General features: G+C 35.5%; 3 protein-coding genes across 6 annotated transcripts; 2 read left to right on the top strand and 1 right to left on the bottom strand.

Annotated features, from left to right (window-relative positions):
* The first annotated feature begins 37993 nt into the window (after positions 1 to 37993).
* LOC123316944 (glyoxylate reductase/hydroxypyruvate reductase-like) lies at positions 37994 to 41042 on the top strand. The gene is made up of 6 exons (XM_044903264.1): positions 37994 to 38273; positions 38328 to 38449; positions 38500 to 38689; positions 39035 to 39204; positions 40564 to 40854; positions 40908 to 41042. The coding sequence occupies exons 1-6, from the start codon at positions 38203 to 38205 to the stop codon at positions 41024 to 41026; spliced, it is 963 nt and encodes a 320-aa protein (XP_044759199.1). The 5' UTR covers positions 37994 to 38202; the 3' UTR covers positions 41027 to 41042.
* Positions 41043 to 41278: 236 nt separating this feature from the next.
* LOC123316945 (glyoxylate reductase/hydroxypyruvate reductase-like) lies at positions 41279 to 48780 on the top strand. Of its 2 annotated transcripts, XM_044903266.1 has the most exons (7): positions 41279 to 41371; positions 43231 to 43326; positions 44941 to 45059; positions 45693 to 45882; positions 45940 to 46109; positions 47415 to 47705; positions 48540 to 48780. In XM_044903266.1, exons 2-7 carry the CDS (start codon positions 43256 to 43258, stop codon positions 48656 to 48658), a joined length of 960 nt encoding a protein of 319 aa, XP_044759201.1. In that variant the 5' UTR covers positions 41279 to 41371; positions 43231 to 43255; the 3' UTR covers positions 48659 to 48780. The 2 variants fall into 2 exon arrangements, with proteins under 2 accessions (XP_044759201.1, XP_044759200.1); XM_044903265.1 differs by lacking the exon at positions 41279 to 41371 and having other exon boundaries at positions 43160 to 43326.
* LOC123316942 lies at positions 48677 to 131233 on the bottom strand. Of its 3 annotated transcripts, XM_044903261.1 has the most exons (8): positions 131071 to 131233; positions 113873 to 114048; positions 99483 to 99619; positions 84358 to 84558; positions 67441 to 67778; positions 61522 to 61741; positions 52066 to 53540; positions 48774 to 49242 (listed from the first exon to the last, which is right to left on the bottom strand). In XM_044903261.1, the coding sequence occupies exons 2-8, from the start codon at positions 114045 to 114047 to the stop codon at positions 48960 to 48962; spliced, it is 2829 nt and encodes a 942-aa protein (XP_044759196.1). In that variant the 5' UTR covers position 114048; positions 131071 to 131233; the 3' UTR covers positions 48774 to 48959. The 3 variants fall into 3 exon arrangements, with proteins under 3 accessions (XP_044759197.1, XP_044759196.1, XP_044759198.1); XM_044903262.1 differs by lacking the exons at positions 99483 to 99619; positions 113873 to 114048; positions 131071 to 131233 and adding an exon at positions 88656 to 89034 and having other exon boundaries at positions 48677 to 49242; XM_044903263.1 differs by lacking the exons at positions 99483 to 99619; positions 113873 to 114048; positions 131071 to 131233 and adding an exon at positions 93581 to 93636.
* Positions 131234 to 144179: the final 12946 nt, after the last annotated feature.

Below are 144179 nucleotides of genomic sequence, written 5' to 3'. Positions count from 1 at the left end.
GGCAGGTAACGTGAGAAACACTGTCAAGGATGGGTGATAAAACTTCACGGTACGAGTCACAGGTGTGCACTCAACATGTATATTCTTACGCGGGTGTAACCATGGGGCTAAATTAGTCTTATGGCTGTTTTTATGTATCTTTTATCCAAAATCTAATGATGTAATTAACTGCAACCTTGAAAATACCAAAGGGTATAACTTCCTTAATAGTTCATTATTAATAACAATCTTGTTCCTTCTTCCTTCCTACAATTAAGTTGAATCTTATTAGGAGAGTATTAATTTGCATCGGAAATGAGACCTCTTTAAGCAGCCACAAACGTATTCGATGTGGGTTGTATGAAAAGGGAGGATTCATTCATATTCATCGAATATGAGTACATATTCAATTCGGAGTGCATAAAGTTACGCTTCGAAATAATTTGATGAGGAAATTTAAGACATTTTTCATTAATTCCTCATGCGGATTCTTCAATGAGTAGGTGCATACCTAAAGACTTTGTACTAATATCCCGAAAATTATTATTAATTCTTGAGAATTTCATACTATGATATTATTCCCCCCTAGCATGAATAGACTCAATTATTTTCCTGAAATATTAAAGAGTAGGTAAAAACTTAATTAATGGTTGCGAATGGAGAGGGAAGGGAAAATTTATATCTATGATTCATAAGAAGACATTTATTATGAAAAAAAATAATGAATTCAGATGTTCACAATTTTTTTAATAATCACTGAAAAAAATTTCTGCAGAATTTTGTCAATGAAATGTTATCAAGTCATTTCAATATAAGATTTTCTTTTCAAATAAAAAATGGCTTATGGTTGCGGGAAAATAAATTTTCAAATCCGTTTATTTACTCAAAGCTCAAAGATTGCAATTAATATGATTTTTCTCATCATTAAAATAACTATTCATTCGACAAGAAGTGAAATAAAATGAATATAGTTATTCTGATGATGGAAAAAAAATCCTATGCATTGCATTTGAAAAAATTAAGATGAATCGATTTGAACTTCGTCATGTTGATAGTCTTTTTGTGAACACTTCATATGCTGGAGACACTTTATTATAGCTGGCTATGATTCTTTGAAATCTTGTCTTTCAATCCATAGTAGTAAAGCTGTTATTGGTAACCGTAAGGGTTCGTGAATTCACAGGCCAACAAAATGAAAAAAAAATTTGGTGCCAGAAATCTAACATCTGATTTTAGATGTTTTTAATGTGCTGATTCCAAAAACGCCACAAGATTTTTTCTATCAGCTCTAGTTTCTGAGATACACGTTACAGGTTAAATGGTATATTTTTTTCTGATAAAGGACAACAAATGTGTTCTTTTACATAACGGTAACAAATATGGCTCAATTCCTATTGGTCATTCTACTACCATGAAGGAAGAATATGAAACAATGCATTAGTTTTGGGAAAAATTAAATACGAAGAACATCAGTGGTCAATTTGTGTTGATTTAAAAATGATTAACTTCCTCCTTGGACAGCAGAGTGGTTATACAAAATATCCTTGTTTTTTGTGCCTTTGGGACAGCAGAGCTAAAAATGAGCACTGGGTTAACAAAAATTGGCCTTCAAGAGATGTCATGATTCAAGGAATACAAAACGTGATCAACGAACCTTTGGTTTCAAGAGAAAAAATCTTACTTCCGCCCTTGCATATCAAGCTAGGCCTAATGAAGCAATTTGTGAAGGCTTTAAATCGAGATGGAAATTGTTTTGGGTATTTGTCACGTAAATTTCCTGGCATTAGCACGGAAAAACTAAAAGCTGGTATATTTGATGGTCCTCAAATAAGGCAACTTGTTAAAGATCCATAATTCACCACATCAATGAACGAGACTGAATCTAACGCTTGGAGTTCATTTGTTCAAGTAGTACAAAATTTTCTTGGCAATCATAAAGCAGAGAATTACGTAGAATTAGTGGAAACTATGCTTTCAAATTTTAATATTCTCGGCTGTAACATGAGTATAAAAGTTCACTACCTCCACAGCCACCTAGATCGTTTTCCAGAAAAGTTAGGTGATTGTAGTGAAGAACAGGGGGAAAGATTCCATCAGGATATTAGAACTGTGGAAGATCGTTATCAAGGACGATGGGATAGCCACATGATGGCGGACTACTGCTGGAGCCTTCAGCGAGACTGCCCTAGTAAACTCCATTCTAGAAAATCGTATAAAAGAAAATTTTTATGTGACTAATGTAATTATGAAAATTAAGTTTTTGCAATAAATACTTAAATCCATGTGTCTTTGTTTTTTTTAACTGTCAATAGTAATATTATATATTATAACAGTTATAACGTAAATTATATACACAATTTTTTTGAAAAATCTCAAAAACTAGATCTGATAGACAAAATCTGAGAACTTTTTTACATTCTGCATCCAAAAATTACTCAGGAACAGTTAAAAAATCGCAGGCACCAAAATGTGTGTTGGCCTGTGTTATAATTTAATAACATAGGCCCAGTTGCAGGAAAGCCCATTAAGATTTGATGCCCTATCAAAATTTAAAACTGTCATTTTTCAAGGGTAAAATGGAGGATTAAGATTTTAATGAAGTATTAAATTTTAATGGACTTTGATGCAACTGGACGATAGCCTCTACAGGTATAATTTTTTTGTCAAAATGACAAATATTTCGAAAACCATTGAAGAAAAATGTGTGAAAAGTAAACAGAAGTATGTAGGAAAATCCAGAGTATTGAAAAACGCTACTGAATATATGTAAAAAAAAGCGTTATAATCGTGAAGCTTTTCTTATATTATATTCGTGTTACCTGGAATGGCCGAACTGACACTTTAAAATAAATTTTGAAGTTTTTCGAAGCGTTATAATAAATAGTTTCAGAAGATTGAATTAGAGGCTTTAAATGTTGTTTCCCTCTATTGTTTCAGGTTTGTTATATTGTGAGTTTTGATATTGTTAATAAAGATTCCCTCTATTGTTTCAGAGAAACGCAATTGAGTCTCTATTCATTATATATAGTGTGTCCCATTTGAAAAATTAAAGTCAACCTCTATTCCTCTTTCGAGGGACACCCGATATATTCGAAAATATTTTTAGGTTGTGCTATTCTTGGAGTAATTCAAGTCTGCATCAAAAAAATTTGCCAAACTTTGACCTCTACAGTTACATCGTCCGCTGCGGCACTAGTGCGACACCCTGTATATTGTTTCTTCGATTAGAAGATTTAAATCCACCAAAAAATTTTGTGAAAAGGCAAAAAATACACTTTTAAAATGCGGTACCTGACGGTTCCTTTTGTGAATAATCGTGTCATAACCAGAAATATGGGGTGGTGGCTCTGAGGTCCCGGGTACAAAAACCAGAGTGGATGTTATATATTTATTCTGCTTCGTATATTTTCCCATACCCGAGGCCCATCTTCAAAAGATCAATATCATTAGGTTGGACCCGTGAAGAAGTCATGCTGAGTTAACAAATTTGAATAAATGCAAGAGAGGATAGTTGGCGCCGTCCAGTCGGGGGTGCTCTTAAGCTACGATGATGACAACAAAAGGGAACACCAAACGGTCATCAAAGAAGGATGGGCCGCTTCAGTTTTGAAGATGGCGGTATCTCAGAGTGAAGCAGCACTCTTCATATAGAAGCAAGATTGTTCATTACATAATATAAATGAGAACACGAGTAAAAGGATTTAACGATATCTATCAGCACATTTAAATTGTTTTTGAAATTCGAAAAATAGCAAGTTTACCCTTGCAATTAAACTTAATAAAGATTTCAAAGAAGGAATAGATCGAAAAATTTATTCAGGAAGCTTCAGAAAAAAAAATCAATGATTAAAGTAATTTACAAGGTTTTAATTTAGATTATACATTACCTACTCATTTTTTAGGTTGCTTTATTATTTGGTATTTCTCGGGCCTGTAGCCGTTAGTCCGAATGACTCTACATGATATAAAAGACCCAAAATCTAAGGAACTTGGAAAATTCGACAGAATATACGGGTCACTGCTTTCGTCGGTCTTCTACAACAATATTGGTTGACTCTTAACTCTTATGCCGGCATAACTAGTTTAAAGAGGCATGGCGGAAGAAAATCATCGAACGTTGCTGAAAGATATATCGAAGAACCTCTCAACAATAAAGTTAAGGTGGCAAATAAAATTTTCACAGTGCAAAATATTCAACGAAATAACACTATTACCGGGGAACAAGAAGAAACCATATAACATTTTGTTAATCATTGTCCGATTCATAAATTTCAGGATGGTTTTAGAGCTATACATGCAGTTTCCGAATCTTTTTTGAATTGGGATGTCAATTTTAGGTCAATCTGACTTATTGAATCTAATTTTATTATTTTACATTTTTCTGCTTTTGTTTTCTCTCTATTTCAGATAAAAGTTTATGGTATCTTGGAGAAGACTTTCTGGATTTTACTTTTTGTTGGAGAAAGAATCAATTTTTGCAGTGCGAGATGTCCTTCAATATGGAATATTCAGCTTATTTCGTGAACAATTACAATCCACTACACTCACGGGGAGAAAGGGATTATTTACTGAGGTGTTTCCCTAAGTTCTTGCTCTTGTATCATACACCAATTTGTATGGTAGCCCGTTTTCGCTAACCTCTGCTAAAACTGTATCTCATACACATGCTATAATTATTGTTTGCTGTTAAAGATTGTATAATGCTATGTATCAAAAGAATATATGTATATATACCCTATTACTTCGCATGTTGTCCAAAATGTTTCTCATAGTTCTAATATGTTTCTCATAGTTCAAATAATGTTTCTCCAATTTCCATTAATTGTACTAACTGTCAAATAATTGTAAATATAACAAACTGATTTCGAAATGTGTTCTGCAATGCATTGAGATTTTCAAAATATAAATTAATTCCTTATAGAATATCATTTCCTTACAGTAAGGAAATGAATATTTCCTAACAGTTGAGAAATCTTGACTTTTTCTTTGGGACATTTTGTCTGGAATGTCAAAATTTCCTGGCGATTTTCGGAAAAAGTTGTTTTCAGAAACTACATCTGCCTCTGGCAAAAAAGATTCTGATAAGAAGATTTCAACTTAATATCCTTGAATAATTTTATTTGGTGTCTGCCGGTGAGAAAGTAGTTTTTCTTTCAAAACGTTACATCAAAGCGGAAATTGTGAAATAAAAATTCAGAGCTTAATATCGTGAAAATTATTACAGCCTTGTCTTCATCTTTTTCGATTTTTTTACTGTTTTAAAGGCAATCAATAATTATATGGTTTTTTGGTTTAATGTATGTAACTTAAATTTTTCTATTTTCAAAACCTGAAAGAGTTCTGGAAATGACGAAACGTCGCTCCGTTATGAAAATTTCAGTCTGGACGCTCCATGGTCCCAACCAAACACTGAATATATCTATTTGTTGACGTGATTTTTTTTCCGTGAAACGGTTAGCCGACATTTACGAGGACAGGATATGAATCCATCTTTGTTTATAACTCTTGGAGATTCTTCCTTCAACACCACTTGTCGTAACTTATACAAACGCCCTTGGTTCCGGAAGAACAGACCATAAGCGAATACAAAAATAACCCTATGCCGCACTTCCAAGCTCTGGACGGGAAGACTTTGCCAGATGTTATCAACTGCCGTCTTTTGATATTCCTATCGGGCAGGAAACGGAAGCCAAAAACTTACGTCAACTGGCGAAAAAAACGTTATATCGCTGTCGATGAAAGTGAATCTTGAAGGGGGCATCTGCCTAATTATTTTTGGATAACAAATGTCTTACGCAAAGATTATAGAGTACAAAGATGGGAAACGAGGCTACTAAAGCGATTGGAGCGTCATCTGTGTGTCAAGCGTGTTTTTAAGACGCTAGGACTGGTTAAAATATTAATTTGAGTGCCATTTGCAGAAACAAATGAAATTTTGTAAGATTTCAGACGTTCATTTTGATCAAAGAGGTTTTGAATGTTTTGATTCTCGTACCGCTTTTTGTTTATCTAACTCCTTCTTGTTGCTGATTATTATATGGAAGCGCAAGTATGAATCGGTCATTCATTGATTTTAATTTTCAGTGCTCCGAAGTGGATAAAATTCTCAGGGCGTGAAGACAATGACTTCAGCAAACACTACTGACTGCACCATGTCCAGTGAACATTTTACTGCAGGTCAATTTTGAGAACTGTTCATCCACGTCAATTGTTGTATGCAGAAAGCATCCCTTGCATGAACGACCTATTAAATGGAAATTATGATCTTTATAGGTCCATTCAATGATTCTCAATAGCTACTCTTTGAATATATTCAGAAATGCAGAGGTTTTATTGATTTCCATTTTGGAACCGAGTGACTGTCAAATTGTTGTTTGGAAAGTCAAAGTTTTATGAAACCTGCTGTGAGTGTTTTGTTCATTCATTAATCAATTTGTATATTGTGTCATGAAGAGACCATATCATAAGGAAATCATAAAAAAGCACCAAGGAACTATACTGACATACAGGTCTCGTATATTTCTGTAAGGTTTTTTTTTAAGTGTGGTTTTAAAAATTCTATAAGTAATACCTACATATGTAAGTAACTGGAATGTGTATGCTATGATGGTATATTGAATATTGGTTCATATCCACAAATTCAACTAAGTTTATTAATTCAAAATAACCTATTGCACAGAAATAACACCTTCGACGTATAGCAGATCACCACATACTTTAGTGTCCTAGTCAAAGCTTCATTTATTGCCCATAATTTCAATTTTTGTAAATTTTTTACAAATTGCAAATAAAAATATAGCACAGCCAACAGCGTTTTTCATTGATATCAATAGATTCCAAACAATGTTTAGTTGAAAACTAGCATCCTGATCACAAAACAAAACCATACTTTTGTTTTCTGATCGAAATTAAGTCGATATTGAAATTTAATACAAGGAATAGAGTTCGAATTTCGCGCCCCTCAATTAAAAAACAGAAAACTATTATTAAAAAGTTTTTCTGTATTGACAGTGCGTTTTCAGCGCCATCTCATTGTCAGGCGTGTTTTCACTGGCCAAAATTTAGTCGGTTTTTAGTCCTAGAGAAAGGAGGGCGTTTCCTATCTATCTACTCTATAATCTTTGGTAACAGTATTATAATCTATCAAACCCAGACCAATTTGTGCCTATATCCTGACAGAAATCAAAGGTTTCTCTCCAAAACTTTGGTATCAATTTCTATGTTTTCAACTCTAATGACATAAAAAATGTGTCATTATGACAGGAGAAAGGACGAGTAATTCAAATCTTCTGTTGTTACATCCACTCTTTATTTGTCTGAAAAAAGAGCTAATTTGAGAGATCATCGTGTGGTGACATCAGTACCTAAACAACCGGGCATTTTCCCCCATAGATGGAAACTCTCGAAAATAGTACCTATTCACAAAGGTGGCGCAAAAAATATTATCAAGAACTATCGTCCAATTTCCATACTGTCAGCTATTCCTAAGCTATTCGAGTCACTAGTGTACGATTTCGTTTCTAATCATGTAAAGCATATCATAGTGGAAAATCAACATGGATTCATCAAAGGTCGCAATCTTGAAACAAATTTATTGAATTTCCTTGAAAACCTTCATGATGGCTTTGAAAACCAGTGTCAGATAGATGTTATTTACACAGACTTTAAAAAGGCTTTTGACAAAATAAATCATGGTATTTTACTGCGACGACTGGCGGAGGTAGGCATATGTGGAAGCTTGTTAAGGTGGATACAGTCCTATGTTCTGAATAGATCCCAATTTGTCTGCGTGAATGAGCAAAACTCGAGAATTTTTCCGAATGGATCAGGTGTTCCTCAGGGATCTCATCTGGGACCCTTGTTATTCATAATTTACTTAAACAATATTTCTTACTGCTTTCGCTATGCTAAGTTCCTATTATACGCCGATGATCTCAAAATATTTCTGAGTATAAGGAGATTCGAAGACTGCATTAAGCTTCAGGAGGATTTAGACAGGGTTTATGAATACTGCTGTCAAAACTTTCTATATTTAAATTTCGAGAAATGTTTCAAAATATCTTTCACTAGGAACGTTAATACCTTTGCATTCGATTACACTTTTGATCAGGTGATTGTAAAGCAAGTGGATGTTGTTAAAGATCTGGGAGTACATCTGGACTCGAAGTTAACATTTGACGTACATATTAACGGAGTTATCGAGTCATCGAATAAAATGCTCGGGTTTACTCTTAGACATGGAAAGTTGTTAAGGAAAAATGAAACTCTACTAACCCTTTATTATTCATTTGTTTTCAATAGGCTTAACTTTGCAACGTCAATATGGAGTCCAAAGTATAGATGTTATGTGAACAGATTAGAAAGTGTACAGCATAAGTTTCTGAGGTTCTTGTCTTTCAGAAGTAGAATTAAAATTGTTGATCATGATTACACCGAAATTCAACAAAGCTTTGGAATATTGAGCTTGGAAAATCGAAGAAGATTAAACGATATGTGTATGCTTTTCAAAATAGTTAATGGTTTACTTTATGTCCCGAAAATTCTCGAATCTATCGATTTTAGAGTTCCCGAGAGAAGGCTAAGGTCCCGTGAATTGTTCGCTATTCCATACCGTAGAATTAATATTACTCAAAATTCTCCACTCTGTAGAATGCTATCAACATTTAACTTTTATTCCTGTGGTGTTGATATTTTCAATATAAAACTCCATCAATTGAAGAAATTTCTGAAGTTAAAGTTGCCCTACGTTTCTTAGTTTTCTCATCTCTTTTAGATTCATATTATGTTTCGTTTTTAGTTTATAGAATAGTGTAAATTTTCATTTCAATGATTTGTTATTTTGTATGATATATATATATATTGTTAAACTGTGAATGCTGTATTGGGTGTTACCACCTGTTTGTATTCCTATTTGTCTTAAATAAATAAATAAATAAACCCAATTTTCTTGTCATACAACTTTGTGGGGAAAATGATATGTCAATATTCATAAATCGTTTCCTCTATATAACTGAAGGTGATTCAAAAACGGGAAAGCCTCGACCTCACACTGAATATATTTATCTGAATCATTCATTGTCCCGCCCTTGACAAGAAAAAACAAAATCCGTCAGTCACGCCCTACTCCTTCAACACTGGTAACATTCAGACTGCAGTCAAAAAGAAATAATTCACGTGGATCAATAAACAAAATGTGTGGAATCCAACACGCCCACGAAAGTGTTTACTCAAATAACAAAAAAATCGTGGCTGTTTGACTAAGTATCATTTTCAATACCTCCACAATTAGGAAGGATGGTTTTTATTTACTCATCGCTTGAGATTCTTCCATTATTCGGTCTGGCTCCTTTTCAGAATGTGAAGATGACGTTCAGGTAGGCGAATCGATGTAAAGGCGGCCATGCAAGTAAGGTTTCAGCCCTCACGTTTTTGTCGCGTGGGAAATGAAGGGGGTGGCAGAATTCGAATTTCAATTTCGTTATTTTTCGATCATTTTGTACCTTGTATCGGCTCGGTTTAAAATATACAATCCTCATAAACGGTTTCAGCGAATGAAATGGATTTCAGAATATATTTTTTCATTTATCTGATGATTCTTTTTCAAACACAATATATCACCCACGTCTTCCAGTTTTCTAATTATGACCATTACGTACCATAAAAATACCAAAAATTCAAAGAACCCAACACTTGAAACTAAGTTAGACGCTATCTAATCAATATTTGCACGTTTTGTAAATGTAAAATAAAAGAATTCTTCATATTTTCTCGTACAATGCTCCGTTTTCGAGTAATTTGATGTTCAAAATTAAGAAGTATCTGTGAAATTTGACAAATTGGGTACTTTCTCTCATTACAACTCTCTTAAAGATACACAGATGTGTAGTATCATAGATTTGGCTAGTTATTGTGAAGGAAATTTTGATTTTTCAGGATGGCACAGCTTATTATGAAAATTTAAAATGGCTATATATTTTTATCAGGTCCGAATCGGACATGGTATAGAAAATAATTGCTTCTTTTAACCTCAAGAATCTACTGTTAAAATGGTTGTACGAGTAAAAAACTCATCCTGTATATCTCGTACTGAGTAGCTTTTCTATCCCAGCATCTAAATAACGAGGAAGAACCGGAAAATTGTACTCAAATGGGCGATAGGTAGGTACTTGTTGGACTTGTTTCATCTTTTCATGAAAGAGACGAAGTAAGGGACGTGGCTGTCTTAGGTCACGTAGCAATGGATCCAACCTTTAGTACTAGGAAATTCTCCGATGTATCTGGTGTTTCAAGCACAACAATCATGAGAATCCAGAATCCTTGAACAACATAAATTCCACCCTTATAAGATACGATTGATTCAGGAACTAAATGAGGATGATCCCGATTGCCAACTTCAGTGAAGTGGTCAGTGAAATGATTAACGGCAATCAAAACTAAATGTTCGATATCTGTTTTTCGGACGATTGTTCACTTTACCTTAATGACATAACTGTCGGTATTGGTCAGATGAAAATCCAAAATTATTTCGTGGGGTGCATACTCTAACTGCCCTAAAAATTAAATGTTTGAGCGGGTATTTATGGAAATCACATAATCGACCTTTTTTATGCCTGGTAATCTCACTGGCCAAATTTATTCAGATCTATTGGGGAACGTTATTTATCCAGCCCCCGTTCAAATAATGAAGAATGCAGAAGACCATCAAACTATCATTTTCCAATAATATGGCGCACAACCTCATTTCCTTCAACTTGTGTGTCCGTTTTCAGATGAAAATTTTCCTCACTTCTGGATTGGAAGAAGGGGACATTTTGAGTGGCCAACCAGATCACCTGATCTGGATTTACTGGACTTTTTTTATGGGGTCACCTGAAATCCAAGATTTACGCTACCCAGCCTGAGTCACTGGATGATTTGCGAACTGGGATCATTAATGAATTCAGTCAAATTACACCAGAAATCTTGAGTAATGTATGTGAATGTTTTCAGCGAAACTTTTATTACTGCATGGTGCCCAATTCCAGTATTTAATAGACCAATCACAAAAGTAAGTACTCTTCCACTATTTTACCTGGCATTTCGTTATCGATGGAAATTTTGAAGCGAAATGCCAGAACCAGATAGTATCCGATAAGATCTTCAGCATGAGGTATCTCAACACCCCTCATCCCTATTCAAAATCAAGGGGTTATGCTCACCCCCGTCAGGGGGTTTCAGGTACAGGAATGCGAAGAGCGCAAAAGTTATTCTCCCTCGAATCATAAATTGAAGGGTGCGAGGGATTTTTCACATTTTCATTTCAAAAACGGAAAATTGAGGTGCTTAGTTGGACCACACTGTATTTATCACGCTCATCACATGAGGGTATCTAGCTCAACGAACGATTTCTCTAGATAGAGCTCTATTGCTGTCAAGAAATACCTGTGGTATATATATACGAGAACTGACATAAATTTCGAGTAAGTAGTTTAAGGGGAAGTGGTACATATACTTCATTCAATTTTATTTTAGCAGTCGGTTGGCCATGGAAATTTGACACATTTCACTCTGTATAGTACGAAAATGTGGGGTTAGGAAGCTTGTCAAAACATTTTTGGGTTTTAAATCAACGCTATGTTGCCCGTTCTACGTAAAAGTTTCTGTTATTACGTATTTTATCACAATGTCGAATCTCTTCGGAAAATATGTGACGAACATAATTGAAGTTCATACAAACTGTTTGAAGGCATACCAAATCCAGTTATTTGCATGGAAAATACAAGAGATCAGTATAATATCATAATATGCACTAGCTTGAGGAGAGTTAATGTTCGTTATCTTCTTTGGCTTACATCATTTGTAGATTTCAAAAATATTAACCCGAAGATGAAATACATATGATGCAGTGGTTGAGAATGGGTATCTCCCGAAGGAATTAACAGATAATCACAAGAATGTTAAATTCTTCAACAAAAATCATCTTGCATCAATATAAGTAAAAGGAATTGAAGGAAGTTTCAAGTTAAGATGCAACTTCACCGTTGAACAAAAATTTCACATGAATAAACAAGTAACAGGGCAACTTGCGCGTATTTGTGGCTATTCATCTTAATACATTGATGTTATAATAATAATTAGGTATTTATTAGTACCTTAAGACATTTACATTGTATAGGACAAGTCAAATGAAAAATAGAAAAATCCATTTTAGGGAACTTATTCTCCGATGACATTTATCGAAAATCCTGTAGTAAACTTCTCGCATTAATTCACTCAAACATAAAATTCTCAAATGCCACCACTTTTTTGGGTATTCCAATAGGAGGAAATTCTTTGTCATTCATAATCTTTCTGATTGTGGAAATATCCAGCTGAAATATAAGTCGTTTAGATTCAGATGAAACATTATATAAATTCTCTTACATTGAATATGTTCTCTACCGTCTGACGTATTGTAGATTTTAGAATATCAGCGTATAACTATTTGAATGAGCGGACCTGAATTCTACCTAGCACTTCCTGAAACCCTGTCTCTTTTTTCAATCACTTTTGGCATATTCGAATTTTCGTAATCAAAATTGATATTAGTTGTGGCAACGGCGTTATGACATTAACGACATTTCATGAGTACCAACCTAACTTCGTTCTAGTTACAAAAACTTGAGAAAATTATTTCATGGCCAACCGACTGCTAAAATAAATTTGAATGAAGTATACGATTCGAGATCAAGACGATCGACATTAGTTGCTTTACGGATGCTACCCCAATTACGAAAATGTGACACATCTTTGAGCAATAGCCTAAATTATGTACTGAGTCAGTTAAAAGTAGAAATTACTACGTGAGAAGTAATATTTGGAATATTGAATGATTTTCCGAAGATAAAATACATAAACATCTGATGAAAATGTATGAATTCTGTCTAAATAACTGCATATTCCCGGATATATGGAAAACAGGAAACATAATAAATATTCCCAAGGCCAATTTGGACAGACAGAAAGTTGACAACTATAGACCCATCACCTTATTACCAGAACTTGGAAAATTTATATGAAAAAGTTATCAAAACAATTCTTTCAACTCATATCGAACGACACATACCACAGTTTCAGTTTGGATTCAAGAATGAAAGATCCACATATCACCCACTTACATTCTCAACATTGAAAGGATGGAAGTCCGCAGTGTTGAGTCTTGATATAAAAAAAGCATTCGACTGTATGTGGCATAGAGGACTTCTGTACAAATTGCATAGAATCCAACTTCCATATCACTTAATCAAACTATGCAAGCATTTTCTAGAAGGCAGAACATCAGCAGTTAAAGTTGGATTATTTGAGTGTGTATACATTAGCTCAGAGCAAGGCACTCCTCAAGGTTCTCCTCTTTAGACACTCCTTCTCAATTTTTTCGGTCATGATATCATCTTGAATCACATGAACTCCTGCTACATTTTGCAATTCGCAGACGACACAACTCTGGTATCCCATGCGAAAATATTACAAAACTGCATACAGAAGCTCCAGGAACTCCTTGATGAGGTCTTCAACTGGTTCCGGAAGTGGAGAATGAAAATTAATCCCGGCAAGTCGCAGTTTATAATTTTTGACCACAAAATCTCCTCTACATCAGCAATTCTCAAAATCAATGATAATATCATAAAAGCTGCTCCTTCTATCAAATACCTTGGTGTGCACATTGACAATGAATTGAACTTCAACCTGCATACCAAGTCGATGAAAAGAAGAACCATATCAAGAGCTAAATATTTTTCCAAATTGGTTTACAAAAAGCAAGGAAGAAGCATTAAAAGTGCGTCACTAATATACAAAACAATCTGCAGACTCATATTAGAATACTCCCACCCATTATTCGCAAACTGCAAGCCCCCAACGATTAAAAATCTCGCAGTAGCAGAGACAACAGCATTCCACAACAAGAGATTTAGAGGCTGGAGTACCCCAAGGGTCAGTGCTTGGGCCACTTCTGTACAACATATACATTCACGATATTCCGAAGAATCCAAGAACCATGCTAACGTTATATGCTGACGACACAGGCATAGCAACTCGACACCGCAACCCAGAAGTAATAGAACGAGTTCTACAAGAAACGATTGACGAAACAAATGACTGGTGCATAAAGTGGAAAATCAAGCTCAATGGACAAAAGAGCCAAGCAATATTATTACAGAATAGAAGACTGCGACCCACAACGAATCTAGAAGTTGACGGCGAAGAAATCGACTGGAAAAATGAATATTTAGGAATAACGCTTGACAAAGGACTTACTTGGAAAAGTCACATCAAACAAGCAATCGACAAAACGAAAGCAGCGATGAATAGACTCTACCCTTTAATAGGAAGAAGAAGCCACATGTCGAAAGAGACAAAATTGAAGATAATCAAAGCCGTTGCTAGGCCTCAACTGACTTATGGATCAGTTGCCTGGGATTTCGCGGCAAAGAGCCACATCAAAAGAATTCAGGCCACTGAAAACAAGCTGCTACGATGTGCAATCGATGCACCTTTTCAGGAATAAACAGATTGATAGGGACCTAAAATGGGAAACCATAACGGAATTCATGAAAAGAAAAGCAGAGAAATTATTCGAAACAGCGAAAGCCATCCGAATCAAGAACTCAGGAGACTAGTGGACTACGACCCAGAGGAAGACAAAAGGAGAATGCGAATTTACCGAAGGAGACCAAGAGATCAACTAAGAAGAGATTAAAATGAGAACATAATCTTATTGAAAAATCCAATAAAGTGTTACCCTATAGAGGATACACACATAAATCCCAGCATGATAGTGTGCGAGAAGAAAACCGACTAAGAGATGAACGGTTTATAGGCAAATGCCCGGAACCAAATTCAAGAAGCAGTTAAGGGTTTTTAGTGGGTCTCGAGCTCAGGAGAGTGAGAAACCCCACACTGTTCCCCCTCAGGAGAGGGTGGTTCGTCTGTCTCGCAGATTTTCCCCCTGCTACACCAAAAAAAAAAAAAAAAAACAACAGCATTGAGAGCCATAACTCGAATGAGACATCCTAATGATCAACTTCATAATCCTCCAAACCATTTACTCTACCTGAAAACCAGACTAAATAAGAAATTCTATAATAAGTTACGGCAGTTAGACGATGTCATCGCCCAATATCATGAGGAAGGAAGGAACACATCCAAAAGAAAACATCCAAAATTTCCTCTTTTAACTCAACTCAGAAATATTCAATAGAGAGATGTAAAATATTTAAGTTTCAGTTTTCACCTTAACCTTAAGCAAAATAATTGATGTACTAAAAATTGTAAAATACAGGCTAAAGGACCGCTGGTCGATGGCCAATTGCATAGGCAATAAAGACATTCAATAATAATAATTTTCAGTTATTCCTGAATTTCAGCGTAATTTTGGCATATATCGCTATGAAAATCTTTGCAATATATAAAGAATTTAATCGTAGATGTCACCCCGTCGTTATTTTTATCGGAATATTTCGAAAAACCGATTGTGAAAACAAGTTTTATTGACACTAAAGTCAATGGACAGGGTGACATCAAGACGTCCTTTAACTTAAATAAAAAAAAAAATCAAGGCTTCACATAAGAAATTGAAAGCGTAAATTAGGTCAACTAAACTAGTCGATGCAGTTTTTGAATGTAGATTCTTGAGGTATTACTTCCCCTTAAGGAAAATGCAAACTCCTTCCAAAATATCAATACTATGTCGGATTCTCAACGAAAAAATCTTCACCGGTATGCGCACCTTCACCATCGAGTGGATCGCGATCAACCGGAGTGGCAACAGGTGTCTCGGTTTGACCCTCTGATTCCCCGCTCCCACACCTAACAGGTGCCACTCTGCCGCCGCCTCTATCGCCGTAAAATACAGGTGATGGTATCTGCCCGTGGAACGGGACGGGTTTCGTATTATCGGGGCTTGTTAAAACGGATAATTACGCATCGCCACCAAAACGGACGATTGAGGAACGTTCCGTGGTTCTCGTTCTAATTGGCCTAGTTTTCATGCGATCATTATCCGGACGATAAATTGGCCCGATGTGAATTCGACGCAATTATTTCGTTACGTGTGCTGCTGGCATTTGATTATGACTGTCGCGGATTTCATAATATCGCACCATCAAATGGTATCTCGAATATTATGGGATTGCTTCTTCTTCTCTAGGCGGATTTTGGATGGACGACACCTCGGTGATTACTCAATCCAAATCAGATGCCGCTATCTAGTCTGGAAAAATGTTTTATAAGTCCTAATCGAACTGAAGCTAAAAAAGCGTAGTACAGTAAATTCTACGATGGCACATAAGCGTAGTACCTATTTGTTTGGTAATACTGTACTTTCCACATGATCGAATTCAACATTCAACCCAGCTACGGCTACGGTTCGGATTTCGGCTACGAAGATATTCACGGTTACAGCAACTGCTACCTCTGCAACGGTGATATCAGCGTGGCACCTCCTTGCATAGTGATACTCTTCTGTCTCTACACTATCAAATTCAATCCAGCTACGGCTACGGTTAGGACTCCGGCTACGAAAACATTCTCGGTTACAGCAACTGCAACAATGGCATTGGTGACATCAGCGTGCTACCTTCTTGTTTATTGATACTCTTCTTTCCACACGATCAAATTCGATCCAGGTACGGCTACTGTTAAGACTCCGGCTACGAAAACATTCACGGTTACAGCAATTGCTACGATTACAACGATGGTATCAGCGTTGTACTTTTTTGTTTAGTGTTACTCTTCTCTCCACACGATTAAAACGATCTAGCTACGGCTACGTCTAAGACTCTAGCTACGAAAACATTCACGCTTACAGCAACTGCAACAATGGCATTGGTGACATCAGCGTGCTACCTACTTGTTCAGTGATACTTTTCATTCCACACGATCAAATTCAACTCAGCTACGGCTACGGATAAGACTCCGGCCACGAAAATATTCACGGTTACAGCAATTGCTACGATTACAACGGTGATATCAGCGTTGTACTTTTTTGTTTAGTGTACCTCTTCTTCCCACCCGATGAAACTCGATCTAGCTACGGCTACGTGCAAGACTCCGGCTACGAAAACATTCATGATTACAACAACTGCTATGATGGCAACAGTGATAACAGTGTGGTACTTCCTACTTTATTGATACTCTTCTTTTCACACGATCAAATTGAATCCAGCTACGGCTATGGTTAAGACTCGGGCTACGAAAACTTACACGCTTACACCAACTGCAACAATGGCATTAGTGAAATCAGCGTGCTACCTCCTTGTTTAGTGATACTTTTTTTCCACACGATCAAATTCAATCCAGCTACGGCTACGGTTAAGACTCCGGCTACGAAAACATTCACGGTTACAGCAACTGCTACGATTACAACGATGACATCAGCATTGTACTTTTTTGTTTAGTTTAACTTTTCTTCCACACGATGAAAATCGATCTAGCTACGGCTACGTTCAAGACTCTAGCTACGAAAACATTCACGCTTACACCAAATTCAACAATGGTATTGGTGACATCAGAGTGCTACCTTCTTGTTTAGTGATACTTTTCTTTCCACATGATCAAATTCAGTTAAGCTACGACTTGGGTTAAGACTCCAGATACGAAAACATTCACGTTTACAACAACTGCTACTATGACAACGGTGGCATCACCGTGGCACCGTGCTCTTGTTTATTGATACTTTTCTTTCTTAAGCCTCCGGCAACGAAAACCTACGAAAACAATCACGGCTATAACAACTGCAACAATGGCATTGGTGGCATAAGTGTGCTACCTCCTTGTTGAGTGATACTGTCCTTTCCACACGATCAAATTCCATCCAGCTACGGCTACGGTTAGCCCTCCGGCTACGAAAACATTCGCGGCTATACCAACAGATTATGGCAACGGTAACAACAATATGATGACAATACCATTAATGACAAAGATCAGTAATGCTAAAGATACAGTTGGAGTGGCTACAGTTACATTGATTGCGGCAATGTTGGCCTAGTATTCTTTGTCTATGGCAATGATGGCTTTTATTTCGATGACTACCACTGCTGTGGCTGAGGCTGCGAGGTATACAGCTACATATAGATTTCTTATACTGTTTATACTTAGTTTCGCCTACAAGTCATATAAGACTTCGAGATAGATTCAACTTTTTGAAACTAATGTAGCACTTATACAGGGTGGCCATTTGAAAACGAAACAGACGAGGTTACAGACGAAATAAATTTTTTCGATAGAAATGCTCGGACAGGTCGATTTCTGTTTCGAGGGGGACAACTTAAGATGTAGGTTACGGACGCATAGCGCTTCAACCCTTGCTACTACAACCCTCACCCCCAATTTTTGAATAGGGAAGATGGGGTGAGTGATACCTCATTTGAAAGGTATTTTTATACTGATTTCAGCACAGTAATTGTTTTTTCATTTTATGCATTAGTTCTCGAAATATTCTTAACTAAGTATTTGAAAATGAAGTGGTGTTTTCATGGCACTTGTATTTTTTTTCTGTGAAAAATCGACATTTTGAGCTTCATAACAACCATGACTGTGGCTTCCTTCCTCCAATCCACTGACATAGAAATGTTTAATCCAGATGTCGAACAAAGCGTATCGCGAAGGAGCTCAATCTTGCTGAAACTCAATCTAAATTATCTTCGATATAATTTGCAGTATTTCCAATAACATGCGGTAATATTTGATCGATAGAAATCTCCAGAAATTCCAAATACGTACATATCTCTAATCAGATTACCAGGTAAGAAAATCAAATCATTAATGATGCCATAGAAATATTCCAGTCCCAATTCGTGAAACGATTTCCGACTTAATTATGAAGTGTTTTCTCAGTTGGCTTCAGTAATGTTTTCATTTTGTTGATTATTGAATTCATATCTTTTTCAAAAAAATGAGAATCGATAATTTTTTATTTATTACGAACAGATCATTAAGTTGGCTTACTGGTTCTTTGACATGTGTATTATTCTTAGTTTTGAATCGAGAGTTCAAAAAAAAATTAAAAATAATAACTGAAATAGATCCTAATACGACCCTAGACCGTTTGTTAGCTGAATTATCGCAAAGCAGTGGGTAAAAACTTATCTCCTGATTCGACCAAGTGGTTTCGTTTAGGATATTGGCTCGTTCGATATTTACGTGGTAATGAAAATGAAAACTTAGGATTTCCGAATTGTTCTCATTATTTTTTAGTAACTTACACGATTTTATGAAATGACTCATTTCGATACCAACTGACAGAAGAGACTTAGGACACAAGTGTAAAAAATGGAATAATACTTCAAAATCTCACCAACAAAATTCGTTTGAATCATTCACGAATTTTTTCACAATGGGCATCACAATCTTCTTGTTCGAACATTCTAACACTCGTCGTAAGAATGGGATGAAATGGGGAAACATCATAGCATTTTTTCAAACAAGCTAACATTCAAGAAACTGCCTCGATTTTCTACATTTTTTTTCACCCTAAATTGCACGATACAACAATTATGATTCTCTCTAATGTGTCCTGATGCAACTAATCCGATGAACTTGGTACTGAACCATTTATTGTCCAGCTATTTGTTTATGTTTTATTTCGTTTCTGCGATGCCGGAGTCACCTTCCACAGTCCGTACTTGATATTGAATGAAATTTTGTCGAACTTCTAGGGGTTGTATCTCAGTCATCTTGAATATTTCATATAGATAATTTTTGTTTGAACGACTTATTTTGATGAGTTCTACCTTCTGTCAAAAAAAAGCCTCACCTTTGAAAACACCCTGTATATATAGTATTATTATCTGCAGCCGAGAACTACTTACATTTTAAGCTGTTATTATCCTGAGTCGATGTTTCATTTGGGCGGGCTGTAGGTCATGATGTTATAATAAATGATTTCTTTGGGATGTTCACAGAATTTTCGATATTTTACTTCAATAATACCGATCTGGGACTTTTATGTAGAATGATACACTACTCCTTATTACGCACAGGTTTGTTGACTCTAGACCAAATTACTCGAGCTTATGGATTATGAAATACATTCTATGATATCTTCTTTCGTATTTGATAAATCAGAAATCACACTAACCCCCCCTTATTGAGAGAAGTTTGATTTCAAGCTTTGAAGGACACTGTTTGAATAGCATTGTATATGAACTCTCCTAATAAAATTTTGATCCTATTATAACTTCTGCTCATATCTATATACATCTTCCACTAACTTGTTTCGAAAGGTATTGTTGGACCTTTCTTTAAGGGAAGCATTGTTTTTTGTTACCATTACTCACAATGAAGGAATGTCAACAGTCATGAAAAAGTCAACCCTTATCAAAGCCCCAAAACTTCCTTTCAATATTGATATTTTCGCCAAAACGAGAACTGATTATTTTCTATACTTTACGAAGAGGAAGCACCTGCTGCGTTGCACTTAACTCGCATAAAAAAGTGGTGGCGCCAGAGGTTGATTCACAGAGTAGAAATTGCTCAGTATAAGGTTAGATTAGAATGGAATTTCAGTCCGAGCATCCGGTTATAACTAAGGACTACTGATTGTCATTCATGATTTATAAATGTTCGAATGATGTCCACTACGGTTTCCTGTTGGATTACATGACCTTCGGTGTTGTCATGATAAGAAATGTAGCAATTGATATATGTATGTCTAGCAAAACGTAAATAAGGTGGATCATCGTGTCCATAATTGGACCGTTCGAAGGATAATATTTACATTAAGAATGATTAACAGAATTAGTCGTCCTTCGTGATGAAAATATAGATATACATGTTGATCCAACCCATCTGTTTTTCAACATGAATAATTTTATCTTTTTCAATATAGCCTTCAGTATGGGAGTACTACAAAAAATTGGCTTAAAAAAACTTTTCTTAGAATCAGTGGACATGAAAATCTGACGAAGAGAAACTCCACAAAGGCTTTCGACATCAAGTCAATTGTCTAGCACAAACATATCAAATCCAGAACTTCGAAGAGAGATTCTCTAGGTGATTAGAATATGTGTAGATGGCGATGATTAAGAATTAAAATTGAATAACTACAAAGTTGGTGTTAATATTGATAATTGATATATCAACTTGGACATTTTGACATAATACATTTTGTACTGCTTGTTTCAATGGAGTTCTGGGGCTGAACAAATGATTAATTTGATAGAAAGTACCACAAGTAAGTTACCAAATGACAAACAATGTCAGAGTCAATGAATAAATCTGCAATCTGCAGCAGACTTACAGTGAGATAAATTTAAGAAGGGTTAGCTGAAGTTAACTTCCATAACGTTCGTTCCGAAAAATTCGTATTCAAGTGGGCTAAGGAATTTTGACAGTGGATATTCTTGCACATACCTAAAGCCCGTTTGCAATAGCAGAGAATTCTCTAGAAAATTTACTCGAGATTTCATGCGCCGTGAATTATGTACCGTTACATACGCACTTTCGGTAGAATTCTCTGTTCAGTTGCATACAAAATAATCTCTGCCGTTTTCTTGCGAGAATTTTGTAGAGAATTCTCCAGAGAATTCTCGGCTGTTGCAAACGGGCTTAATGCTTAGTAGCTGGGGAGCCGACGATGGTAAATAGGGATTCACTCGAGCGTCGTGAAGAACTAGCGGATTTTGAAAATTAGATGGTAGAAAGAAAAAAAGGTTCTATGATGTATGCACTTTCAGCGGTGGGGAAAGCGTCTGCAGGGTCTCAAAGATGTCAAAAAAATCGTCAGGTATACATAATACTCGAGCGTGTCAGATTAAGATACTGTATATGCTCTACGTGTCTCTGATAATGAATTCATGCTTATCTGACAGTTTGCGCGGTGGAACTGGCCGTACAGAAGAGTTGGAAATGGTAGACAAAATTTTTTCTCGAACGTGTCAGATTTTTGGAGGATATGTTAATTGCACCAAAAGAAGCTACTTTTCAAGGGACTGACAATTTCGACGTGGCGCAAGGTCATAGCGGTCCTTTGAAAATGTAAAAAAATCGTTAGTTGTACATACTCGAGCGTGTCAGATTTTCATATAGATCATTCGACTCGGTGTTGTAGACGTAATCACCCATTAATATGACAATAATCAGGAGGGTTTTCCTAATCTGACACTTTAAAAAAAATAAAAATGCTTCTTCTTCCAATATTCCCCTGCCTGTACCTCTAACCGTTTTTGTATTCATTATGGAAGTTGTAGATAATAAAAGTATACACAACTTTTGTCTGAAGCAATTTTACAAACTCTTAGCTGTTTTCGATTTAGAGGGTGATGAGGTCGAGGAGCTAAGCCACACATGCGAAAGGGCAAGGTCAATGTAGAAACCCAGTGTAAATTCATCGCCATATGACTCAAAAACGTTCAAACGTAAAAAAATTGCTTCGAACAAATATTTGTAGAAAAAGTAATTCTCTACAACTTTTGTAATGAATGCGAAAACAATTTGAAGTCTAGGATAGGAGTAGGAGATAATTCAAAAAATCTTATTTTTGTAATCTTTATGATAATTTTTTTGTTTTTTTCGGCTTGCTGAAACTGTCAGATTATATTTTTTCAGTTATTTTCGAACCAATAGCTTCAAAATAAGGAAAATCTACCGTGCTATAGAACGTACACATATAGCGTTTTTTATTGCAAGTTTGGTAGGTTTCATATGTAGATATATCAAATCAACTTAGTAGGTGCTAGGTGAAAAAATATTTGTTATTGTGTGAATCTTTTCATTTTGAGGTTATATTTCCAGGATAGTTTATTCGCTTTCTATTCTTCGTAACTAATTTGTAACCTACAAAAATTTTAGTATGCTATGAGGACGAGATACACATGTCCTTAAACATTGACTAAACGTTCATTTCATCGTGGAAAATAGTAAAAACTAACATTTTTACAGGAAAGTCGTAATCCAAAATTTGCTCGAAGGATGCAAATTATGAAAACTTCACTAAGCTTTCCCCATTGTCACGAGGTAGATTAAGATACATTTTTAACCAAAACTCTTATTGAAACACCAAAATATTCTTCCTTCCTCGATGTAAACAAACAAAAGTGTAATAACTTTTTATTTACAAAAATTGACACCAGGGTGCGTATCGTCTGTTTGCAATCCCCAATTCACGCAATTCTTTGAGAAAGAGAGAGGATCAATCGATACTATATTCATACATCGCGTAGTCCGCAAATCAGCGATCAGCCTCCTTTCATATTCCTATTGTTATAACCGCGTCATCCCGCAACTACACGAACAAAGGAATCCGTCCTCCAAAATCGCTGCTAGCGGCCTACACTGAACAGCATAAAAATTCCGCTCGCTCAAAACTGCCCAGCATCCGAACCAGTGCACTGGACCATCTTCGCCCTCCGTTCCGCAGATCAACATCTGGCGCCATGAGGCCGCGCTCTATATGGTCAGTCCGGTCAGCCTACCGGTTGTCCTCTCCGACAGACGGACATTCTCCCACGGATCCGGGTAGGATACGAACGGCTACGTGCCACATCAATTCATTATTGCCGGACCCGAGGGCAAGGTCTGGGAAGGTGCGCGGTTGGCAATCGATGGATATACAGATATTCCGTGCATGGTTGAGGTTTATCTTACACGTTGCGTGGATGTTGGGTACCCGGAACACATCCCTAAACGTAAATATGATTTTTCAGAGGGAAAAAGTCATAAAGAAGATCAAGGTCATATTGCGATAAGAGTGGTGTCAACGAAATCCCAAAAAATTATGCTGTCGCACTAATTATCAGACTTATCGCACTTTTGGAAGACGAGATCCCCTTAAAAAGGGGATTTGCTCTTGGTCTCATTCGACGAAGAACGCTTTTCTCTTCAACTGCCACATACTATAATATACAGGGTTTCCCACGGTGAGTGGCTTATTAGACTTTTACGAAGAACGCTTTATTTTAAAATTTTGGGTATTAGCATTGAGTATTAAATTGAGTTTAATACTCAATGGTATAAGGGTTTACGCTGCTGCTCATACGAAAAAATACTACAAACTTCGTAATGTCAAATGGGACACTCTATTCGTTATAACACTTTTCTCTTCTCTATACCCTCTGCGTATTTTTGTCTAATTCTAACCTACTGCTATTTGTTGCGGAGACCAAAAGGGAAATTCGTGATTTACTCGAGCGAGTCAGATTAATACAAGGGAAGATATCTTGGACCCTGTAGTAGAGCTGTATATAGGGGAACTGTCTAGGACGGCCTGTCGGAATAGTAAAAAAGAAAACGATCATTGTACATACTCGAGCTTGTCAGATTGAGATAAATGTGGTTGATTACATCTTAAAAAGTTTAATATTCTCTTAATCGGACAATTTAAGCGTAACGAAAATGTGTGGGAGGGCGACAAACTTGCAAAAAAAAAGTCACGTGTACATTCCCGAACGCGGTGGTTTTTTTCCTTAATTTGAAGCTAACGATTCAAGAATAACGGAAAAAATATAATCTGACAGTTTCACCAAGCCGAAACAATAAAAATTGGCCATAAAGATCACAAAAAACAGTTTTTTTCAATTTTCTGCTCTCCTAGGCTTAAAATTGTTTTCGCATTCATTGTAAAAGTTGTAGAGCATAACATTTTGTACACATTTTGGACGAAGCAATTTTTTCTACGTTTGCACGTTTTTGAGATATATGGCGATGAATGTTCATTAGACTGGGTTTCTACATTGACCTTGGTCTTTCGCATGTGTGGCTAAGCTCTCCGCCCTCATCAGCCTCTAGCTCGGAAAGGGCTGAGAGTATCTAGAATTGCTTCAGACAAAAGTTGTATAGAATTTTAATATCTACAAATTTCATGATGAATACAAAAACGATTAGAGGTACAGGAAAGGAGATATTCTAAAAACATGCACTGTTATCATCTTCAAAGTGTCAGATTAAGAAAACCCCCCTTGAGTAGTGTCAGATTAATGGGTCAACATCTCTGCAACCATGAGATTAACCATCTCTATGAAAATCTGACACGCTCGAGTATGGACAAGTAACGATTTTTCTTGTTATTTCAAAGGACCGCTGTGATCCTGCGTCCGAATTATCAATCTCTCTTCCGTACGGCCAGCCCCACCGCGCAAACTGTCAGATAAGCATAAATTCATTATTAGAGACACGTAGGGCATATCTTAATCTGACACGCTAGAGTATGTACACCTGACGATATTTACAGCTTTGAGACCCTGCAGACGCTTTCCCCACCGCTGAAAGTGCATACATCATGGAACCATTTTTTCTTTCTGCCATCTGATCTTCAAAATCCACTAGGTCTCCACAAAGCTCGAGTAAATCATGATTTAGCAGCGTGGGCTCCCCAACTATAGCAGATCTTCGCAAAATTCGAGATACTTGACAGTTTATCAAATTTGAAAGAAAACCAGGAAATACTGTAGTAGACAGTAGAAGCTAAGCATTATGTGCAAGAGAATTCACTTTCAAAATTCCATAGCCCCCTTGAAAACGAATTCTTTTGAACGAACGTTATGGAAGTTAACTTCAGCTAACCCTTTTTGAACATTTATCTCACTGTAATTCTGCTGCTTAGGTACAGATTGCAGATTTATTCATTGACTCTAACATTGTTTATCATGTGGTAACTTATGGGGACCTACGCTTGAAAACTTTATTGATGAAATATAAGGTACATCAATTGAAATACAACAAATGGATTTAAATCAACAAAATAAAAACAGCTCATCAGGAGTTAATCAGCTAGGTACAAAATACAACTCAATATTCCTTTCTACAAAAAAAAGAACTAACATGAAAATAGAAAATTATCGAATAATAAAAGTGGAATACAATATGAAATTCCGAAAAACTAATCAAATAAACTTTATTCTTCATTTTCATGTTTGATAAGTAATTGCGTCCTTTAATGATGATAATTGATTGGATTGTCGGTTGAGGACAACTTCAGAATACTAATGTTAAGCCAATGTTTCGTTTATTTGATGCATAAACTTCATCGGGACCTGCCAAAAATACAAATCCATCACACAGCTCAGAATGAGGCCAAACAAAATTTATGTTTTTTAATTTTTCGACCTCACTCTATGTGATGAATTTGTATCTTTTTGCAGGAAGTTTATGCATGAAATAAACTTCAGCTGAAAATTAGTATTCTACTAAGGTTGTCCTCAGCCGACAATCCCATCAATTTTTATTTTCATGCCTGCAAATAATTTTATTGTAGCATCATAATCCGCACTTTTCGTTATATCACTTTCAAACGAAAGTTTTCCTAAGAACTACAGTTCTTATTGAAAAATGTAACATTGAAAACCCTTCAAAACACGGTTGTCCATTTAGAATAGAAAATATGTTGAAGGAATGAATAGTGGAAGGATTCTATGAAATTTTTCCAACTCTAAGAAAAAAATTCCACGACACGTGTTTCGCTACTAGAACAGCATCTTCAGGTGTGTGAAGTTAAACCGTTAGTTCACCTTCACCCACCTGAAGATGCGAAACACGTGTCGTGGTTTGAAATCTCATTCTGTGAAAATCGTATAATATGTTTCAAGTTCAATTATAAATTTTCATCAAGTATAGGCCACATCAATTCAATATCAGTAATGATCAATTGAAATTCAGATTTGAAGTTTATTTCAGAAACCATCAAGTGTATTTCAGATTAGTCAATTTAACTTAATTTGAAATTCAGTTTAGTTACATTTATTTCAGAAACCGAAAAGTCAAATTCAAATCAGTCAGATTCATTTCATTTTCTGAATTTCAATTGATTATTTCTGAATTATAATTGGAAATGGTGTATGTAGATCAGTTTGAGACTAGTTATTTGTGCAACTAGTTGGGAAAAGCATTATTTTTCGTGATGAGCGTATTTCTGCGCAACGAGCGAAGCAGGGCGCAAAAGAACACGAAATACGGAAAATAGTGTTTCCTAACGTGTTTCACACAATATTTTTTCTAATTTTGAATAGGATGTTGCTATGAATTCAAATTAAAAGTACCAAAAACGTCTTTAAAAGCTTATCTCGGAGATTTCTCCAAAATTGTCTAGTGACGGAAATTATTCAACTTTTCACTCCGTTACTATAAAAGCAAGTATCGTTCCATCATCAGTTGCAAAATATTTCACTTTGCGTTACTGGTTGCGAAAAGTCAAACGTTTCAAAACGTCAATGAGTTTTAAAAAGTGTCACTTTATAGGTATATCAAAATTAGAAAAAAATTAATTCGAGATTTCACGATTTAGGATCATAGAAAATTAGGCCATTGATTTTTTCAACTCAATTTCGGGATACTTTGTATAGGGGTCATCCTACTCTATCCATCCCATAACTCACAAACAGAAAATAGACCGAGTGTAAAGTGTAACAAAAGCCTATTTCAAACCCACATCTCGCATTCCCGTCATTCTTGAAACGTGAAAAACGTCCTCGCATTGGCTCCGATTTTTTCGCAAACACCCATCAATTACTGACAGAATACAATATCTCAAATTCCCTGATTTAATTCGCCACCACCTGTTGTTGTTTTTATGCCGATTGTTTTGGCCTCCGGAGGTTGAAAAGAGCAACCTTGTGCGTTCAGAAACGACGTATATTTGTAAACTTACTTCATCAACTCTATTTTTTATGTCGATGTTTGAGGATAACCGTCAACTCGACCCTGTGGAATCGAGATACTTTGCCGAATTTATGGGAATTGGCTATTAGGCAAGGATCGAGAATGGCGAAATGAGAATAAGAATCGTCACGAGGATTTGGCATGGTTGGTCAAGTGGTCAAACACCCACTTAACGGCTTCTTGCATTCCAAGGCACTAGAAAAATCCACTAACTGGGGATATTCAAGTGCTGAAGATGCTATTATATTTCATTCATTCTTCACTTCAGAACCTTCTGAAATAAATTTTTTTTTCAATTCCAGTCTAATTTACTCAAATTGATACCTATATATATACTAATGGTATGATTTTCACATTATTATTATCAGTACCTTCACATTTCTTGGGGAATGTAAAGTTAAGATTCGCTAGTTTTTGACCTCTCGTCCAGATTTTAATACTTAAAAGTTGAAAAATAAAAAATCTTCGAGAGGAAGATGATATTTTGTTTCACACCCAGGACCTCATTAAGCTGGCTATGATACATTTCAAAACCATTTATAGTTTGAAAACACATGATTTCTGAACCGTTTTTTTATGTCTGAAAAGTCATTAACTGGACAATCATCAGTTGATGTTTGATGACTCTTACATGGTGTTACAAAAATTTCATTATTCCATATAAATTTGTAATCTTTTTCTGCGGATATGTAAAATGGGAATTGAATTTTCTCCAATTTTTTGGGCCTGATAAGGTTGTATACAATATAAGAATAAGCCTCCAAACAAATCAGATTTTTCCAGATTTATTTAAATCTTAGTTTATACATATTAGGTATGGCATTATCAATATTCAATCAAATCTTGGTAAGCAACTTAAATTAAATCACAATTGTGTTTTGAAAGGCAATAAAATTTTAATACCCGTTTTCGTAAATCGATCAATTTCTTCTATTTATAGGATATAAATGAAACGGTTTTATACGAAAACAATTAAAATCATAGTAACAACGTGAAAAAATAACAACATGACAAATGAAAAAGCTCATATTATATCTACAGAATAAGTAAAAAGTATCCCACAAAACTCATAAATAAATAAACTCTATTAATACTATAAGACATCAAAAACAATGTCTGAGGGAAAAGAATAAAATAAAATGAAATAAACATCGAATTTGGCAAACTGAATACCGAAAAAATATATACCATGGCAAATACAAATACAGCACAGAGGTATTCCTCGACACTATTGATACCTTGACATTTGATCAACAGATTTTTCACTTCATATTTGAATGTTTTTCATATTCATCGATCTGAGATTATTGTCCAAATGGTTGTAAAGCTTGATTCCTATAAAACTAGGTGTTCACTCGTACTTAGCAGTATGGTGTTTAGATGTGCATGAGTTGTTGCCAGGCCTTGTGTCATAATTGTGATAGTCAGAACACTTTTTTAGAAGATGCATATTCTGAGGAAGTTTAAAATAAAAACACAATCAGTTTATACCACACTGCCCTTAGAGGGTGAGACGATGAATGAGTCACCAACTAGAGTAATTCAGTTACTGAATCTAAGAATATTAGTTTTAACCAAATTCACAACCAGAGTTTTATACGACGGCACCAGTCAATAAAACACTTAATGATAGATTCATAAAGAGCAATCAGTTCTTGTAGACTATTGGCCTTGACCGTAATCGAAGTATCATCAGCAAAAAGAATCAGGATGGAGGCAGAAATATGAGTCCCCGAGACTGAACCCTGTGGAACTCCCAAGTCAGTACAGTATTTTTGGGAACAGTATTCACCAATCTGAACGTATATCCTACTGTTGGATTGAAAACTGTTTATCCACTCAAGGCAGACTCCTCTAAATCCTAGTTGGTATAGCTTATCAACCTGTCAACCATAAGATCATGTTAGAGTGTATCGAAAGCCCTTAACAGGTCGAAGAATATATAAAATATTTTCAGTATTTACTATTTTGTTGGAAAATACTGGATCAGGTCAATTTATGTTTCCAATTACGCAAGTTTGGTTGGTTTTTCTGAATGGCAATCCTAAGCATGAATGGATAGACTTTTCGTTGTCAGGGATGATTCGATCAGAAACATCATAAACTTCAGGAGCAATTGATAATTTTGAGTGTTATTGAAACTTTACTTTTCAAGCAATAATTGATGAGTTATAGGGAACCGAAATCATTATTACAAAAATAAATTACCATGTAATTGATAGGTTAGGTTAGGTTAGACATTGATAGGATTTCTTACCTATTCGTACAGTATCAGAAACACCAATTATTTCTAATAAATCTTTTGACTTCAAAATAGAAAAAGAATAAAAATTGAAATTCGATGATTGTAACCATTTCATTACTAAAATGAAAAACTATATCTATCAATGGCCAAATCATCTTCAGCAACAAAAAGTCTATCCATTTCTGACACAAAAATAAATAAAAGAGGAAAATGAACTGAATAAAGTATCCATTCGAACAAGCAATCTTAAATGATCGAAAAAAGGGTCAATCAAGGTAAGAAGCATTGCAAACATCGGCACAGTAATTTAAACAAATATGGATCGAAAAAGCTTCACTTTATGCGCATAAATAATAAGCAGTAAAATATTTACAAGACACCTCGCATGCAAAGCGGATGTTTGAATTAGCCGCCTCTCATTGCTTGCCGATGGAAAAATATGTAAAAAGGATAGTGAAACTGCCTCAGTTCCCCTAAATAAAGGCATCCTTTTCCAATTCAAATATTTTACGAGGCTTGCCAGGTGACAATGTCGAGGAAGCGGCAGATTGTAGATTCAGCAGCCCAGATAATAACATAATGATAATATTACTTCTGCGACGACAGGGTCGTAATAGGTTGAAGTGGATATATAGATATATTTAAGGTCGAAATTTGACGGATTTTCAGCCTTGGACTTCTGAATTTTTCTGATATTCAAAAAGTTTCCGACTGAGAATATCTTCATATACATGTATTAATCTCGCTTAAAATAATGCAAAATGAGGTCAGAGGAATATTTAATATGGTTGGTTCCAATCAATTTGTCAGCCCTGTGAAAGTTGTGACAGCAACCCCTAAAATCTTGAATGAGAAGGGGGGTTAAATGACACTTCGTTGCGAGAGTAATTCGATTTCCTTGTAAAAAATGCCGATATACGGAAAATATAAATAAGATAGTTTCAATAGCAAAAGATGCAATTTTTAAGTGAGTTTTTTCATATATTTGCGATCTTTTCAGGATGGAAAACTCTGTAAATTTTTTCATGTGCATTTGAGAACAAATATAATACATATTTGATTCGAAACATGAAAATAATGAAAACATTATCACTACAAAAGATTTTCAACATATCGTCTATTATTTTTATGACAAAATATTCAGACAAAATGTTTACAAAATAAGCTGAAATATTTCATATTGAAGGGTATCTCACACTGCAGAAATTGATCCTTTCCTCGAAGAATAAAAATCCAAGGAGTCGTTCCAAGTTACCAGAAAATTTATCTAAAAAAAAACAGAAGCAGAAAAATATGAGACAATGAAATTATGTTTTACATGTCAGATTGGCCTTAAATTCTCAACCTAATTCAAAAAAGATTCGGAAACTGCATGAATAGCCGTAAAGCCATTCTGAAACTAGTTAATTGATGGTTTCTTCTAATTCTTGGTTAAAAATAGTTCACGTACTTCATTCAGACTGCCAAGGTATTGAAGGTATGTTTCAAAAAAGAATCACCGGAAACTACGCTCAATTTTCTATATTTCTGATTATTCAAGTGGAAACACGAAACCTCGGTTTTATTTGGGTTAGGACGGAAACGCCACACGAGAAAGTAATTCCTAAAAATTTCTTAATCTGTAGATAGATTATTCTGTGTTATTGAAAGTTTTGAAATTACTACTATTATCATCAACAAAAACATAAAACCTTCTATCTGACAGCATGTTTTCTAGTAAGCGAACCATCTTGCCACACTTCAGATTTGTATAAAGTTCAAAAATCAGACCATCCTTCCATACTGTGTCATATGCTGCAGAGAAATCCACAAATGCTGTTCCTGTTTTTAGTTAATCATTGAAACCTGCTTCAATGAAGGAGGTGCTCCTAAGAACTTGATCACAACAATTTCTATTTTGTCCTGAAAACCCCTTGACTATTTTTGGAAGCGTTCTCAAAAGTCGATTCAATCCTATAAAGAATTATTTTGAAAGGAACACTCAATAATTAAATGGGTCGATAACTACTAAGAGCAGCAGAATCCTTTTCACGTTCTTAAATTCCTAGGTAGACATTTCCTCTTGACAAAGTCCTGAAAATTGTCTAACTTGTGCATATCGTTAGAATCCCAATTCTACAAAATTTCAGTGAAATCAGAGGAAACTCCAATGAAATTTCTACAAATTTCAGCCTGCTCTGTATAGTTTTGAAGGCACCATTCTTTTTTCATATCCGGTAACACAAAAATATCATTCAATATAGGATGCATTGAAAAATCTGTAAAATTCTACTTCTAAACTAAATACACAAAAACGTTGGTAAACTCCGCTACCTGCTACCGAAATTGACAAAATGCTAAAATTTGGTCATATCCCAAAAGCAGATGTATGTATCGGAAAATCAAAAATCCTTTCAACATTTTTGTCTATAAGACCTATGAAAAACATGCAAACTCTGGAAATTCGAACACCATGTACAGGGTGGGCAAAATTCGTTGTCTACTGAGAGGATCTCGAGAATTATAGCAGCTAGAAGAAAACGGATGACACATTTCCGAGCCCATTTTCGGAGAATCAAAGAATGGTGAAAACCGCAGCCTCCTACGATGCTTCATTTTTGAGTTTGACAATTTCGTAAAGTTCTCATAACTTTTTTGTCTTTGAAGTTACAAATCTGAAATTTGAACCTTCCACTGGCACTTTTTTACGTAGAATCCACTGATGAGATTGGTGGCAGAATGGCAGAGCGCAATGAAGCCGTCCCTGTGATAATAACTCATTGATATTACCGGGTGTAGTCAACGTGAGCTGTGTTTGCCGAACGCAAACCTGGCAAGTGGAGTTTAACTCACAGGTGGATGATCCACGGACAGGTGTAATCCATCTGCTTTGAGCATTTCGCTCTATGCCTCACTCGCATCTGCTTCTATGCCCCCATTTTTCCCAGACGCGAATGCACACTTATAATAGCCGGAATTAATCTTAACTTACAAATTGCGTAGATTATGCTGCAAGGCGCGATAATGTACATATTTTATTTATTTTAGCGATAAATTATGCGCTTTCCCTTGTTTTTAGTGTGGGCAGCTGTGACTGTGAGATGGCAGAACTCATTAGCAGTGAAAATGTGTGAGAGGGTTTTCTAGAACGAAGTCATTGCAACTGGAAGTGGAAATATGAAATGTCCGAGCTTTTTAAGCGAAGAAGAGTATGTACGAGGATATATTGAAAAATTCTTACAGCGGGTTTCATAAAACTCTTACTGCCCGATCAACGATTTGACAGTCACTGGATTTCAAAAACGAAATGACTAAAACTTTTTCATTCCTACATATATTGAACAAGAAGCAATTTAGAATCATTGAATAGATGCATATAGATCATAATTTGATTCGAGAATTGAATTCCGAATTCTTATGACTGAATTATTGATTGAAAACAAATTGACGTTTATCTGTCAATCAAGCGTTGATTCCCCGATCGAGCTTTATGAAACCGGGGGTTAGCCTACTATAGAACCAAACAAAATTTCAATGTCAAAATATTTTATTAGTCAACATATTCTCCTCTTAATTGGATACATTTATTACAGCGAACCTGCAACGTCTCTAGACCTTTAAAAAAATGTTTCTTCTTGCTCTTCAAACCAGACCTCCACCCTTTAAACTTTTTTTCAGTTGAGGAAAGAGATCATTATCGGATGGAGCAAAATCTGGTGAATAAGGGGAGTGTTCTAGTAATTCAAACCCTAAATCACGAAGTTTTTGCATGGCAACATGAGATTCGTGTGCAGGGGCGTTGTCTTGCAAAAACACAACACCTTTGTTTGTATAGCTTTTCGCTTCTTTTCCTCCTAATTTTTCACTGCAGAGTGGTCAGTAATGTCTAATAGCAATCTCCTGTTATTATTCTACCCTTATCCAAAAAATCAATCATGATTACACCATGGCAATCCCAAAAAACTGAAGCAAGAGCTTTTCCAGCAGATTTTTGGACACGAAACTTCTTAAGGCCCGTAAAATTAATGGTAGTTTAAACCAAGAATGAGAGTTTAAACTTCGGATAACGATTATTTCTTAAGATTAAACATACCTAATTAATCCATCAAAGATGGTTTAAACTATCGATTAGTTCAAACCTTCGGGATAGGGTAGGTTTAAACCATCCAAAAAGGATTAAACTCTATATATTCTATGAAACTATTTTCTACGAAGTTTTTTGAAGTTTCTTGTTTGTTTTGATTCAAGAAATTGTGTTTAGGTTTGCGTTCCTGGTTAGAGAATCATTGAGTTCAATGTTTGAAAATGAACATGAAATTGGAATATGACAGTGCTTCGGATTCAGATATTGAAATCTTGAACGAGTTGAATGATTTCAATAGGTATCATGATAGACCATATCCGTGATCGAGAAAATCATTGGGATAAATGGGATGATATCGAATTCATTCGATCTCCAAAACTTCTACAAGAGCAATTTTGAGTGAGATTGAGGAAAAATAAGCCACCCCACCTCAAGATGAAATATCAACATTCAATTTCATATTTTGTCTCACTTGCAATCGATCTTCTGAATTGCTATGTTCAAAAACAATTTCCACTTCGAAATTTGCCTTTCGTTAGATACTAAATATAGATATTTTCAGAAACGAAGCAGTGGATGCTACGTATCAACCATAGGTTTTACCTCACACCTCAATAATATAACAATAATAATGCTGATACAAAGATCACAACAGAACACAATATATAAATAAACTGATCGCTGCAGTCTGACAGAAGCACTGATCCAAAGATTAACACAGAAAACTAAGAAATGACAACCAATGAGTCACAATTAGTTCAAATAGCCAACTATTTTGGCAACTGCGTTGATCTTAATACGACGGTTTAAACCATAGATTAACTAGACATTTCTTAATCGGAAGTTTAAACTACGATTAATCTTTCGGGCCTAAGTCTTGGAGAACCAGAGTGTTGGCATTCCATTGATTGTTGCTTTGTTTCTGGAAATGTACCCAACTCTCATCTATAGTAACAATACGGTTTAAGAAGTCTACATCATTTTCAAATCGAGCACAGATCGAACGCGATGCTTCTACCCTGGCACGCTTTTGGTCAACATTCAAACATTTGGGTATCCATTTTGCAGCAATTTTTCTGAGATCCAAATTGACTTGACTATAGGATGAACGCATTCGTATGAAATATTCAGTGCTTCAGATATCCGTTTTAGCCCAATTCGACGGTCTGATAAAATAATGACATGAACTGCATCGATAGATGCTGGGACTGATAAAGAAACTGGCCTTCCCGATCGGTCATCATCTTCAATGGAAAATTTACCTCTTTTGAAGCTTGCAGTCCAATTTTTCACGGTAGCATACGAAGGACATTGATCACCAAGGGTATTAAGTAAATCTTCGTAAATCTGCTTACCTCTTAACCCTTTTAAATACAGGTACATGATGATGGCTCGATACTCCAATTTTTGGATTTTCACAATTTCGGTGGACATCTTCTTTCTTTTAATTTATTGCGTAACTCTGGTTTACTTTTTTTGACCTCAAACTTCACTCTGACAATTCTAATGAGTTATTGTTCGTTGCTATGGTAACTAGCAATATCATTATAAAGTTTCGAATACTATCATGAACCATGTAGAGTACCTATACCAAAAATTAGCCTTGTACAGGGTGTCCCAAATTCGATGTCCAGTAAGGGAATCTCGCAACAAACCTACTCTAAAAATTCATGTTACCCCATAAATTTTTATTGTTTTTCCAATTTTTTTGTATACTGCCATATTATGACACAAAAAGCGGAATATTAATGTTCAAAATAAACTACCACACTACGAAGACAAGACAAATTAAGATTGGGCAACATAGTAGCTGAGAAATTCGTATCATTTGGAATAGTTTCGGGAGGTCAGTTACTTGGAACGTTTCAAAGACGATTCGTTAAAAAAAGAGTGGATGCTACATTAGCAAATTCCGATATATCAACTATCCAAAACAATATAGTGGACCAGTTCCAACAGCTGGATTCTACTAAATTTCTCAATTCTCTTGTCACGGTTGAAGGACAGGACGTCATGCATTGAAATTCCCAGCAAACGTGCTATTTCCAACACCAGTTTCGTAACTGTCAAGGAACATAAAATATCATTAATTGTTGTTTGGATTAGATGCCATGTTGATCTGTGTGGGGAAAATATTTTGTTCAATCTAGTTGCACTAGAACAATCGGATTACAAATAGTTTAGCCACAATATTTATGACTTTTTTTATCGCTCTTCTTTTTGGACAGCTGCTCAATCAAAAATGTCACTGACAAAATTATTACGAACTGAAAGACCCCTTTCACGATTTTGACCAAATACTTATATAATTGTTTGTGAAAACGCCTTGAACATATTGCTTACTATTCTGCATCTTATAGAACCCCATGTGTATATAAAAAACGTCAATTAAATCTGAATATAAGATTCTTCTACCGTTTGTAAACTCTTTCTATTCTATTAATATATTTGTGATAATATCATTCTAATGGTAAGAAAGTTTTTCATCTAAAATTACACTCTAACCTCACTAGCCAATCAACCTTTTCACAAATATACAATATATGTATGTACAGGATGTCTCAAATATGATATGATATGAAGTTACAGATCTGATCCTTGAACCTTCTATAAGTATTGTAGTGAGCTTTCAGCGCAATTTGTATGAGCGTTACGTATATGCTACAATGCCCAGTTGAGAATGAAATATGCTTCATATCTCCAATATTGCTCGTTATGTTTTCAATAAAAAATTTAATATCCGATTAAAATTCCCAAAGAAGGCGGAGTTTGAGCCTTCTACTATGAACTTTTATTTTCGGCTCAGATTTATTCTGTTTTGTTTCATTGTATTTTAGAAATCTCGAATTATGTAGAAAGATACTTATAATATATATAAATAAATAATATGAAGAAATTGTATAAATAAATAATTAAAAATGGATACATGATATACATATATATATATATATATATTTATATATATGTATAATTTTATCTCTGCGAAGAATTTCTTTGAGTTTTTAGTATTGAGTTTTCAGTATTAATTCTTTCATGTAACCAAATTCTAATTGAATTTTTATGCTTGCTAATCATTATTGAGTATATTCACGAAATTTTTCACCACCAGACACACAGAAACACCCATATTTTCATCGGAGTCGAACTCAGGACCTTCGGATTTGTGGCAAAATTTTCGTCGAATAGCCACAGAGGGGTTCACTGAAAGTGCATTTTTGTAAAAATGCATGAAAAAATTTACAAAAATAGATATTTTCCCTACATATGGATTTTTTTTCATTATTTTTTCCGATATCTGGAACCATTTCTGCACCTTATATATTTAAAAAAAAATGTAAAGTGTTCAAGATTGTCTGTTTTTTCTACTTAAAAAGGGGCCTGTAGAAGGTTCAAGTTTTAGATCAAAGACAAAAAAGTTACTTATGAGTTTAAGAAATCGACAAACTCCAAATTTTTGCTAATAACTCAAAAACGAAGGATCAAATACAATCGACTGTATTGGTTTTTATATGACAGAAATTTGTCTATTTTAATATTGTAGCTTGTATATTTTTGACTTGAAAATGAGACTATATTGAAAGTTTCGAAACTATGGTAGTCTTTATTAACAACCAATAAAGATTGTGGGCCTTTTTTCTCTTCGTTCATTTCCCAATCTCATCGCAATAATAGTACATGAGGCGCCATCTTGTCGAAGTAGCACAAACAATGCTTGCAGGAAAGCAGATTTTTAATATTGGGAGAAAACTTTCATTTTGACTTCCAGTGAAAAGATGGAGATATTTTCATCGTTGAAAAAATCATTATTTCATTTCAGCTGGAAATTGAGCGATTTACAATCCTAACATAAAATGATAAAACTACATCTGTTGTGTTGTGATCGAACTATTGAGTTGAGAATAAGAGCATCTGCGATGAAACTATGGAAATTTGGTGTCGAGATATAGAGATATCTCAGAGTTGAAACAGGCTTATCAAAATTCTATCCCATATTTCTATCAATAGATTGCGCCAAATTGAAACATGGACAATATTTGTCAGCTTCGTGGGGTATGACAGTATAGTAAAAAGCTAAGTGCTCACTATTGAAGTCTAGTCTATCTCTATTTGCCTTCTGCATCGGGAGAATAATCCTATATTAGATTCATTACAAAATTTCGAATAAGGTTTGAACTTTGCAAGCAATTACCCAAACTAGTTATTTTCGCGGGTTTGCAACATGTGATTAACGTTTTGTACCAGAGGAACTGATTGAAACTTTACCAATTTGAATATTAAAAATTGCAAACAATTTTCTTCTTCGGCTGTTATGGATAAGTTCAAAGTTCTCATAGTAAACGACACAGTCCCACAAGGTGCATTCGATATTCTCAAAACTCAGTAAGTAAGTGCAGATGAAGTCGAAAATGAATGTATTCCCTTTTATACTCACAGTTGCGACGTTGTCATATGTAAAGATGAAAGAAGTGCCATATTGAAGAATATTGGAGGTATTGATGCTTTAGTTTGGGTCTCTTATGATACTATGGTAGACAAAAATCTTCTTGACGCAGCCGGTGAGTAAGTTTAATTAGGGGTCGTTGAGACTACAATTCTTTTTTTCAAGGACCTAACCTCAAAGCTGTGGCAACAATGTCCGCCGGTTATGATAACATAGATGTACAAGAGTTGAAGGTGAGAGGAATCAAATTCGGAAACACTCCAGGAATTGTGGGAAGTGCTGTAGCCGAACAAGCAATTATGTTGGCCCTGGCAGCAGGTAGGAGGCTCAACGAAGCAAGAATAGCAATCGAAAGGTGGGATCTCAAATTTGATATATAATCACGAAGTCTTGTTTATGAAACATAGAACAATTCCTTTACTGGGTTTCCAAGAAATGTTTGAAAAAAATAAGACAGTTATAATTGCAATAAAGATGCCTTTACGCTTGCGCAATCTTACTACGGCTTGGCTACGAAGAAAAATTTTCGCGCCTGCGTTACACTTTTCAGAAATTGCAATAAGTAAAAACTCTTCTTCCAATGACAGTAGACCATTACGTGGGGCAATTTGATGCATTTTATCATCGAAAAAGCCGAATAAGGGCTAGATTAGATTGACTGAATGCACTTGGAATAAATTTTCGTTTTCCTTCTTTTCAGTTCTGAGTGGTGTAATGCATTGGATGCTACTTGGATGTCAGGGATGGAAATATCGGGATCTGTTGTTGGGATAGTGGGCTTAGGAAGTATAGGGCAAGCCATAGTCAAAAAGTTGCAAGGATTTGAGGTTAAGAAGTTTCTTTACACTGGACGCAAACCAAAGTCAGAAGGTATCCTATTTCCCATTCAACCAGTTTCATATATGAATTGGTTATGAATATACAGAGCGAGTCTTCGACAAATATTTCAACAGAAGATTCCTGAGGTCAAAAGGAGCCCTTTTTTCCTAAACCATTTTTTCCGATTCGGTCTTGAATCATAAAAGATTGTAAATTTTCATAATGAGCTGTACTTCCCCTGGAAAAACAAAATAACCTTCAGAATAACTTATTATAGCTAAATCTGTGACACTACACATCATTAGATCTTTCAAAAAGTGTCGTATTAGGCCAAAATACCCAATTTTTCAATTTTCGAACATCGAATTACTCGAAAACGGCGAATTATACGAGAAAATATGAAACGTAGAAATATTCATTAGATAGCGTCCAACTGGAAGACGTGGCTGATATCTTGTGTTCGAAAAAGATTAATCGATTAAATGAAAAACTATATTCCGAAATTCATTCCATTCGATAAAACCGTTTGTGAGATAAAACTGAAATAACATTTTTTTATGGTTTTTCAACAGCCTGTATCTTTTAAACCGAGACAATTCGGAAGAAATGGTAAAAAACAGTGTTTCTTTTGACCCTTCTGTATAACTAAAGAAGGGAATAACTAGTATTTCATAGAAATATTTGTTCGTTGAACTCAAATAGAAAAATAATATAAGTTTCAATAAGAGTATAAGTTGAAATATTGGAAACTTAATATTTTCGTCAAATTTTGTGATGAAATGAAAAATTTTCTTCCGCTTTGTAAAATGAGGGGTGATTCCATATACCTACATAGTCATGGTCTGATCATTTCTTTGTAAAGACATATTGTAATTGATTTTTACAGAATATTAGGAATGTGGGTTGTACAAAAACTCCATCCAACTAATGCCAACGTTTCGTAGATATATTTCCACTTCTTCAGGGTTACAAAAGAGAATTCACTTATTCTATTTTTCAAAATTTGTTTAATTTGGCCAATATAACACTTCGAACAACCTTGGTAAGGTTTTTCGAGTTAATTATGTGTTTTCGATCAACTCCATTAAAAAAAAATAAATCGAAATATATTTTTGATGACCAATTATTTTATGTGCATTTAAAGGATTTTTTAAACGTATTGATATCGATTTTTCAATTTTAGCATTTGAAATAATTTGTTTTAATTATTAATAATATTATAAATGGTAATATTTAATCTTCGTGAATTCTCTTTTGTAGCCCTGAAGAAGTAGAGATATATCTACGAAACGTTGGCATTAGTTGGATGTAGTTTTTGTACAACCCACTTTCCTAATATTCTGTAAAAACCAATTACAATCTTTATACAATGGTAGAGTTATATAAATTGTATATGAATTTCCTTTGTAGGTGAGCAACTTAAGTGTGAATTCGTATCGTTGAAACATTTGGTCCAAGAGAGCGACTTCATTTTTTCTTGTCTACCTTTGACCAAAGAGACTACCAATATTTTCGATTATGAACTTTTCTCCAAAATGAAGAAAAACGCAGTTTTCGTAAACGTAGGCAGAGGTGGATCCGTCAATCAAGGGGACTTGGTCAGAGCTTTACGTGAAAATTTAATTTTCGCTGCAGGTTTGGACGTCATGACTCCAGAACCTTTGGACCCTAATGACGAACTGTTGAAACTTCCTAATTGTGGTAAGATTGCAAAGAGGAGTTGTGGTGAAGAATATACAATTCATGTTTTTTAGTGTTATCTCCCCATTTGGGTACGAGTACTTGGAAGACTACAAACGATATGGCCAAACTAACTGCTAACAATATATTGAGAGCTCTCAAAGGGGAACCAATGTTAACACCAGTTGTATGAAATAAAAAAAATTGAAACAACATTCGTTTAATTCGTTGCATATTCTTTAGTTTTTATTTTTATATTGTATTTCTAATGTATACAAAAGGCTTCTCAGGAATTATTTCGCACAAACATTTGTATGCGAAAAGTAAACTTTTCATTTTCGACTATCGAGAGTCAAAACTTTAAACTGATTTAATTTAAATTTTCTACAAAAAAGTAGTAAAATTAGTTCAATCTGCCTAAGGTAGGAGTGCTTCATTGGTATGTAGAAAACTGACTATCTACTGACAGACGTCAGTAGATTGTTTGAAGAACGCAGTGTCAGTTAAGTGACAATAACCTCAAATATCTGAACAATAGGTAATAAAGTATTTATATATATGTGAGTAGTTCAAATTATCAGGTACTTTCTGGAAATGCATATATCTATGGAAAAATTTGAACAAATTGATTTCCTCCCCACGCTAACGATATGGCAACATTCCACCTATTTCTGAATATTCATGTATTTGAAGAATAAACATGATGATTAAGCAAAAAGTTTTTTCGTTACGAATGTAGTTATAGCTACATATATCATTGAAAATTTAATTTTCAATATTTTATAGAATTGAGCAGTTTTTCTGTAATTAATAACCTTAATAACTTGTAGAAATTATTTTGGCCTTTCCAAATTGGTACAAAGTTGGGTTAGGTTTACTTATTATGACCTTAGTTAATAGAAGAGTCTTATGTTCAAACATTATGGCATGAGTATTTATCTACAAAATTATTTTAATGATATACACGTATTGAAGGAATTGAATGGGATAATTCATGATAATTATGGATATTCAAAAGCTTTACCTATTTATGATTCTGCTATGCCGAATATCACACAATCTGGTGGATTCGCTGAATTCATTTTCCACAACTTCACATGCCATAATAGTAGATTGGTTCATTTACACGTCCATAAAAATTCTAAATCTACCCTCCAAATTGGCTTTTCCAATTTTAGGTTAGGATTATCTTCGAAAAAATATATTGCATTTTTCAATTCTCATACAAATGTTGGATGATAGAATATTTATTCACCGATCGGGATTTTAGTGATTTTGCAACCATAAGAAGTTTGATTCATTTTGTTCTCCCTCAAGCAGAGTAGAAATCTGAATCGTTTTTCAAAATGCAAGTCTCATTTGATATCGACATTTATGTCAAACTGGCAGTAGTTTACAGATTTAAGTCAAATAAACGAAAAAAGAAAATGGATTGTATCATATCATTTTCATTTCGAAAGATAAGTAAAATACTGGGAGGTACTAGACTAGAGTATGATGACATATAGAAAGTGAAAATACCAACTGAATACGCAGAGGTAAGTGAAAAGCCATTGTTGTAATATTTCCCGACAACTTGGCCAAATTTCGCAAAAAAAATTATAGTGTTCATCGACCGTATTTCTTGAGATGAGGTGATTTTGATCAGACCTTTGGACCCCAAGAATATGTGTTATTTCACTGTGTATCCATTTTCTTTGGGATTGCATGAAGGAGAAATAAGTAATCAATTTTGGTACTAGAAGACAAAATTTATTTTTCGTTCCACTCAATGAGGATGAAATGAAAAGAAGAAAGAATCAAAAGAAAGATTAAATTAAATTAAAAAGAGATAGCGAGATGAATGAAAACAAAAATTTTTGAACTAAAACAATGGATAAGGCAAGCAAGTAAATGGGAAATACTAACAAATTCAATAGAATGTGGACATCTGTAGAAACTAGAAAAGCAGCTCTATTGTTTGTACCTATTTGAATTTTATGAGTTATTAGTTATTCATCAATTATGAACAAGAACTTTCTTATATTATGCAAGTAGTACATTATTCATCTCAGATGATATTGGCGAAACCTTGAAAAATCCTCAACTTCCTGAAAAAATATATCTATAAACCACAAAAATAAGAACTCGTATCATTCAAACTAAGAATTCTGCTGATTCCGACCACGATTAAAATAATCTAAAAAGCCCAGCAAATATGCATGATTATGTTTTAATGTGCTATCTGAAGTTTATTAGCTCTAATCCAAGATATCACACTCCTGGTATCTCGAGTGAGATTATCTGTGATTTGTTTCACGAACAATCGAATCCTTCTATAAACATATAACATGTGAAACTCAAATAAAAGTCGACATCGGTTGGAGTCACACCTATTGACTCATATTTTTTGCACAGGATCTACCGAACAGTTTCAAGAACAATGACTAAGTTCAAGGTGCTCATTGCCAATAGCTCGGTTCCTCAGATAGCTCACGATCTACTGAAAGCTGAGTAAGTTTTTATAATTTTCTACAAGCGATATGTTTGTTGTCTTGAGAATCATTCACAGGGTGGCTGAAATTCCAGCCTCAGTATTATTAGATAAGTATAGGATTAGAATTGGACATTTTTCAACGACGTAAATCTTATTGTATTATTAGATATTGATATTATAGAGACGTAAGTATAATTATGTAAAAAATAATGGTTATCAATATACATACAGCATGTCCCGAATCTCAACGTCAGGTGGGTCAAGTCAAGGGCGATAGGCTAGGTTAATACTAGCACTGGGAAAAATAAGAAAAAGAATCCATGTCACTTGGTTCACGTACTGTGTTTACAAATTTCCCAATTTTGCAGTGATTTAATTTTTACAGTAGTCCTAAATAACTATGCTCTTGATTAAATACACAAATCCAATAATAAATATCAATAATGTCAGTTCAGTTAAAAAAAAATTGTTTTATTGAGTCATGGTTAAAACACATTTCGTTAGATTATATATTGACTATTGACATATTATCTTTCAAAAATAATGTAGTCTATACTACCATGTACCATGGGCAAGTTATTTGAAAAAATTGCTTATAATCGAAATTTAAAAATAGTAGGTACATTTGCTACGTATCTCTTCATAAAAAAATAACAAAAGTTATAAGGATTAAGAACACGAACAAAAAGTTCCAAATCATGATATTATTGCAATAATACCTGCTATTGGTATTATAGCAAAAGTTAATAAAAATCAGCACAATTGGAAAATTTGTGTTTACACTATCTAAATATGTAGTTTAGGTTTTGAATTTTTAACATTTTCGAAAGTATTAATGATTATTTTTCTCAGAACTGTTACAACCTAGCTTGCTTGACGTTGGGTTTAGGGACATCCTTTGTATCCTTATTTTTCGCAAATGTATTTTGTCAATCTCTGTATTTGGGCAGATGACAATTTGTGAGAGTGTACTCACATTCATCTGACCAGAAAACTGATTTTCAATCTTTTTTCTTCAGGAGTTGTGGAAAATTAAAGAAATTATATTTTTGCTTGCCATTTACCATATACATTCTGTTGTGCAAAAAATAATGTCAATACAATTAGTGGTAGTACAGGTAGTGTGCAAAAAACCGAAACACTGTTAATTATCCGTCTTCATTATTCAAAAGCTCTCATATGATTTCTTAGAGACAAAAGAGACAAAACTGGAATTTCCTATCTCTTTTAGCTTGTACATATAGTATAATTGGGATAGATTTCTTAACATAACATTTAACGACTGCTTTTATTAGTCATAATGTTCAGGACTTTTAGCAGTTAAAAATGAATTTCAATTTTTTCAGTTTTCGTCTGATATCAAATTCTTTAATAAATTTTGTAGCATCTGATATAACAGCCAAAACTTCTTAAGATTTGAGGACAACCCATTAGTTTACCTGCATATCTCCTACCCATGATGGAATTTGAATTTCAAATCATGAATGCCTTTAATAACGATATCAAACTTTTAGCCTAATAAAGAATTATGAAACTATTATATAATGTCTGATCGGCGATCTAATGTTTTTGAATTGTAGAAAAAATGTTTATAATGAGAGACTTTCCTTCATGAAAACTCTAATTTCCAGTTGTGATGTACGTGTATGTGAAGCTGAAAGGGAGCCAATTCTACAGAATATTTCTGGAATGGACGCCATGTTTTGGTCGTCTCATATCAAACTTGACAAAGAAATGCTCGATAAAGCAGGTATGTTAACACAAATTGGTAATGTTTGGACTCGAAAAAACAATCAAGTCGATAGGTGAGAAGGAAACTAAGTATAGGATGGTCAATTATTGAAAATAGCAATTTCTGAGTTTTTGCTCATTCATAACTCAAAATTTAGAAATAATGGGCCGGTTTTCAGATTTGGATTTTACTCAGGAAAAAAGAACTCGAAAATGTGTCATCCGTTTTCTTAAAGCTGCTATAGTTCTCGAGATCCCCTCATTAGTCAATGAATTTTGCCCACCCTGTACAGGGTGATACCTGAACTATTATAACTAACCGAACGAGAAAGAGGAAAACGCATGGCACATTACACGGTAGTCTGCATTCCTCTATATTCTTTTGTTTTCGAGTTATAGGCCAAAATTGAAATTTCAACTTTGGTCATTATCTTCGTTTCTCTTTGTGCTAGGATGTTGATATGAAAACATTATACAGACACTTTTTTGATAGAAATCATGTGGCGTACTATGATTTTTTCCAACAGGTATTCTCAGGTTTATTTGCTGAACTATAACATAAAGATGTGTTTTTTCTTATGAAAACAGTAGTTCAAAACGACTTAGAAAGACTGAGAGCGATGTATGATTCCCTTGTCCATTCCTTTTTCAGGACCTCAGCTCAAAGTCATTGGCACCATGTCGGCTGGATATGATAACATAGACGTAGATGAGATTAGGAAAAGAGGTATAAAGTTTGGCAATACGCCTGGAGTACTGAATGATGCCGTAGCAAATGTAGCCGTTCTTCTGGCGTTAATGACGTCTAGAAGATACCTGGAAGGAATAGAAGCAATCGAGAAGTAAGTATAGTGCTGCTTTTATGTATAACTGTCGAGTTCAGAAGTTGATATATTCAGGTCTGAATGGTCGCATAAGAATGGCCCACAGTGGCTTCTTGGCCAGGATATAAGTGGATCAACGGTAGGAATTGTAGGACTCGGCGGTATAGGACAAACGATAGTGCAACGACTCAAATGTTTCAATGTCGAGAAGTTTCTGTATACTGGTCATAAGGAAAAGCCAGAAGGTGAGTCACTATTTTCTTAGTTCATCATAATTGACAGTTATATAGAAACCAAGTACCTAGAGTAGAGTCTGAAATATCGTACCACTTGTGCAAATCGTGCCACACCAGGTGACCACATTACAGAGCAGCTATATAGCAGAAATATATACAGTGTTCCTTGTTTTGTTACCTAAATATAGCATTCAGAGCAGGAATATAGAACAGTTAATTTTTTTCAAATATAGAGAAGAAATTCCGAGTATGAACTTTTCGACCTACTCATAGTTGGTCGGTTCTATGATGTATGCACTTTCAGCGTTGGGGAAGCGTCTGCAGGTTTTCAAAGATGTAAAAAAAATCGTCAGGTGTACATACTCGAGCGTGTCAGATCAAGATACTGTATATACCCTACATGTGATAATAAATTCATATTAATCTGACAGTTTGCGTGGTAGCGCTAGCCGTACGGAAGAGTTGAGTAAAAAAAAAAAAATTTTTGGAGCGTGCCAGATTTTTAGAGGATATATTAATGGGACCCAAAGGAAGCTGTTTTTCAAGAGACTAGCAAATCGGACGTGACGAAAGGTCACAGTGGTCCTTTTGAAAATGCAAAAAAAATCGTTACTTGTACATACTCGAGTTCGTCCGATTTTCATAGTGTTGCAGACGTGTTGACCCATTAATATGACACTTATCAGAAGGGGTTTTCTTGATCTGACAGTTTGAAGATGATAACAATGCATGTTCTTGAATATCTCCCTTCCTGTATCTCTAATCGTTTCTGTATTCATTATGAATGTTGTAGATGATAAAATTTTACACAAGTTTTGTCTGAAGCATTTTCAGTTTTTGAGTTAGAGGGCAAGGAGCTTAGTCCATGCGAAAGTCCAAGGTCACTATAGAAACCCAGTCTAATGAACATTCATTGGCATATATCCCGAAAACTTTCAAAGGTAGAGAAAATTGCTTCGGACAAAATTGAATCATAGGCTTCAAAATAAGAAAATAAGAGAATGTAAAAATGTAATTTTTTTGCAAGTTTGGCGCCCTCTAACACATTTTAGTCACGCTTAAATTGTCAGAGAGAATTTATATCTAGTATGTACAATGATCGTTTTTTTTTTATTATTTAGACAGTTCCCCCTATATACAGGTCTAATTTTTGGTAGAGGGACTCTCGAGTAAATCCTGAATTTTCCTCTTGGGATCCCCAACTTTTATCCCTATCAGAATATACCTTTATCCAACAAGAATTTAATGATTGAATTAACGCAATCATAAACTCCAACGATGAAATAGTAAAGTTCTCCAAATTCCTAATTTAAGGTCACATTCTGAGTGCCCATTTCGTCAATATGGACACCCTACTAAGAGAAAGCGATTTCGTGATAGCCTGCGTTCCATTAACAAAAGAAACCGATAAGATGTTCAACGCGGAAGTTTTCTCCAAAATGAAGAAAAACGCCATTTTCATCAACGTGAGCAGGGGAGCCATTGTTAATCAGCCAGATTTGGTAGACGCTCTGAGAACCAACAGGATATACGCCGCTGGACTGGATGTTATGACTCCTGAACCTTTACCGTCAGACCATGAACTTCTGAAGCTGAAAAATTGCGGTAAGTACCACGCAGTTTGTGGTCAAAGTAGGATGAAAATGAAAATAATCTATGGACAACAAGTTCCTAAACATTACAAACAGATATGAAAAACAAGGGCGACATAATGGATAAGTGGATTTTCATCCTTATATTAATATGGCACACACCAGAAATTCCAAATTTCCCTCTTGTGCTCCTCAACTATTTATTATGAAAAGCAAACGTCAAGTATGCGTTGCTTATTTTATATATAAATTTTGCCCCAACCTATTCAGTTAGGTTAGGGGAGGCCTTTCCGAAGACAATTTGTGTCTGCGCCACTGATGAAAAATATTCACCATTCTATAAAAAACTCCAGTACACAGCTTCACACTTAAAAACAATAAGTCTGACAAAGGAATAGTTGGTTGATCCTACAAGAACGGAAGTAGGAAATATTGTGGTATTTTGGACAGTTGGTAAAAGTTGTATTGGGTTTTGTATGGAGATTTGAAATGTACTGCATATACAGCATGGAGTTTTAGACACTGTTATTGGATTTATAGATACTCCATAAATATCGGGCTGCTGTGCAAAGTTATGCACCATGGTACATACCTATCTCCAGTGGTTCAGTCGAATAAATTTGGAAAATAACTGCATCAATATTGAATGCTAGTATATAAAAATACATATTTATATATTTCATATTCATGGTGAAATCAAAGAAATGGAGCAGTTGTGTTTTTCAACCAAAAACCAAGCGGCATTTGGCCTTTCAAGGCCTGCTTCGATATCCCTCAATTTGGAGCAATTCACTTCTTGATATTCGATAACATAAATCGATTTATTGAACCTTTCATTTTCTTTCAGTAATTACACCCCACATAGGAAGTGCAACAGTGAAAACAAGGAACAATATGGCGGAATTGGCTGCGAAAAATATACTGAAAGCCCTAAAAGGTGAACCAATGATAGCCCCTGTTGTTTGAATATTGGTTGAATTGTTGTATAATGTTGCGATATTTTCTATGTTAATATAAGAAGTGAAATATATCCTCGAAACATCGATACAAATTATAAATTCTGATTAATAAAGAAATTAAATTAAAAATTTCAAGAATATTTATTGACCATAAAAACTTCATTCTCCTAATGATAGCATACAACAGATACAATATTGTCAGTCGATAGTTATTGAAACTTGTACTAAAAACATCACAACTGTTCGTTAACAAAAATAAGATGAATACAAGTCTATTCTATATGGTATCACCTATGAATCGATATCATTCAACATAAACCACTCTTGAATTCAAGAAAAGTATGCTCGGTAACAGTTACTATAACATTTTTCTGTTCTCTCCTCCAATGTTTGAACATATAAAAGGTCATTACTGATATAGTTACAAAAATTACTAATGCAATGGTTGTGAGGGCTATCGAGTTGAACACAGAGATTTGGAAGCCACCTCTCAGTGCGCAGTTGGCTTCTTGTTCATCGTTTCCAGAAGGACAATGTCTAAGGCCATCACACCATAGGTCAGAGCTTATGCAGGCTCCTAGTTCTGGACAGCTGAAAGGGGAAAGTTGATGTAACAAAAGTCGTTTATCAACTAGCTTGCAATCTACTACAATCTGCTATTCAGCTCTAGACTAATACCATTGGGTATTAGTCAACACAAGCTCGTACTAAAATGAGCAAAGATTTTCCTTGAGACTGAGAAACCTACACCAGCATTTATATTAGAAACAATATGAGCTTTTCCTAAAAACATTCTGTACCATTAAAGATACGCTGGGAATTACAAAAAAATCTTAGGATTTGTCCCATTTTTGGCTAACGCATTACTTTGTATTTGTGTAATATACAAATAATCGAGTCTAATTGACTGCTGTCAGGTCTGTCACTTCTCAAATTTTCTAAACTTCGATATGATCATTTTTCTCGGAGATATTGTACTTTGAATGGAAAAGGATCATTTTGTATCCGATGATCGCACAGAAAGGCGATTTCCGAAAACTTAAATAAACTCTTCACAATGATAAGCCATTGTTGGTTAAAAAATAATTTTTTTCCATTTCTTACATGATTTTGAAAAAGCAACAAAAGAATGATTTTGGTGGCTCTTTGAAAAATCAAGCGCTAAATCCAAAATAATGGGGAAACCCCAAATGTTCAGTGTGCCTTTTACAGTTTAATATACCGACTAATACCCCACGATGTTTCAATTCAATCCAGTAAGCTGTTGTTTTGTTTAACTCCATCAAATTTCACATTTTTCCTACCTACTGGAAAGAGTAGAAAGATAGGAAACGAAGCGACTTAAGTGATGTGAGCGCCATCTGTGTTTCAGAAGTGTTTTTAAGGCCCTAAGACGGTTAAAATATTAATTCGAGGGACATTTGCAGAAACATATCAAATTTTGGCCATTTTGATGAAAGAGGTTTTGAGTGTTTTGATTCTCGTACCGCCTTTCGTTTATCAAGATCGTACTAGTGGATTATTGAAATTTTTGTCCAACTTCTTGGTAAAACCCTCAAAATATCGTTCGAAAATTATAGTATGGTGAAGAACGCTGGATCAAATAAAAAGAAAAATGGGAATGTAAGTATTAAAACTGGTAACAATTGACTCGGTCATTATAAATGATTTTTATTTTCATTGCTACGAAGTGGAAAAAACTTTCAGGGCGTAAAGACCTGCAAACATCACTCACTTAACCACGTGCAATGAACATTTTACTCCAAGTCAATTCCATCCACGTAAATTGTTGTATGCATTCCTTGCATGAAGGGCATATTTAGGGGAAATTATGACTTTTATACGTCCATTCAAAGATTCCCAATTTCTATTCCTTCAAAATATTCAGAAATGCAAAGGTTTTACTGATATCGTTTTGGGCATCGAGTGACTGTCAATTATTTTTTGGAAAGTCGAAGTCATTTTGTATATTGTGTCATAAAAAGACAGCGTGTTTCATTGATATCAATTGATTCCGAACCTTAGAATATAGAATAACAGGAATGAGCATATTGCTCATTTCAATTTGACCGGAATGGAGGAGAAATATGGCCGACATATATTTCCGTTTCAACAGTGACGTAGGACAATGAAGTTTCCAAAAAACTAACTTCAATAGTCAGTTGATTCTGATTAATCAAAAATATTAGGAAAGCACTGATGTAAAGTCAGAAGCTTTTTCAAGCTCGTTCAAATTGATAATCAAAGCGGAAATTCACCCCGCCTAACACTGCTTGGCTAGATACTTAATGGTATTAAGGTCTATGACTTAACATCACCTACGCCCATGGAGTGATATTGTCATGGGATAACCTTGTTATATGTCATGAAATTCAGGAACTCATAATTAATACCTGATAGTCAGCTTAAAAAAATCACCTACCTATGAATTATTCACGCTACAATATCCAAAATCCTTATTTCCAGCAAATTTCAAGAATCCAAATTACCAAAATTAAGTTAAAACATCACTTTGTTCATTTGGCCACAGATAACAGAATCATTTGACTTCCAAGTCTGCCACTTTTAAAATTAAAACTTGGAAGACCAATATGGCCGTTTCCGTCGCACGATTCCCGTCACAAAAAAAAAAGCTCCTTCCTGATATTCTATGTTCTAAGTTCCGAACAATGTTCAGATGAAAAATAACATTCTGAGCACAAAACAAAACCATGCTTTTGTTTTGTCGCTCAGGATGTTTGTTTTCTGGTCTCAACAAAGTCGATGTTGAAATCCAATACAAAGGAATAGAATTCGAATTTCACTCCCCTCAATTATAAAACAGAAAACTGTTATTAAACAGTTTTTCTGTATTGAAAGTAAGTTTTGAGCGCCATCTCATTGTCAAATGTGTTTTCACTGACCAAAATGTAGTCGGTTTCTCGTACTAGAGGTATGAGGACGTTTCCTATCTTTCTACTCTATAATCTTTGCTACCTTCCTTAGCAAAATGAAAAAGAAATTTTTTTTTTAATTTTATTTGATAGAGTTTTCTGCAGTAATAAAAAAATTTTTTCTCTTCAATTTCATTTTTTTAAAATTTGAATACAACCCTGTTGAAGCCTTTTATGGGTATATTGACCTGTAAAAGGCACATTCAACATTTGGGGTTTCCCAAATATTTTCAATTTAGCGTTTGATTTTGAGACCGTAGATTTAAAAAATTTTGTTTTCAGAGGTTTTATCAAGATTAAGTGGAAACATTTTTTTATGTAATGATCTAAAAACTAGACAAATGAAGTTACAATTCGCCTTTTTGAAATGACTCCACGATGATTTTTCTCCAAGTTACAGCCTGTTGAAAATCACCTAAAAATTTTTTGGTCCCTTGAATTTTTCCCTCAGTGTAGGTTCAAGAGTAATGAAGAAACTCACCTGTGTGGGCATTCTGGTGGACTAATCATCAGCAACGAACTCGGTATACTCAACGCCGGATTCTTAGAAATCTCCATCCAATTAATAACAAAATTTCCCCTCTCCCTCTGCAGAAACTCCACAACGAAACTCCTGGAGTTCATGTTATGGTTCTTCCTATAACTAAACAGACTCCACCCTTCAGAGAACAATTCAACAACTTCTGAAGCGTCTTGATAAAAAGGACAAATGATATGTATATCTTCACTATTACCTCCTGGATAAACCAAGATTCTATTTTGGCTGGGACACAATCTAGGATCAACCTTCTCCACCCCCCTTATTTTTAGATATATGAAATTATTGAGAGGATCCTCGGGCTCAATCAACCAGGGTTGCTGGCTGCATAGCGAAGCAGTCTGGTTGTCCTCGCTTATTCTCAAGTAATAATCACTGTTCCTCACTGTTATTTCTCCACTGGATCCCCTCAATTTCCTGGTTTTCCAAACATCCACACAGTTTTTCTCGTTGTGAGTCGGGACGAATTCATAGTTTCCCTCGAAGAAATAACTCTTGTAATCCTCGTGAATCATCATGTTGGTGACGGTGAAAGTGACTTTAATTTTTTTCGCGGTTTTTGTGGTGATCGTAATAGGTTCTGACGTGTTTTGGCAGAGACAGCCCCTGATTATCTCAACCCCTTTCCAGGGATACTCCGAGATCTTTATGTTGGCTACGCCATTGTTGTAGGATCGGACGTCGCACGTCCATCTGTCAATGTCGGGGTTGTATAGGGTGTGACAGTCCTTGTTACCGAATCCTATCTTGGAGAAAGTCAATTTTAGCTTTTGGTGTTCAGTGGATTCGAAGTGATACGTGCAACTTAAATCCTTCTGACCTCCCCTGCCGTATAGAAAAGTTATCCTGGGCGAGGAGACCCTGCCGTTTTGTCCCCTCAGCAAGCGGTCGCAGGGGTTCCTGCTGGCTTGAACACCTTCTTGGCCCAGATCGATAAATTCGTAACGTAGAACGAAGCTGACGGGATATAAAACACTGCCGTACCTTATGGACTGGGAAATAGTCAAATCGGAGCTCGACGATATATAACTCTCCGACAGGCCGCAGGGCCTCGGCTGTCTCGACGAATTTTTCAGCAGCGTGTGGTCGCACAGCTTCGGCTTGTCGTCCTTGCAGAACTGTCCGATCAGGGGAACCGTATTCTCGTTTTTCATGTCTCCGTCCCATATCTGGAGCTGGACGTCGCAATCCCCGGAGTTGAAGTCCGGTCTTTCGTTCGTCACGTGGTACTTGATGAAAGAGATCCAGATCACCTCTTTTGGCTGCCCGCGGAAGTGGTAGTTGCAGGTGGTGTTGGGCGGGAGGGAATGGAGGGGGTTCTCCAGGTATCCGGTGGAGTTTCTGAAGCTGGTCACGAGGAATTCGCATCGTTTTCCGTGCTCAATGTACGTGGGGGACTCCTTGTTGACGAAGAAGACCTGTAATGGGAGATCATTCTGAGTTTCAACCTGACTAGCGTACAGGGTGGGCAAAATTCGATGGGATTGTATGGCAGCTCTGTAACCGTAAGAGTTAGGAAAAATGAATGGCACGTTCCCCACCTCGATTTTCAAAAGATTGTTAATGGCCAAAACCGCATCCCTTTATCTTCTTTTGTTTTCAAGTTATAAGTCAAATCTCATTTGTCGGCTCTTCGTACTGGAGCCTCTATTTCTTAAAGTATCAGTGTTATCGAAAAACAAATGTTACATACTACAGACACTTTTTCATGTAGAATGCAGTGGCGTAGTCAAAGATTTTTTTCAGTCCGCCACTCCAGTGATAGTGTGACTTTTATTTTTTTGAATATAAACTATGTGTTATTTTTACATATTTCAGTCCCATATTTTTTTCTGATTCAGAATATGAAATATACGTCGTGTCTCTGATTGTTCTTCCAATAAAAAAACTCAAAAACTGGATCGGTCTAGTTGCCAGGTCATTTAATTGATAAAATGATAATGAACTTTATGTTCGACTGCATCATAAACACTTTATTTATGAATTCGTTTGGAGTCCATAATTGACTACTTTATTGGACACCACTTTATTGGACTCAACTGTCACTATTATTCTGTCAAGTAAATATACTAGATACAAACAACACTTTATTCAAGGAAGAAGAATTGAACTTCGACCTAAAAACAAAATCATGAATTACTATTCTAAACATTAGTGTGGTAGTGAATATTAAAAACACATTCTTTGTTATTATGAAAATGCATTCCTGAGGAAGTCCAGCTCGAAGTGGCACGGTTTTCGATCTGCAATACTCTTGATGCTAGAATCAACTACTTCCTGGCCCAATATTATCGTGGCAACACTTATTTTAGTACTTTTCGATTCATCTATGTAGTCCATAGCGAAGAACTTTTGTGAGCTTTCAATTCACTATTGAAGTAAGCCAGAATACTGTCTTCTGTCGATTTTACAATTTTCTTTGTTTTACACCACTTGTTATAGGCCGCATACATATTTTCATAAGCACTTTTAGATAAAGTGGGTAAGAGAGATTCTTTGGCACTTACGGCTGAATTTTCTACGCTTTCTTCTCCAGCACTATCTATTTTGTGGATTATTATGACGTTTGTCACAAAATTAGGGAAGTACACAACTGTGTTTACTAAGGTTGCTAAGGTCGCTGGTTACTAAGGTAAGAAAATCAAAAGCACACTTAATGTTTTTCAGTAATAAGCCATTTCAGAAAATAAGATTTCTGCATTGCAGTCCAACATAAAGCTTTGTATGCAACTCGTACATAATTAGGCTTTATGGACTTGCCCATGTTATTGGCCTCGCTCGCTTTGCTCGCTCCGCCATAAACTTTTGGACTCGTCCATAATAAAGACCTAATTTATGTACTTGTTACATAAATAGCTATTATGCTCTTAAATTGTGTCAGGTTATTAAATGACACAGGCTTTGCCTTTAGTGGATTTCCTTAGGTTTAATATTCAGATTTTAAAATTGTAACAACCTTGTAAATTTCAGAGCATAAACCTGATTATTATTACTAATATGAGAGATTTTGGAGATACCTAACTTTCATTCAGATATTTGAAAGGATGAAAAATTTCCCAATATGGAATGAATCACTTTCAGGAAATTTGATGAACCTGGATTAAACTGAATATGTTCCGAAACCTTTTGAACTAGTAATAATCTAAATTCTAGCACCACAGCCTTCTCAAGGTGTACCTTCTAGTTTTCTAGTATAGGTAAATTGGTAAATATGGAGTAGTCATGGAAATTCTCATAATTTCCTCATTTCCCGAACATCTTCTCGAATATCCGGAATAAAAATGATCTCCAAAATCTCTCATAATCTGACACAACATAAGAGCATAAAGTTCGTCATCATAATATCAATGAAAATGACCTGCCAACTTGACCGAACTAAGTTTTGAGTTTTTGTATTGGTAGAAGAATTAGAGATACGACATATATTATATATTCTGAATCAGAAAAAAATATAGGACTGAAGTTTGTGAAAATAACAAAGAGTTTATATTTAAATAAATTAGAATGGGTTGATCAAGTACCTTCTGGGAAAATCGTTGTCGGAAAGTACTAGATGAAGTCTGGACGGATTTTTCGTCAGTTGTTCTTTAGAAACTATACAGGGTGTACTCAAGGGTGGGATTTTTTTTCACGGTAGGTAGATGTCATCAGAATATGTAATTCACAAAAAAATATCTATATAAAATGTAAAAGAGCGCTAGGTTTCAGCGCTCTTTTACCTTCAATGCAGTAAAGCTGCACAATGAATTTTTAGTTGATTTTGAGAGAGTAACTATCGGGTCATTGAAGAGGGAACTGAGGTTGAAGCTGTTTGTGAATCAGTCCTTGCAATATAGTTAATATTTTTTTATTTTGTTTTTTTTTTCTACATACTCAATTTCAGTTCGCTCTATTTTTGTACACTTTTTTTTCTTTTTTGTGATATTTATCTTTCTTTTCATATAATTTTTCGTTTTCCTCTGTACTTTGTCGGGGGTTGAGTGGAGTAGCAGATGCTAGACTTCGCCTCAAATATGTTTTTTTCTGGTTTTTTTTTTTTTTTTTTTTTTTTTTTTTTTTTCTTTTTTGAATAAAGGCACTATTATTATTATTATTATTATTAAATATTCAAGATGGCTGAGCTACAACCCCTAGAAGTTCGACAAAATTTCATTAAACTTCAAGTACAAAACTGTGAAAGATGACTCCAGCATGGGAAAAACGAAACAAATCATAAACATATTGCTGGACAATGAATATGGTTCAGTACTTCCGAGTATATCTGATTAGCTAATCAGGTCACTTGAAAAAAATTGATGTATCGTGCGATTTAGGGTGAAAAAAGTTTAGAAAATTGAGACAATTTATTGAAAGTGCTCATTTGAAATGGAGACGACAATTCAAATAATTGTCTTTCCATTAATGCGAGCTAGTCATGAATCAGTGCAGGAACTCCAAGAGAGGCTGAAACATATAAACACAAACTGTAGATCGGTTCAGGGATTATTGCCCCTCATTAGTACAGTGTAGTGTTACACATCTCAACCGGGTGATGGTGTCTTTAAGCGAAATTGCGAAAGTGCTTATGTAGACAATGGTATATTATTGTGAGTTGTTAGCGTCTTTCATCCTGTATTATCGACGAATGTTGGATCGTTCCAAGAAGAAGATTGTGATAACCATTATGAGAAAATTCGTGAATAATTCAGATGAATTTTATTGGTGAGATTTTAAATTGATCCCTTTTTTTTCACACTTGGTCCTACGTATTTTTTTGTCAGTTGGTATTGAAATGAAACAATTCATAAATTTGTTTTTTCTTCTAGCGTTTCGAAAGTATTATTTTCCACACGCATTGACGTTTGGAAAGTATATTTTCCAAAATCGAACGGGCCAATATCCTAAACGAAACCATATGGTCGTGGTTGTGGCAGTCATCAAGAGATGAGTTTTTTGCCCTTCAGATGCAAAATGATAAAGGATCCATTTCAGTAATTATTTTCAATTTTTTTTTCAACTTAGTCATTTTGAATGTTTTGTATCTATAGGTGATTTACCAGAATTCAGCTTTCATTTTTTCATTTTTTCTAGAGGGTTACAATTTGAGTCTTGAATCATGTTCCTCAGTATGATTATATTCTTCAGCATGAGTTTGAAACTCTCCCAGGCGATGAAATTATCGATTTGTGATGAATGTAAGTATAGAGAGAATTCTGAATATTATGCTTAGACAAATTTCACAAACTTGGGGTGTTGTGAAATGGAGCTAAAAGTTCTTGTGGAATTTTTTATAGTCAACAGGCATTGCTTCTGTTTTTTTCCCAAGTTTTACGCTTCAAAAGACTGCTGGCATCAAACTAATCTTGACAATTTTCGAACGTATTGAAATGACGAATTTTATTAAAAAAAATATCAATCTGGAAACCTCCGCTTGATGGCAAATGAATTCCTTGTATATCTAAAAATCCGAACTGTAACAAGAAGAACCGAATTGAAAGTAAGGGATGGACGATTATATCATATCAAGGGTACAGTAAAGGACATTTATATAGCATCCTGTTAGAGCTTTGACAGTGATCCTGGAGTTATCCCAACGTTTTATTAATGAATCTTTCATTTTGGGAGGGTTTCCCCGTCCCTTGCTCTGGGCGTGTGGGCCAATTAAACTCGGGTTGTTCTTCTTTGATGGACAAGTTGACGGTTGCAAGATAGCGACCAATGGCTGGTGCGAAGCCAACGGTGTTAATTGGGTCCAGGGACGGTGTATAATTGAACATTTTCATTATGCAGCAGTTCGTCGAAAAGGTTATTCTCCAGTTGGTGACAATTTGGATGTGGGATAATTACACTTCAATCGATCAATAGTGGTTAGCTGAAATTTTGAGAACGCAACGCTTCATTCATTAGTAGGATAATTTTCCATAAAATTTTACCAGTCCGTAAATCGTACTCTTGAAACAATCGGAATCTAGATTTGCAATTTTTATTTTCACCTTTTTTATATTTATGAAAACATGGCGTTATTTTGCCCTATTTGTTATAATGAGAAAGATCACGCCTAAACAGTAATACAATGAATAGAATAATAAGAATTAATTCAGATGCATACCACCCGCTGATATGAATACCAATAAGTGTTACGATCTGAAATGAACTAGCCAATTTGCCATCGTCAGGACCCTAAACAGAGTGCGCTCCATCGAAGAAAAGCAGATGCCACCATAGTTTCGGTCTCATTTGACCTCGTCAGAGCAATATAGCTTCTTCTCCGATGGAGAACGTTTGGAATTGATGGACTCTCATTCAATACTAGCGAGCGCTACTGAGTACTATCCAGTAACACAAAGCGCCACCCAGTATGAAACAATATCCAATTCAATCCCTTCTAGATAGAAACCCAGACGAAGACAATAGCATATGTCCCACATTTCCTCTAATTCAGTACAGTACGGCGATTCGTCTATTGCCAACAACATGCGTGTAACGAATTGAGAAGTTTTGAACCAGTTCAGATCACGGCAGAAATGATACCAGCGGTAAAATAATGAAAAGGATCACGCCTATACAGGGAAACCATGGTCAGCTTTTCTTCGATGTAGCGTACTCCATTTAGGGCCCTGACGATGGCAAATTGGCTAGTTCAATTCAGATCGTAACACTTGTTGATATTCATATCAGCAGGTTTTATGCATCTGAATTAATTCTTATTATTGTATTCATTGCCTCACTGTTTAGGCGTGATTCTTTCCATTATTGTACCGCTGGCATAATTTCTGCCATCATCTGAACGGGTTCCCAAAGTTCTCAATTCGTTATATGCATGTTGTTCGCAATAAGCGAATCGGCGTACCGAATTAGAGGAAATATGGGACATATACAGGGTTAGAACTATTTAGAGATACAGACCTATACAGGTATACCGTTAGAAATACAGGGTAGCTTAAATTACAAAAAAGTTGCGATATTTAAGGATGAGTGGGTTGGTGTAAACAGTTCCAAAATATCTCTGATGGTTCCTGAGATAGCTCGAAAAAACTGGAAATCAAGATTATCATTTTTCTTCATAACTCATGTGTTTTTGGACACACGAAATTCGGTGTGCAGTCACAATTTTATATAGCGATCATACTGGTGTACTACGTTTTTGTAATTTAAGCCACCCTTTATTTTTAACGGTTTTCGATATTCCTATAGTCAGCTTCTGGGTTTCTATCTGGACGGGATTGAATCGGATATCGTTTCATATGGTGGCACTCTGTGTTACTGGGTAGTAATCAGTAGCGCTTGCCAGTATTGAATACGAGTCCATCAATTCTAAACGTTCTCCATCGGAGAAGAAGCTATGGTGCTCTGACGATGGCAAATTGGTTAGTTCAATTCAGATCGTGACATTTGTGGATATTCAATCCTATCAGAATTAATTCTTCCAATTTATTATTTTCGCCGTTGATACTCGTTTCCACCTGAATTTCAAAAAAATAACAGAATTTTTTTCTGTCAATCAGAGCCGGAGCGAGGGCGTGGCGAAAGAGGCGGTCGCCACGGGCGCTAGCGATCTGGGGGCGCAAAATAAAAATAATAAAAAAACAGTATTCTCTCCAATTGACTATTTTTCATTTAATATTTAATACAAAACATAATATTATAAAAATATGCCAAACACATTATACATATGTGTGTGAATTAAATTAATGTGAACGTAAACGAACACTATACAGGTGGGATTGTGAATAACGTCCGTAGTCCACAGCATTGACTGGAGAATAATAATCAAATACTTAATAATAATAAATTATTAAGATATAGTCCACACCATCAGTCTGAAAACAGAATGCGTCGCCACAGCCTTCTAAAGAATGTCTCTATTGACGGATGTGGCGTCGCATAACAACCAACGCGATAACAAAGGCCATGTCGAGATATACATACTTACAAAAAAACTATCGGAGACCGATTGGGGCGCAAAACCATAGCCGATTGGGGCTATTTCCTTCAGAACATAGACAACAGTAGCTCCTTTTATCGCAGACAACGCTCGTGCATTTGTGTTTCTAAGGGTTTTACTTCTTCTTATTATAATATATACTAAGTTATTGAGTGAAAATATAATATGAGCCTGGAAATCATTCGAACTGGAGAGCTTGTAAATTATCACAGATAGAGGTTACAGAAGAGGAAAAAAGAAGAAAAATAAAATAGCCTGGAGGAGAAGCTGATGATGAAACAATTTAATTTTGACTAGAAGAATAAGCTGAAAAAGGACCTCATTCAAGTATTGAACTATATTTCACTGCAACTTGAAGAAAGATTCAGTGTTTTGCCAGAAGTTTCTGAAGACAGCTTCCTCGAGGGAATATTTTTGCAAGGCTTTCTACTTGGCGAACTAAACAAGAAAGCATTGAAGTATAGTCCCGATTCAGATCCATACAAATTTGTGGCCACTCAAAATATTCTTGACTTTATCAGTAACTACAGCTGCCACAGCTACATATTAAAGTTCTTGATTGAAATTAGTGGAAACCTATTTAAGGTCTTTAACTGGACAGGAAAGGCTGACTTATTTAGCATAGCAGTCCCATCAATAGAAAAGAAAAAGAATCACGACATCATTGATATTCTTGCAGAAACCAAAGCAAGAAAAGTCAAATTATAGTTCATTTTGAATGCATGTTATTGTTATTTCGTATCCCTTTTATTTTGATTATTTGATTATTCCTTTTATTATTAATTTCTTTAAAATGGGAAAAATTTTTCCGAGCAAAAAAAGCTTGGTATTCGATTATGAAAGATAAATACAAATCAACATAAGAAAGAGAATTTCTTAGGGGCGCATTATGAGAATTCGCCACAGGCGCCAGAATCCTAGTTCCGGCTCTGCTGTCAATATTGCCACTAGTACCTACCACTATCCTGCATTGGTGAAAGCTATTGATTTTTCATTTTATTGCTGCTTTTCAGCTACGGTTTCAGATTCAGATTCATCATTTTTACTCGCATTGCTCGAATCACTGATCATTTTATATTTTCACTAAAATTTACGTTTCTGCCTATATTGCTTGTTAGTGAATATTCTGAGTCAGAATCGGGCTTTTTAGTGAAGAGTCAATGTCACTTATGGTAAAATGAGACTACCACTTTGTGATAATCAAGAGTAGGCATAGGAAGAAGTTGCAATTCAGTTCAAAGCCGATTGAAAGGGTAATAAAGTGGAAGGTGGTCTGGTTTTCACCAACAGACAGAATAATTTATGACGAAGGTTCAGGTGTATTATTTGTTCAGATTCTGTGTCGAATGGTTGTGATATGATTATAAAATGTTTGAGAATAAATGAAACAACCGTTAATTTCTAGGCAAAATGTAATAAGTGGTTCAATTTCGGTAGTTAGGTGCAATAGGAAAATTAATTTTAGTTTTAGTTACCTCCACTTCCAGTTCGAATCCTGGTAGATAGGAGAGGGGTAGGGGATGGAAAGGATTTCCAAATGGAGACGTGTGAAACTTAATCATCAGTTCCGGTCCACTACTCATTATCTGTGGAACTGTCTCCCCACTGCATAAATGGGCAAGTGTGGTGGCACCCTGCCCCCAGCCATCCAGAATTTCAATGTAGTCCTGCATCATGTTGCACTGATCCCAAATTCTGCGAAGAACAAATTTAGACATGTATTTCGGACCTAAACCTATAATAATAGACAGATATACAGGGTGAGTCTTTGACTCCTACTAATATTTTAACAGTAGATTCTTAAGGTCCAAAGAAATACTTTTTTCCCATACCATTTTTTCGGTTTCGGCCCTGATAAAAAGATATAACCATTTTCACTTTTCAGAATGAGCTGTGCAACCCCTAGAAAAAATAATCAGCTTCAAGCAGCAATAAGCTTCAGAATTACTAGCTGAATCTGTGACTCTACACTTCTGAGGATCTTTCAAACAGAGTTGTATTCAGCCAAAGTTCCCCATTTTTTAAATTTTCACAGATACTTTTTGATTTTTGAACATTATTCGGCGCATTATTCGAGAAAATATGAAGAATACTTTTATTTTACAAAACATTCAAATATTCATCAGATAGCGTTCAACTCATCTTCATCAAGAGTTTGGTTCTTTGAATTCTTGGTATTTTATGGTACGTAATGGTCATAATGAGAAAACTGAAAGATGTGGGTGATATATTGTGTTCAAAAAAGATTCAAATGAAAAACTATATTCCGAAATTCATATCATTCAATGAAACCGTTCGTGAGATAATATTATTTTATAGTGTTTCAACAGTCTTTTAAATAGAGCCGATTTGGAAAAAATGGTTAAGGAAAAAAGTGTTCCTTTTGATCTCAAGAATCTTCTGTTGAAATATTCGTACGAGTCAAAGATTCAATTCGATATTTTTTAGATCTGGCTCATGAGATAAAATATCTGACTATATGGTAAAATAATCAGAAAATAATGAAGAAATTCACGGTTCGTTTTTTAACGTCATTCTAACAAGGATTCTCGAAAATCACTGTCATGAATTGAAAAGAAAATTGTAAAAACTTACTTTCACCTATTTGATGAAAATTTATTTATTCTATTTTTCTTTATTTGAAGAGCAGCTTGAAATTTCATATGTTAATTTCGAAATCCTGAGTATTGCTAATTCTACTACGCAAGATATTATTATTCTTTATTAGGTACTTATAATGTTTCACTGTGATATTAATTATGACTATCTCTTGAATCCTTTCAACAATTATTCAATTCAAAATCATTCAGATGAAGGAAAGATAAGAAATTTGATATAGATACAACCAAGTGATGTCTCCTGGACTGAAAATTATCTATTTTTCACAATTGGACTTTTCAAAAAAAATTTCTATACTAGCTATGCAGTGAGTGAAACCATGAAAGCAATGAGAATCGGAGAAGTCAGCTTTCAGTCCTACTGATAATAGTGATAATCAATTTCGAATATATCTATATTCAATTTTCATATGTTATCGAGATTGCTATCCTCACTGAGTACTGAATGAACTTCCATAAGATCTGTCACATAAGAAATACACGCAGTAGTTATGTTGTAAAGCTTGAATCACCCTCCAATAATTATATAACTTCCAACGTATCCTGACTCCGATTAATTAGTAAAGATGAGTTGTTGAAGATGTATGTTCTTGACTAGTACAGCGCTTCGGTATAACTCCTCGAGCTTTGGTTGAATAAAACGTACTAATGAATATACATAATATGTACATAATACAGGCTGGTCCAACGAAAACTTAACACCTCGATATTCCGACCTTAAAATGAAAATGTAGAAAATCACTTGGAACCGTCAACTTCTGATTCGAGGGGAAACAACTTTTCCGCATTTTTCATCCCCGTAACTTCAAACCGTCCTAATGGGGGTGAACACAAAATCTTGATTTTGAATAGGAATGAGATGTGTTGCGATTACTAATTTTGACGATCGTATCGGGTACTATCTGAACTTAAAATTTCGCTTCAAAATATCCATCGATAATGAAATAACAGCGAAAATAGAGAAAGAGGCAATGTGAAATTTATCTTGAGAATATTATTCGTATCCGACATATTTCAAAGGTATTCAGAGGTTATGTTGTTAATTTTTTGTCCAAAAAAGTATTAATTATGGTCCAGAAAGATACACGGACCATGTTTTTGATATACCTTACTCTATCGTTAATTTTTTAGAACGTTACAACTGTGTCAAAGGGATCGTAAATTTGAAATAGAATTAAAATGATGTATTACGTAGAAAAAAGAGTGAGGATGATAAAATCAACGACTCTGCGCGAACAACAGAGGCTTTATTCAACGAACGACAACATGTAAAAATAGTATCTGCTGCTTACGTGCAACTGGTTGCCTAATTTGACGCTACTGGTTCAGTCAGAAACAAAGAGGGTGCATGAAAGAGACGAAGCGAGGGACGTGGCTGTCTTAAGTCATGTAGCAATGGATCTGACCTTACTATCATCAGATCATTAGAATAACAACATGAATTATGAGTTACGATTGACTCAGGAACTGAATAAGGATAATCTTGATCGCCGATTTCAGTTCTGTGAAGTGGTCAGAGAAATGATTAACAGTAATCCAAATTACATGTTCGATATCTGTTTTTCGGGCGAGTTTTCATTTCACCTTAACGACATTGTAAACCGGCGTCACGCTCGGTATTGGTCATATGAAAATCCAAGATTATTTCATGAAACGCATACTCAGCTTCCCAAAAATTAAATGCGGGTATTTATTGAAATCGCAAAATCTTCCTTTTTTATACCCTGTAATCTCACCTGCCAAATTCATTCAGATCTATTGGAGGACGTTTTTTTATCCAGCCCTCCTGTGAAAGTATTAAAGAATGCAGAAGACCATCAAACGATCATTATCCAACAAGATGGCGCCCACCTCATTTCGTTCAACCGGTGCGTTCCACATTTTCATTTTAAAGCCGGAAAATCGAGGTAAATTTCTTTGGATCACACTGTTGTGTTATTTACAGGATGTCCAGATTTAAGTTAATATATTTCAGGGAGTGATTCCAGAAGTCAAAATATGAAGAAATCTCAATATCAACTGAGGTCCCAAAACGCTCCCCACAGGCGCTAGAGCATCAGAAAGACATCCAAAATGCAGTAAATTTGCGACAGCTTTATAAAAATCTGTCGTATTACTCGTATTCAAATAAAATTGAGTAAATGTAGGTTCTTGGATAAACCGAATCGTCTAGTGATGAAAAAACTTATCGATTCTCATCAATGGAGGGGGTACTCATAAAGTTACTTTATGTGTTATTGTTGAGCAGGTTTCAATGAGACAAACATGCAGTATCATTTCGAAGAAAAAAGTTTCCTTCATTGATCGTTACGCAGCACTAAAAGTGATATTGTGTGGATAAGCATTCTGACAGGCTACGGACTGCTTTCAGGCAGAAGATCTTTGCCTCACATTCTTTCCGGACAATCCTGTATCATACAGAGTGTCCCGAAGTCGAAGCAACAAAATCTGGCCTCTGATTCACTAGATAAAATTAAGAGACCCTTATTTTTGGTTTCTGCCAGGAGGCCTTTCTTATGGAGTTACAGCCCCCTGAATTTCGTCCCTAAAATGGCCTCTTCTTTGCATCCCAATAACTGAATTTGGTACATAAAAATTTTAAGATATGCGAAATCTTATGGTGCTACCTACTTTGGCTATGGATACGTTTCACTGGGTCACAATGTCTTTGAAACTATATTAACCGTGTATTTATATTCCTTGAAATTGTTGAACTCTTCTACGAACTGAAATGAATAACGATAATGAAGGATTACATATTGAAAATGAATATTACAGCTTATATGGTAGATTGCACGCCTAATTGGTTATAATTATTATCGAAAATGAAATAGGAATCAAGAGAGGAATCTTTATAAATAAAAATGGAGCCTAGTTTTTTGTTTGCGCTTCATATAAAATAGATGAACCGACCCCATTATTTGTGGTTGCCTAGAAAACTGGAAAAATCAAGAAAACCACTTAATCGAAATTGAAATGTCGTACGCAAGTGTATTAAACAGGCGGTTGACAGTTAACAAGTAAACTTATTGAACAACATGATGTTAATATTGATTCAACGGTCAATTTTAAAGAGGCACCGCAATGAAAAACTCGATGTTCACGTCAAATGAAAATGTACAAAATATTATATTTATAAATATGAACTCAATTTTCAATAAAAGTTCAAAATGAAGACTTTTTCACTTTTCACCCTATTGTACCTTAATTATTTTTATAATATTTGGGAATTTGGGATTTAATCGAGCGTGCCATATTAATATAAGGGAAGATATCTTGGACCCTGTAAAGTATGTATCTCTACCAAAAATCGGACCTGAATATAGGGGTCAGAATAGTAAAAAAAAAACGATCATTGTACATACTCGAGAGTGTCAGATTGAGATATATTTGGTTAATTACATGTTGAAAAGTATATATTCTCTTCATCTGACATTTTAAGCGTCACGAAAATGTGTAGGAGGGCGCCAAACTTGCAAAAAAAAATCGTCATGAGTACATTCTCGAGCGCGGTGGCTTCTTTTCTTATTTTATAGCTAATGATTGAAGAATAATGGAAAAAATATAATCTAACAATTCCAGCAAGCCGAAACAATAAAAATTGGCCATAAAGGTAAAAAAATCAGTTTTTTGAATCATTTCCTCTCCTGGGCTTCAAATTGTTTTCGCATTCATTATAAAAGTTGTAGAGCATCTTGTACAAATTTTGTCCGAAGTAATTTGAACGTTTTTGAGATATATGGCGATAAATGTACATTAGACTGGGTTTCTACATTGATCTTGGCCTTTCGAATATGTGGCTAAGCTGCTGACCATTATCACCCTCTGACTTGAAAACGGTTGAGAGTATGTAAAATTGCTTCAGAAAAAAGTTTTATAGAATTTTATTACCTACAACTTTCATAATAAATACAGAAACGATTAGAGGTACAGGAAGGGAGATGTTTAAAACATATTCGAACTGTCTTTAACATTAAGAAAACCCCCCTCTGATTAGTGTAAGATTAATGGATCAGCACGTCAACAACACCGAGAATAACCATCTGTATGAAAATTCGGCACGCTCGGGAATGTACAAGTAACGATTTTTTTTGCATTTTCATAGAGCTGCTCTGACCTTACGTTACGTACGAATTGTCAGTCTCTTCGGCCCAATTAACATATCCTCTAAAAATCTGAGACTGTCGAAAATTTTTTGTTAACCATTTTCAACTCTTTCGTAAGGCCAGCCCCCAGCAAACAAATTGTCAGATTAACATGAATTTATTATCAGAGACACTTAGGGCATATATAGTATCTCAATCTGATACGCTCGAGTATGTACACCTGACGATTTTTCTTTTACATCTCTGAAAACATCTTTTCTACCATCTAATCTTTAAAATCCACTAGGTCTCCACGACGCTCGGGTAAATCCCGATTTAGCATCGTCGGCTCCCCAACTATAGGTACTTTGTTCACCAAATGTAACAAAAAAAAATTTCATTCGGCGCTTGTTTGTCTAGTACAGCAGTCTATTTCCAAGCTTGAAATTATATATTAAATGCTTGAAACAATCAGGTTTCCAGAGGTGGCATAGCTCCTCATGAAAACTTAAAATATTTATATATTTTGATCTAAGCGGAATTGAAACAAATGTTGAATAAAAAAGTGCTTATTTCGACCTGTAGAATCTACTGTTTTAATGTATATAGAAGTCAAAGATTCAACCTGTATAATTCCATATTTAGTAGTTCTAGCATAACCTCCGAGGAATAACTAAAAAGAGCTACTCACTTGAAAGCCTTGTCGCTGTTATCGAAATTGGGGACGTTCTCCTTGTAGTGGAAATTCGCCTGCCTGACCGATATCAAAGCGTGCTTTCCCACTGGAACGTTCCGCTCTCTGACCCTAAAATGACAACTGACGTTTCTCGGGTAAATGCCGGGATAATTCGGCGACTGTATCCTGCAGGTTCTCTTCGAACATCCCTCCAGAAGCCTGTCGCAGTACGTGCCTACCGCAAGCTTTCCCCTGTACGACTTTCGTGTGGCATTGCCATAACGTATTCTGGCATCGCTCAGTCGGAGAAATTTATAGGACAGTTTGAACTCAAAACTGTATCCCGAGCTTTCCTGGAAACCATTAAGGATTTCAAATGATTGCTGCGTGGTCTGAGATTTCAAGGTGCGTTGGTCATGTCAAGTTGGTGGGATATACAGGGTGAATCGGGAGGAACGCACCAAACTCCAGGTGAGTATTGTACAGGGTGGGCAAAATTGGTTATACGTAGACTACAACTTTTTAACCCAACGAGATAGAAGAAAATGCATGGCACATTATGTTCGTCTTTTTTCGAGAAACTTATGATGCCATCAACTGTTCTCTGCTATCTTCTTTTGTTTTCGAGTTTTAGGCCAAAATTAAAATTTCAACTTTGGTCATTATCTCCGTTTCTGTTTGAGTTAGTATGTTGAAATAAAAACATTATGGAGAGACTTTTTTGATAGCAATCCAGTGGAGTACTATGATTTTTTTCAACGGGTATATTTGCTGAGCTATAACATAAAGATATATTTTTTCTTATGAAAACGATAGTTTAAAATGACTTAGAAAGAATCGCCATTTTTCTACCCGTTTCAGAAATATATCATACATCGCCCTCAGCCTTCCTTAGTCATTTTAACCTTGTATTTCCATAGAAAACAACACATCCTTATATGTTATAGCTCAGCAAATATACCTGTCAGAAAAAATCATAGTACGCCACTGGACTGCTATCAGAAAGGTGCCTGCATGAGGATATATTGAAAAATTCTTGACCTATATATGTATATTGTATATATGGCCTATATATATAGCCTATAGAACCAAACAAAATTTCAATGTCAAAATATTTTATTACTCAACATATTCTCCTCTTAATTGTATACATTTATTTCAGCGAGCCTGCAACGTCTCTAGACCTTTCAAAAAAATATTTCTTCTTGCTCTGCAGATCAGACCTCCACAGCTTTTATTACCTCCTCGTTGGAAGAAAATTTACGATCTTTCAAACTTTTTTTCAGTTGAGGAAAGAGATTATAGTTCGATGGAGCCAAATGTGGTGAATGAGGGGGGTGTTCTAGTAATTTAAACCCTATATCACGAATGTTTTGTATGGTAACATGAGATTTGTGTGCAGGGGCGTTGTCCTGCGAAAACAAAACACCTTTGGATAGCTTTCAGCCTCTATTCTCTTTAATTTTTTCCCGTAGAGTGGTCAGTAATGTCGAGTAGTAATCTCCGGTTATTGTTCAACCCTTATCCAAAAAATTAATCATAATTACTCCATGGCAATCCCAAAAAACTGAAGCAAGAACTTTTCCAGCAGATTTTTGGACACGAAACTTCTTAGCTCTTGGAGTAACAGGGTGTCGCCATTCCATCGATTGTTGCTTTGTTTCTGGATCGTAGAAATGTACCCAAGTCTCATCCACAGTAACAATTCGGTTTAAGAAGTCTATATCGCTTTCAAATCGAGCACAGATCGAACGCGATGCTTCTATCCTTGTACACTTTTGGTCAACATTCAAACATTTGGGGAACCATTTTGCAGCAATTTTTCACATGTCCAAATTGAAGTGAACTATATGATGACGCGTTCGTATGAAAGATTCAGTGCTTCAGATATCTTCATCATAAGATCGGTCTCATAAGATCATGTCATGAACTGCATCTATATTTTCGGGGACGGGCAGAGAAACTAGCCTTCCCGATCGGTCATCATCTCAATGGAAAATTTACCTCTTTTAAAGCTTGCAGTCAGGTATTAAGCATATCTTCGTAAATCTGCTTACCTCTTGCCCTTTTAAATACAGGTACTTGATGATGGCTCGATACTCCAATTTTTCGATTTTTACAATTTCAATGGACATCTTCTTTCGTTTTTCGTTTTGCACTGCTTACGGCCCTCAATATGCAGCGGTTCGCTCACAGATCGCGATTTCTCCAAAGCTCTAAATCAGCTTATCGTATACCCTCTTACCTCTTCCAATCCTCCTCCACGAAATTTATATACACAACAATTTATAGAGATTTCTATAACCCTAGGTGAAATGTGAAATTTCTCACCCTCTCTCAATTTTCAAATAAGTTGATGAATATGTAGTATAATGAGTATATCATCAGATATAGGATATAGGATGAATACAACTGAACAGACGATAGAGGAAACTGTACTATTTTCATTACCTACTTCGAATATTAAATACCTACTCGTGTATATGATATGAACAAAAACGAAGATGGAAAAATCCCATTACTCAACACCCAACAGCATCATCAGTTATTTCCGTAAACGTTTCAGAATTCCGACGAAAATATTTAATTAATTTCAAAATTAAACTGACGTCTGGTCTCGTACGCATCACGTTTCCATACAAATAATGCCTGAAATGGATGAGAGGGATGAAACGTCCTTTACAGCATGATGTTACAGGAGTCGTCTGTCGTCTGCGAATGGCGTTCATTTCTAACTAAAAATTGTTAGGGTGAAAATGGCTCTTTGTGTACTGTAAGTGGCGGTGTGGCATATCCATCATATCGTCTTTTATTAGGAGTGACTTATTGTTCTGAACAAAGAATATTCAGCTCTGCAGTATTTCCTGGATGATGATTTCAAAATGAATGCCTGTGTTCAAGTGGATTTCTTTGAACTGATATTTGCAGTTTCTGAGTGTTAGACAATAAAAGAATTCTGGTGAGAACATTTGGTTGTTTGTACCAAATTCACCGTTATTCCAAAGAGTGAGATGAATTACGACAAAAGCAGAAATTTCTGCTGGTGTTAAGTGAATTCATGTCAGAGAAACAATTGATTCAACTACAGGACCTTCAATATCCTTTGCCCCACGACGATTATGACAGCATAAGTTTGACTGAGAGAGAGAAACTTTATTGACATTGGTCAAATGGCTATCGACCGAAGTCTTTTTTCCTGTTACATTCACAATGAATATAGTACCGGTGTGAACCTAGCAGACCGTTTCCAGCAGACCGTTCGACGGAAACACCCGAACGCGGTGACCAGTGGCGTACAGCCAAAATTTTATAACACGTGAACTATTCGCCGGAGCATAACCATATTTGGAATGTAGGATCCTTATATCGATGTGATTAACCACAAAAAAAATCAGCGACTCGCATAGGGATCCAGGGGGTGATTCGTCATCCCCTAAATTTCATAATTCGATAACACGGAAACTATTTGCCGGAGCATAACCATATTTGGTATGTAGGATCGTTATATCGATGTGATTAACCACACAAAAAATCAGCGACTCGCATAGGGATCCAGGGGGTGATTCGTCATCCCCTAAATTTCAAAATTTTATAACACGTGAACTATTCGCCGGAGCATAACCATATTTGGAATGTAGGATCCTTATATCGATGTGATTAACCACACAAAAAATCAGCGACTCGCATAGGGATCCAGGGGGTGATTCGTCATCCCCTAAATTTCAAAATTCGATAACACGGAAACTATTCGCCGGAGCATAACCATATTTGGTATGTAGGATCGTTATATCGATGTGATTAACCACACAAAAAATCAGCGACTCGCATAGGGATCCAGGGGGTGATTCGTCATCCCCTAAATTTCAAAATTCGATAACACGGAAACTATTTGCCGGAGCATAACCATATTTGGTATGTAGGATCGTTATATCGATGTGATTAGCCAGACAGAAAATCAGCGACTCGCATAGGGATCCAGGGGGTGATTCGTCATCCCCTAAATTTGAAAATTCGATAACACGTGAACTATTCGCCGGAGCATAACCATATTTGGAATATGGGATCTTTATATCGATGTGATTAACCACACAAAAAATCAGCGACTCGCATAGGGATCCAGGGGGTGATTCGTCATCCCCTAAATTTCAAAATTCGATAACACGGAAACTATTTGCCGGAGCATAACCATATTTGGAATGAAGGATCTTTATATCGATGTGATTAACCACACGAATAATCAGCGACTCGCATAGGGATCCATGCGAATAGTTTCCGTGTTATCGAATTTAGAAATATGAGGAATGACGAATCACCCCCTTGATCCCTATGCGAGTAGCTGATTTTTTTTTGTGGTTAATCACATCGATATAAAGATCCGACATTCCCAATATGGTTATGCTCCGGCGAATAGTTTACGTGTTATCGAATTTTCAAATTTAGGGGATGACGAATCACCCCCTGGATCCCTATGCGAGTCGCTGATTTTTTGTGTGGTTTATCACATCAATATAACGATCCTACATACCAAATATGGTTATGCTCCGGCAAATAGTTTCCGTGTTATCGAATTTTGAAATTTAGGGGATGACGAATCACCCCCTGGATCCCTATGCGAGTCGCTGATTTTTTGTGTGGTTAATCACATCGATATAAAGATCCCATATTCCAAATATGGTTATGCTCCGGCGAATAGTTCACGTGTTATCGAATTTTCAAATTTAGGGGATGACGAATCACCCCCTGGATCCCTATGCGAGTCGCTGATTTTTTGTGTGGTTTATCACATCAATATAACGATCCTACATACCAAATATGGTTATGCTCCGGCAAATAGTTTCCGTGTTATCGAATTTTGAAATTTAGGGGATGACGAATCACCCCCTGGATCCCTATGCGAGTCGCTGATTTTTTATGTGGTTAATCACATCGATATAAAGATCCCATATTCCAAATATGGTTATGCTCCGGCGAATAGTTCACGTGTTATCGAATTTTCAAATTTAGGGGATGACGAATCACCCCCTGGATCCCTATGCGAGTCGCTGATTTTTTTTGTGGTTAATCACATCGATATAAAGGTCCTACATTCCAAATATGGTTATGCTCCGGCGAATAGTTCACGTGTTATAAAATTTTGAAATTTAGGGGATGACGAATCACCCCCTGGATCCCTATGCGAGTCGCTGATTTTTTTTTGTGGTTAATCACATCGATATAAAGGTCCTACATTCCAAATATGGTTATGCTCCGGCGTATAGTTTCCGTGTTATAAAATTTTGGCTGTACGCCACTGGTCACAGCGTTCGGGTGTTTCCGTCGAACGGTCTGCTGGAAACGGTCTGCTAGGTTCACACCGGTTCTTTATCTGATATATTCGAATATGCTCAATGACTCACAGAAGGTTTCATAAAACTTTGTTTGTCCGATCAACGCTTTGACAGTCACTCGATTTCTGAAACGAAATCACTGAAACCTTTTAATTTCTGAATATATTGAAGAAGTAGCAATTGAGAATAATTGAATGGATGTATGAACATCATAATTTGATGCGAGAATGATAATCTGAACGATCATGACTGAATTATCGATTGAAAACAAATTGACGTTTATTCGTCAATCAAGCGTTTATTCAGCGATCAAGCTTTATGAAACCCGGAGTCAGACTATTGATAAGGATATTTACCATGCTTCAGAATTCGGATATAAATTTTGAAAAAAATAAAATATATTTGTCCCAAGTCACCCACCGATTTGGGAGGCTTGGGACACAAGTTAAAATCTATTGATTTCCCAACTCTCAAATGAAACAGGTGACTTGGGACGGTGTATAGTTTTGAAAAATTAGAATTTGTGATTATATAGTTGAAATTCGGTAAGGAAATTAAATGATAAACCCCTATTACAGGTAACGTAAATATATTGCAACTCAAATGTAAAAGAACTAAACAAAACAAGGGAGCTTTGATTTCTTTCATTCTTTGGTGATTTCTTTGAGGAAATTAGGTAAATAATAATGGACAATATGTTTGAGACCTCTTTTTTCTACTATGCAAAGGTTTTTTTCAGAGAAAGAAGGTCTGGGTTCAAATCAAAACCACTTTCTTGAAAACAATACTGACTGGTTTCGATTTTTATTCAAAAATATTCATCAGGGCTCTGCTCTGAAATGAATAACGCAATACAGGAATCAGCCAATATGACACAATAACAAAATCAGACATATTACATAAATTTAAACCAACTCATATCCTAGGCAATCAGTATTTGAATAGTTTTCTCTCAATGGTCTCATCGTCATTTATGATAAAAATATTCTAAATAGGTGACACAATGATATACATAGATACCGACGAAAAATCGGCATATTTCCTGCTGCCAATGCGCCGCTTGTATCTATTTCGGCATTGTCCCAAGTCACCCTATGAAACAACAAAATCAATGAATGAGATCCGTGTTGCCGTTTGATTTGTAAACAACCTTGTTTCATGACATATCTAATATCCCAGTATCCCACGTATCCAGAAAAAAATACACATGCATAAAGTGAAACACATGTACAGGACACTAGAACGTATAAGGGACATAAAAAAACGCGCTTTTACTCTCCTGAATTCGGTAATTTTTCCTGCCAATTCAAACGCTCTGGTTGTAATGTTCTCTACTCTTCGAAGGAAAACTCTTATCTATTTTTTATCAAACTTCATTCCGTCCGTCACAATCGACGCTAAATTCTTATATTATCATCTCCATGGAAAATAGAACAATCATCATAATCTACATGCATTAGTGCTCTGTGATAATAGCTCAATAATATTATTTGTCTAACATGGGTAGGTCCACTACACTGGTCACGGCAAACTCAACACGAATTAATTGTCAAACTAACCGAAAAGAAGCTGCACTATCTTATTAAATTTCCCCACACTCATAAATGGTAACAAACAAAGAAATCTGCAAGGGGGATAATTGTCCCAAGTTATTGGAAAGTCCCAAGTCACCCGAACCTACCTACATACATACATACATGGTTATCTTAGGTGAAACAAGAAAAGTTTGTGCTAAACTTAATAGATGTTCAAAAAATGGTAACGCTGGTAGTATGGCCCTAAGGCTATACACAGAACGAATGTTGTGTCCATATTCCAGAAGGGAACCTCAACATTGATGCCAAAGTTTTTACATGGCTCTTGTGATTGCTGCTGTTTTCTGGGATTTTATGTGTGTTTTGAAGCTGAGCTCGTTGTCTATTTCAAGGGGAATTGCTCTTGATGTTATAGTTGAATATGTTTAGCTTTGATTTTGCTGGGTTTGGTCACAGTCACGTCACAGTCACGTCTGTAAGTTGTTGCAGTTTCTCCATACATTGAGCTATTCTGTTGGTATGGGTTAGATGTGCTGTATTGTCGGCAAACTATATATTGTTTATCTAGGTTTCGTTTTTTACTTTCACTTGAAATTTCCTTTCAGTTAGGAATTGATTTATAATTTTCAGGAAGTTGGCTGGGCATTGTAGTTGTTGTAATTTTCATATGAGTACCGCATGCCAAACACTATCGAAAGCTTTCTTTGTGTTAATAAATAAGGCAACTGGTTAATTTCCTCTCTTTTTGTTGCATTGGACATTCGTAGTGACTAGTAGTGAGAATTGTAAGAAGATGGATTGTGCAGGTTTTGTTTTTGAATCCGACCTGGTTCTTAGGTATTGATTTTTCTAGGGACCCTTCCACCCTTTCTGCAATTATTATTTTTGAAAAATTCTTCCCCAATAACGAGGGTAGAGTAATGGGTTTGTATTTTCTGATACTTTTTAGGGTTTTCACTCCCAATCTCTGAAACAAAATCAATTAAAAAATTGAAATAAACGCTTTGCTCCTGTGAAAAATTTTTGTAGTAATTTCTCAGGAGCAAATCAATTAGAAAAAACTGTTGTCTCTCAATGAACTGAAAATCTGCTATCTATTAATTTTTCTATTTTTAATATTATTATAATGTTCGCGTTCGTTTTTTTCTAGAGGTCTAGACGTTTCACCTGTAGAAGTTTTACCACAAATACAGGAAATGTTGTAAATACAATTTTTTGAGTGTTGTTTCTATTCAAAGGTTTAGATTTTGTTAGTATAGATCTTAAATAATTTTGTGTTTCAAAAACAGTTCTTATGTGCAATTTGGAACCGATTCTTTTCTTTTTCTCTGAAAGCCCGTTAACATAAGGAATTACGTTCAATAAATTTGGTTGTTCCTGATCATTATTATGATTTTGGTTAGAAATTTTTTTTTCTAAATTTAAAATTGTTTTTACAATAAAATATGTCGGGTATTTTTATCTCTAAAACATTTTTCAATGAAGTCAATTTCATTATTTCTAATTTGAGGTGTAGATGGAATCAAATTAGCTCTATCAAATTAGTGCAAGAATTAGCGCAGAAGCAAATCGTTTATTTCAATCTTCTAATTAATTTTGTTCCAGAGATTGGGAGTGAAAACCTTAAAAAGTTTAAAAAAATGCAGAATCCTCCCAGATTGAATTTCAGTCGATATCTAATGGGTCTGTACTCTGTAGGTATCCATTTCAGAGTGGTCTGCATTTGTTTTTGGAATGGTTATTGATATACCCTTTTCCCATTCTTTTGGAAAATAACAATTACTAATGCAGTAATTATATATTCTCGTTATTTTTTGATGGATAGGAGTAGACCATTTTCTTAGTATTTTTCTAGAGATATTGTCGTAGCAAGGAGACATGCTTTTTCCGTGATTCATGATCTTGTGATATTCTTCTTCTGTTATTGCTTGAGCCTCGGCATCTGACTGGATCTGGAAAAAGTCGTTGTAGTACCAGTATTCTATTTTTTCTCAGTGGGTCTCATCGAAATCTCTGTTGTTCGACTTCTTGAATGATTCCTGAAAATGTTATTTGGAGGTGTTTATAACCTCTTTATAGGTTGTTTAAGTTCTACCATTCACTTGTTTTGTATACATGAGGTTGTGAGTGTTATATTCGGACAATTTCTTGATATTCCTTCAATATTTTTTTCTTTTTGTTCCTCTTTTTCTTTGCATGCTTCTTAGTAGGCACTTGTATGATCTGTAATGAAGTATCATCTTGTGGACGTCTTTGTTAAGGATATCAATTTCACTTTTAAGGCTTGGTTCATTATTCAGATGGCAAACACGTGCAAGCCATCTGATGCCAACAAGATTGGCCCCTTTCTTAGGTAGCTACTAGTTTTTAGTCACTCTGCATGAACTTACCATATTGCGACACAATATGCAATAAGCTTTCAAAACTTGTCTTCCTTTTGCGCTGGCACTTTGTTTTTTTTTTTGGAGAGATTGCATTTTTGAATCGCTAAGTTGTTGCTTATTCATTGTGAGCAGTGAATCCTTTGGAAATTCAGAACTTGAAAAACCCTTCCAACGAAACTTTTCCACACGATTATCCACGGCAGTCCCCTCAACGAGAACCTCAAAAGCTCCCAGCGACTTGACCCATGTAATTGGACCTCTCTCGTCCAACGCACGATTTCGACTTCATTTTCGCCCCAGGCTCACACAACCCCTCACGTGAGATGGATCCGATTGATTCGCACTTCTTTGCACATTTTCTGGCCGAATTAATAAGTCCCCATGCGTTTCAACTCCTGACAAGAGATCGGAATGGAGTGATTGATCTCCATTAGAGCTGACGTATCTGCCTGAACGGTAATTTGATTAATGGGTCTGCGCCGCGTCCACCCACGGCAGATTTCCGCACGTAACGCTCCGTTGGAAATTGAAAGTTTTTATGAATGGGGTGTATTTCGGTTGAAATATTGAGACGGGGGTGAAAAATTGCTTTTTCGAAGTTACTGTCAGGTCTTGAATGAGATGTGTCTCTTTTCCTTTGACAGAAAGTAGAACTTAAATGATTTCATTAAATATCGCCAATATAAATTATTCAAGATGTCTGAGTTATCATCCGCCCAAGTCCAATCCAACTCCATTAAATTTCAAGTACGGGACTGAAAGGCGAGGCCAAGCCGTGCCATTCGAAAAACTTGGTGTAACGTAAAAGTAAGTTAGGTCAACATTGTATAAAAGAATTTAATACGAGTGGGCTATTGTTGCTAAAAGTGAGGCTTAAAGAATTTCTTTCATGTTCAGAACAGGCTGAATAATGTGTGGGGATTAAACTAATGATATACCAAATCGAGGTACAGTGGACCTAATTTTCACACTGCGGCAGCTGCAAGAGAAGGCCCATGAACAACAATCAAGGATCTATACAGCTTACATCGATTTAAGTAAGGCCTTCGACTAGGTGGATCGGAGAGCGCTATAGAAAATCATGGGACGCCTTGGAGTACCCGAAAAATTACCAAATTACCAACAACACCGCTAGAATACAGCATACCGGCTCTACAACCGACCATTTCTTAACCAACTCTGGAATAAAACAAGGCTGCGTGTTAGCGCCTTTACTGTTCAATATTTCCACCATACATAGCTGTCTCGATAATTGATGACATAAGTATGCCTGTAAGAGATGTTGGAATAAGATTCAGATTTGATGGAGGCCTATTTAATCCTGGTAAAACCGCCAGAAAGCCTTCAAACACATATCAGCCTGGAGAATGAAACTCTAGAACATGTCGAGCAGTTCAAATACTTGGGAAGCTTCATAAATACTAGGGCTAACCTAGACATGGAAATACACAACCGTATCAATTCTGCATCACAGGCATTCTGGAAGCTAAAGGTCAGAGTGTTTCAAAATCACGACATCAATCTGAAGACCAAGACAGCTGTTTACAGAGCAGTCGTCCTCCCAACGCTTCTTTATGGAAGCGAAAGCTGGACGCCCAACAGGCGACATATTAAACAACTTGAAGAAACGCAACAATGTCATCTAAAACAGATAATGCACATCAGACATCAGGTTCCAGCAAGTTTCGAATTCTGAAGTCTTGCAACGCGCGAGTTGTACAACAATTGAGACTCAAGTAGCGAGGGCCCGACTCAGATGGAGCGGCCACATTCTGAGCATGCAAGACACAAGACTCCCCAAAATAGCTCTGTATGGCGAATTCACAGAGGGAGCCCGAAAACCAGGAGGCCAGTATAAGCGGTTCAAGGATATACTACATCAATCCCTAAAATCAGTTGATGCCAATCATAACTGGGAACAACTAGCGTTGGACAGATCACAGTGGGGGTCTTTGGTTATCAACCACAGTTATAAAGACTCGAGAATATCGACTATCCATGCCCTGAGTGTGGAAGGATCCTGCAGGTCACGGTTGGGTCTCTTCAGTCATCGGAGGGCCCACAGTCGCAATTAGCCCTAAGAAATAACAAGTCTGTTTGCACCTTTAATTTTTTTTTGTCTTTTTGTAGATTTATTCCCGGATACGGGATACAGCAATGATGAATGATGATAATGATGAGCATTTTGAATTTTTTTATACCTATATTTAATTTTTTTTCTGTTACTTAATCTGAGATTATTTTCGAATTTCTCTACCTTACTGGTATTTTAATATTTTACGCCCTTGGGAATGCACATTCAAAAAGAATTCAACTTCTAAGGAATCTTTAGAAATGTGCTGCATTTTATTTTACCCGAATATACACCTTTTGGGGGTTTTTCATAACCTATGATAGCTTTAAAAAAATTTTTTCCTGGGTACAAAAGCAAGCTTCAAATGAAGGAGGTTCTCATCATCTTTTCAAATTATTCATTTCTGAAAATTCTACTTTCGAATAACAGATAAGAGCATAAAAAAACTTCATGGAAAACAGAATGGAAACAAAAACATAAACATTGAATATTGAAGTAGACTCATTAAAAAATGTAATGAATTATGGAATGAAATATTTCTTAAAAACATGTAATGAATGGAAAAAATCATAGTATAATTTTAGTATACCTAAATGAGAAGGGCAATCACAAATCGTTTTCGAAAATACCCCTACCAAAACATGTTTTCAATTATTTATGTAGAACACTAACAACTGTAAGGAAATATTATTTCCTCACAGTGAGGAAATTAATATTTGGGAAATCTTGACTTTTCTTTGAGAAATTTTGTCTGCAATGTCAAAATTGTTTTGAAATTGAAATCTGCAGAAATGTAGTTCGCGAGTATTATTGGTTAAACTGGAAGTAAGTATAACAAAAACTATGGATTCAGAAGTTTTATACATCATTTAACTGGCATGCAAAGTTTAATAAATATCGTTAATTACGTTTTAGAGATGTTTACCTTTGTTTTCATACTTCATCCCCACCCTGCATGAAAATTGGGAAAAAATAAAAAAATACAGATTTAACGCAGATTTGATACTTTTTCGTTCAAAAACTAAGGAATGTATACCAGCTATACATTCAGTTTTCGTTTCAAAAAAGTAACTAAAAACGGTTATTCAGAATTGAATCTGAGTTTTGAATGAAAAATCATTACAAAATTAAAAAAACCAAGTATGTCTGACTCCTGATCATTTCATAGAACGTGACAACATATATAAAATATTCAGTCGCACTTGCTCCATCAAGCTTACTGCAATTCTCGAAGATCAAAGGGCCTTGCCAATTTTCGTCATTAGTGCAGGGAAAATGGCATAATCGCGAAGAACAATAATTCAATAGTCGATTCCGGCAAGGCAACATATAATAATGTTATATTTTCGTGAATATTCCTCCTCGTGCCCCATTTACTACCCCCGAGACCATTATAGTAATTTAACCATCAGCATTTCGATGCATAATGAAGACAAATATAGCAGTATTCATGGAAAAATTGTTGAGATCGGTTAAATTCAACAAATGGGGAGTATTTCATGGGAATAGTGTATAATATGACTGTTCAATGGTGCAGCTGAAAGTGTTTCTCTAGATTTTACAGTTTTCTCATGGCACTATCAAGAATCTATTCTATCAATGATTTTTTCATCTTGAAACTATTGTACAGGTGGTTTTTGGAAAAACTGTTTATATTGACGAGTTACGAGTTTTACCTTGAGTTGAAAAAAAAAACTCATTTAAAAGCACCTTGTAGATATGATTGTGATACATTTCTACAGATTTGGATTTGTACGGTTATTCTTGTTCTTTATATGTCAATCTTCGTTGTTGTCTTCTATAATATACTAAGTGACAAAGAAACTGCAACACCCAGAAGGAGCTGTTTAAATTTCAAACTTTTTTTAGTAAAACATAGATAATATAGCAAGGAGTAAATGATTGAAATTTGAAGAAAAAAAACGAAGGGTTTACAAATTTTTTTATTAAATTTGTTAATAATTTGTTTGTCCACCGCGGTTATCTATACACTATATATATATATTCTTTTGATATAGAGCATTACAATCTCGAACAGCAAACAATAATTATAGCATGTGTATGAGATACAGTTTTAGCAGAGGTTAGCGTAACGGGGTACCATACAAATTGGTGTATGATACAAGAACTTAGGGAAAAACCTCAGTAAAAAAAAACCCTTTCTCCCCGTGAGTGTAGTGGATTGTAATTGTTCACGAAATAAGCTGAAATATTCCATATTGAAGGGCATCTCGCACTGCAAAAATTGATTCTTTCTCCAACAAAAAGGAAAATCCAGAAAGTCTTCTCCAAGATACCAGAAACTTTTATCTGAAATAAAGAGAAAACAAAAGCAGAAAAACGTAAAATAATAAAATTAGATTCAATATGTCAGATTGACCTAAAATTGACAACCCAATTCAAAAAAGATTCGGAAACTGCATGTATAGCTCTAAAACCATCCTGAAATTTATAAATTGGACAATGATTAACTAGATGATTTATGGTTTCTTCTGGTTCCCCGCATTCACAACTAGGGCTTTCAACTGAATTCCACCTGAAAAGCATGCTATTGCAACGTCCGTGACCTGTTCTTATACACTCCCCAACACGTCTTGGCACTGATGCAAGAAGATGGTCTATTTCTTATTGAGGGATACTATACCAAGCTACCTGTACTTCATGTCTCAGAGCCGCCAAAGTCCGTGGGGGCTGGGGTAAATTTCCAAGCCTTTAACACATGATATCCCAAACATGTTCTATGGGCGAAAGATCGGGGGATTTGGGCGGCCATGGCAAAACATTCACATGGGTCGCTTCAAAAAAGTTTAAACTAACTCTGGCAACATGAGGTCGAGCATATGAAATATTGGATTCTCAAGCCGGTTAAGCTAAGGGAGAACATATGGCTCCACAATTTCTTGAAGGTAATGCAGCGCTGTCATGTCACCTCGAATAAAGACTAAAGATGACCTACATGCATGTGCGACCCATACCATAACGCCTACTGTCCGGTGTACATGACGCTCAACATCAAAATGAGGTTCACGTCTTTCTCCTCGACGTCGTCTTACCCTTCTTCGGCCTTCATGTACACCCAAGGAGAATCGAGATTCATCAGAAAAGACGACCAGATGCTATTCCACATTCCAATGTTGTTGTTCTCTGCAACATTGTAATCGTTGCCGTCGATGCTCAATCGTAAAAGGTAATACAAGATGGGGTCGATAATGCTGCAGTCCAAAAGACCTTATACGGCGGTAAACCGTTCGAATTGTTACAGAATGGCCTTGTTCTCCTAACAACTCATCAGCCAAAGATTGAGTTGTCGCAAATCGGTTTCTAATGTCAATAAGTCCTAGACGCCGATCATGAACTTCTTTTGAAGAAGTGTGCGGATTCTCACTCTCCTGAGCTCGTGACCCACTATGAAATCCCTTAACTGCTTCTTGAATATTGGTTCCGGGCATTTGCCTATAAACCGTTCATCTCTCAGTCGGTTTTCTTCTCGCACACTATCGTGCTGGGATTTATGTGTTTATCCTCTATTGGATAACACTTCATTGGATTTTTCAATAAGTTTCTGTTCTTATTTCTCTTTTTAATTGATCTCTTGGTCTCCTTCGGTAAATTCGCATTCTCCTTTTGTCTTCCTCTGGGTCGTAGTCCACTAGTCTCCTGAGTTCTTGATTCGGATGGTTTTTCGCTGTTTCGAATAATTTCTCTGCTTTTCTGTTCATGAATTCCGTTATGGTTTCCCATTTTAGGTCCCTATAAATCTGTCTATTCCTGACAAACCAAGGTGCATATTGTGCTCTTTGCCGCGAAACTGCAGGCAACTGATCCATAAGTCAGTTGAGGCCTAGCATCGGCTTTGATTATCTTTTTGTCATGTGGCTTCTTCTTCCTATCAGAGGGTAGAGTCTTCTTTTCTGCAGTAATATTGCTTGGCTCTTTTGTCCATTGAGCTTGATTTTCCACTTTATGCACCAGTCATTTGTTTCGTCAATCGTTTCTTGTAGAACTCGTTCTATTACTTCTGGGTTGCGGTGTCGTGTTGCTATGCCTGTGTCGTCAGCATATAACGTTAGCATGGTTCTTGGATTCTTCGGGATATCGTGAATTTATATGTTGTACAGAAGTGGCCCAAGTATTGAGGCTTGAGGTACTCCGGCCTCTATATCTCTTGTTGTGGAGCATTCTCCTTCCACATTCACGTAAAATTTTCTATTTTTGGGATAATTCCTGATTTCTCGAAATGACACCCCCGCCTGCCGTAAACCAATAATTCGACCGCTTTCAAATTCACTTAGCTGGCGATAAATTCCGCGTGCACATGCTCTAGGCATTTTAACAATATAACAATAAGTAAACATCGACATTGGATCTCCTCGAACAGCTGGTAACAAAAAATGTTTATTTTAAAAAACTTACAAATTTTACTCATTTACTCCTTGCTATACTATCTATGTTTTACCAAGAAATTCTTTGCAGCTCCCTCTGGGTGTTGCAGTTTCTTTGTCAGTTATTATATTTACCATGTTCATTATTGTGTAGGTACATTATTGATTTGCTTGCAAGGCTCCGCCAATGGGCAAGTTTCTGAAAACTCCAAAATCGAATTTGAGATTATTTATGGAAACTCTTTTCCATTAATTATTCAACACGTGATGATTCGCTTCAAAATTCAGAAATTTCAGAAATACCTTCGAAACTTGGTAAATATTCGAAAATGTAAAAGCTTGTGAGCAAAGATGATAGAGTAGAAAGATAGGAAACGCCCTCATATCTCTAGTACTAAAAATCTACTACATTTTGGCCAGTGAAAACACATTTGACAATGAGATGGCGCTAAAAACGTACTGTCAATACAGTGACTCTAACGAGACAGTGGCGACAATTGTGGTCTCGTTTTTCATCGTTTTAGCAAGAATATGGCGGATTTGGTCACGTGACGTGACGTGAGCCAATCCGCATTCCGAATTAGAGATCATAGCATTGAAATCTGTGCTTCTAAGCCGCCATACTAAATTTACAATTGTCGCCACTGTGTTTGATAGAGTCACTGTAACTGTCAATACAGAAAAACTGTTTTCTATTTCATAATTGAAGGGCGCGAAATTCGAATACTATTCCTTGTATTGAATTCCAATATAACAGATAACAAATTTTTTTCTGTAATCTGTGTCTATACCTACTTAAAACTGATGATATTTTCTGTCATTGTTTGTTTTTCTTGTCAAATGTGATCACCAAACTTGATATTTATTGAGTCTATGTTGACCAGAAAACATTCGTGACCATTATTCACTCGATGGGCGTTGCCGGATTGTGAAAATGACGTAAAATGTTTATGAGAGAGCACTTTTTTTGAGTAAATATAGACAAAATGCAATATTTATGTTCAAAATTTAAAAAAACTATCTTTCGATATATTTGAGTTTTAAGGATCTTAATAACATATATTTTGAAATCCAGGAGAATAACCCATTCTTGCAATGAGATATCTGTAAATTCAAACTTTTTCTCGTCAGCAGATGTCCCTCGATATCTGCAACTCTGCAGAGTAGGAAAATGAGCTTTAATGAGTGTCATCGACTTCATATCCACCTAAAGCATCCAAACACACCTACCTGTTGTGAAAACTTGTTCAGCGCCAGCGTCATGTTGACACTAGACGTTTCGCTGTAGTAAACGCTGTATCCCCAGGCGCCACCGCACCATTTTCCCCCTGAGTTCACCCGATGACCCTCGGCGATGGAGATGAAGCCGTCGGGACACCCGTCGGTGGTGAAGGATTCGAAAGTTCCCACGGCGAAGGACTCGAACGTTATCTGTAAATAATGTAGTTGGTCAGAGTAACAATGTTTGTACGGTCCAAAACTTCGATCATTGTCGTTCTGTTAACTGGTATCAGTTGGACTTTGCGGTAGTTTGAGGGGCCGTTGCTGAGGAGAACATGGGACATTTGGGTGAGATGCGAGGCAACAACACGAAAGAATTAGACAGAGTGATCAAAAAGTTACGCACGAATTTTCTATCTTCGGTAGTTAGTATACTAACTGAAGATAGAAAATTCGTGCGTAACTTTTTGATAGTTATCCTATGAGAGTTCTGGCGCATTGTGTAGACGTGCACATTTGGAGATTAGAATGGGCCAGATCTCACATATTATAGAATAATTACTTTCGGTATTTACTATGTGGTAGAGTAATGTTTCAACAGTTGAATTATTGATTTAAAGTACACAACTTCTGATTCATGATGGATCTAAAAGTGGTGGGAGATAGTGTATTTTTTCGAATGGCGCTGCCAACTTTTGTGAAAGAAATGAATAGACTTTTTGCTGCCGAGAATGATTGCGTCATTTATTGGGTGTTTCTGTAGAAAAATATATGTAGGGAAATCAAAACGATTATGTGTATGTTTTAATATACCTATAAAGATAGATGCCTTCATACGCCTATCCTGCCCGAAATGGTAACAGTTAGCCAGACTGGTTTAAATTGTCAAAATATTAAAGAAATGAACATAATAAACTTTTAACCTGGTAACCTGGTGGAGTCTGCAGCCTTAAAAAAGTTCCTTCTGTTACAAATACTTTTAAATCAAGGTTAATGAACGGTTTATATGCAAATGCCCGGAACCAATATTCAAGAAGCAGTTAAGGGTTTTTAGTGGGTCTCGAGCTCAGGAGAGTGAGAATCCCCACACTTGTTCCCCCTCAGGAGAGTATGGTTCGTCTGACTTGCAGATTTTCCCCCTGCTACACAAAAAAAAGGTAGTGAGTCAATGAGGTTACCAATGGAAGTTTAGATGATTTAGCTTCTGATCACAGATTTCGAAGCAAGGAAAAAAATTCAAAATAAATATTTTCTACAATATCCTAGATATAATAATGTCACATGTTTCGATGGTATCATTACAATGATTGAAATGTTTGACTTTCTATCATCATGTTCTCTACTAGATGTAGAAGACAAATGATATATCTCTTCCATTAAATTTTTAAATTTTTGGCACCTATTTCTACATGAATTAAATATGTTCACGAATTTTGTATTGAAATATGATGGGGAAATAAGGAACGCTGGTATGCGATCCATAGCAATATTATTGTTCCAAAAAACTCCTGTAATATCTGCAGAAATATAAAGATTATTTTGCAAATTAAAAATAAAAGGAATACTTTGGGCCCTGATGAAATCAGTAGAAAATGACCTTCAATTTAGAAAGAGGTTGTGAACAAAACATGAGTACATTATACATTACATGAATAATCTGCATAAATTGTTCTCAATGTTCCATCGTTAAAAAATTTTTTATTCACAATTGAACGGTATAGGGAAAAAACCATCAATGTCAATTTTTGTCGGAAAATGAGTCAGTCACACAATTCAATTCAGAATGAATTATGGTATATTAAAACAGGCATGAAACTAGTTCAGTCATACATTAAATCGCTTCTGAAGATTTACTGTACAGAAATAGTTATTTTCCTAACAAGTGTAGAAAGTGATACTTTTCCGCAAGAGACTGCAGTTCGGTCAAGCTGTCGAGTGTGGAAAAGGCACTTTCCACATGAGTTAGGAACAATATTTTTTCTACAAGCGTGCGCGTTCAATCTTTTTCCCGCACGCATTCCAAGTTGCAAAGAGTCACTTTCCCAAAACGTGCGGGAAAAACGCCTGCTATTTCTTTCCCGCACGCATTTGCGTGCGGGAATGGATTAGCAGGGGTTTTTCCCGCACGCAAATATTATAGAGTAAATTAAATTCTATCATGTTTCTATGCATAGAACGTCAACGATGAGAAACCCATAGTAATGACATGCAGAATTACGTCTGTCATTATATATGAATTAATCAAATGAGATATGATCTGTTTCGTGAAATGGATATATTTATATATTTCAAGCGCTTGTAGAAAAAATATTGTTCCTAACTCTTGCGGAAAGTGTCTTGCCCGCACTCAACTGCTTACCCGAACTCTGCTTCGCATCGTTCGGGCAACGGCAGTTTCGTGCGGGCAAGTATCACTTTCCGCACTTGATAGGAAAATAACTATTTCCTACTAGCGTAAATGAAACAATTTCACGCGGTAGACTTATCTTCTTGAAACTGACGTTATATTATAAAAAATTATATTTTTGTGCGCTCAGCCGCATAAAGAATTGGTTGAATTTTATGATTGGCGCATAGAGACATGCCAAAATTTCATGATTGACGCGGCTTTTTTCAGCACGAATTTTGAAAAATACTACTTTCGAAACGTCAAAGCGTGTGGAAAGTAATACTTTCGAAACGCTAGTAGGAAAAAGAACTAACGATGTTGTCGATCAATACACGAAAAAAAAAGTGACTTCGATGGTTGTTTCCCTGTACCCTTCAATTGAAGATGTCATATACAGGATGAGTCTTTGACTAGTACAAATATTTTAACAGTAGATTCTTGAGGCCAGAAACCCTCTGTCTCCTATATCATTTTTTTTAGATTCGGCCCTGATAAAAGAATAATATTCTTTTATCTTTCTTCTTAAAAATGTTATATTATAGCATTTTTAAGTTTTCATAATGAACTGTGCCACCCCTTGAAGAACAATATTACCTTCAGAATAAGTAGTAAATTCTGTGATACTACACCTCTGTGAATCTTTTTAACAGATTTGTATTCAGCCAAAGTACCCAATTTTTCAAATTTCTCAGATATTCATAATTTTTGATCAAAAAATTCCCTTCAGAAGAACTAGCTAAATCTGTGACACTATACATCTGCGGATCTTTTAAACAGAGTTGTATTCGGCCAAAGTACCCAATTATCCAAATTTCACGGATACATTTTCAGTTATGATCATCAAATTACCCGAAAATGGCGCATTGAACGAGAAAACGTGAAGAAAACTTTTCTTTTATATAACGGTCAAATATTCATTAGATATTGTCCAACTTAGTTTCAACTGTTGGATTCTTTGAATTTTGGTATTTTTATGGTACGTAATGTTCATAATGAGAAAACTGGAAGACGTCGGTGATATCTTGTGTTCGAAAAAGATTCATCAAATAAATGAGAAACTTTATTCCGAAATTCATTTCATTCGTTTGTGATATAGATCTGAAAATAAATTTTTTTATGACTTTACAACAGCTTGTATCTGTATCTGTATTCTGAAAAATGGTAAAAAAAGTGTTTCTTTTGACCTCAAGAATCTACTCTCAAAATATTTGTACGAGTCAAAGATTCACCCTTTATATGTACCTATATGAACATTTCGATGTATTTCATGTAATTCTCCTCAACTATATATAATGTTTTTTTAGTGATAATAAGCAATTCTGAGTTTTTCTGTAAGAAAGAGTTTTATTATTGTTATCATTTTCAGTAATACTATTTACAAATCTCACCTGTAAGAAAGAGAAACGACATTAAAGGCCAATGATTCACTTATTACAATTTCAATGCCCAAATAAGGCTCGGTTGTTCAATTCAAGTTTAAGCTGAGATTTAAGTTGATCCTGGATTAACGTGACAGATTTGAACGGAAATGTCAAAATTAATCCAGGCTTTAATCACGAATTGAACAACCGGGCCTTAGTTTTCGATATCAAAATTCAAACTTCTATAATGACAGATCAATTATTAATATTCTACTACTGTCTATAACAATTTGATCAATTCATTTCAATTTAAATCACCAACGCAAACTACTAGCGCAAGATTCAAAAAGAGTACACCTGTACTTTTTTTACATATATATTTTTGTTTACGCAAGACTCTCTTGCACCTACTTACAGTATGTAGTTTGGCTGTGCCTTGCGGCGCAATAAAAAAACGATTATAAGGTAACTGTGCATGTTAGAAGTTTTTATATTTCGACCTCATTAAAAAAAGAAAATATAATTTTTTTTGAATTTTTATTCATAAGGGCCCTCACCTTATTTTTTGCACCAAGGATGGCGACCGGAATATGAAAGGAATAGGCGGAAAAGAAAACCATTTCTACGCCCCATACAGATCCACAACTCCTTTGCCTAAATTTTCGCTCGCAAATCTCCATTTGAAATCGATTTAATAAGATGAAATATTGGGCGAACCCGCGAAAATTATTATAAATTCCCGTATCTCCGCCACAAATTGGTTTCCAGAAGAACGTTTCTGACTATAATTCGTGGAAACTGCCCAGTTGCGAGAAATAACGTGTAATTTGTCTCGGAAATTCCGTTTCCTAATCTGATGCTCGAATCTGGATCCACCCTAATCCGATTTCAGATGATGTGGTGGTGCTTCTTGGACGAAAATCCTAATGGCCCGCCATGGCAATCAGTGGAATTACTGGCTCGATTTATTGGGTCATCAAAATAGCTGAGATATTGTGCGGTAACTGCTTCTTATAGAGCATTGATCACGAAAATGAACGAATAAGAATTAGGAAAAACGAAAAAGGGAAAAAATATTGATTGCGCATTTTATTGTATAAATGGCGAAGTTTTCTGATTTTCGAAATATCATATGCATATGTATTTGTAATTTCCCTCCCAATTTTCAAAAATAATTTTCCACCTGTACTTCTCTCATTGTGCTACACAGTATTTTACATATTTAAAACGATATAGATTATTGGAGTTTGTGACGGATTTTCCTCGGAGTTCTAGAGCGCCAGCTATTTTTTATAGAAGAAATAGCAAATCTGCCCTAGTGTCTTCTAGTCGAAGACAAGGGTCTCTGCTATCAAATTTGTCAGGGATAACTATTAAAATAATGTCAAAATTCGAATTCACAAATTTATTTAGTATCTCGAAATATGGAGTACCATAATCACTAAGGCCCGTTTGCACCAATCCCCCTTAAAAGGAGTACTTAACTAAGCCTCGTTTAAAGTTGATGGACGCTTAATTTTATTCCCAGTTGCACGACTGTGGCTTTGCAGAATCCTAAGGGGCCCTTAAGTTTTTATATCTAGTGATATTTCAGTTTTTTATTTTGGTGCAACTTCATCCTAGTCCAATAAAGCCATTTCATTGGTTGGCCGGTTGACGATGATCGTTGTCATTTCATTAAACTAACTTTATTTTCCTGTCAGTCACTGTCAAGGATATTATTATAATATTATCAAAGAGTAACAACTTTTTGTTGTTGAATTAGCATTAATATTCATAATGATAATGATTGTCAAATAAAAGGTACCTAATAAGTTTATATAAGTACAACACTATCTTTGTAAGGTCTTGTGTGAATTTGTTTTACTAATGTTGAAGAGGAACGTGAAGAAAATATCCTTATTGCCCTTGTTAGTACGAATACGGTGAATGATTGCCAAGCAAGTGGTGGTAATTTACGAATGGCACTCAACTTCTCAACAGAAGAAAAGAGTTTGTTGCTAACTATAGTATGATTTGTGACACCAAATTGAAAATTAAAAAAGACTGATGGCATTACAATAAAGGCAAAAGGAAAGACTTGGTATTCAGTAATGAATTCATTCAATTTTCAAAATCCTTCAAAAACGGGAAATCCTGCAACCAGTTCAATAAAGTATTTTAGGTTAGAATCCCGCCCTTAAATACCTAAGTGGTCATTACAGGAGCGCTTTAGCCATTTAAATGTCACTTAACAGTTGGTGCAACGTAATTTGAGTTTTTAAGGGACACTTAACACTAAGTGCGTTTGGTGCAAACGGGTCTAACATACAATAATTATAAGATCCAAAAATTGGAGGGAGAACAGATTGGCAACACTCAAATAAAATCACAGTTCAATGAATGGAAATAGCAAACAGTCTCCCACACGCAGTTAAAAGATTATCACAATTTCCAGGGGCTTTCGCACCACCAGTCAACTCTCGCAACTGGTAGGTTGAGAACACAGACAGGTTCTCCGCTCCGTCTTTTCAGGGGCTTGCTCACCAGTCAGACTACTTCCGGTATGGTGAGAATTCGGACAAGACGAGTATACGCTTAAATCTCCGAATTTCGGAATCATTCATTTGATGAATCTTTTTTGAATACAAGATATATCACCCACGTCTTCCAGTTTTCTCATTATGGCAATTACGTACCATAAAAATACCAAACATTCAAAGAACCCAACTCTTGGAACCAAATTGGACGCTATCTAATGAATACTGGAACGTCTTGTGAAATAAAAGTATTCTTCATATTTTATCGTATAATGCGCCGTTTTCGAGTGATTTGATGTTCAAAAATTATAAAGTTCCTGAGAAATTCTGAAAATTGGGTACTTTGACTGAATACAATTCTGTTTGAAAAATCCACAGATTCAGCTAGTAATTATGAAGGTAATTTTAATTTTCCACGGGTGGCACAGCTCATTACCAAAACTTGAAATGGCTATATCTATTTATCTTTTGCCGAATCGGCAAAAATGGTATAAAAAGAAAATATTCCTTTTGACCTCAAGAATCTACTGAAAGATTTGTACGAGTCAAAGAATCACCTTGTATAGATCAGGCAAGAAAACTCAAAACGATAACTTTTTAAAATGTGAGTAGTTGAAATATGATATCATCTGATGAAATAATTGATATTCTCTGAACGAAATATCTAATTCGCCAATACCAAATTTTTAGACAATGACGGGTAAGATATAAGCCACATGAGGATATAACAATCATTATTGGTAAATACTAAGCACCGATTGGTAGAGACAAGAGGGGAAAATCAACTGATTAAGAGTGTTGGAAATTCGCTATTTCTGAGCGAATCACTATACATTTTGAGGGCTGCAAAAAATGCCAAACAGAAAACCGGACAAAACTGGCAGAAATGAGCTGCTTAACATCGATCGAATGGTGGTGCGAAAGTTAGTACTACCTCTTAGGTAAACCAATTCAACCCATCGATAGCGTAGACTAGTGTTTTTGGTCATTTTATTGGTAATTCCGAACAAGTGATAAGCCCCCTGGTGTCAATTTTTGTGAATAAAAAGTCATTGCACTTTTGTTAGTTTACAAACGCGGAAAAAATTTAGGTGTTTCATTTCGATAGGAGATTTCATGAAAAATATATGCTAATCTGTTTAAAATGTCAATCTCATGACAATGGGGAAAGCTTAGTGAAGTTTTCATAATGTGATTTCTTTGAGCAAATCTTCGATTACGAATTTCTTGTGAAGATTTCAGTTTTTACTATTTTCCACGATGAAATGACATTTCAGTCATCTTCAAAAAAAATCCATGCTATAAGTAGCATGGATTTTTTTTGAAGATTTCAAATCAGTTACGGAGAAAAGAAGGTGAATTAACTAACCTGGATATAAAACTTCAAAATCAAAGGATTTACACAAAAAACAAATCTGTTTCCCCCAGAGAGGAGTTTTTCCAACTTGTATGTTGATATACATATGAGGGGTTCAGAGCTGAAGTGAACCAAGTCCATTCAGCCTAGTTTTGAGATAAATGGCTTAGAAGTTGTTTATCACCCATTAATTCAAAAGTGACTTCTTTAGATTTTGAAAGGTTAGAATGTAAGCATATGCTTACATAAGAATAATAATAAATAAAGAAGTCACTTCTGAATTAATGGGTGATAAACAACTTCTAAGCCCTTCATCTCAAAACTAGGCTGAATTGACTTGGTTCACTTCAGCTCTGAACCCCTCATATGAATTTCGATAAAATTCACACAAAATTCATTTAGAAAATAATTTGTGATTTCCAGTTCAACTTGGACAAGTTTTTTTAGCATCAGTGTTGCAATTTTAGCCATTGTGTATGTTGGGGAAGACAAGATATCATAGTTGTGGCTCTCCATATAATGAATTTCCTTCTATTATGATCGTGTAAAGAGCCAACACTCTCTTGTATCAGCTGATTCAGAATATAGAATTTTTTTCATAAATACTCATATTTGGGAAAAACAACTATAAACTGAGAAAAAAGGATTCATTCGACCAAAATCTCAAAATCCACTTCAAAAAGACTGCATTAACATTTTAGTTCGAACTGTCATCACCATGTCGCTGCAATCTACATTCGAATTCCCAATTATGGTGCTTGGCAGTTAACGTGTTGGCAAGTCGACCGGAAAAAGTAAATATCTAATATCAGTGATAATACTGAAGCGTTTACAATTATTTCAAAACATAAAAGTTCTGAGGAAACATCAAATAATTAAATCGACAATGATAATATTAGGCCAGCCCAAGATAAGGTACTTCTTATCACTTTTAAGTTAACTCCAAGTTTAATTTCACACCACTTCCCCCATTAGTTAAGAAATGAATTCTTTTTCATCTACGTAACATAAGAAATACAGATGGAAACAAAGGAATAAGCCGAACAGAACATGTTTAGGACAGGATGAGACAAATCGTCAAGGGATACCCTTAAAGGCACCAACTGTGATGATATCTGTAGAAACTTGGAGGTAAATAATGTTATCTTGATCCTACCCAAGTTCTAGTTTCCTTCGTTTTTTTCCTTCCATCGAACTTCAAAAGGAGTCCGAGGATTTGACCCTAAATTTTTTATCATCTCGAGGGTATTTCTCGAAGAGAAATATTTTCCGCTTCGTGAGAAGTAGCACACATCTTTTTCAATTCCTCAAATGATTCAAGTCAGCATCTTCGATGAAACTGATGGCTTTGAAGTCAACAAAACGAGTTGTCTTATTTTTTGTGGATAACCGTTTTTAGCATCGAAAGAATATGAACATTAGATAAACTAACCCTGAATATTTGTTGAGTTTAAACTGAAAGTTGTGTGGCTAGTATGTTTATTAAAAATATGGCATTTTCTCCTCGTACTTTTTATGGGTTTTCCCTTTTATGCGAAGCAAAAGAAACATGCAAAATGAGGAATTGTTTTTTGTAGAAATTGCCAGTGTATTGTATTGTAGTTACACTTTTACTCGTAGAAGAATTATGAGCCTGTTGCGTTACTTTTTTGGCACGCTGTATATGCAATAATCAAATGAATCAAAAGTAACATTTTCAAATGAACCCCTCTCTGTCCCACACCGTTGACCTTTTCTCCTTTTTGAACATGTGTGACATCATATCACGTTTTCAGAATGAATTGGAATTTTGCATTCAGTTGGAAAAAGTTATTGTCAATGTTCGTGTGAACGTTATATTTTTGTTTTGTGATTTGTTCAATTTTAAATTTCTCAGACGACTATTTCCGATTCATCGTCACGATATTAAATGTGTTATTTCTGAAATATTCGTAGAGGTGAATATGCGAAACGAAAAAGAAAATATTTCACCCAACCCAGAGGTGAAACGAAGTGAGAAAACAGAGCACAATGAAATAAGTCCACAAACGTGGCCTCAAGGTTACTTGAATATTTCTCAAAATTCAACGTTATACCGTTCCAATAAAAGAAGAAACGAATTGGAAGAAAATAATGAGAAGAAACCTCTCATATCTTCGGCTAAATATAAAAGAACGAAGAATTATGGTACATTTGAAAACCGACAAAATGAAAGGTAAAATTATGAATTTATCAGGATTTCGACATTCTGGTAGCTACAGATTCATTATTTCACAGAGATATATAGAAGAATGAACTTTCAAAATCGATAGAAAAGAGAAAATATCTATTGGTTACTTTCATTTTCAGTATCAACTTTACTTCTTAGTTCTTATCCAATAAAATTTTTCTTTAATCATAGTATGAGTTATATAATTTAGTATATTAAACCCCTTTGGTTATGTTTAAAACTTGAACCACACTCGAAATGATTTCATGAAGTGAAAAATATTATGAAGAATAAATATAAGAAAATTACAAAGAAATGTTATAAAGAATAAATATAAAAATTAATATTTAAAATTTTTTAAGACGATTCGACAGATTACAGGTGACGCTTTAAATTTGAATGAAGTTTCAAATGTTTACATACTTTATAATTTATTGAAGATAACAAATAGTTTTTATTCCATTTTGACTTTTTAAGTCATAGCGACAAGGGTGAGTTGACGTTTATTTATTTAGTGAAATAATTTTTTTTAATTCACAAGTGAGATAAAATTACAAGAGCAGAGTGGATAAACGTCAGCTTTCTCTTGTTGCTATGAATTGAATTATTATTCTCATGAATAAGCATTCATTTAACTCACCTTGGTTGTATAAAGCATTATTAAATGGATGATATGTGTAGTTTTGAATATATTGGACAAAAACATTTCTCTGCAGGCAAGCAGCGCTTAGAAGCTTCGAAACCTAGATGACCGCTCTGGTTTTTAATTTGAAGCAGCACGCAGGAGCTCCTGACTTGCTGTCAGTGCTTTTTTAATCTTTTTCGAGGTTATTACGAACATTCACTTCCACTTTCAGTTCTTTTGTTCCATTCTTTGCATCTCACAATATGTTTAATATTAATCATAATATATCAGCGATCTGAACAGTTTAATTTTAGGTTCAACTCAAAACCAAATTAGTCATTCATGACCTGAACCAAGAAATTGGCATATCATTTCGAAGAAGATATACAATCTCAAGGAATAATGGTAATAGAACCAAGAAGATAGTGACCGTTTGAAATATAGAGACGACAAGAACAGCACTTGAAATATTAATGGTTAAACAGCATGCGACATCTGAATCTGAAAGGTTTTGTACCTTTCCCTTAAGTTCTCCCCAATGAACTTCTTTCTAGAGTAGTGAATTGAACCAACACCGAAAATATGTATTCTCTGACTTTTTCGTTAAGGAATGAACTGTAGTTGCTGAACCATTTTTCTGATATCACGGCTATAGAATGTTCTGAAGACGTTCTCTGTAAACAAGGCAAATATCTTTTTTCGAAAATTGATAGACAGTATTCTTCAAGGGTACGCAACTGAAAGTATACCAGGTGGAATTCAATACTTCATAATTTCTATTGAGCTTTCCACCCTGAAAGATCTGTTCCTACTGTAATTCCGTCATATAACCGTTTGAAGAATCTTGTTAATCTTTATATTCATTCAAGATTAATAGTTAAGATTTAACTGTAAAGTTCATCCGTTGTTTTCCTTAAAATAAGGAGATAAATATAGAAACTTTCCGTTCAATTATTTAATTCACTGCATCCGTTTATCAATAAAGTGTCAGAAGTTTTTTTACTTTCCTTTTCGATTTTTCCTATTTTCTGAAGAAAAACCACTGATATATCTATGGAAGATGATTCCCTAACAAAAGGTCCTGTAGCGTTCCTCAAACAATTCACAAAAATCAGCAGAGGATATACAGTTCGAGTACGATTGAAATGATATCTGTAAACTATTAATGACTGTATTTTATGTATTTTAACGTATTTTTCTTCTAATACCTGCTTCAATTTTTCAGAGCTACTCAGATAACAGAGCATTCAAAAAAATTGGTTGTCAAGTAAGCTTTGAATGTTAGGATTCGTTATTCAATATTCTCGAACGTAATGTTTAGCTTCGACATTAATGCTTCAGATTCGGTACAAACTGACAAGTGAACAGTTGGATTTTGCAACAATGTCACCAATTTTCAAATCTCATACAAGGATAAATCAATTATTATGAACTTAAAAGTTGATGTCACAATCATGTCCACATATTTTTAGTCTGCGGATATTCTAGTGCAACTAAGAATTATGTTTATACACAGAACATCAACTTGATGATTTTCAAAAAAATATGTTGTTGAACCACGAACGTGTTTCGCTATCATAATAGCATATTCAGGCGTGTGAAGGAAAACACGTGTCGTGGTTTAACAACTCACTTTTGTGACACATCATCATATGATCTGTTTTTAGTTAAATTATGGATTTTCATCAAGTATCACCCACATGAATTCGATTAATGTACAATTCCTCATTGTGACACTATATCTATACGCAGAAGAATCCACTAAAAGTTTCATAGGTAGGAATATTATTTTTTCCAACTATTCAGTTTTTCACAATGGCATACTCAAGGAAATATGGTGACCTAATAGTGTGGTAAAAGGGGATAAAATGCAATACATAGGTACTTATATGTATTTCGTATATCTCTGCACAACTGAAATTCCTTTTCAATTTTTGTTTTGTAGTCTTAAGTTTACTACAATTTGCAATTCTACAATACACTGCACAAGGTACAGATAAAACTAAAAGAAATTTGTAAATATTGTAACTAGAACGATTACAAATGAAAATCAGTAGGTAATTAGGTATATATTTTTCTATAAATTTATTATGAATTCAAATTATAATTTCAATTTTCAACAATAAAACTAATCATATCAATGCGTTTTTATATCTGAGAAACTATTCGACAGATGAACCGATATTTTCGAAGCATCTTGTGTAAAAAAAATATCAATATATTTCGATTAATTCTCAGTGTCACACAGTCACACTGGTTCATTTGAATAAATCGAATTGAAATTCGTCCATCCGTGCTATAAAGCACAAATCGAAGAATTATAACGAATAAATGATCACCGTGACATTGTACGTGGTAAATCCCATTTTGGACACTTTTGAGGGGTATCTCCCTTATCTTTGAACAAACAGGCTTGCAGTGTCGCTATAGTGCGCTACTTATTTTAGTTGGGGAGCCCACGATGATAAATCGGGATATACTCGATCTTCGTGGAGACCTAGTGGATTCTGAAGATTTGGTGATAAAAAGGAAAAAAGGTTCTATGATGTATGCACTTTCAGCGGTGGTGGATACTCGAGCGTGTCATATAAGGATACTGCATGAGCGCTACGTGTTTTTGATAATAAATTCATGTTAATCTGACAGTTTCTATGGTAGGACTGGTCGTACGGAAGAGTTGAAAATGGTGAAAAAATTTTCGGTTGTTTCATATTTTTAGAGGATATGTTAATTGGACCAAAAAAAAGCTACTTTTCAAGGGTGACAATTCGGACGTGCGGCAAGGTCACCGCGGTCCTTTGAAAATCCAAAAAAAAACAACGTTACTTGTTACTCGAGCGTGTAAGATTTTCATATACATGGTTAATCTCGATGTTTCAGACATTTTAACCCCTTAATCTGACACCAATCGGGGTAGGTTTTCTTAATATGATAGTTTTAAGGGGTTAATGGGTTTCGTGGGTTCAAAAAATCGATTTTTTTTTGACTCAATACTTTCTACAACATCTCAAGAATATGGTCCTAAATTTTCAAGTCGATCCGAATAATAGTTTTGGAGATACAGCCTTTGGAAGGTGTGTGCTCCAAGTCCCTTTTATTGTTACTCAAAACTTTAAACGCGTTTTTCTCGGAACCGTGTTTTCAAAGTAGGTTGTCAAATGTTCTCGAAAACTACACAACCAATCTTGATGAAACTTTACTCAGGTATTCGGGATACAATATACTCGTGCTTGGACGAAAGATTTCTTTATTTTCAATTACAACTATTGAAAAAAAACAAAATGTCAAGCAAATTTGACCGAAATTTTCATTTTTTTGGTAAAATGTCTGCCAAAATTCCAATTTTTACTTTTTTTTCTTTCCTTCGTTCAAGCACGAGTTCATGGTCTTAACTAAACAACTTATTTTTGTTTTTTCATTTTAAATGATATTGTCAGGAGTTATGCTGACAACGCGGACGCACCTTTTTTTTCGAGGGGTCACCGGAAATGTCGTCACAATGGAGGAGTTTTAATTTTTTAATTTTGAAAATTTCAGAAATTATTCTTTAAATATGTATCTAAAAGACAGAAAAATAAATAAATTTTTTACATAGAAAAAAAAAATTGAAAATAGGCCTTTTTTACCTGACGAAACCCATGTAACCCCTTAAGATTATAACAATGCACTTTCTTAAATCTGCCTTTCTGTACCTTCAATCGTTTTTGCATTTATTAAAAAAGTTGTAGTTAATAAAATTCAATACAACAACAATATAGGAACCAATTTTACATACTGTTAACCGTTTTCGAGTTATGTAGAGGGTGATGAAGGCGAGTAGCTTAGGCATACATGCGAAAGGGCAAGGTCAATGTAGAATCCCAGTCTAAGGTACATATATTCATCGTCATATATCAAAAAACGGTTCAAAGTAGAAAAATTTCTTCGGACGAAATTTGTAGAAAATGTTATGCTCTATAACTTTTATGATTAATGCGAAAACGATTTGAAGCTCAGAAGAGGAGATAATTGAAAAAAAATCATTTTTGTGCCCTTAATGACCAATTTTAATGATTTCGGTCAGCTGAAATTGTCGGATTATATTTTTCCCGTTATTCTTGAATCATTATAAGAAAAAAGTCACCGCATTTGACAATGTTTACGTGAATTTTTTTCGCAATTTTGGAGCCCTGCCAAACTTAAATTGTTAGATTAAGAGAATGTATACTTTTCAATATATAATCAACCATATATATCTTAATCTGAACACACGGTATTTTATTTTATTCATAAGTGGGCTTTAGAGAAAAATATAGTGGTATTCAATTATTTTCAAAACCAGCTGAGAATTCAAGATAAGGGAGATTTTCATCAAATGTACGCATTTAATGGGATTCTCTGTGCAGTCATTGATGTAGAGTGTCTTACGTCAAATAAGAGTTCTGTCAATTCTCGAGATTGTGAAAATTCGGAGCAGAAAACTTAACTTTCCACCTTTGATACCTTTGAACTTGAAAATCTACAGCATACCAAAAATTTAGAACATTTAATTGAATACATATATAACAACACCTCAAGGTTTTTCATCCTTTTGTGATAAGTATGAGTTTATATCAAGTTGTGTCACTTGTCGCGAGTGTTCATGCCAAGCCTGACAGCATGCGTCCCTCACTCCCATAAAAAAAGCTCTATAAAATCGTAAAACCGTAAGCTCACCTGAATTAAATCGCCAAACGAGCCCCCGGCAGCGGTGAAATTCAAGAAACATAAAAAAGGCATTTGCCTCTCTGCGGGCCTCCTAATTTCCAATTCATATGTATAGCCGACCTCTCCGTAGTATGTTGTGTTACAGGCTGAAACAAGAAATAATGGCTTCAGTGAATTGCGGGGTGTGCTGAAATATGGGGGTAGCAACAACCAAACATATTTTACATATAGAAATTTCACCTCCACGTGCTGATTCTCAAATATTAGACGAAAGAACGAGAGTTGGATAAGCCTTTGATTTATGAAATTAAGCAGAGTAAGTAAAAAGTAATACACTATTTTTTAGAAATGCTCGATTTTTCTAAGAGATATGCGTGTCGAAAGTTGACCTTCAAAAAGTCCCGAAAAAGATGGAGTGACAAGAAAATTCGTCAAGACCGAAAGGTTGCAGGGTCAATGAAATTTCGAAACGTATTACTATTATAGAAGAGTTGCTCTTTCAGACTATCTATCCCATTTAAAACTACGATGACTTTTCTGGGAGATAAGCGTGTTAAAATTTGACGTCCGAAAAATTCCCAAAAAGCTGGGGTCAGTTAAAAATTCGTCAAGAAGAGGCGTTTGCACCGAGTTTTAAATTTCGAGATTTATTACTGGAATTGTCGATCTTTCAGATTATGTATGTAAAGATTGCTTTTTGAGAATATGTATAACGTCTAGTTTTACGAGATTTTTCAGGAGATGCGCTTGTCGAAAAATCCCAAAAAAGATTGGGTCAGTTAACTTTTCTGGAAGATATAACATAGTGTGCAGGGAACATTTTACTGCAAGCCAATTGAGAACTGTTCATACACGTAAATTGTTGTATGCATGGAGCATCCCTTCCATGAAGGTCCTATTTAGGATAAATTATGAACTATTTAGGAGAAATTATGATGATTTAATGATTCTCAATTGTCACTTCTTCAATATAGTCAGAAATAAAAAAGTTTTATTGATTTCGTTTTGGGAATTGAGTGACTGTAAAATCGTTGATCGGACAGTCAAAGTTTCATGAAACTTGCTGTGTTTAATTTCAAAGCTTCCTTCAACCCTACTAAAAATAACAGTAAAGGAAGCTTTTAGCTTCAATTAAAAAATAGATACGGTCGCACTGAAAAAAATTGTATACCGGAAATGCCTGTAAATTGAAATCCTGTTACATGAAAACTACTTTTGTAACATAAACTGGAAAAATACTGTCGACCTAACATTTCGATTCCTGTCAAACTGGAGTATGTTGTGTTGTGTTTGGTTTGCAGGAACCAAAACTTTGGTATTCTCTATAATGGATTCCTGTTATAGGGAAACAATATTTTGTTTATACAGCTAGACTGAAATGTGATCATTACAGGAACTGTTGTAATAACAAATCGTTCTATTTTTGCGCTACACTTTTGTTAGAGAAACTGGAAACATACTGTCGACCTAATATTTCGATTCCTGTTAAACAAGATGGAGTATGTCGTTTGAACAGGAAGAAATGTAGGGTTTGCGGAATCAAAACTTTGGTATTCTCCATAATGGATTCCTGTTATAGGGAAATAATATTTTGCTGATGCAGCTAGACTGAAATGTGATCATTACAGATTACAGGAACTGTTGAGTTTATAGGAATGAATAACGAAGCTTTCTGCTTTTGCGTTAGTACAAGGGACGCGTTTGGGACGCTGGTTATTTGAGATCGTTTCGCCTGTGAATTAATTTTAGTGTTGATGGGTGTTCTAGGATGATTTCAAAACTTGGATACTAGGAGAGCGAGCATTTCAAAAATCGATTATTCGAATAAAAACCCTTGTTTGCGTTAATAGGTCGTTAAAAGTGATGAAGAACGAAGCCAATACCTACTACTACTGTGTGCACTTTGAAACTTCCACTGTATGGCAGAATGTGAGTATACAATATTAGACTGATTTTTTTGAGCTTTTATAGTCTCGAATGGCTTTAGATGATCACCATCTTTCATTCTTTTTCCTAGATAGCAAAGAGCGAAAGAACATTATTGCTGAATTTGAGCCACAAGCAGAAGGGGAAGAAAAGCTATTCATAGAGGCCATCTAGGATACAGGCAGCTGAGAGCTTCATAACTTACATCAAGTGCACTACCGAAATTGAAGATACTGTCAGTGAACGTCGAGAAAAAATTACAGGTTTGAAAAATCATGTACAGCCATCAGCCGTTTATAATAATCGCGGGAAATGAGCTCAACAAAATTACCAATTATGTAACTGTCGATCAATTTTTATACAAACTTTCCTTTTTTAATCATTTTAAAGCACTGATATTTCTTTCAAATCCACCCTGCACCACTTCACACATGCCCCGAGATATCGTGATATGTATAGATTACATTTACTTATAGTAGTAATAAATATTTTATAAAAAATATCTAATTTTTATTTTTACCCGATTGAGTATTTTTCATTACCCATGAAAAATATGCTACATTCAATATAATGTGTTGTATAAAATATCAACAAATTCCAGGGAATTAAACAGAAAGTAGGTTGAATGGTAGAGGAAAATCCTGGTTCATATAACAATTATTTCCTTTCAAATTCAAAAGGACAAACTGTCATAAAAGAAGTTTTACATTATGAAGCATAACTACATATTCCTGTGTAGTCTGAGCTCTCATTGCTTATACATAACAGGAATATTTTGTTGAATAAAACGAATAATACTTTGAATTCAGTTCAATAGGTACGTTTGAATTTACAGGAATTTATTCCTGTACTTTGTAAAAGAATGAATTCCTGTATCTGCAAAAATTGATTTCTATTATAACAGAAACTGTTCATCCTACAGGAATTGAGGTACTGTAATCGTTTATTGAACATAACAGGAAATTACTTCAGTGCCTATTTATATTAGAATTTCCTGTTCTTTTTACTATATTTTCGTAATGGTTTATTTAATGGATTATTTTTTTGAGTGCGGTTTCATAATCAAACCTAAAGTCCCTTTAATTTCAAAGCTTTCTTTAACCCTACTAAAAATGACAGTAAAGGAAGCTTGTTAGCTTAAATTCGATTATGAAACTGGACGTTATCTAACAGTTCATCTGTATTGACTATACGTTTTCAGCGTCATCTCATTGTCAATTGTGGCAAACGCAAACCCAAATATGGTCGGTTTTCTGTAGTAGCAATATGAGGGCTTTTCCCATCTTTCTCGTCTAAAATCTTTACTTGGGCTCTTATTGAAACACACTTCATGTATTTTTCTAACTTCTATGTCGATCTAACAAAATAAAATATGAATAATCTCCCAGAACCGAATTATATTCAATTGACATGGAAATTTCTGTTCAATTTTTATATTCTTGATCGAAGAACTTGGTGCGGATTACATTACTGAGTTCGAAAATAGATAAATCACTATCAAAAAAAGCTTTCCAAATTTCGACAGAGAAAATATAAAATCAGTTCATCTGTTCGTGTAGAAAATACATAATACTTCGTATTGGAAATATTAAGCTAAAAGTGCCAGAATATAACGCAAACAACCCCTCATTTCACCCACATTTCATATCAAATCACCGCCGCCGATACCCAAATGATATCCTTCATTCTGAATAATCACCGAAATGCCCTCCAACTGAAAGCCCATATGGCAACACACTTCTGTCGCATAATACGTGATATTAAAGGATTAACCAAAATAACGGATTCAGCAAATTACACGGTATTGTGGAGACCGAAATGACTAGATGACCTATATATTTCACTGTTTGGTATTTCCTAGCCATAGAGCCCTCAATACATTCGGCAATTTGTAATATTCCGTTGGAATTCAGGAAGCGCCACTATAGGGGGGCATGTATTCGATGATGAATCGCTGGAATTCGAAGCAACCGATTTGGGGGTGGATGGGGCTTGAGACAGACAAATTTTCGATACTTATGGTTCCGGGGTTCCGTACCCCATTGTTTTCCAGATCAATACAGGGAATGTTCGAGAAAAGGTGAGAGATACCGTGTCAGGGATTGAAGTGAAACCCTTCGACTTTAATGCATTTCATTATTCGTTATTGCAATTTTTGTGTAGGTTTTTTGCTCAATGTCGTAATTTTCTGATCAAAAGAATATCATCGCTTATGTTAATCTTGAAGCCTGTGGGGTAGATTTTATTTTTAGACTTATTTTTGGGGCTTCTTGAAAATGATGAGGAAATAATTTAGGACGTGCAAAAGTATGAAAGTGGTAATTTGATGAAACTCAGAGAGAAATAGAATATACATACCATAATGTTGCGTTATATACAAAAATTGATGGATTATACCCATTGAACCCAGTGATATACATATAACTTGTATTTATTTTATTCATTTTCATTTACCCCTTATAATTATTAGCTCTACAACTAAACAGAAGCATCAAAAATGGAGACGACAATTCGAAGTATTGTCGTTCCATTAATGCAAGGTACTCATAAAGCAGTCCAGGGATTCCCAAAGAGGCTGAAACATCTATACACAAATAGTATACCAGTTTCGAGATTATTGTCCCTCATCAGTACAGTGCAGTGATAATTATTTCAACCGGAGGATCATGGTTCATGACTAGCTTCCTTTAATGGAACGACAATTCTTTTTTTCTTTGAACACTTCGAATTTTTTTTCGAAAAATGGTGGGAAATTTTTGCTCAATGTAAAGGGTTTCTTTTGATCGGAAATTCCGTAGGAGTTCACCCCCAGGTTCAAGGTGCAGAATTTGTATTCTGGTGCAGAACTCCATCCAGAAAAAGTGATTACCTAGCTTGAAGAGACGAATGAAAAAAATTTTTTTGAATGGTTTGAGAATCAAATTCTCATAAATTTAGAGGAGCCATCAACCTATATACAGGGTTTATTTGAAGGTAAGGCTTTTTTTTCAACAGAAGGTAGAACTGGTAAAAATGAAGCGTTTCACCAAAAATCACCCATACAAAACTTTCAAAATTACAAAGTTGAAAAAAAAATTGAGAATGATTACTGAAATAGATTCTAATACGACCCTAGACGATTTGTTAGCTGAATTATCGCAAAGCAGTGGGAAAAAACTTGTCACCTTATTCGATCATGTGGTTTCGATTAGTTTATTTGCTCGTTCGATATTTACGTGGTAATGAAAATGGAAACTTAGGATTGCCGAATTGTTTTTTTGTTTTTTTAGTAACTTAGACGATTTTATGAAATAGGCTCATTTCGATACCAACTGACAGAAGAGACTTAGGACACATGTGTAAAAAATAGAATAATACTTTAAAATCTCACGAATAAAATTCGTCTAAATTATTCACGAAAATTTTCACAATGTTCACAATCTTCATGTTCGAACATTCCAACAATCGTCGTAAAAATGGGATGAAATGGAGAAACATCAAAGCATTTTTTCACCATAACTACATAAGAGAAACGGCTTCGATTTTCTACATTCTTTTCACCCTAAATTGCACGATACAACAATTATGATTTTCTCAAAAGTGACCTGATGCATCTAATCCGTTGAACTTGTTACTGATCCATTCATATTATATTCAGCCAGATATTTATGTTTTTTCTCGTTTTTGCGATGCCGGAGTTACCTTCCACAGTCCCGTACTTGAAAATTAAATGAAATTTTGTCGAACTTCTAACGGTTGTATCTCAGTCATCTTAGACATTTTATATAGACAATTTCTGATTGAACGATTTATTTTAATGAGTTCTACCTTCTGTCACAAAAAAGCCTTACCTTTGAAAACACCCTGTATAAGTAATGAATGGATCACACCTTCAAAAGTAAGGCAGGTGAATAATATTATAAACGTAATTAATGCAGATGCATAACATCCGCCGATAATTAAATCACCAAATGTTACGATCTAAATCGAACTAACAAACTACCATCACTCAAAGTATCACCAGAAATTCCAATTCGTCCACAAAGAGTAGATGCTGACCATGGTTTCAGTCTCATTTGACCTCGTCAGAACAACATAAGCCTTTGGATACATACTTCCTTCACTCTGAGAGTTAGAAAATTGAAATCGAAGAATAAATGAGCAAAAATTTGATTGAACACAGCATGGTCAACGAAATGACCACTACTGTACAGAATTTGAATGTGAATGTACCGACAATAAATGGATTGGATTGAGAAAAATTAAATGTGCTGAACTCAGAATAGAAAGACCTTTCAATCTTTCAAATGAGGTATAACTTTCCCCATCTTCTCTATTCAAAATAGAGGGGTTGGTGTTGTAACACTTAGGTTTGAAGCGATATGGTCGTGAATTTAATCTTAAAAGTCTGCCTCGAATCCAAAATCGATTTTCGAATCTCGTTATCTCGTCTGTTTCATTTTCAAAAGCCCACCCTGTATAAGACAAGAATGCTGGTTAAATTTTGAGCAGTTTATATATAGTGCATGTGATCTCCATTCGTCGTGGAATATTCTTGATGTTCATCTTTTTAGAAATGTATGGTCTAAACCTAAACAGTAAAAAACAAAATTTTTTCCCAATTGAATGGATTTTTTGAAGGAGAAAATCGGGCTCTGAAATGAATTCCACATTGTCCCTCAAACCTCGCTAATTTCAAGCTGTAACGAAACACAAGCTAACCAGAAAGAAACTTCCTCTCAAGTTTCAAATCAATTTCAACAACTCGAAATTAAATTCCGCGCCATACTGCGTAATGATAAAAGTCGAACTCTATCAGATGGACGGGTCCTATTCGATAAGGCCCCGAATAAATTTTAACAAGTTTTCAAAGTATTAATTGCCAGCAGATTTCGATGCGAGCGTGGCGGTTCACTGGCAGATGAACGAATTTATCAAGATTTTATTCGACGTAATTTATGTATGAACTGGTCCTATTCTAAACTTCCAAACGACAAAAGTTCCGAAAACCAGTGGCGATAATATTCATGAATTTTGGGGATATTAGGCAGTTATTCGGGTAAGCGGAAGAGTTCGGGCAAATATTCGGCAGAAATGTTATGAGAAATAAGTGAGAACACATTTCTGGTTTCCGGAAACCGAAGTATTATATCCCAGGGGAACTTCTTGAAAGAGGCAGTCCAATTGTCGACGCAATAAATGGAAATAGGCGATTAACTAAACCATTTGCACATTTCTCACCTATATATTCTGAATTTCCAAATTCGATTTCAATTTCTGTCTGAATTTCTGAACTCAAAACGTAACGTTGGCAACCAATTGATGGCAGGTGATGTGTCGGCAATCAGAAAATACGGTTGCATTAGATGCACTACTAAAAATTAATCATGAGCGGAAATGTGGCCGCTTACCTTGAGAAGGTCTCAATGGAATCTAACGTATTTGAATTTGCAATATTTTCTACGAAAACGTAAGGACATTCGTTTTTACAAGCAGTAAAATGGCTTCGGTCGAGCAACATTTCACAGTAAACCGCTGGTTAAGATATAATTTGAATAAGATAATGAGCAGGAAATCAACAAATCTGACTACATAAAACGACATCGAAGAGAAATAATAATTAATATCAACAACAATGATCGATATCAAAAAATGAATAAGCATGTAACGAAAACCCTCACGATGGAGAAAACTAAAAACAAACTTCAATTACCGAAAGGTTCGCGCAACCTTCCTGGAAAAACCACTCTAAAATTTCCTTATCACCTATTAGGATCCCAGTCTGACTGGGACTGATTCTATAACATCGCCTCAATGTAGCTGTCAAGTTGATTTATTTTTTTTCCTAAATTCGTATTTCTTCAACCTGTCGTATCTCGGGAAACATCCGTTAGAAAACTATACTGTAAAGAACATTTTTCATCAGAAATAAATGCCGCAGATGAGGGTCACATTCATTTCCATATTATACCCTTCCATACCAGTCAAAAACACTAAATGAGTGTTTAACACATGAAACATTGTTCAAGATTGAATTGAAAATGTTAACTACTTATAGTGGTTTATCCTCGAAACTTAGATGCATGCTATCGCGGACTTTTTAAGACCTCATTTACAAAAAGTCGGTATTTCTATGTGTTTTCCAGAGTTTCCTCTGCGGATATTTATTTACATCCTTCATGATCTAGCGTGCCCTCTAAACAGACCACTATCACGCTATTTTTCCTGTTCCCAGACTCTAAAGGCTGTCGTCATACCCACCTCCGTAATTGCGAGGTGTAACACCTTTTTGCTTTTGCTTTAAAACCACACCTTCTCTTGACTGCACCATTTATATGTGTTCTTGTAACCAATTAATGATTTTTATTAGTGATGAAAACTAAGCGAAGCCCCCCTCCGACCTTTCTCTTGTCTACGCTTCTGACCAGCTCCAGATGGCCACGTATATCTAGTACCCTAATTCTGCGGTGCGCTAATTGACCGAAGCAGCAGCCCCACTCTCAGTATTTTCGAAGCGGGAAACAACACATTTTCTAATCATTCTCTTCATTCACGTTGTTGAATTGACTTCTCATTAACCTCGATTATTGATATTCTCCATCAGTTCATCTCATTTAAGTTATTCTTTTAAAAGATTTCACGTTCAATTTTGGTGCAAACTTTTTCCCCTCGAAAGGTGATGTACTCTCAGCCTTCTCAAAATAATTAATTTAATCATTTTCATGTTTTTTTGATTCTGATGAAATGAATCCACGTGCAAGATTATTTCAGAATCTTCAAACAGATTTATAATCCTTACCAGTACTGCTCAATTGATATGATCACACGAGACCACTCGTTTAAATGCCTTCTCAGGAATATGTATTTTATGATATTTTATAATTTACATAGATTTTCAGACCTCTCTCTTATAGAAATTGGCATGCAGCACCAGAATCGAAACCTTCTCATGCCTTTCTCATTGATAACGAATGCGGATATATCGTTCTCTCATGATCATCCCATTTATTCGAATCGGTTTATTTCATTTTCCAAGAACACTCTGATGTTCACCTTTTACGTACATATGACTAATTACTGTTGTCGAGTTTCAGATGAATGAATCCTCCTATTCTCCAAGGTGGACCCTGGATTTAGTAGTTTTCCTTCAGAACACTATGTGAACTTTCCAAATATGGTTCAGCGGTGAGTGGTGAGCTGTGATACTGGTTGATAGTCTCTCGTTCTGGTTCCACCCTGGAAGAACTGCTCTGGTAATGATGTACACTCCCAATTGGTATGATCTACTCATTATACTTTGTACCTACTCTCATTGATACATTCTCATATTCATTCATCGTGCTCGATATACATGTTAGCTTTCAAGCGTTCTTCTCTTCTCGAAACCAACGATTAGTGGTTTCCCTCATTAGTACTCTCGTTTTGTACATCTCATAATTTATCAATTGTATTTTCTATTCTTCTGATGGACATTCTGATCGTGCTGTAAGCAGTCCGTCTTTGTAAATATTGTATTCATTGATGAATTTTGCACTCTTTAAGACCAACGTTACTCCGATTAATTAAAATATTTTTTTCTTCTCATATTGATTATTGAATTTATTGAACTTTCCCAAAGTCTAAGTCTGACCTGCAGCTGGATCATCTCTGCTTTTAGTTGAATAATGTCTCTCTGAGTCTATAGATATTGTTAATATTTGCTTTTATTACTATATTAGCTTCAAGGAGGTGACTTATTCATTTAATGATTATAAACGATATACAATAAATGTTTTAACAATACCATCTTCAACTTAATTATCTGGTAATACAGTCCACTACTCTTTTTTTGCAAAATAATAACACCACCGATTTTGAAATATTAGAATAAGGCAATTACCTATGCTTTTTTATCTCAACAGAATAGAGTAAAACTTTCAATAAGTCAATCATCTAGTCGAACAAGATTAATTTTATAACGAGCGTTATTGCAACTTGATCCTCATGTTGTGAATTGAAATCGTGGACACATTCAAAAAAAGTTTCTCAGGTCCAGGAACCGTCTTTGAAGACGATGGAACAGTTTGTTATTCCCACTAAATTCTTATGAACTTTCTGATTTCATGTCTTCTGGTTTCTCAGAAACCACCATTCAGCGTTCAGAGGTGCATCCAAAGTCTGGGGGTACTTGGTAAGTTTCAAAGGAGCGACCTAAACTATCTGTAAGATAATGAGCGAAAGCGGGGGGTGATTGATTTCTAGCTCACTTAAATTCAATGGGGAAGACTCCTTTCTGGGGGAAAAAATTACCCACCGTGGATACGCTCCTGTCAGGGTTAGATAAAGACTCACAGTCGTGAATTCGCCATTTTGCAACGACTTATCTTCAGTTCCCAGTTTTCTTCTTCTTCTTCTATGTGAGGCACCGGGCCGAAATGAAGCCTAGTGACCCATTGTTAATCCTCTAGTAAATGTGGAGACTCAAACCCTGAGTCGACTTAAGAGGAGTCCCTTCCACCATAGGAATCGTGAGTGTTTCCTAGATCTGTCCATCCATAACTCTACAAGGTTGTTGCAGATGAACAGAATATGTTCAACTGTTTGATCAGTGCTTCTGCACCAGCGGCACAGGAAGCAGCCGGTCAGTCCCATTCTATTTAAGTGTATTGAAGAGATGGCGAATTTAGCATCATATCATTCAATGAATCAGATTATCCAATGGGCAAGTTTCCTAAACCTCCAAAATCAAATTTAAGATTATTTATGGAAACCCTTGTCCATTAGGTATCCAACACCTGAAAGATTCTCTCCAAAATTCAGAAATTTCAGAAATACACCCTTCGAAACTTAGTAAACATTCGAATATGTGAATGCTTGTGACGTAGAATGCCTTTACTAAAGTCTAGTAATTTTTGTTAATTCGACAACAGTGGAACCGATCAAGAAGATATCCACAGATTGTATAAAATTGTTTCTGTAATCTGTGTTTATACCTTCTTAAAACCGATGACATTTTGTGTCATGGTTTGTTTTTCTTGTCAAATGTTATCACAAAACTTGATATTTATTACATCTATGGTGATCAGAAAACTTTCATGACCATTATTGACTCGATGGGCGTTGCCAAATTGTGAAAATGACGTAGAATGTTCAAAAGAGAGCACTGAAATCAGAATTTTCGTAAATAAATACAGACAAAATGCAATATGTTAAAATTCGGAAAAAATATATTTCGATATATTTGAGTTATGAGGATTTTAATGACATATATTTTGAAATTTAGGAAAATACCCCATTGAAAAAAGGTGCACAATATATCTGCACGCTCAGCAATTATATTTCACAATCAATTGATAATCTTTGAAAGATCATATGTAATGATAATATTTTTTGGAACTGATATATAGTTCTGTTAGCTGATATGTGCGAACGATACGGCGATAGTTGTTTTGAATAGTACAAGTATGAGCTCGATATAACTCATTATTACACTCCACCTGGTTTTACTCGGGATTTCATGCTGAATATTTCACAGAAATACATTTCAGTTTACACAAGAATTTGGCATCGTATCTTTCATTGAATCAGTGTATCGAATTGAAAAAACAGCGCGCCCAATAACTGCACGCTGAGCAAATAAAGTTCACAATCAATGAACAATCTTTGGAAGATCAAATGTTATATCTCGGAACTGATAAATAATTCTGTGAGCTGACATGATTATGACGATACGGCGATAGTTGTTTTGAAGAGTACGAGTATGAGCTAGATTCAATTCATTATTACACTCCACCTGGTTGTACTTGGGATTTTATGCTGACTATTCCACTGAAATACATTTCAGTTTACACAAGAATTTGGAATCGTATCTCTCATGGCCAATATCTGCATGCTCAGGAAGTATAGTTCACAATCAATCGACAATCTTTGAAAGATCATATGTAATGATGTTATATCTCGGAACTGATAAATAATTCTGTTAGCTGATATGTCCGGAGGATACGGCGATAGTTGTTTTGAAGAGTACGAGTATGAGCTAGATATAATTCATTATTACACTCCATCTGGTTATACTTGGGATTGTATGCTAACTATTTCGCAGAAATACATTTCAGTTTACACAAGAATTTGGCATCGTATCTTTCATTGAATCTTCAGTTCCCACTTTTCTTCTTCTTCTTCTACGTGCGGTGCCTCACCGGGCTGAAATGTAGCCTAGTTACCCATTGTTAATCCTCTAGTAATTGGGGAGAGTCAAACCCTGAGTCGACTCAAGAGGAGTCCCTCCCACCATAGGAATCGTGAGTGTTTCCTAGGTCTCTCTATCCATAACTCTTCAAGGTTGTTGCGAATGAACAGAATATGCTCAACCGTTTGATCAGTGCTCCTGCACCAGCGGCACAGGAAGCAGCCGGTCAGTCCCATTCTATTTAAGTGTTTATTGAAGAGATAGCGAGTTATTGCTCCAGTCACCAGACTCAGCTGTTTACTCTCAAGAGGCAGGATTTTTTTACCTCAGGCAGAGAGGATAGTTCCTCATTGAGAAGCCTCGACTACCTGAGACCACTTCTCATACACCATTCAGAGGAAATTTTCCTGTCTAGCCATCTATTAAAGAAGTACGATAGATGGGCAGCGCAGGTCTCGGGCCAACAAGAGCTGAGCGGCACCCGGCTTTCTGCATTCCTTTACTAAGAGTGATAGTACGAGATCCCGCTGCAGAATCACAACGTTTATTACGTATAGAGTCAAACACACATTTTTACATATGTTTATGGATAGGAGAATACACTGATAACACCGCAGCCTATCAAAAGTGGCCGCAAGTAATTTTAATTAAATTAATGTTAATCAATATTCCAAGAGAAATTTCGTTCACTCCGTTTTGAAATAAAATATCATCCACATCATAGCAATGCATGTAAAGAATACTAAAATCCATAGCTGCCGTTGAACACTTCTTTTGCCGCATACATCTTGATGAACATGATAAATCGTCCAGTGTCTTTAGAATGAACTTTGGTGAGACTTATCATCTTTTTAAAAAATTCTTCTTATGTTTCAATATTGATTTATTTGGACCTTATTCTTATTAGAATCAATATTCGTATAGCGCCCGACGAAGGGTTAATACATAAATAATATCAGCGTTGTGTACAACGAGCTCCAACACGTGGTTATAATATAAGAATAATTCAGATGCACTGTTGAGAACCCAAAGACTCCTTTCATACCACGGGTTTTTACCGTCGGGTTTTTACCGTCGATTTTTTACCGGAAAACAACCGAATGAAAAATTATTCATCGGGTTTTATCCGTACGGTGGGCACATCCAGCTCTCGAATCTCGTGGCGATAAGCGCCGCCGGAAGTGCAATCTGGTTGTTTTCCAGTGCGAAACTAAACCGGAACACGTGTGAAAGATCCCATAATATCAGTAGATATAATTCGGAACATCGGGTAAAAATCCGATGATGCGAAACGAGTCTAAATCTCTCTTACTTTATTTCGGATATCTCGCTATTGTAATAGATGGCAGACCTAACTTACGGCTATTTTTTCACAGGCAGCCATACATCATCCTATTCGAAAAAAAATTAGCTTTAATTTGATATAAAAAACATTCGTATACGTCATGAACGTAGAAATACATCGAAATGTTACCTGCTTACACCTGGCTGCGAGGTAGTTGCGGCCGAGTGTGCAACTGCAGCTATGGATTTTAGTATTCTTTACATGCATTGTTATGATGTGGATGATATTTTATTTCAAAACGGAGTGAACGAAATTTCTCTTGAAATATTGATTAACACTAATTTAATTTAAATTACTTGCGGCCACTTTTGACAGGATGCGGTGTTATCAGTGTACTCTCCTATCCATAAACGTATGTAACAATGTGTGTTTGTCTCTGTACGTAATGAACGTAGTAATTCTGCAGTGGGATCTTAGACTATGAGTTAACCCTTTCCTCAGAAAAAGATTTCAGGGTTTCCTGACTGTCACAACACATATAGATGTGTTTACCGGAGTACCCTCTTCGGACATTTTCCAGTATGCTGGCCAGAACAGCATTTGGAACCAGTGGAAACTGATGAAGCAGAACATGCGCCATCCGTCATCCTTGAATCATAGGTTTTCGAACGTGTAATGTAAACGAATAAAAAACCTCTGAATTTCTACCACCTCTCGTGTCACATTCAAAGGAAATTTCACATTCAAGGCCTATTTTCAGGCAACCACGCCTCCAGTCCGAACCTGTACTAACCCCTTGGCATTCCCACTCTGTTTCCGACAAATCCATCAAATTCGCGTTCAGTTTTCGTCGCGAAGAAGATCGATCACTCGGGGGGGTCGTTATTTTCAATTCGGATACAGAGATTAGCGGCCCTCGGACCAGAAACGTGGATGGAAATAAAATTCAATTTTGCCAATATACAAACACCAGCGGCTCCGGCGATACGGAACCCGTTTATGCATAAATCGGGTCTCCGTATCGAATAAATGAATACTTACGAGAGCAATTCTGAAACTCGTCGCTTGTATCCGTACAGTCGGGTATGCCGTTGCAGAACTTGTTTGTTGTTATGCATTGCTTATTTGCGCACTCGAATTCGGTGATTCTGCAAGGGAACACTCCGATGACCGCCAGTCCCAAGCAAAGTATGAAGATCCTCCAGATTGTCTGCATCCTGCGAACAATAATTGATTAAATTAGTGTTGATACATGAAACATTCATTTCTGATCATTTTAATAAAAGAAAGGCTTTTTATATGTACTGCTGTGAAGTTAGGTGCCTATACTCCATTCAAGTTTATTTTAGCAGTCGGTTGGCCATGAAATAATTTTCTCAAGTTTTTGTAACTAGAACGGAGTAAGGTTGGCACTCATGAAATGTCGTTAATGTCATAACTTTATACTTTATATAATATCAATTTTTATAGGGAACTCTAATGATTTGACAAAATCAGCTAAGCGTTCGTTGCCGTAGGGCACACAAGCTTTTCCCTCCATTGATTCGCATGCTGTTTTCGTCGAGTATTGTGTTTTGTGCATGTTTTTGGAAAAACTGTTCTTCCCGACGTTAGAATAGAGTAATAAGACTATAAATTTCTCAGAAATGCATTTTTATAATAATAAAGAGCTTTGTGTGCCCCCACGGTAACGGACAATCGGCTGATTTTGACAAATCGTTAGAGTACCCTATTACGAAAATGCCGAAAGTGATTGAAAAAAGAGCAAAGAGGCAGGGTTTCCTTTAGAGCAAGTGCTATTTAGAATTCAGGTCCGCTCATTCAAATAGTTATACCCTGATATTTTAAAATCCACAATACGTCAGACGGTAGCGAGCATACCTATTCAATGTAAGACAATTTATATAATGTTTCATCTGAATCTAAACGACTTATATTTCAGCTGAATATTTCCACAATCAGAAAGATTGTGAATGAAGAGGATGACAAAGAATTTCCTTCATTTGGGAGACCCAAAAAGTGGTGGTATTTGAGAATTTTATGTTTGAGTGAATTAATGCGAAAAGTTTACTACAGGATTTTCCATTTGACTTGTCCTATACATTGTAAATGTCTTAAGGTACCAATACCTAATTGTCATTATTATTATTATTATATCAATTTATTAAGATGAACAGCCACAAATATGCGCCAGTTGTCCTGTTAATTGTTTATTCATGTGAAATTTTTGATCAAAGGTGAAGTTCATCTTGACTTGAAACTTCCTTTAATTCCTTTTTCTTATATTATATTTTGAAATCTACAACTGATGTAACGTATTCAAACTTTAGCCAAAGAAGATAACGAACATTAACTCTCCTCAAGCTAGTCTATATTAAGATATTACACTGATCTCTTGTATTTTCCATGCAAAAGCTGGATTTGGTATGCCTCCAATCAGTTTGTATAAACTTCAATTATGTTCGTCACATATTTTCGACATTGTGATAAAATATTATACGTAATAACAGAAATTTTTAAGTAGAACGGGCAACATAGCGTTGATTTGAAACCCAAAAATGTTTTGTCAAGCGTCATAACCCCACATTTTCGTACTATACACAGTGAAATGTGTCAAATTTATATGACCAACCGAGTGCTAAAATAAAAGTGAATGGAGTATATGTACTGTTAACCTTCATGTTGTACTGACAGATGGCAGATATGAGAAATATTCTGATGGCGACAACATAGTAGTAGATGGACTTTGCAGGCCTCAAAAAACTCCTTCTTTTGAAAACGCCTGATGAAAATCAAAGTTTGATATCATGTCACCTTCTCTAGCTCTTCATAGTACACTATTCGGTAACGCGTCAATGAGGTTATCAATGAAAATTAGCCGCAAAGGAAATAAAAATAGGTTGTACAAAAAAGAACGATACCTGGACGCTTTCATGGTTGCGAATGAGTATAATGAGATGTGTGCGCCCATTGAAACCAATACATCCCCAAACGCACATTGAGCCATCACAGAAAAGAGTTGTGACGTCGAGAAATGTTCATTATGTTGTCTCCGTTCGTGCTACACATTCACCAGTCAGACTCATACAGGAAATCTGGTCAGACACTTCACCTGTTGTGCAGTTGCGCATCATTTTGTCTTTGATGAAAAGTGTTGCAAGCGGTGCGTGCCGCCGATTTTATTCTGAAGGAAGTGCGGACCTTGCCTCACCTCGCAACGTCTCGCAACAAAATCTTCCGGTGCGTTTTAAGCCTCAGAAAAACTGTGCTTTTTTTCGTGAAAAATATTGACGTCGTGAAATGGATAAACCTTGAATATCATATAAACTGTGAACTTCAGAAGAAAGAGTCGCTGGTTCTATCTTATCTTAACATCACCAATAAGATTGCCGAAAAGCCGCCTCAAAATGTTCCAGAAAACTTTTGTAAAATTTGACTTCACGAACTGTTTCAACAAAATTCACACCATTCGTATAGTACATTTCAACAACTTCGAATATATTGGGGCGTATGCAGTGTGTCGAGGTTATAAATGAAATTATAATAGAAAAAAAATCAGAAACTCTTCAGCCAGATATTCAATATATGGAATATGGCCTCAAAGTCACCTCGAACTTGCAGAAAGCAAGTGAAATGAAGTTATGGTAATGCGGGAACCGGGGGAAATTTAACAATCTTTTATATATACTTTACATTACCCACCTCGCTCGTTCAGCTGAATATACAAAGACATCCTTCGTTTCATTTTATCACGTTCCAACTCTAGGGCGACTTTCAACAACAGCATAAAAGTTTCATCTGTCACAAGATGCGAACATTTGGGAAGATGGAAATAATACAGATTTACGAAAAGTTTCATTACGAGAAGTTGAGTGATGACACCTCTTTTATGAATTATTCCTTGCACAAAAATTATATTGACCGGACATAAACAGGATGTATTGTTATTCGGAGATTTTTTCATAAAGGTTTTCAGATTTTTCATTGAGATTAATAATTTTTGAATCAATCTTTCTGTATTGAAATTTCGAACAAAGAGGTTTCCACTTTATAATACGGATCTATTGACACATATCGAAAGACACTTGCAGATTCAAAGCGAATATAATGTAATTAGAATGTCTGAAAACATGGTATATGCGCAGCTTAGAATTTTTTTCCACTTTTTCGTTTTAGAATAAATTGAGTGAGACTGCAGAAACTTCATGTATTAAACCCATAAACTTCAACAAGTTCATATAGTTGTAAATTCAGTTTTAGTCTTCTCACGTCATCGTGCCAGTAGTATTCCATATTCTATGTGGATATGACGTATGTTTTCTAATTTAAAAAAAACTCGCAAACTAAGATTACGATACTGAGAATAGTGAGAACCACGAAGTTCCACAAAATATGATGAGAATATAGGAATTCATTTAAGTTTACACAAAAATTTTACATCGTACCTTTCATTGAATCAGTTTATCGAATTGAAAAAACAGCGCCCTATATCTGCACGCACAGCAAATATAGTTCACATTCAATTGATAATCTTTGAAAGATCATATGTAATGATGTTAAATCTTGGAACTGATAAATAATTCTGTTAGCTGATATGTTCGAACAATAAGGCGATAGTTGTTTTGAAGAGTATGAGCTAGATATAATTCAATATTACACTCCACCTGGTTATACTTGGGATTTTATGCTGACTATTTCAAAGCAATACATTTCAGTTTACACAAGAATTTGGCGTCGTATCTTTCATTGAATCAGTTTATCGAATTGAAAAACAGCGCCCAATATCTGCACGTTCAGCAAATATAGTTCACAATCAATTGACAATCTTTGAAAGATCATATGTAATATTGTTATATCTCAGAACTGATAAATAATTCTGTTCGCTGGCTGATATATTCGAACGATACGGCTATAGTTGTTTTGAAGAGTACGAGTATGAGCTAGATATAATTCATTATTACACTCCACCTGGTTATACGTGGGATTTTATGCTGACTATTTCACAGAAATACATTTCAGTTTACACAAGAAGTTAGCATCGTATCTTTCATTGAATCAGTTTATCGAATTAAAAAAACAGCGCCCAATATCTGCACGCTCAGCAAATATAGTTCACAATCAATTGACAATCTTTGAAAGATCATATGTAATTATGTTATGTCTCAGAACTGATAAATAATTCTGTTAGCTGGCTGATATATTCGAACGATACGGCTATAGTTGTTTTGAAGAGTACGAGTATGAGCTAGATATAATTCATTATTACACTCCACCTGGTTATACTTGGGATTTTATGCTGACTATTTCACAGAAATACATCTCAGTTTACACAAGAATTTGGCGTCATATATTTCATTGAATTAGTTTTTCGAATTGAAAAACAGCGCCCAATATCTGCACGCTCACCAAATATAGTTCACAATCAATTGACAATCTTTGAAAGATCATATGTAATGATGTAATGTCTCAGAACTGATAAATAATTCTGTTAGCTGGCTGATATATTCGAAAGATACGGCTATAGTTGTTTTGAAGAGTACGAGTATGAGCTAGATATAATTCATTATTACACTCCACCTGGTTATACTTGGGATTTTATGCTGACTATTTCACAGAAATACATTTCAGTTTACACAAGAAGTTGGCATCGTATCTTTCATTGAATCAGTTTATCGAATTGAAAAAACAGCGCCCAATATCTGCAAGCACAGCAAATATAGTTCACAATCAATTGACAATCTTTGAAAGATCATATGTAATGATTTTATATCTCAGAACTGATAAATAATTCTGTTAGCTGGCTGATATATTCGAACGATACGGCTATAGTTGTTTTGAAGAGTACGAGTATGAGCTAGATATAATTCATTATTACACTCCACCTGGTTATACTTGGGATTTTATGCTGACTATTTCACAGAAATACATTTCAGTTTACACAAGAAGTTGGCATCGTATCTTTCATTGAATCAGTTTAACGAATTGAAAAACAGCGCCCAATATCTGCACGCTCAGCAAATATAGTTCACAATCAATTGACAATCTTTGAAAGATAATATGTAATGATGTTATATCTCCGAACTGATAAATAATTCTGTTCGCTGGCTGATATATTCGAACGATACGGCTATAGTTGTTTTGAAGAGTACGAGTATGAGCTAGATATAATTCATTATTACACTCCACCTGGTTATACGTGGGATTTTATGCTGACTATTTCACAGAAATACATTTCAGTTCACACAAGAAGTTGGCATCGTATCTTTCATTTAATCAGTTTATCGAATTGAAAAACATCGCCCTATATCTGCACGCACAGCAAATATAGTTCACATTCAATTGATAATCTTTGAAAGATCATATGTAATGATGTTATATCTTGGAACTGATAAATAATTCTGTTAGCTGATATGTTCGAACAATAAGGCGATAGTTGTTTTGAAGAGTATGAGCTAGATATAATTCAATATTACACTCCACCTGGTTATACTTGGGATTTTATGCTGACTATTTCAAAGCAATACTTTTCAGTTTACACAAGAATTTGGCGTCGTATCTTTCATTGAATCAGTTTATCGAATTGAAAAACAGCGCCCAATATCTGCACGTTCAACAAATATAGTTCACAATCAATTGACAATCTTCGAAAGATCATATGTAATATTGTTATATCTCAGAACTGATAAATAATTCTGTTAGCTGGCTGATATATTCGAACGATACGGCTATAGTTGTTTTGGAGAGTACGAGTAGGAGCTAGATATAATTCATTATTACACTCCACCTGGTTATACTTGGGATTTTATGCTGACTATTTCACAGAAATACATTTCAGTTCACACAAGAAGTTGGCATCGTATCTTTCATTTAATCAGTTTATCGAATTGAAAAACAGCGCCCAATATCTGCACGCTCAGCAAATATAGTTCACAATCAATTGACAATCTTTGAAAGATAATATGTAATGATGTTATATCTCAGAACTGATAAATAATTCTGTTCGCTGGCTGATATATTCGAACGATAGGGCTATAGTTGTTTTGAAGAGTACGAGTATGAGCTAGATATAATTCATTATTACACTCCACCTGGTTATACTTGGGATTTTATGCTGACTATTTCACAGAAATACATTTCAGTTTACACAAGAATTTGGCGTCATATATTTCATTGAATCAGTTTATCGAATTGAAAAACAGCGCCCAATATCTGCACGCTCAGCAAATATAGTTCACAATCAATTGACAATCTTTGAAAGATCATATGTAATGATTTTATATCTCAGAACTGATAAATAATTCTGTTAGCTGGCTGATATATTCGAACGATACGGCTATAGTTGTTTTGAAGAGTACGAGTATGAGCTAGATATAATTCATTATTACACTCCACCTGGTTATACTTGGGATTTTATGCTGACTATTTCACAGAAATACATTTCAGTTTACACAAGAAGTTGGCATCGTATCTTTCATTGAATCAGTTTAACGAATTGAAAAACAGCGCCCAATATCTGCACGCTCAGCAAATATAGTTCACAATCAATTGACAATCTTCGAAAGATCATATGTAATGATGTTATATCTCAGAACTGATAAATAATTCTGTTCGCTGGCTGATATATTCGAACGATAGGGCTATAGTTGTTTTGAAGAGTACGAGTATGAGCTAGATATAATTCATTATTACACTCCACCTGGTTATACTTGGGATTTTATGCTGACTATTTCACAGAAATACATTTCAGTTCACACAAGAAGTTGGCATCGTATCTTTCATTTAATCAGTTTATCGAATTGAAAAACAGCGCCCAATATCTGCACGCTCAGCAAATATAGTTCACAATCAATTGACAATCTTTGAAAGATAATATGTAATGATGTTATATCTCAGAACTGATAAATAATTCTGTTCGCTGGCTGATATATTCGAACGATAGGGCTATAGTTGTTTTGAAGAGTACGAGTATGAGCTAGATATAATTCATTATTACACTCCACCTGGTTATACTTGGGATTTTATGCTGACTATTTCACAGAAATACATTTCAGTTTACACAAGAATTTGGCGTCATATATTTCATTGAATCAGTTTATCGAATTGAAAAACAGCGCCCAATATCTGCACGCTCAGCAAATATAGTTCACAATCAATTGACAATCTTTGAAAGATCATATGTAATGATTTTATATCTCAGAACTGATAAATAATTCTGTTAGCTGGCTGATATATTCGAACGATACGGCTATAGTTGTTTTGAAGAGTACGAGTATGAGCTAGATATAATTCATTATTACACTCCACCTGGTTATACTTGGGATTTTATGCTGACTATTTCAAAGCAATACTTTTCAGTTTACACAAGAATTTGGCGTCGTATCTTTCATTGAATCAGTTTATCGAATTGAAAAACAGCGCCCAATATCTGCACGTTCAACAAATATAGTTCACAATCAATTGACAATCTTCGAAAGATCATATGTAATATTGTTATATCTCAGAACTGATAAATAATTCTGTTAGCTGGCTGATATATTCGAACGATACGGCTATAGTTGTTTTGGAGAGTACGAGTAGGAGCTAGATATAATTCATTATTACACTCCACCTGGTTATACTTGGGATTTTATGCTGACTATTTCACAGAAATACATTTCAGTTCACACAAGAAGTTGGCATCGTATCTTTCATTTAATCAGTTTATCGAATTGAAAAACAGCGCCCAATATCTGCACGCTCAGCAAATATAGTTCACAATCAATTGACAATCTTTGAAAGATAATATGTAATGATGTTATATCTCAGAACTGATAAATAATTCTGTTCGCTGGCTGATATATTCGAACGATAGGGCTATAGTTGTTTTGAAGAGTACGAGTATGAGCTAGATATAATTCATTATTACACTCCACCTGGTTATACTTGGGATTTTATGCTGACTATTTCACAGAAATACATTTCAGTTTACACAAGAATTTGGCGTCATATATTTCATTGAATCAGTTTATCGAATTGAAAAACAGCGCCCAATATCTGCACGCTCAGCAAATATAGTTCACAATCAATTGACAATCTCTGAAAGATAATATGTAATGATGTTATATCTCAGAACTGATAAATAATTCTGTTAGCTGGCTGATATATTCGAACGATACGGCTATAGTTGTTTTGAAGAGTACGAGTATGAGCTATTATAGATATAATTCATTATTACACTCTACCTGGTTTTACTTGGGATTTTATGCTGACTATTTCACAGAAATACATTTCAGTTTACACAAGAATTTGGCGTCATATATTTCATTGAATCAGTTTATCGAATTGAATAACAGCGCCCAATATCTGCACGCTCAGGAAATATAGTTCACAATCAATTGACAATCTTTGAAAGATCATATGTAATAATGTTATATCTCAGAACTGATAAATAATTTTGTTAGCTGGCTGATATATTCGAACGATACGGCTATAGTTGTTTTGAAGAGTACGAGTATGAGCTAGATATAATTCATTATTACACTCTACCTGGTTTTACTTGGGATTTTATGCTGACTATTTCACAGAAATACATTTCAGTTTACACAAGAATTTGGCGTCATATATTTCATTGAATCAGTTTATCGAATTGAATAACAGCGCCCAATATCTGCACGCTCAGGAAATATAGTTCACAATCAATTGACAATCTTTGAAAGATCATATGTAATAATGTAATGTTGCAGAACTAGATATATTCGAACAATAAGGCGATAGTTGTTTTGAAGAGTATGAGCTAGATATAATTCAATATTACACTCCACCTGGTTATACTTGGGATTTTATGCTGACTATTTCACAGAAATACATTTCAGTTTACACAAGAAGTTAGCATCGTATCTTTCATTGAATCAGTTTATCGAATTAAAAAAACAGCGCCCAATATCTGCACGCTCAGCAAATATAGTTCACAATCAATTGACAATCTTTGAAAGATCATATGTAATGATGTTATGTCTCAGAACTGATAAATAATTCTGTTAGCTGGCTGATATATTCGAACGATTCGGATATAGTTGTTTTGAAGAGTACGAGTATGAGCTAGATATAATTCATTATTACACTCCACCTGGTTATACTTGGGATTTTATGCTGACTATTTCACAGAAATACATTTCAGTTTACACAAGAATTTGGCGTCGTATCTTTCATTGAATCAGTTTATCGAATTGAAAAACAGCGCCCAATATCTGCACGCTCAGCAAATATAGTTCACAATCAATTGACAATCTTTGAAAGATCATATGTAATGATGTTATATCTCAGAACTGATAAATATTTCTGTTAGCTGGCTGATATATTCGAACGATACGGCTATAGTTGTTTTGAAGAGTACGAGTGTGAGCTAGATATAATTCATTATTACACTCCACCTGGTTATACTTCGGATTTCATGCTGACTATTTCACAGAAATACATTTCAGTTTACACAAGAAGTTGGCATCGTATCTTTCATTGAATCAGTTTATCGAATTGAAAATACAGCGCCCAATATCTGAACGCTCGGCAAATATAGTTCACAATAAATTGACAATCTTTGGAAGATCATATGTTATATTTCGGAACTGATATACAATTCTGTTAGCTGATATATTCGAACGATACGGTGATAGTTGTTTTGAAGAGTATGTGCTAGATATAATGCTATATTATATTCCACCTGGCTATACACGGGATTTTTTTCCATTCCATTTTAAGAGGGGAAGTTTCCATAGGGATGCTCCTTTCACATCAAAAGAACATGCAAGCCAGCGAAACCAAGCAATTTAGTAGCGATAAAATGTTGACATTTCTCAAATTCGGAAATGTTGGTCAAATATGACTGCCGACTTATTTACTAGTGGAAAAGTTATGTCGAAATCCACTGGAGATGAAATTTGAGCTGGTAAAATTTCTATCTTGTGAAATTCAAGTTTGTTGCTTTTCAACAATTTCGCTCTTGATATTTTTTCCGAAAAAATTGACTCTAATGTCATTGACGAAATTGCCAGGCTAGAAACATTCGTATTAATATCGCGAAATTTTGCCAAAAACATTTCATCTCTAGTAGTATTACATATGAAAATAACAAATATCAATTTACAAATTACTATCTCAAGATAAGGAGTCGACACTTTTCGTAGAAAATAGTAATACTGAATACAGGTGGAATAAGTCAAAGTTTCAGCAGATTCATTATTTCCATGCAACAAGATTTAAAACTGAATCTGTTCTTGAATAACCAGATTTACAGCGGGTTTCATAAAACTTTGATTTTCTGAGGAACAATTTCACTGTCAATGGATTTCTGAAACGAAATCACTGAAACCTTTTCATTTCTGAATATATTGAATGAATAGCTATTGAGAATACTTGATGACCTATGAACATTCTAATTTGATGCAAGAATGATATTCTGAATGATCATGAGTGAATTTCCGATTGAAAATAAATTGACGTCTATTCGTCAATCAAGCGTTGATTCCCCGATCAAGCCATATGAAACCCGGGGTCAAACTGCATTAATGATCTATCCATACTGACGTATGCTGACTAAGGATGGCCAAATTTCTCCTTCCACAGCCCCTTTCCTTGCTAAATATAATAGGTATGGTCTATAATGTCAGAATTTCACACCAAATCAGTAGAGTAATTCTCTACCAAAAATCACGATAAAGAAATAATTCCTTATATAGTGAATGTAGAAGAAATATTGATGCATTTTTTGCACACTTTAATAGTGCATTCATCCCTACGAACAATTTGAATTGGTAGACTGTCCCCCTTAAATCCCTTCGTTATCGCAGATGAGCTGGGGACCAATTTAATACCATCTGAACGAAAGGAGTTGGAAAATTAGGTGGTTGGGAAATGAATGGAGAATTATCCCCAAACATGTACAATTCCTGATCCTCCGAGTCTATAATTGGACTAATCAAGTATAATTAATGTCCTGTGGTATGTAAGGGGACCACCCTTTAATTTAATGAGTTGATGTGAGCGACAATTCGAATGAAGTTTTCCATCCCTTTGTGATTATCAACCACCATGTCCCATCCTGTTCATTTATGAGAATTAATTGTTATGTTCGCCTGGGAGTTTCAGAGAATTCGTATCAGATTTATCAATACGAATTCAAAGTAGGTATTTGTAGTTTTTTTTCTAAGCATAGAGTGTTTACAGATGAATCCATTTGAATGTGACTACGAATTCTTCATTGAATCCAAACCGATTATTTGTATCATTTTCGGGTCAATATTTGAAATATCAATTAATTAATTAATTAATTTATTTGTATCGTCTCAGTGAATAATGATTTAATTCTTTAGATACGTTAAGTGCATAAAAATTTTATGCCTAAACGTATGGCTTAAGAATTCAACCATTGTTTATGAAAGGTACAAACGGCCATTAGGCTATCATTCCTAGCAACAAAAATTTGTTGAATATTTGTTGTCGTGAGTGCTTCTGTTATGAAAAAAACTACATGTATTGTATTATTCATCATATTTCATACTTCAGGTTATCGTGCAGGAACAAAAATTGCTTTTGTTTCCTTCTGACACTATAAAAACCTGCTCTACTCCTGTAATTTATTTTTCACATCGAATAAAACAACTCGATGGGCACTCAGTTAATAAATGTCTGTAAACGAAAAACTCCCGAAAAAGTTCCGAGGGTAGAAGGAGGGTAATTATTCTTCTTGATTCATGCTAATTTGGAAACCAACGTTGCTCTTGTTATGCTCTTTTTTTCGGGCAGAAGTTAACAGTGGAATGATACTGAAAAATATACAACATATTTTTCATTTCATAATAATGTAAAAAGCAGAAAATTTCCCTACGGGTAACCTATTTTAGAGACACGGGGAAAAAGGAAATATAAACTTCTCAGTCGATATATATTATTTTATAATAATTATGTCCTACATGTACTTATTTGTTTTTCACTGTTGTGAAAATTCAAAAGTTATTCAGAAGTTCATTTACGATTATTCCCTTGAACAAATCGTACTACTATACCTACTCCATTCGCTTTTATTTTAGCACTCGATGGCCATGGAAACTTGAAACATTTCACTCTGTATAGTACGAAAATGTGGGGTTATGAAGCTTGTCAAAACATTTTTGGGATTTAAATCAACGCCATGTTGCCCGTTCTACGTAAAAGTTTCTGTTATTATGTATTTTATCACAATGTCGAATTTCTTCGGAAAATATGTGACGAACATAATCGAAGTTAATACAAACTGATTGAAGGCATACCAAATCTAGTTATTTGCATGGAAAATACAAGAGATCAGTATAATATTATAATATACACTAGCTTGAGGAGAATTAATGTTCGTTATCTTCTTTGGCTAAGGTTTGAATACGTTACATCAGTTGTAGATTTCAAAAATATTAACCCGAAGATGAAATGCATATGATGCAGTAGTTGGGAATGGGTATCTCCCGAAGGAATTAACAGATAATTACAAGAATGTTAAATTCTTCAACAAAAATCATCTTGCATCAATATAAGTAAAAGGAATTAAAGGAAGTTTCAAGTCAAGATGAACTTCACCTTTGAACAAAAATTTTACATTAATGAACAATTAACAGGAGTAACAGGACAACTGGCGCGTATTTGTGGCTGTTCATCTTAATACATTGATATAATAATAATAATTAGGTATTTATTGGTACCTTAAGACATTTACAATGTATAGGACAAGTCAAATGGAAAATAGATAAATCAATTTTCGGGAACTTATTTTACGATGACATTCATCGAAAATCCTGTAGTAAACTTTTGGCATTAATTCACTCAAACATAAAATTCTCAAATGCCACCACTTTTTGGGTCTCCCAATAGAAGGAAATTCTTTGTCATCCTCTTCATTCACAATCTTTCTGATTGTGGAAATATTCAGCTGAAATATAAGTCGTTTAGATTCAGATGGAACATTATGTATAAATTCTCTTACATTATGTTCGTTATCCTTGATGTATTGTGGATTTTAGAATATCAGGGTATAACTATTTGAGTGAAATGACGTGAATTCTAAATAGCAGTTCCTGAAACCCTGTCTCTTTTTTCAATCACTTTCGGATTTTCGTAATAAAAATTGATATTAGTTGTGGCAACGGACTTATGACATTAACGACATTTCATGAGTGCCAACCTTACTCCGTTCAAGTTACAAAAGCTTGAGAAAATTATTTCATGGACAACCGACTGCTAAAATAAATGTGAATGGAGTATACAGCATTCACGATATGAAATGTTTTTTGCACCTTATATTTTCATCAATAGTTTTCGAAATATTGGGAGTTAAATTATGTCAAATCGACAAAACGAAACATATTCACCATATTCATTTATTTAAAAGAACCATCTGAAGACTGAACAGCAAACCAATTGGTCCCTACTTAATTTGGATGGAGAAGTAATCAAAAATTTTTCGAATTGCATTTCCTTTTAACAAAGATGTTGTCAGTTCGCGTATAATTGTCATTTAAAAATTCGTCCAGCGAAGCGGACAGGTTTCTAGTAGTATCAATTATGTATGAATTCTTTGTTAATACCCCCTTACAGAGTGTACGGGTTTCCAGAAATGATAATAACGTCGTTTATTTCGATAGTTAAATTTCTCGTTCTCCTACTACAAAGACAAACCCTTTTAGAGACTAAAATAGAATATTTTCATTATAGATGAAGATGGAGGAGGGCCGCTAATGCAATATTCGAAAGCTAATTTCTGTTTTCCGATTATAGAAAGCAAATTTTAGAAAAAATAACGTTCGATGAATAAAACAGAATATCTTCTGGTCACGTAAAACACTTCAACTAATGGGCATATTATTGATTTCGAATTGTCTATCGACAGAGAGAATTAATTCATTACACTTTTTCCAAAGATCTAATGGGGGTAATTTTAAGTAACACGCAATAGAAGAGGCATAAGAAATGATTTGTAACATTTCCCACAGATTAAAGTTATTTTTCTACACAGCATTTTTTGTGTGATTTGTATGATGAGAACACCAAATTAAGCTATTTTGATGAATATATGTGGTACTTGTCTCCAAATAGCTAAGAAATATGTTTGATAAGTAATACAATTCATATCACCTCTCTCATGGGGGTGTAAATTTTTCAGTAGGTGTATTTTGAAGATCACAAATTGTTTAAACAAATGATGAGAGATAATTAATTGGTTTGTTGGGATATTTTCTAGTTCTATTTGAAGACTGGTCTTAAACAGAGGTCTCCACATAGGAGGAGGAATCAATCATGAAAAATGATCTTACTGATAATTCTATGTACAGGGTGGTCAATATTGGTGATACCTGAACTACAACTTTTTCAACCTAAAATGCATGGCACATTACGGTAGTCATTTGTCTAGAAACTAATAATGCCATCAACAGCATTCCTCTATCTTCTTTTGTCTTCGAATTATAGGCCTAAATTAAGTGTTTTTTCTTATGAAAACAGTAGTTTACAATGACTTAGAAAGACCGAGGGCGATGTATGATATATTTCTTTTTCAGTCATTTCAAACTACTGTTTGACAACACAACTTTATGTTATAGCTCAGCAAATGAACCTGCTGGAAAAAATCATAGTACTCCACTGGATTGCTGTCAGAAAAATGACTCCATAATGTTTTTATTTCAACATCCTATTACAAACAGAAACGGAGATAATGACCAAGGTTGAAATCGACCAAATTTCAATTTTGCCCTATAACTCGAAAACAGAAAAAGTTGGAATGCAGTTGATTATAAGTTTCTCGAAAAAAGACGAACGTAATGTGCCATTCAGTTTCCTCTATCTCGTTGGGTTAAAAAGTTGTGATTCATGTATCACAAATTTTGCCCACCCTGTACATATAAAACTATGTAAGTCGATCAATGTTCTCTTTTATTGCATCATGCATAAATCCATATTCATTTTCTTGTCTCAATTCTCAATTTATTCATCTTCCTTATAAGGAACATTAATTTCTTTAATGCCATGTTATTAAATGTTTCATATTTTGGAAGGTTTGATTTTGAAAATATTTATTATTTTTCAAGCTATTGAAGCCAAACTCATTAAATTTCAATATACAGGATCATTACTTCCAAAATAACTAAACAATTATACGTAGAACTACAAAAGATATTTCAACGAAATTCAATTTCATGCAGTGTGTTGTCAGGCATGAAAGACTTCTAGAATTATGTTTTCTATCCGTCAGGAAAATTTTGATAATAACACGAAATCACAAATCATATCATAACATTATCCATATATCATATCATTATAACGTGCGTTCAAAAAAATTCGTCGTCAAGTAGGCTATGGAATTTTGAACGTCGATATTTCGTGTCTAAACGTAATTCTTAGCTCGTGCCTTACTATTTTCCAGGTGAACTGTCATTTTAGCATTTTGGGTTATTGTTGAATTAAAATTATAAAGATGGTTTTTACGGACGTGTGAAAGACTTTTACTATTGAATTCTACTTCAAAATTGGAAAGAAAATTGAAGGAAAATGGAAATATTCTGTTCCGGCGACTTCATTGAAGCCTATGTTGCTGTTGATTATTAAGAATGAATTTTTCCATTGTACTGTTTTGCGATGTGTTGACGAAACAGGTATGTTCAAACAAAAAAGGAAGTGGTATACCAAAAAAGAAAACTCTAGAGTTCAGTACTAATGAAAACATGGTGACAGAAGCTCGACAAACCTCTCTTCAGATTTTATCTCAAGTGGATGGAGTATCCGTTGGCATATGCCACCCGATTTTGAAAAAAAGATATCCATTTGTTTCCATGAAGATTGACATGTTATCAGAAAACTGAAAAGGTTGTGATTACCTAACCTTGTATGATGATGCATACTGACAGTATGCATCAGTCAAAGGCAAAATGTGGACCTACTTTCTTTTATGGAACTTCAATAGCAGAACGTTATGAAGGAGAAAGCATCATGCCTTTTTATAGCTGAATTGAATTTTAATAAATTGTCCAATAGCTATTTTCATGTAATTCAGTTCTTTTAGTTTAGTCATGGATTTTCAGTAATGACTGAATCAATTCAATATTTATAGAGAATTAATAAACATATTATTGAGAATCTTACTGTGATCTATTCATATGACTGAAGTAACTAAAACCTTCTTACAAAAAACCATACTACCACGATCAATTCAAGATTCATGTCTCTTACGTATGAAAATAGTGGACGGTTAAAATTTTTACGAAGAACTTTTTTAACCGCCTCAGATTGTTTGGATTCTTGTCATCTTACTCAATGAAAGAAATGCTTTTCGAACGTTGGGTGAAATTTACAGGTAACCTTTTCTGAAAAGTGCCTTTCCGTACAAAATTACGATATATAGGTTAATGTCATCATTGTTTACATTTTGGGAAGATGAAGTAATTCAAGGAAAGACATACGTTCAGCCACCGAACATCAGCCTTCAAAATTTCATAGCCTACTTGACGACGAATTTTTTTGAACGCACGTTATTATTAACTTACTTACTTATTATAAGTAAGCCCGGCGATAATTATTATAGATTAATTTTCAAAATTTCCAAAAGATTCAGTTTTAACTTTTGACTTTTATATGTAAAATTTCAAATTCTTCGCTTTACATTCAACAAATACACAGCAAACGTAGAATTTTCAGTGCCATTACTGAAACAATTTCTGTAGGTAATTTTCTACCGGTTTGACGTATATGGAAAAAAGAACTACACCACAAATAAGTTTATGAACTGCACATATGACTAACTTTTTTTATCAAGTATAGGTCATAAGCAGTAAGATAAATTTCTTAAGCTTTTTGATTAAACAACAAAAACCCCATAATTTTTTGCTCGGGAAGAACGAGATTCACTTAACATTGGATTAAATAAATCAATCAATATTTTTGATTTATTACATCATTGTTTTTCTCATCCCGAATAGTGTCAGATAATGAAGTAAACATCATGCAACAGTTAACGTGAAAATTGGGTGAATTCTGATTTTCATGCCATTCTCCTCTCCATTATCTCTAAGTATTCATAATACTGAATGATAATGTTAAAACATAAATCATAAAGGCCACAAGGCTCTTCGAGGAAAAAATCGAGCTCGATTTTCACAGACGAAAAACGTCGACATAAGGTCCCTAACCCTGTCGGAGTGCCATCCAAAAAAAAGTAAACAAACCCGATCACGAGAACTGCTTCCCCTTACCTTCCACCTTCAAAGGGCCACTTGTACCATCAGCTACCAACTATGAAATCCTATTTGCCGGGATGGAATAACCAGTACACGAGATCATGTTTATTCAACAGACGTTACTTTCTGCACGCGGAGCAGTCATGCACTTGTGACGCGAGATCGTGGATAGAGCCGATTAAAGCTGTAAACACTGTGGCAAAAGAGCCGGGAAAACGATTCGGGTTCGCCCTATTTCGGCCCCGACGGAACTGCAGGGGCGGCGGTAAATAAGGGGCGGTTCACCCTTCATGCTCGCGACTGAATTCTACATCATATCAAACTTTTTAGTGAAAATGGCGAGGGTTTCCTCGCCAGACCACATTCGGTCGGGAAATGCAGTGAAAATGGAGTATACAGTAGGTACTTCAAGTGCCTATTCCGAAGATTTGTCATTCCAGTAATGCGAGACCGGTTTTGGGATCATTGTCCCTCATCAGAACAGTGTAGCGTGAATATCCCATCCGCAGGATGGGGTCTTAAACGAAAATGGTGAAAATGGACTAGCCAGTACTCCAAGTTCCAACAGGGCACGTCGAAAATATCAAAATGGAAACAAAAATCCAAGGAATTGCCATTCCAATAATGCGAGATCGATTACGAGATCATTGTCTCTCGTCAGTATAGTGAAGCGCTCAATATTCCAACTGAAGAATGGGGTCTTGAACGAAATCGAGGCGACGTTTGGGAAATTCTCATACTAATGCGCCACCTGTCCCGCAAAGACTGAACCAAAACCTCACTTTCTCTGCAGACTCCTAAACCAATTCACCACCAATTCAGGATTTGCTCGCCAGACCACATTCGGTCGGGAAATACAGTTTAAATGGAGTATACAGTACTCCAAGTGCCAATGCCGAAGAATTGTCATTCCAATAATGGGAGACCGGTTTCGGGATCATTGTCCCTCATCAGAATAGTGTAGCGTGAATATCCCAACCGAAGCATGGGGTTTCAAACGAAAATGGTGAAAATGGAGTACCCAGTACTTCAAGTACCAACCGGGCACGTGGGAAATATCGAACTGGAAACAACGATTTCGAAGAATTGCTCCATTGTCTCAATTGTGTCCCATCAATTGATTCATGCACAAAACGTGTTTTTGCTATACTGTAATGGCGAAAAACTTGGAATTCTATTCTAACACGTCCTTCGGAATTTCGACTAAGAGATCCCTTCACAGAATTTTTCTCACAATGTATACATACGATAACTCATTTCAAAGTGAGTTTTAGAGTGTGAAATATGAAATTTTTGTATGAGGTTTCAGGAATACTGTAACGTGGTTACCTCGGAGAAAACTTAGCTCGAGCGCCAGCTATGCTTTTCACTAGGAAGAATAGCAAACCTACCAGAGTAGCTGCTAGTCGGAGACAGAGTTCGCTGTTATCTAGGGTGGTAGCGATAACGAAGTAGTCAAAATTAAATTATGTACTGTTTATTCACACCTTCGGAAACTGATTATATGCACAACGGAGATATGTGTAGGTATGAAATATGAGCGAATCTATCAGCAAACATACATTCGGGAAATTCTATCCGGTCACGAGCACTTTGTAAAGTTTATACCGGGTACAGTGAAAAATCAAAGGTTGTTCAATAAAATGCGCCAACCAGAACTGACGAAATGAATACTAAGGATGACCTCGCGAAGAGAAATGACTTGCTATGCGGTATCGGGATGTAATTAATTGTATTTCTCCAATGAAAAGAAACACAACCAGGGCGGATCTATTCGAGACTTTTATTCGCTACCCCAAGGGCTAACGCTCCATGACTGATAGCGAAGAAAAGGTCTATTTTTAGCGCAACTACGGGATTTCACTGACGACGAGCGGTATCTCTTATTCTCTACCTCAAGGGCTCACGCGCCATGACTGATAGAAAAGAAGAAATTTCGGATTCAACACTTATGACGCGGAACGCGGACAGGGGGGTTGACGGGACTTTCCCTTTAGTACCCCAAGGGCTTACGCACCATGACTGATAGCGAAGGGAAAAGTCAGACTCGCGAAACAGGGTAAAGTACGATAAAATATAACAGAAAGCGATACAGTACAGCAGTGTCAAAGAAGTAACCGGTGTAGGTCTAATTAAGAAACTGAACGGTAAAGACGGGGACCTACCTCCTTTATTTCAGGCACTCGCGGAAAACAAATGAAAAACTAAAAATTAATTCCTAATAGCACTGATACCAGCAACACAAAATTATTCTTAATTGTTGAACGGCTTGTCGGGCACACAATTAACGTAGAATCGCAGAAAGTACGGAGCGTAAACTAACTAAAGAGACTGAAGTAAAAGAGAATCAAAAATCAAAAGTGAAGGACTGAAGTAAAAGAGACCGTCGCGGGGGAAAGTCTGCTTTTATAGGCAAATCCCCCCACACGTTAAAATCTGAAAATTCCAGAATGCGACAAGAATGAAAAACTTCGTCAGCTCCGGTTTATCGCACATCAACATCAGAAAAACGTCGAAATCTTCAACGGCATGCAAGAAAAACAACGTTAAACACAGATAAACGGTTTTTTACATTTACTCTGCCTATCGGAATGAATGTACTGAATATTTGAGAATTAAATATTTTCAAAGGCGGAAATATGAAATAAAAGGAATGCACTCAAATGAACTCCAATTTTCCTCAGAAAACTGGGATTCATTACAATACACTCAAAGAAAAACACAAAGCTGCACCTCTGAATCTCTCCGATTACTACTCTCCATGAAAAATTCGAAATTCTAGGTAGAAATTCCTTGGAAATATAAATATTGAAGTGCATGGAAGACTTTAGTCCTTTAAGTGCAATTTCTATTGCCTATTCAGGGGGCGTCATTTGTCATGTATTGGGGATCTCTTCCAGATGTGGATTGAAAATGTCTGGAGATGTCCATATTTTATGACACAAACCTATGACAGCAATAAAAATTTTGTTACGGAGTTTTTCCAAGATTTTATTCTCGACACCAACAACTCTTTTTGAGAAGCGTTTCGGTTTGTCCAATGTTAATGATGACAAGTAATGAAAACCAAAATCTGGAGGGAACAATGAAATTAATGCAATGAGGTGATGAAACAACAATTCAACCTTCAGGGAAATTACCGAATATGTAACAATTGATTCGATCAATATAATTTCAATAAAACGACAATCTAGAGAAATCTAGAAGAATTTAACATTACGGAGCAAATGACAATATTTTTAAAAAAGTATTTGTATTTTATTGAATTCACAAATGCCTTCTTGAGGATTGCTGTCATTCATAGATTGAGTTACAGTTAGATGAGAATTCACACCAATAAATGTCTCGGACATCATCGAAAATAGAATTATATTTCGATTTGTATGAATTTTCACTTATGGAGATCGAGCGCGTTCGCCATTTTGTTTCATTAGCATACAGAATAAATGGAAAATCATTTTTTCGAATTGAGCACAAAGGGCACCATACAATATATATACTACTGACTTCCTTCCGAAGCATATAAATCATGCAAAACTTGAATCCAAACAACATAATACTTTCGAATTCAAATACTTTGAATTCGCCAATTTGCAACAATCCACATGTAATAACTCAAAGGTAACGAAAGAACCTTTTCAATTACGAAATAATAACTGATTTGTTATTGGCGAGTACAATGAACAATGAACAGCTATTTTGGTTTTCGAGCATATTCATGCGAGTTGGATCTTTTTATAGAGAGTTCCATTTGATGATGCTGAATTTGGATATATGTTAAACCAAATATTCAGTAAAGTTCCCTCTTTCATTCCATTGAAAAATTTTTATCCTCATTTTGTTTCGATCAGAAAAGGTGTGACAAATTAGGAGGTATTCAATTTAAGAACTGAATTAACTCTAGACATGAAGGGATTTCAAAATTTCTTGCATTACCATTCCAGGTAGTTTTCCTATTTGTTTTTTAATGAGTTTTAATCAACAGTGACTCCTTGATGATTTGGGTATATATCATTTGTTTCCATATTTTCCAAACGTTTGTCAAAAATTCGTCAATATTTTTCAAAATTATTCCCTAAATTGCAGCCTTCAGATTGAAGAATTGCAGATTCGAGTTTGAAATGCACTTATTTTTCATCAGATTTCATGGATTTCTTTCCCTTGAGTCAAGAACATCCAAATGTCCCAAAGTCTGCACTACTCTTCAAGGTTATATTTCAACTGTTACTCTTCAACTGTATGTGATGGATTGCGAAAGATTTCTTTTGAAAATAATGAAGCAAATAATTGATTCATTGAATTTCAACAAGCTCTGACTAAAACCATCCTAAATCTTATCTTCCTTCATTTCGCATCTCTTCCGCATTCTCTCTCCCCGAAGCTCACTTATATCATCATTCATATGAATTATGAATGACAATGGCCCCAACACTGTACCTTGGGACACTCCATAAATCTTTCCTTTCCCAACACTGTTCGTCTGTCCAATCACAACAATAAATCATCGTTTCTTCTCACTTTTTACCTAATGTAATTTAGTGCTACTGCCTACCAGTGGCGGCTCGTGGTCATGAGAGCTGAGGAGGCTAATAGTTTTCGAGGAGTGTTGGAACAAACTCTTATCAGTCAATAAAATATACTTCTTCAGCATAATGAAAAGTTGTCAGTTCTAAGATTAATTTTGAATGCAAGAGGATGCTATATGCTCCTTTGACTTGTTATGCCTTTCAATAGATCGCGGTAAATTTTTCAAATCTGAAAACCCCGTTTTGAACCATGAAGTATATTCTGTTTGATGAGAAAATAGTAAATATGGCCAGCAGAATAATTTTTCCTGTTTGATCGATCCAGTTAACCAATCACATTTATCGTACCAAACAACACTGAAACTTCTATTCTGACGATTTTCGGTAGACTTTAGTGTAATTATATTTGGTGGAGGTGGAGGTCTTGTAAAGGTTTTAACAACGTGTACAGTTAATTCTCAATATTCAATTCCATTTTATTTTTTGATCCGTATCAGTACTTACCCCTAACGCCCTAACAAAACAACCTATCTTAACAAGAATATATCACAAATTTCCCGAAGTTCCAGTTCTCCACGAAGTCTTTACATTCAAATTGAAAATTGAAATCATAACAACTACCGCCGGACAACGCCCCTACCGTCGGAGATCAAGCAAATATAGTCGAAGACGGCACGAAAGAATCAATTGAGAACAGGGGAGCTGAGCCTCCTCTGGTACATTTTGACGGGCGAATATGGTACAGTAAGTCAGCTGAATTCTTGTTCGGTTAGTATGCGAGTCCAGAGAACGTATGCGTGAGTTACACTATCAACGGAGGCAGCAGGCCCAACAGCCTCCGTCCGAATAGGCAGTACTAGGAAAGTAGGAAATATTCACATTCGACGCGGCGGACGCGTACGCAGCCGGTGGATTGTACGATTGTTATGCTGGATTTTTATGAGCGGAGGACCGAAAAATGAACTAATTTTTATCTGAATATCTAGTTCAGGTGTTCGGAAAATGTATATAGAAATTACTTTCTGAAAATGAGGACATGCCCGAAGTGAATGTATTTTAGCTCTAAGCTTTATGAGGAGGCTTAGCCTCCCTTGCCTCCTCTGACGAGCCGCCCTTGCTGCCTACCATTATTCATACGAAGATACGTTCTATCTGGTTACGGAGGTCAATTGCTGTAATTATGAACATTGTGTCTGCAAGGTAAAACGTACAAAAAACAAATCTCATAATATGTTGAATTGATCAGAGAAAAATCACATAGGAGAAACTGAAGAGAGTAAGATTGTATGATTCAGTCACAGGCTGAGAAACCTCATATATGCATATTTTCCAACTAAAATATATGGGGTTTCTCATCCTGTAAAGAACACCGGAATCGGAAATAGTTAAAAAAAAATCCAAAAATGTTATTCCTTGACCAGGGCGTTCAGGCTCGTCTACAGTTACTTCTTGTCTTGATTTCAAAACTATTTCAAAACAAGAACTTGAAATTTTGAATAACTTGGTGACCCTTGGCATGAACTAATCTAACCTAACCTTACCCAAGCTAACCTTTTTTGTTTTTTCTTTTTTTTCTTTATGCCCAAGAGGTAGGGGGGAAGCCTTCTCCGCATCGGGCGGTGCAGTGCTGCGGATTCGTGTGGGACTTTCACCCACTAATACCCCCTGCTCTACAAGATAGTCGGAATCCCACACCATAGTCCATAGTCACTCTGGCGTCACTACGAACTGTGCCCATTGGGTCTATGCCAAGCCCTTGGTTCCAAAGGGGGAAAGTGAGACATACTACTCCTCCTTGGGTCTTCCCTCAAGTCTGCCGATTCGAAGGGCCAAGTGGGTCATAGTGCTTCTTACATGTGGTACTAACATTACTTCTTGGTGTCTACCTCTTGTCTGTAGACTAGAGAGGCCAAGGTAGCCATTATTAACCACGCCACTTCCTCATGTCAACCACCCGAAGCGTTTTCTTACTAGCTCAGTCTGTAGGGTCTTCTAGACATTCCAGCCCAGGTTGAGTCTCCCAGATGTCACTATCTAGACGCACGCCGCGACAGGAGCCCTTGGATTCGGGCACATTACACCTTGGGTCTGCCCAGAGTCTACAGGCGTCTCCAAGGGCCAAATAAGTCATAGTTACTCCTCACCCATCATCGGTTTTGTGTGAGGTACTAACGCTACTCCTTGGGTCTACCCCGAGTCCGGAGATTCGGAGGTCCAAGTTAGTCATAGTTACTTCTCTCATGTGGTACTAACGTTACTTCTTGGGACTGCCCCTTGTCCGTGGGCTAGGAGGGGCAAGACAGCCATAGATAACCATCCCACTTTCTCATGCGAACCGTCCGAAGCCTTTTCTCGATAGCTCTGTCTCCGGCCAACTGTACGCCTAGACTTTAGCGCTTGGATTGAAAGGAATTTGGGTTCGAGATATTGAGGTGTGTAAAACTAACATTGCTCCTTAGGTCTATCCGGAGTCTTTATTATTCAGGGGCCAAGTAAGCCATAGTTACTCCTCAAACAATTTCTTTTTGATGCAAAGAACATTATTCTTTGGGTCTACCCCGATTCCGTAATTTCGAGGGACCAAGAGAGCAATAGTTGCTTCCAGTTGGTCTTTCCTGTTTCTTTTCTTTGGCTTGAGGTCCTCTTCTTTGTTTCCCCAATGTCGTTTTCGTTGTTTCCTGCAACGTATGTATCTTTGTAGTGGGGAACGCATCAGTAATAGGAAGAGAACAGTGAAGTACTAACATTACTCTTCTGGTCTGCCCCGAGTCCATGAATTCATGAACTCTGGGAGCCAAAAAAAAATTCATAGTTGCTTCATGTTGTTGGTCATTCTTGGTTTTCATTGCTCCCCTCAAAAACAAGTCTTCAGATTCCTCGCAAATACTCAAGCCCGTGCACCACGCCAAGGGTACCCAACCTAACCTAACCTGAACCAACATCTTATGTTATGGTGGGTTCATGCAGAGCTCCTACGAACTGAGGCTACTAACTACCTAACTAAGGGAACTAAGGGACCATAGGAAGATGGCTTTCACTTATTGGTCATCTCCTCATTAGATTGTGCACATTCTTGTGTCGGATCCAGCAGACCTCCCACTGCGACCAAAGTATTCTGTTGTGGCAGACAAAAAAGATCGGACCCTACTTCTTCCTCCAGCCCCATCTTCTTAAGAAAAGAGATGATGTCAGAGGGAAAGTACTTCATATCCAGCTGAAGCCTGAGCGAAACAAAGATTTCAAGTCTGACTTTGTCTGCCTCCAGGCAGTCATAATGGTTTCGTCCTCCTCTAGGCGAAGCCTGCAGAGTAGTTAATCATTGCGGATGTTGAGTTTGTGTAGGTGAACTCTGATCCTTCAATGTCCCTTGTATAAAGCTATATGATCCTACCCTCAAATCATTTTGTAAGTTCATTAGTACGAATGTATCTATAGATGATCAAATTTACTCCACAGGTATGTCTAAGATAACAAATAATGACGCGCGTCCGAGAAGTCTGTCAGATAACACCTGACTGATTTTGTATTTTCAATGAAAATAGTTGAAAACCCTACTATATTTTGTATTTTTTCAAATACACGACATAAACATATTTTGCATTTCGTATTTCGTATTTGTATTTCGAATGCTTGTGATATAGAACATTGTAATTGGAATTTTGATTAGAGCTAAGGATGTACTTTGCCTATCCCTCGTAACAAAAGCACAAGGTTCTTCAAACTGAACAAGCTCTTTAAAGAGAGTCTGAGATGTATCACCTTTGAACTAAAAAGAATAAAAATAATAATAGATAAATAACGAATACATGAAAAGGATACCTGATCATTAGACACTGTATGTAGGTATTAAATCGATCATTTATTTTTATTCTTTTTTTACAGTATAATTCAACACTTTTGAATTGCTGCTATGTTGGATATGTGCTATGTGCTAGATATGCTTATCAAACAAAAATACATATCAAATTATAGCTGTACTTCGAAAACTTTGACGGTTTCATGCCATTGGTGATCTCAGTCTCGAGCTCAATGGTTTATATACACAGTATAGATTCAATTTAATGGGCACAATATCAAGTTGCAGTGTAAATAGGTACGAAACACATTTAACGGTTTAAGCTTATCGTAAACGTTTGTGTTCCTCAAAGTTTCCCTTGGGTATTGAAACTTTGATAAAGCAGAACAGAGCATCTGCTTCGATCGGGTCGTGGCAGCACAGGATCATGCGCTGCCTTTCAATAAGCACACAGGGGTTGTTCGTTTTTGGGGGTTCGAATAGAACATATTTCATTTGGAAGACTGTGGACAGGAGAATTTATATTATTTGACTAATATCTATATCAGATCCATCATGAAAAACTGGGAATAAGTTGAGATAATACAATACGATTTTTTTTGAAGTTTGGTCAGCAAAGGAAACTTTCATTACCTATTGTTGTTCTGTTCTTGATGCTTTTTGGATTATTGCATATAGAAGTTAATAATTTCACACACAATAGTATTTATGTATGTGGCAAGGACAAAAAACTCTCCATTATAATCCAGCCTACGGTGGCGTAGCAGAGTGTAACAAACCGGCGAGAAAATAGACAGTTTTTCAGCAAGGTACATATTAAATTTTTTCGTCGACCACCTATTTTTGTCACGATTAAGTCGTCGCAGATGACAATTCCCTCAGCTCTGGAGGAGTGGTACAGATATCGCTATCACTATTCATCATCACTCGTAAAATCTAAGTGATTTCGTAAAGAATTAATTTGATAACCCCAAATAACAGTTACTGTCACAGCTATTCACGTTTTTATTAAATCGTAGATTCATGGATATGCCAGCCCGGAATGTGGTAGGATCTGTAGGTCACGGTTGGGTCTCTACAGTCAAAGGAGGATACACAGTCGCAAGTAGCCCTGTTTCCCTTGTTTGGTCTTTTTGTAGATTCATTCCCGGTAACGGGATACAGCAATGAATGAATGAATCGCTATTGCAGAAGTCTTGGACCCATTAAACTGGTACTTATCAGGGGGCTATCTTAGTCTGAGTGTTTGAAAATTATAACAATGCATTTTTTTTAGTATCTCCCTTTCTGTACCTACATATTATCCTTTTTGTATTCATTAGGAAAGTTGTGGATAAAAAAATTCTATGCCTATATCTTTTGTCTGAAGCAATTTTTTTTACTCCTAACCGTTTTTGAGCTAGAGGGTGATGAAGGCGAGGAGCTTAGTCTCACATGCTAAAGTCAAGGTCGTCATATTTTTTTCGAGAACGGCTGGTGGAGAACGTTCCAACGAAGAAGAGCAGATGCTGACCATACCTTCGGCATCAACCTGAAATGAAATGAAAATATTCATTCAAATACTCAGTCTAGTTGATTGTGCTAGGCTATAGTCAGCACTTGATAGCCTCTCGGCATGGTGCGAAAGCAATAGATTGAAGTTGAATATATCTAAATGTTATGCTATGACATACACGAAGAAGAAAAAAGCGATACATTTTGATTATGATATCCATGGCACAATACTGTCTCGAGTGGCTGAAATTTGTGTAATTTTTCGTATTTCTCTATTTAATTTTGTATACCATACCAATGTGTCATTGTATATTTTTTTTGTGATTTCCTGTAATTGGGGGTAACCTATAGGAAATGAACTACTAAATAAATTAATAAAATAAATAAATCTGCTCTTCTTCTCACCGGTGGAACGATGGAAAATTGTCTAGTTCAATTCAGATCATAACACTTGTAGATATTCATATCGGCGGGTGGTATGCATATGTGAATTAATTCCCATTATTGAATCCATTGCCTGCTTGTTAAGGCCTGATCATTCTTCATTATGTGTAGAAAATGTCATGCTCTTCTACTTTTAGAATGAATGAGAAAACGATGTGAAGCTCATAATTAAAAAAAAAAATTGGTGTGATCTTTATTGCCAATTCCAATTTTTATTTTTTGGGCTCGCTGAAACATGTAATGAACCACATATTACATAGGTATTATATCTTGATCTGACACGCTCGAGTATGGACAATGATCGTTTTTGTTTTACAGTTCTGACAGGCTGACCTATACAATTCCCCTCGTATTTATAGGTCTAATTTTTGGTAGAGGTACTCTGCAGGGTCCAAGGTATCTTCTCTTATATCAATCTGACACGCCCGCGTAAATTCCTAATTTGCCTCTTGGGCTCCCCAACTATATGGAAAAAATTCCGCATTCAATTTCTCGTTTTGACAGCCTCTAAAAAAACGGCATTTCTGTTTAAGAGGGTAGTACACCTCCGGAAGCGATGAACGGATTTTGTTCATGAACTCAATCGGCGCATTCAGTCAGACCAGAAGCCTTTCCCATCAGAAATTTCAAGCGCGTAGCTGTTTTCCTTCGAAACTTTACGACCAAGTCAGAATCAATTGATTCTGACCACGAATTCTTCATCATTGAGTAGAAACGAGTCATTCGCTGAAATTTTCAAGTCAATATTCGAAAATTATAGAGATTGAAGCAAAATGATAACGCTTTCGTTTCAAAAACCGTGATTTCTATCATTCAAATCTTGTTTCAATTTTCGTGTAGCTTTTATAAAACTACAGTATTATATTACAAAGAACGAGCCTAACAAGATGCCATCAGCTTTTATCTGATTCATTCCACTACAACCTTCTTTTAAATAAATTGAATACGAACAGAGAATGTTTGGTATTTCATGGTCTCCTAACATTATCAAAATCTCACCTTCCTACCATGATTATGTCATTAGTGTCAAATTGGCAGTTCTCATTTGAACCGAACAAACAGAATCAAAATTTTCAGTGAAAAACTCCCGTCTGTCCAGAAAAATAATGCGGCCATCCGAGAATATCTGTAAAATATGTCGTAGTTTTATGCCAGAACACATCCAGTACAACCCATGCTATTATCGTGTTCCTTACACTTGTGCTGCGAAAGGTAAAGCAGCCTGGAGAAGAGTTGCACCAAAAGGCTGCGGAAATAGGAGTGCTCTTATAGTAAACGTGATCTCAAGACTGGAACTAACAGCCCCCCACAGATTCCAACCCTTCATGCCCTTCAGATGATTTTTATAGTACCTACGTCAAAAATTAATGTTTCCTTTCAATAAGTGTGTGTATTGATTTAATAAATATTTTTGATTGTTACATTTCATTGCCCTCTACAAAAATTCATTAGGTGAAATTTCAATGAAAATCAACGGTTGCGGTTGCGTTCGATAAAATGTGTGATATTTTTTTCCGAACACAAAAAATTTTCCGTATCATCTTAATACCTACTTACTTTTTTAAATTACATAAACATATATAAGGATTAAAAAAACGTCTTCTAAGCCTTCACCCACCTGAAGATGCGACAGCGAAACACGTGTAGTGTGTAGTGAAAGTCTTATAATATGTCCCAATAAAACAACTTTTTCCAAAAGAGAGGTACAAATCTGTTTTCCGATAGGAGTATTCGAACTTCGGTATAGATCAGATGAAAGATGAACCTCTGGGATTCTCTGGGAGTACACCTGCTCAAAGACGATGGTCTTTTAAACAGTTAAGATTCTATATTTCTCATTATAGATTTTTAGATTAACTTAAAATTCAATGGAAAATCTATGGAAAGTAGAGGGAAGGAGAACAAACTTAGGGGCTTTTTGAGACAAAAAGTGTCCGCAAGAAACTGAAAATAGGCCAGGTGGCGCTGGCAAGCACTAATAGGGGTTACAGTGACTCTATCAAACACAGTGGCGACAATTGGAAATTTAGCAAGAATATGGCGGCTTAGAAGCACAGATTTCAATGCTATGATCTCTAATTCGGAATGCGGATTGGCTCACGTCACGTCACGTGACCAAATCCGCCATATTCTTGCTAAAACGATGAAAAACGAGACCACAATTGTCACCACAATTGTCTCGTTAGAGTCACTGTACTGGGGGTATATAGTCACTGTACTTAAAATGAACCATTGAACAATATAAAGGATTACTTGATTTATATGTCAAAAACAAATATATTTAGTAATTTTAACCTTTACATCGGTAATTTTCGTAAATAAACCTTCGTGGAATTTGAATTTATTACATATTTGTTGAAAGTTTGGGTAAGCAGTTATGAAACTACGGGCAAATTATAATTTTTTCAACTTAGTGTGAGTACAACATTTCTTATATTGTAATCGGCTTAATTCATCACCTGTAATTTTTTTTTATAATTATTCCTCTTACTCAGCAGAAACCCCCTGAAGAGACCCCCTGAGAGGCTACAAAATTGCTAAAAACTCTATTGAAACCTGAAAGAATTCAACGAAAACCAGAAATTATGCTACAATAAATGGAAAATGTGCAGCAGCACTCAGAACAAGGATTAGAAGTTCTCGGTACTTGTGTGCAAACAATAATTTACCAAACAAACAGGTGTTTATCCCAATAAGCAAAGAAAACACATAGATGGCCCAATAGATGATTGCCTTGCATGAGGATGTTTATTGGCACCTAATTTCAAAAATAAAGGAAATTGATTGAAAGCTCTCAATAGCATAATCTTCATATATTACAACACTTTCAGTTTATCCATTGAATGTAAAGCAGTTACTGTTGG

This window comes from Coccinella septempunctata, chromosome 7 (assembly GCF_907165205.1).
Source record: "Coccinella septempunctata chromosome 7, icCocSept1.1, whole genome shotgun sequence".
Classification (NCBI taxonomy): Eukaryota; Metazoa; Arthropoda; class Insecta; order Coleoptera; family Coccinellidae; genus Coccinella; species Coccinella septempunctata.
This window is presented reverse-complemented; position numbering and strand designations above follow the sequence as displayed.

Excerpts from the sequence above, each read along its gene's own strand:
- LOC123316944 (XM_044903264.1), top strand. The coding sequence starts at position 38,203 with ATGGATAAGTTCAAAGTTCTCATAGTAAACGACACAGTCCCACAAGGT. Across the intron at positions 38,274-38,327 it reads TTCGATATTCTCAAAACTCA|TTGCGACGTTGTCATATGTA; the intron begins GTAAGTAAGTGC and ends TTATACTCACAG. Across the intron at positions 39,205-40,563 it reads ACGCAAACCAAAGTCAGAAG|GTGAGCAACTTAAGTGTGAA; the intron begins GTATCCTATTTC and ends TTTCCTTTGTAG.
- LOC123316945 (XM_044903266.1), top strand. The coding sequence starts at position 43,256 with ATGACTAAGTTCAAGGTGCTCATTGCCAATAGCTCGGTTCCTCAGATA. Across the intron at positions 43,327-44,940 it reads CACGATCTACTGAAAGCTGA|TTGTGATGTACGTGTATGTG; the intron begins GTAAGTTTTTAT and ends TCTAATTTCCAG. Across the intron at positions 46,110-47,414 it reads TCATAAGGAAAAGCCAGAAG|GTCACATTCTGAGTGCCCAT; the intron begins GTGAGTCACTAT and ends TCCTAATTTAAG.
- LOC123316942 (XM_044903261.1), bottom strand. The coding sequence starts at position 114,047 with ATGCAGACAATCTGGAGGATCTTCATACTTTGCTTGGGACTGGCGGTC. Across the intron at positions 84,559-99,482 it reads CGTTTGGCGATTTAATTCAG|ATAACGTTCGAGTCCTTCGC; the intron begins GTGAGCTTACGG and ends CATTATTTACAG. Across the intron at positions 61,742-67,440 it reads AACAGCGACAAGGCTTTCAA|AATTTGGGATCAGTGCAACA; the intron begins GTGAGTAGCTCT and ends TGTTCTTCGCAG.